Genomic DNA, 144179 nt, shown 5'->3' with positions numbered 1-144179 from the left:
TTACTTACATCAAGTGTAGAAAAGTGAAAAGGATTTGTGGCTACATTGAAAAGTTTTAAGTTCTTTTTAAGCCAAATACAAATTGTAAAAATTATTAATTAAATCATACTCTCATATATTTCTATGAATTTATTTCCGATTCACATACTAAATAACAGCAAATCTCTCGATCTCGTCAGTTTGTGAAACCAATCTAGACGAATCTAGTGGCAACGACTCGCGACACTTACGAAATAAGGTTTCTTTTTCAATAATGTCCAAAATGTCTATTCTTTGTGTGAGTCATTTTGTTTTGTTATTTTAGCGTTGAAATGCGGCCATGTTGCGCAATAATATGCGCGTACGCCGCGTATAGGGGTCCTGTGTGATTCAGACGAGAGTGAAAGTGGCACGTTTCGCGCAGACCTATCTTTTAGGCGGCGCATGAGACACCTTCTAAATAAAGACCTTTTGAAATTTGTGAATGAATGGAATGGTATAAAATGTATTAAAACTTTTGACTGTTTCTATTTGATTGAAATTGATTGAAATAATTTTGTAGTTTGATGGATTATTTTGTTTCAAAAATTATCATCTCCCATTTTACTTCTTAATCAAACTGTGACCTTAGCGGTTCCAATGAACTTGACACTTAAAACCATGAAACACAATGTTACGAATCAAACTTATAATTACGTGAACGTCTTATTAACTTCTCTACAGAACTGGAAGTAAAGAAAAATATTTAGCTTTCAAGTAGTTAATTTATATAACATCCTGTCAATAAAGTACACACAGTAAGTATTATGACTCCTTTGGGCAAGATAAGTTATTAATGTATACTTAAAATGAAATTCTATTTAAATCTTAGATATACCTACTTTTAGACTAGAATGTTCCAGTCATAATAAAACGAATTATTTTTAGTAAGTATTATGACCGTAATAGCATTTTAATTTTATTTAAGTTTGACAGTTCTAAAACTAAATTTATCTGTCTTGCATTCGTCGTAAGTGAAGGACAGCACTATTTTAAGAGCTGTGAGACAAAAATAAAGTTTTGTCTGCCAGAATCATCACCTATACTTATTTATGGCTATCACGGTCATAATACTTACTAAAAATAATTAATTTCATTATAATAGGCACATTCTGGTCTAAAATTACATGTTCAAGAATTAATTAGAATTTCACTTGAAGAATAAATGCATAACTTATCTCGCCCAAAGAGCAACGCACCCGCTAGAAACCTTACACTACCATACAATTATCGCCGTAAAACATCTATAATTTTATTCATAGAACAATCGGCTAGAAAAATACCTTTATTACTCTGTAAGTAAATATATGTTCCTATTTGCCTTTCTTTCCCGTTTGAGTCTGTTTTATGTTATTCTTTGTTTTATGATACCTGTCTTATGTACTTACTAATCTCCTTATCGTGTGGGTTGTGAGGTGGAATACAATCCTCATCAACCCTGGTGCGAGGGTTATGATTGAACCGCCAAAGGCCCATGTAACGATTACTCAATTACATCAGTAAATAGTAATCGGGACCAACGGCTTAACGTGCCTTCCGAAGCACGGATCATCTTACTTTCGGACAATCAGACGATCAGCCTGTAATGTCCTAAGTTAGGACTTCTAACCAAACTAGGAATCACAAAGTGATTTGTGTGATATGTCCCCACCGGAATTCGAACCCGGATCGTGAGTCCAACGCTGAACCACAGGACCACAGAGGCCGTTACTTACTAATAACTTAAATTCTTAGTAGATAGTTCCTGAGGTCTTAGTAGTGAAATAATCTGACAGCATTGACTAGTATAAAATACTTCTATTTCATAGTATTTGGATTTCCAAAAAATCGGTCGACTATCAAAGAGAATAGACATACAAAACCATAAAGCCTTATGTTAATTATTTTTTAATTAAGTATTCGGATTCATGCCAGGTTATTCAAGAACTCTATCTCTGGGCTAATTCTGACAAAAGTTTACACCTGCCAACAGTGAAATAAGATCTTATTATTATCAATCTGAATCGATGAAGGTAGTTCCACGTAGTTCTAAGCCTAGAGATGTTCTAAACAAACAGGAAATACCTACAATTTTAAACTCATGCTTCTTACAAACATATTTATCAGATCTTAAGAGTCTATTAATAATGATTTTGAGATCATTTTTCCATGCCCAGTGTACCGACAGCGGGCGCGCTACACTTTCACTAACTGAAATAGGCTCTATGGCGATTGTTTACCTGCTAATGTGCCTTCCATGTCTTCTAGATGTATATCCGTCCTACTCAGGTCATTCACTCTTTATTTATTTATTTTATTTTATATTATTTGGAGAACTTACAGACTAATTATACATTAAATGAACTAAATATGCATGAGACAATGCTAATGACAAGTTCCCGCCAATAAATAAAAAGGGTAGGACAAAAAATAAAATAAGAAAAGCGGCTAAAACGGTATATAAAGATAATAGCTAACAAGGAAAAAGAAAACAAAAACCTTATGTTAGTTCGAATGCAGGTGGGTTAGTAAGTACTTATCCATTTTAACTTTATAAGTATACATATAGAGTTTATTTATTGTTATTAGCAGATTGTAGGATAGACCGTGCTAGCCCAGTTGATAGAACGCTTGCCTCTCACTTTGAGGTCGCAGGTTCGAATGCAGCTCAGACCTAAACATTTGTTTTCCAAATAAATGATTATCACGTTCTCAGCTGTGAAGGAAAACATTGTGAGGAAACCCACATTCCCGAGAAATGCATTTTCGGAGGTATGTGACCTAATCTTTATTGGGCTTTTCCTTCGCGGATTGGAAGGTCAGACAGGCAGTCGCTTCTGTAAAACTGGACCTGTCAAATCTTCAGGTTAGGTAAGCAGCCCCTGTGAAAAACGAGATAATGCTATGGAAAAGATAATTAGCAGATAGTAGGGTTGATTCTGGATAGAGTTGTGTTGGAAGGACATAGTGGTTGTGCTAGTACTTAGTTAGTAGTAGTAGGTACTTAGTTCATCATGCGACGCTGTACCTCTGACTACCCGAATTGTGAAAAATATATATTTATTTTATAAATTTTATATAGAGTCAAAACGGGACGTTTTTTATGCTTCTCCGTCGAAGTTCATGAAGAGCAAGTTAAAAACTTAGACTTAGTTCATAAATGCTATCAGAATACCTACTACTTTATAAGCACATTTCACAACTTTGCAACTAAATGAGGATTTATTTTTAAACAATAAAAATGCATAAGAACTCATTTTTCGTATTTTATGTACCTAATCTACTAAGAAAAGCATTAGTTACTTTGATACTTCCAAATCTTCTTCTTCTATCATGTGGGTTGTGAGGTGGATTACCAACCCCATCAACCGTGCTGACAGGGTTACTATTGAGCCGCCAAAGGTCCCTAACGTGTCTCAAGTAACGACTACTCACTTACATCAGTAGGTAGTAACCGGGACCAACAGCTTAACGTGCCTTCCGAAGCACGGATCATCTTACTTTCAGTCTGTAATGTCCTAACCAAACTAGGGATCACAAAGTGATTTTTGTGATTTGTCCCCACCGGGATTCGAACCCGGAACCTCCGGATCGTGAGCACAACGCTCAACTCTGCTCAAGCCGTTAAAACTTCCAAATTATACCAGCTCTAAACGACGCTACACTTAGTTTTACGCAATCACCAGTTAACTTGGTATGCTGAAAGTCCACCTTACAATAACAGGATACATTATACGTAATATTTAATGTATTAAACTACAGGTTTGTGTCATAAAAGAGATGTTAATGTTTATAATCATAACAACATCCGAAATAGGCGGGTAATAAATAAGCAGCTAATTTCACTTTCGTATCAGTTGAAAACCTCACTGCGTATGTAAAGGTCCTCCCACAACGGGTGTGACCATTTTTAATATTTAAAAAACTATTAATTTTATGCTATGCCATTTCTAAACTATTTACAATTGGTTGAAGAAAAGATTAAAACACATAATGACGGGTCCTTACCGCGTTTAAAATATGGATATGAGACTCCCAATATTTCGACACTGTTGCAAGTGATCACGGGATGACTGATGAGATTGGAGTAGGAGGTAGACATATCTGTCTACCCTCTTTTTTTGCCGCTTGTTTATGTATTTGATATCGGAATCTTCGGAACCATCTGAACTCGCCCCAAACTCATTACGACAAACCGCACTCACTGTGTCCTCACGTTTTGTCACCACATTAGGCCGTTTTTAGCTTTTTACAACACCTACTACTGTATGCTCGATAATTTGAACCCGTCTTCCTTATTGATTTTTTTTTTCGGGAGTCTCATATCCCTATTTTAAACGAGGTAAGAGCCCGTTATTATATGTTTTAATTATGATAGTAACCGCTTAAACTTAAAACAATGAAGAAAAGATGTTTTAAAAATAATGAAATTATGAAGAACGTCCCTACCGTGGACTGATTTGTGATGCATATTTTAATTGCTCCATAAAATATTCACAAACATACCAGTACCTAATATTGTTAGTACTCGTGTGCACCCACCTTTAGTTTGTATATTAGAGCGGTAAAAGTTACGCCAAAATGTCAATCGCTTTCCAAAATCATTAATCTTATGTTAACACGTAAATTAAGTTATCTTTCACATGTTCATGTAGGCAGTTGGAGCATTTATTATGGAGGTATTACATAACACTATTAAAACTGTAATACTCTGATAGTTGGAGACTTATTTAATAATTCTCCTCGAGAATTACAAGAATAATTTGTCGTGTACAAATTGTATATCCTAGATTAACTTAGAGTTGACCAAAAAATATACACTTAAGTAAGCTAGATATAAATAGATAAGCCGTTACGCCGTTGGTCCCAGTTACTAGTTACTGGTGTAAGTAATTAGTCGTTACATGAGCCACGTCAGGGGCCTTAGGCGGCTCAATAATAACCCTGACACCAGATTTGATGAGGTTGGTAATCCACCTCACAACGATAGAAGAGAAGACTAGATGGATAAGTAATTTGAGTTTAAAAGAGAAAATAAATACAACTCAGTAGAACACAGCCGATAAAAAAACACATTTATTATTTTATTTACATACAACATATTATTTAACCCTGTTTAACAGCCTGACTGTAACTGTATGGTCTGATGGGACTGGCCTTTCCCTGGCTGTCGTAGAAGTTGATCAGCTGTTTGACGCTGCCCGGCCCTGGGGTCGTGATGGGGTTGGCTACAGGCGCGGGGTTGACTGGCTTCGGCTTGATCTGGGTTGGCGGAGTTGGTTGAGCTGGTTTGGCAGGGGCGGGGGCGGGGGCTGCGGGCTTAGGTGTGGGAGTAGGGGGTTTGGCTACTGTAGGTGATGCGGGGGGCGATGCGGGTTTTATAGGGGCGGGTGCGGGCGCGGCGCCAGGTTTAGAAGGCACAGGTACAGGTCCAGGTCCAGCAGGCTTCATAGGTTCAATTGCTGCTGGTCTGGTGTTGGTTGGTGGCCGCGCCCCACCACCGCCCTCCATATTGATGAACGCGAGGTTCGCATTCTTGTCAATCGGAACTATTTTACGACCTGAAAGTGAATTATGTTTTGTTTTTAGTATCTTGTTGAGTTGTGACTGTTGTTGATATAATATTTGTTAGTGAAAGAAATGCTCCATTTAATCATTTTTAAAAATGCTTAGAGTTAGAGATAAATCAGATAATTGACTATTTTACATGTCCACGGCCTGTATACTAAACATTCCAAGGTTAATTTATTCTACAATAAATTCCATTCAAGGTCAAGGAGACGGTTATTGTTCCTAAATACCTAATTTAAGCTAACTAGGTATCATGCCGAAAATAACTACAAAATATTTTGTTCAATACACACTATTTACTTCTCTTGTGTGGGTCGTAAGATGAATGGCCGACCTCATCAGTATGTTGTCAGGGTTAATTACTGCTGATTACACTTTATAGACCTATCATCTACCTAGAGCTATTAATTCAAATATTTTTATGTTTTAACACAAATCAGGAAATATTTGAGGTTACATTCTAGAAATATTGTGACTATCTTCACAAACAGCGTTTATAAAACGTTAAGCAGTCTAAATTCAAATAAGTAATACGGTAAATATCATAATTAATTTAAAAAAAATACTCACATTCCGCGTAACAAAAGACGAATAATAAAGCAACGGCCAGCTTCATTTCCAAGAAACAAATAGCAATGATTCTCTTTTTTAAATTTGCTTTTGCAACCAAGACAAGTTTACGGAACTGGTATTATTGGCGGAGTGAGTTTGGCAGGTTTGTCAGTGCTAATGCGACCCTCGACTGTTGGTTGGTCGAGACTTGCGTGACCTCATCATGACCTCACCTCCGATAACCACGGCCGCATTCAGATATATGCCTCTTGTTTACGAATAAACATTCATAAATGGAAGCGTACCTATCTTGGGAATTTTATTTTTTACTTTACAAAAATAATGTTCTTCCACGAAATAAAATAAATACTTGTTTCAGAAATATGCTATCGCATAATGCAGTGTTGGGATTACTCATACACTAAACAAGGAGATTCTTAAGGCATCATGTTGTAGGGATCATATAATAGGTCTAATATTTCATCTATTTGGGAAAAAGTGGGCAGTTCCGTTCCCAGTAAGTTTACGACTGCTTACCTATTACATGAATTCTGATAGCCAGTCTCAAAAAAGTATCTATTACCGCGATGTAGAATTGGTTTGCTTTCGATCAGTGTCATCTCTCAGTCCGATGTATTTTATTATATTATTTTGTACTTTATTATTGATTCTCTTCTCTTTGTAATATTGTTCGACGAGAATTATTTAAAAACCGAATTATAAGCTTCGCCGATCAGTTTTTTGTGACAGACAGAGTCGCACTATAAGGGTTTCTTTTTTCTATTATAGAATGGAACCCAGATTACATTTTTGAAAGAATTGACCCTAACGTAACGTAATGCCACAAAGTAACGCTACAAAGTCCGGCACTGCTTTGAAGGAATATCTTAGTTTACTTACTCTGTTCCCTGTTCTTTTCCTTATTGTTGCTCTGTTGCTGCTTATGGGAAATATTCCTCATTAACGATATGGATGATGTGTTGTTTTTTCCTTAAAATACATTACAGTCTAGGCTATGCTTAGAGTCTATACAGAAGACTAGGCACCTACCTGCAAAAAAAACAACTTAAATAATAAGTACCTATTGTTAAATAGAAAATAATCGATCGACCTATCGACTGATACATCACTAAGCTCATAAACGTCACAACACTAGCTTACGTAGTTTGACAGATCTATTTTTTACCGCGCCTATGACGATTGCAAAATATTATTTCGTCGTCGTTTTATTTAATACTATCGATTGGTAGTTATTATTTCGTCATAATCCACCAGTATGCAACTCGTAGCCTTAGTATTTAAATCATAAGAAGAATCTGATGAATCTTCGCTATCTTGTTAAACGCGTATTGTAAAATTTATAATACCTACTTATGTATGAATTTACCCACACACGCACACACCCACAGACGTCTGCATACATCCGGACATGCAAATTATTACAATTACTACAAGTGGAACATAAGAACACATTATCTGCGCTATTCTTTAGTTCCACTCCATTTTGTAGTTCAACAGAAACCGACATATTGTGCTAAATTATGCACTATTTGGTTACCATTATCAAAAATACGGTTACATAGAGAAAATAAAGACGAAGATAATATAAGATGAACGAGCAAAAGAGACAAGTACGTGAGACAGAGATGCAAGATACGTGTGTGAAAGAGAAAAGACATGAGTGTAGAGTGAAGGTTGAACAGAGAGGAAGAGCGAGTATGAGAATGAAAGAGACGGAAGTAGAATGGAGGTTGATGTGGTGCGCGTCGCTGAAGTCATACGTAACGTACATAACTAACGCCCGTAAAGGTGTGGGCAGAGGCATACATAAGTCGTCTTCAAATAACTTGTTGCTCTATGAATCCGATGAAGATTGGATACAATGAAAATTGAGCCTTTTACTGAACTTAAAGAGACATATTTTCTATATTTCCTCTGTCAATCACTAAGGTAAGTATAAGCGGTGAAGATAAGATGAAAATAGCTGGTATTAAGAAGGTAATTATAGTCTTCACCGACTTTCTCAGACACATACATAATTACCTCCACGCTCATTGCATTCTGTTAAGTAAAAGGCTAGCCGTACTAAAAGTGAAGTTGTGTAACTTGGACTGCTTTGAATAATAGAAAAGGCATCTTACGAATAGTCATATCATTTTTACTAATATTGAAAAAAATAAACTTCGGTGTTAGCCTTTCTTTGAATATTACGAAGTATTCTAAAAGTAATTATTCTTTACATCCTGTCCAAAAAGTGCTGATTCTTCCATTCAGATTGACGCAGTCATACCCAACTTATGAATATTATGACGATACATACAGTGATCAGCCGGTGGGTTAGTACCCACCATAGGTGTTAAGCACTAGCCTAAAGTAGATTGGTACATCATGTAAAAGAAAACAAAATACTAGAGGTAATAGACTTTTACGACACCCCGCGATTATACAGGGTGTTAGGAGGATGATTTAGCTCATTATTCCGAGTTAATATCAAGTGGAACTTTTCGAAAAAATATTGAATTGAAAATAATTTTGAAAAATCACTAAAAAGACATTAATTTTGCGACGAAAATTTCCACTAAATATTAACTCAGAATCACGAGATGAATCATCCCCCTCAGTATTTGTTACGATGTCACTAACACCCTGTATACAGATGCTACTGCCTCTATGCAGTGCTATATTACGGCTTTTCTTTACTTCTCCTCCAGATTAGAAGTATTCTAGTAAATAGTATCATCATTATAACTCACGATTGAAACAAACTAGAAGTCTCCTGATTCAATCAGAGCAATTAAGATTGCTCACGAATCGCATCCGTCATTCCGTTCACAAAGCATGTAGACAAGTCGACATAAAACTACTTGTTCAGTTAGCTTAATTGACTGTCACGGACACATGTCGTGTTCCTTTTTTCAAATTAATACATTCTCAAATTACCTTAATTCTTTTAACAAACATTCCTCTTCATACGTCGTCTTTATTTTCTAAGTCTTCTTCAGTATATTTCTAGCATCAACTATTCTGGTCCTGGATCATAGATAGAATATTTTTTTAAGTTATAGATACCTAGGTTGAATGTTTTACTTACCCATATCATAGTACACTACAGCTAATCTGACAGACTGGATACTGACAGAGGGCAGCAGTAACTGCCAGTACTATTCAGAAGCCTAGTCCTAGTGCGTACTCTGGGCGCCATCACACTCGCGTCATAATGTGCTTATCCATGACGGGGGATTAAAAACGCCACTTCATGAATTGATGTTCTGTTCGAAGTGGCGTTTTTAATCCCCCGTCATGGATAAGCACATTCCTAGACTCCATAGGTCTGTCCCCTATAACTACTTTCGACACAGCTTTCTCTGATAGGTGAGATACTAAGTATATTACTATGACATTAACACTAATTTAAGAGCCACGCTCTTGTTGGTGTAGCATACTCCATGCTACTTTTTAGGGAAAAATAGGGCAGTAGTTTCCCTCTTGCCTTTCGCCTCGCACTAGTATGACGCGAGTGTGATGGCGCCCAGAGTACGCACTAGGCTTCTGAATAGTACTGGCAGTTACTGCTGCCCTCTGTCAGTATCCAGTCTGTCAGATTAGCTGTAGTGTACTATGATATGGGTAAGTAAATTGTAGCGTGACATCTCAGTTTTTTGTCCGTTCTTAACATGATTATGTCACTTTTCTACCAGTACTTTTATGCGAAATTATTGAAAGTACATTTACAAATATCGGTACATTGAAAGATGAAAGAACAATTTACACCAGTAACATCATATTGAACGGTTACTCGAACGGTTCTGGCCACGCTTCAGTCAGTCGGCCGATGTCGATGCATAATACATAGAGTAAAATACGATTTTCCCGCGCTGCTCCCGCGCACCGCACGCGACGCATTGCGCGCGCGCGCTCGCCTGCGACCGCATATGTGATAATGTCTCTTTTCAGGACTTTCTTTTGCTTGTAACTCTCAGAGACAGTATTTGACTAGGTAGTGCGCTCATTCACATTTTTGTCGTGTTTTTTTTACGGAAAAAGGATCTTTTATTTTATCCTTTGTAACCTCTAGTGCGGCTCGTGGTAGCCCAGATGGAAGAACACTTGACTCGCATTGTGAGGTCACTATGGTCAGACAGGCAGTCGCTTCTGTAGTAAACCGGACCTGTCAAATCTTCATGTTAGGTAAGCGGACCCTGTTAGAAACGGGATAACGCTAGGGAAATGATGAACTTCTAGCGTGGTTCCATAAGAATTGATGATCATTCTTTCTTACTTTCTTTTTATTTGAAATTAACACTGAAGTGTAAATTGTTGGTAGGTAAGTATATTATTTACCTATTTAATAATTATCAATTTCAAAAGTAGTCCTAACATTTCAATTTAACCATCATTGACACCCAGGGGCTAATAACATCTATGATAATATAAACTGAAAGATTAATTCTGCCTAGTGATGTATGTTGTTATTAAATGTTTTATAAACAATTTATTATAAGTAAATATTGACACGTATTCTTACAATTTAACATTCTGATAGATATACGTAGGTATTATTGTACAATGATGAGTGTCGTGTGTCAGCGTTACTTGCAAAGTGATGTTTCAACGCATTTAATATAAGATCATTGTAAACTAATTCTTTAAGACACGACAGTCGGGTAAAAACTGTGAAGAACACAGCCTGCCATTGTCACGTTCGAAGAAAGTAATCAGCGGAAATAACAAATTATACGAGAAAATAATAATTAAGAAAAAAACATAAACACGTTCTATTCATAGAGCAAATAATATTTAAGTGCAGATTTAAATAATTTAAACCATTAATTGGCTTAAAAATTACAAAGGATTTAGTCTATACGACGTCTAAAACAAGTTTTTTATTTCAAACTTGTTTGAAAAGGTTAAATTAAAATATAAATAAAACTAAAATATCGATATGCTAGAATACTCGTATTAGTGATTCTTAACTGACGCGATAAACTACTCTTGGTGCATTAAACATGAAATCTTTAGTGATCCTATTATGTGTAACGATAGTTCAAAGTTACGAAGCAGAAATGGCAAGACATGTGAAAAATGCGTACTCGGAAGTAGAGAACGGAAGAAAACTGGATAATAATGAAGCACTTAAAGAAACTAGACGTATAGAGAGTGATGACGTTGAAATGGTAAAACACAGAAATTTGGAAAATGATAATGTAAAAATGGAAAGATTGAGAAACTTCGGAAATCATAATATAAAAATGGAAAAATCGAGAATTGTGGAAAGTCATATTGTGAAAGTAAAAAGACCAAGAAACTTTGAAAATGATGACATAGAAGTAGAAAAATCTGGAATTTTAGAAGATTATGATGTAAAAGAAGAAAGACCCAGAAACTTTAAAAATAATGATGCAAATGTGGAAAAGTCAAGTATTTTAGAAAATGATAATGCTGGAGTGGAAGGTCCTAAATATTTAGGGAATTTTAACGCAGAAGGTGTTATTCAGGAAATAGGAACATCTAAGAACCTTGCGAAAAGTAACTATAAATCTAAAGATGCAAATTCTTCAACAGATTACATAAAAGTGCCAATTAAAAAAGTTGATAATGGAGTATCACAAACGAAGTAAGTTACGGATAATCTTTAAAATACTTGTTTTTGCACCTGTATATTATATTCTAGATATTATTCCTTAGAAATTCGGCTTTCGCTTCATAATTTGGATACCTATATGATAATCTAAAATGAGGTAGACTGTTTATCGCGGGATTATTATGAAAGTTATTTATCTGATTATTCACATTAATATGAACGTGTAGCTGTGTGATGTAACTGAGCAACATGTCTAAGGTTTTTGTTTGTAGAACGTAAAAAGATAAATTAAAGAAAAAAAAGAGATGTGGTGTAAAAGACAACATAGTGACTAAGATTGAGAAGGGAATGTAAGATTGGTTTGGACACGTAGAGCGAATGAAGGATAATAGAATTGCAAAAGCGGTATATAAAACGAAAGTAGAGGAAGACCGAGAAGGACTTACATTGACTGAACTGGAGATGTCCTTAGAAAAGGTTTAATACGATCTACTCTGAACCGGCGTGCGTGTATGAAGCGATTGATGAATGTGTAGGAAGCAAGAAAAGTGTGTCAGGATCGAAGCAAATGGAATTTTATAATCTCTGCTATCCCTATCTGGGTAACGCGGTGGGAAATAGGCGTGAGTTTATATATGTTTGTAAAGAAAAACAAATGTGTATGTCTCTGGATATATTTATTAGTCGTAGAACTTCGTTTTTAATATTCTTATCAAAGTAAACAATGACACATTATTTCCAGGGAACTGAACATTAAAGAGAATGACGATAAATTGAAAACAGTAAACAAAACTGCAAAAAATAAAGATTTAATCAATATGGAACTGTACTACAAGTTGAGGAAGTCAGAGATAGCACATCTGAAGAATGCAACAAGAGACAATAATCCTTACCCTCATAAATTCAACGTCACTGTATCTTTAGAGGAAATTTTAGAACAATATAAATATCTGAGGAATGGAGAACTCTTGGAAGATGTTAATTTCTCGATAGCGGGTAGAGTGCTTTCCATAAGGAAATCTCGACTTCATTCATTGCTTTACGAGCTAAAAACTGAAGGGGGCGTGATTCGAGTAAGTAAGCATAAGAATTAGTTTCACGTCTTTCTCTAACTACAGCATTAAAATGCCGAAATATAATATTCATAGTATATACAACATATGTACAGTAAGTACTTACATGTTATTATTGTGACGGTTTATTTTGGTAGTTACCATAAATTAATATTAACATAATATTCATTACCTAATTAAGATTCTTATTTTAAGAAATCTGCCTCTACTAAACGTTCATTATTCAATTATTCATCCAAGCAACAGATGAGTTGTTTTCTATTATCAAATGGGTTTGTTAATTAGAAAGGAAAGAAAGAAAGAAAAATATGCGATGTTTTCACATATTAAATAATATGACAATTAAATAATAAATTAATTAGGTGATGGCCATTTCCAAAATGTATCAAACGGAGGAAGATTTCGTCGCTGATACGGAGAAGATAAGAAGAGGAGATATCATTGGATGTGTGGGTCATCCTGGAAAGACGAAGAAGGGTGAACTGTCTATTGTAGCAAAAACTGTCAAGTTACTCTCACCGTGCTTACATAAGCTGCCAAACACCACTCTTACAAATGGTACCAAGCTGAAAACAAGATACTTAGATCTTATTCTGAACGATAAGGTATGTGTACGTGCATTAATTACAATAATGTGTAATACTTACCTACTAACGTCTGAAAAAAAGTCCGAATTTTTTAGGACACAATGATTATATCAATATAGTATATTATAGCAATAAATTGGCCATTCATGTAATATCTGAAAATCAATTATACTTACATAATTTTATGATTCCAGTCTAAACAGATATTCTCCACGAGAGCGAAGATAATTTCATACATCAGAAACTTTCTGGACAACATGGGTTTCCTGGAAGTGGAAACTCCGATACTACACAAGGTGCCAGGTGGAGGGACAGCGAAACCTTTCAAAACCCACCACGATTTGATGGATATTGACTATTACCTAAGAATATCTCCAGAGTTATACCACAAGATGTTGGTAATCGGAGGTTTGGAGAGAATCTACGAGATCGGAAGACAGTTTCGAAATGAAAAGATCGACTCTACACATAATCCCGAGTTTACATCCTTAGAATTTTATATGGCGTACGCTGACTACTACGACCTAATAGATATCACTGAAATCTTACTGTCGGGATTAATTAAAAGTATTCATAATTCTTATAAGGTTAGTACTTACTTGGGATATATTTTAGGGCTTTTGCTTGGAAAAAGTAAACTGGTTCTTGTAAAACATTACAACGTCGATGATGGGCTTGTATCATTGGAAAACGTAGTTATACTAAGGTAAACGTCAAAACTAGAGAGTAGTAGAGTGTATAAACGTCAATGACAACAAGTTATAACTCTAAATATAAGTAGGTACATTAGGTCGCTTAAAAGTATTTTAAAACAATCAATACGTTTTTATAATCATTTAACCAATAACTCAATCAATTACTTGGTACTTTTACTGTGGAACATTAACAGTACATTCGTACGATAAGGTGCAAAAGTCCAATCAAAAAAAAAGTAATAAATTAACTGGTTGCACTTAAGACTTCCCGGTTACACGTCGTTTCTGACATCATCACCAGCCCAATAACGTCCCCACTCCTGGGGCACGGGCCTTCCCTATGGATGGATAGGGAGATCGGGCCTTAAACCACCACGCGGGCCCAGTACGGATTGGTGGTTATTAACGACTGCTAATGCAGCCGGTACCAACGGCTTAACGTGCCTTCCAAAGCACGGAGGAGCTCGAGATGAAAACTTTTTTTTGTGGTCACCCATCCTATGACCGGCCTTTGCGAAAGTTGCTTAACTTCAACAATCGCAGGCCGAGCGCGTTTACCGCTGCGCCACCGAGCTCCTCACGTCGTTTCTGTAATATACTAAAAACACCTACAAAAACATAAATTTTATAATTATGACAACTAATGGTTCATAATTTCACCACTGTTTACAAATAATTCGCTGGGCTCAGTGACTGCACTTTTGCTCTTTGATTGCACATAAAATCACGCTTATTTGCCGGTAAATTAGGCAAACACCACGGAATTCCACTTACTACGATCCCAACACATCACTTGCGCTTCTACCACTCTCATCAAAACATAGACATAGCATCAAAGTCATGAGTACGAAACATGCTAATACTTACATCACACTTTCAGGTAAAGTACCATCCAAAAGGTCGCAGTGGTGAGGAGGTAGAAGTGGACTTCACTCCTCCATACCCGCGCATCTACTTGCTCCCCGCTCTGGAGAAAGCCTTAAACGTAACATTCCCTCCTGCTAATGAACTCCATACACCTGAAGCCAATGTATTTCTCGTACAACTCTGTGATAAATACCAGGTACGTATTATAATTATCTACTGTTGATTACATTGAGCCGATTTGAGCTGATGTCCTAAGTTTGCAAAAGAAAGAAAGTAATGTTTTGATACTTTTGTTGATAGTTTCGTATCACTGAAAATGACTGTTGTCCTGTGTGTCATCAGCTTGCTCCTCAAACGAGGAGCGCCACCGGTTCGATCCCCGGTATCGAATTTGCACTAACATAGTTAGGCTAACATAGGTTTGACCGGTATAGACGGCGATACAACTTACCACGTATCACGTTAGTCTAACAGAAAATTCAGTGAACTGGTACTTCGTTCATCATGCGATGAATGTACTACTATACCCCAATTCGTGAGTCTATGCAAAAGTTGTTTTGTTTATCGTGTTTATGTTGTAGTATTTATTATACTGTAATTATAGTTTATGCACTATAATCCATTTGTACATTACAAATCTCTTTGACAAGGACAGACAGACAAGACCGCTTGCCTTCGCGCATGAAATATAAAAAAATGTATAATACTTACTAGTCTTATAATTTATAGGTGGATTGTTCCCCGCCATGGACTTCAGCAAGAATTATAGACAGTCTGGTCGGAGAGTTCATTCAGGAACATATTGTGCATCCCACTTTTATTATGGATTATCCGCAAATAATGAGTCCCTTAGCTAAACAGCACAGGGACCACTCCGGATTAACAGAAAGGTAAGTAGTGTATGGTACAAACTGGTAAATACCTAAATAGATGCGGTAAGTAGGTACTTAATTCATTAACTTTGTGCATTTCTTCGATAACTATTAAAATTTATTTCTACGGTGCTTATTACAAATAAAAAAATATTATAATTTTTGAAAATCGCTTTAAAATCTCTTTGTTCGAAATTATGCATGATTTTTGTGAAAACTCTGGCCTGACGACGTCAAAAAATATTTGTGAAAGAAAACCATAAAAAATAATGATAAAATTAAATTATTTTTAATTTACGAAATATGGCGATTTAATAATTCTGTCGTCAATTTTCAGCCAGTAAAATATATTATTCACTCAGTATTAATTTTTAATCCAAACTTTTTACTCGTCCTAAAAAATAATGGTGTAATTTCACTTTCATTATTGGCTGTATGGGTTGACAACCCTTCGCCTTGGCTGGCTTTCCCTCGCAAAATTTAATTGAATGCTTTTATTTTTTCACTTTTTTTAGATTCGAACTATACGTAATGAAGAAAGAACTTTGCAATGCTTACACAGAACTGAACGATCCAGTTTTACAAAGAAAACGGTTTATTGAACAGGAGAAAGATCGTTTAGCTGGCGATGAGGAGGTACCTCCAAGTGATGAAGAATACATCAGAGCTATGGAGTATGGTCTACCACCCACGGCTGGGTTGGGACTAGGCATCGACCGGCTTGTGATGTTCTTAACTGATTCTATCAATATTAAGGTTAAGTTTGTTCTATGGTGATCTTTATTCTAGCTCCTCACAAGAGAAGATGCAATATTATTAAGTACTTCTATTACTTCCTACGAATGAAACAGTACTAGTCATCCTAATTATGAGCTTATCTTTTTTCATAAGTTGACATTACAGGTATATTTTAATTATAATAATAAAAATAAAGCCTGCCTATCTACAATTGACATTATTAAAGTGATAATTTAATAAAGTACGTTTTCTTTTTTGCAGGACGTGTTACTATTCCCAGCTGAGCAGCCAAAAAATCCAAAAAAATAAAACATATTTATATCATAAATAGATAAATGAATAGGTACTTCTATAAAAAATATAACTTCGAACTCATACATAATAATTATCTAAAACTAATACGAGTGTTGTAAATAATGTTAAAACATGTCATTTTATTATAAATAAAAAGCTTGTTTATTAAACTAGTTTATATTTCTTTCTTTCTTTGTTAATACTTAATCCCACAATGGAGTTGAGTGACAGAGTTTGTATCGTTCCCATGTTCTCCATCGGTACTTAATAATATCAGATAGCGCAGTGTAGATACTTACTACTTACATTAGACTTTATAATATTATATTACTTTTAAAAAAGTCTGTCGATAACAAGCCACATATCCCTAACGGGGTGGGAGATTCGAGAGTTATACAAATACCTAGGTAATGGTTAATTATATTTAAATCGCATGATCCGTTACCCCATCGGCGAAATAGAATACAGGGTGTTAGTGACTTGTACCGAATACTGAGGGGGATGATTCAGACGATGAAAAGATCTACTTGACATTAACTCAGAATAATTAACTTAGTTAAGAGTCTTTTTGTAAATGTTTATTTTTATTTTGGTGCAACAAAGTGTAAATACACATTGACACAATAAGTATTGTATTGCAATAATAAGCTGAAATATCCCCCTCAGTATTCGTTACCATGTCACTTACATACAACCCGTACCAGTACTAACAGGTTGCCATACAAATACATATGGGTGTTAGTGACACCGTAACGAATACTGAGGGGGATGATTCAGACCAGATTCTGAATTGATTACAAGTGGAATTTCCTCTTGGAAAATTAATATTTTTTTGTTTTTTTTTTTTAATTATTTTCAGTTCCATACTTTTGTGACGGAAAATTCCGCTTAATACCGACTCAGAGTCATGGCCTGAATCATTCATCAAAGTTTTCGTTACGATGTCACTAACACCCTGTATAGCCAATCATTTTGAAAAGGTTATTTTCATCCACACATGGATTTTGAATACCTTTAAGTAGTTAATCAGTAGGTAATAACTAGTTACCTTTCACCTGCTAAGTTATAAGGTACTTCGTTTATTTTTACTTATCAAACTACTTCATAATGATTGAATGGCGTGCTGGATCCATTTATTCTACTTACTTTCAAATTACAATTTTACCATTTGTAAAGCAAACAAAACATTTGGCATTATTTAGTTTATACTTCTTAAAGTACGCAGGTCTGTACTGAATGATAACTTAATATGTTCATAAGTACCTAAAGCATAAGCTGCAACTTTTGTCTATACAGGGTGTTAGTGACATCGTAATCTATACTTATAATAAATCTGTAGAGAGGTCAATTCTGTACATTAAATATTTTTTCAAAATAACTATCAGGGGGTGATAAGTGATCGATACTGATGCCAAAAATGCAATCAGTAAAATTTTTGTCTGTCTGTCTGTTAGCGATGGGCGTTATTAACCATAACTGGTTATATATGCAGTTACGAGCTCGAACAGTGATCACTCGTTTTCCACTACAACAAAAACTAGTGATATTCATAACGCCATTTAAACGATCGAAATAGGCATCAGTCTTCAATAACTCTTTTAATCACAACGCCATAAAGTTAAATCGAATTCACTCTTATGTTTAAGGCATAGCGTCGATGTTTGGCTACTTTCACTACTCACGCAAAATCACTGGTTTTACAATATTCGTAATGACAAGATGAAAACGACTGAAGAAGAATTAAGTTATACTGCTACCTAACCAAACGATTTTACGTTACAATTATCACGTTTGCTTCAGAACGTTGTGAAAATAACTAGTTATAAAAATCACTAGTTAAGAAACTAGTTATTGGAAATCACATAACGCTTACGTTACGTTATCTCAAAAACCGATAACGACCCATCGCTACTGTCTGTCTGTATGTTCCTTATAGAAACAAAAACTACTGGACGGATTTTAATGAAACTTGGTACAATTATTCTTCACACTCCTGGACAGGTCATAGTAAGTATACTTTTCATCACGCTACAATCAATAGGAGCAGAGTAGTGAAGGGAAATCCTTTTGTATGAAAAATCTAAACCACTCAAGTTAGACGTTTGAAATTTGGCATGCAGGTACCTTAGATACCGTAGAGGTGCACTAAGAAAGGAATTCCCGAAATTCCTACGGGAACGGGAATTAGCGGGAAAATCCTTTTGTATGAAAAATCTAAACCACTCAAGTTAGACTTTTGAAATTTGGCATGCAGGTACCTTAGATAACGTAGAGGTGCACTAAGAAAGGAATTCCCGAAATTCCCACGGGAACGGGAATTAGCGGAAAAATATTTTTGTATGAAAAATCTAAACCATTCAAGTTAGACGTTTGAAATTTGTCATGCAGGTACCTTAGATACCGTAGAGGTGTACTAAGAAAGGAATTCCCGAAATTCCCACGGGAACGGGAATTAGCGGGAAAATCCTTTTGTATGAAAAATCTAAACCACTCAAGTTAGACGTTTGAAATTTGGCATGCAGGTACCATAGGTACCGTAGAGGTGCACTAAGAAAGGAATTCCCAAAATTCTCACGGGAACGGGAATTAGCGGGAAATACCTTTTGTATGAAAAATCTAAACCACTCAAGTTAGACATTTGAAATTTAGCATGCAGATACCTTAGGTACCGTGGAGGTGCACTAAGAAAGGAATTCACGAAATTCTCACGAGAACGGGAATTAGCGGGAAAATCCTTTTGTATGAAAAATCTAAACCACTCAAGTTAGACGTTTGAAATTTGTCATGCAGGTACCTTAGGTACCGCGGAGGTGCACTAAGAAAGGAATTCCCGAAATTCCCACGGGAACGGGAATTAACGGGAAAATCCTTTTGTATGAAAAATCTAAACCATTCAAGTAAGATGTTTAAAATTTGGCACGCAGGTACCTTAGACACCGTAGAGGTGTACTAAGAAAGGAATTCCCGAAATTCCCACGGGAACGGGAATTAGCGGGAAAATCCTTTTGTATGAAAAATCTAAACCACTCAAGTTAGACGTTTGAAATTTGGCATGCAGGTACTTTAGTAAACTTAAAGCTTAGTTGCAACAGGATATTACAAAATTCCCACGGGAACGGTAGTTAGCGGGAAAAAACATTTGTATGAAAAAATCAAATCTAAATAAAAGGAGAAACTGACTGACTCAGTGACTGACATATCAACGCATAGCCTGAACGGCTAAATGTAGGCATTTGAAATTTGGAAGGGACATAGCTTAGGTACCGTAGAGGTGCACTAAGAAAGGAATTCCCGGAATTCCCACGGGAACGGAAATTAGCGGGAAAATCCTTTTGTATGAAAAATCTAAATCGCTTAAGTTAGACGCTTGAAATTTGGCATGCAGGTACCTTAGTTAACTTAAACCTTAGTTGCAACAGGATATTGCAAAATTCCCACGGAAACGGGAGTTAGCGGGAAAAAAACATTTGTATGAAAAAATCGAAACCGCGTAAGATAGATGTTTTCAATTCAATTCAATTAAATTATTTATTGCATTCCATGTAGTACAATGGGGTGTTACATAGGCATAGGAACTAAAACATGGACCCTGTAGGGCACAGCAACGTTGAAGGGAAGAGAGGAAGTGTGTATTAAAATTAAAACTCAATGAACAATCAATTAAAAAAAAATCAATTCAATCAATTGATTCAGTCTAGCATGCATGCATACCTTAGTAAATATAAAGTTTATTTTTGGCTGTATTTTCAAAAATGGGAGTTATTGGGAAAAAAATTGTATGAAAAAATCTAATCTGCATAAGTTAGATGCTTGAAATTTGATATGCACGCCACACACACAAAGATCTCTCTCTTATATAACACGCCACGCGGACGAAGTCGCGGGCAAAAGCTAGTGAATACTAATTTGGATGATTCAGACCATGATTCTGAATTAATACCTATCAAGTGGAATTTTAAGTCGCAAAATTCACGATTTTATGTCTCTGTCATCCCTCAAAGTTTTTGTTACGATATGTCACTAACAATCTGTATATGAATGTGGTCCGTGGGTCCGTGGTCCAGTGGTTGAGCGTTGGGCTCACGATCCGGAGGTCCTGGGTTCGAATCCCGGTGGGGATATATCACAAAAATCACTTTGTGATCCCTAGTTCAGTTAGGACATTACAGACTGATCACCTGATTGTCGGAAAGTAAGACGATCCGTGCTTCGTAAAGCATGTTAAGCCGTTGGTCCCGGTTACTTCTTACTGATGTTTGTACGTAATCGTTACATGAATTATGCCAGAGGCCTTTGGCGGCTCAATAGTAACACCAAGGTTGATGAGGTTGGTAATCCATCTCACAACCCACACGATAGAAGAATAATGTTTGATGCACACAAAGTTTGTATGGAAAAAATATTGTATGAAACCGCAACCAAAATTCCGTACCCCTCTTTAGCCAGCTTGTTCAGCTATCCCGGTTACTTCAAGTTTATGACTGTGACACTTAGGACCATACAGTGCCTGGGTAAGACAGTGATGAAATCATGGCTCTTAAAATATTCTAATTGTGATACTGACATTTACTTGAGTCAGTAGGTGATTAACTAATTATTCTACAGGTTGTTGGTTGGTTGCAAGTAGAATAAAACATTTTGAACAAGAAAATATAATCTCTAAACCTACTCGTAGAAGTAATACCTACATCGAGTAAAAGAAAACCTTTGTTCCCACTAGTTCGATTCATTAGTTCGATCGTCGGACTAGTGAGAATTTTTTTTCTCATTAGTTCGACCGTCGAACTAGTGAGCATTTCTTTTCTCATTTGTTCGACCGTCGAACCAATTTAAATTTAAAAATAGTTCTACCACATTTCAATGTTTTACTAATTTCGTAATAAAATAAAAAACGCTTGGTTCGTTATAAAATATATATTCGTGTACATCTATAGGATATCTTAGATCTTCTTTCTTATCGTGTGGGTTGTAAGATTGATGACCAATCTTACAGACCCTGGTGTCAGAGTTATAGAGCCGCCAAAGGCCTCTGACGTGGCTCGTAACGACTACCTCCATAGATAGTAACCGGGACCATCGGCTTAACGTGCCTTCCGAAGCACGGAATCGTCTTATTTTTCGGACAATCTGGTGGCCCGCAATGTCCAAACCAAACCATTGAGTAATATTGATATCCCTCTAATTGCAGAAACCTTCCTCGACCACTTTTAATAATTTTCAATTCTTTAGACGTCATTCCGAAAAAATAAACAGTAAACTAAAGATATCCTATAGATGTACACGAATATATATTTTATAACGAACCAAGCGTTTTTTATTTTATTACGAAATTAGTAAAACATTGAAATGTGGTAGAACTATTTTTAAATTTAAATTGGTTCGACGGTCGAACAAATGAGAAAAGAAATGCTCACTAGTTCGACGGTCGAACTAATGAGAAAAAAAATTCTCACTAGTCCGACGATCGAACTAATGAATCGAACTAGTGGGAACAAAGGAAAGAAAATAACTAGACTAAGTTATAATACGGATTGATATTACGGACTATTTTCCACCGGGGTAAGCAGAGACTATGGAATTCCATTTGCTTGGATCCTAACATACTTTTCTTGCTTCCTGCACCTTCATCAATCATTTCATACACGCACGCCGGTTCAGAGTAGTACGGATTGATAGGATTTAAATATTATAAGTTCTTAAAATACACCGCATAAGAATTGAAGTTATAACTTTTTAAAAATACTTATTCCGTCACGATCTGTGACTTCAGTATACCTGGCCAAAAGGAATGCATTAAATGTTTATAATATAGCACGCCCTTCCTCAGGATGTAGCAACTAAACTAGACATGATTCGTAACTACGACTACGTGCAAGACTTATAAATACCTGACATGAAGGTCAATTTTGTTTACCAAGGTACCTGGCTCATATTACCTACTCAGGGCAATCACCGACGCAAAAACTGGACTCGCGGGTTGAATCTCAATAACACGCCGTATCTCACACAACATGACGTCACCGTGAGGTCGAGCATTATCGCCGCCTGCGCAGGCACAGATCACTAGTGCGTCGGAACCGTACTAGTTACAACGTATTCTGTCCAAAATGAAACTCGCTATAGTATTTCTAGTTTGTGTGGCTGCCAGCCGAGGAGACGATATAGCCTCGGCAGCAGGGCAAATCTTCAACCAGATCCTCCCCAACCTCATCGGGAATCAGTTGCAAAATCAGGCTCAAGGTAACCAAGGGAACTCTGCCACCAACACTCTCCAGCAAGTGGGCACTGTCATCGGAGGAGTAGTAGACTATGCTAAGAAGAAGAGCTATGAGGACTTGCTGAAGCAAGTCCAGGACTCCACTACAGACGAGGACCTGCTGCGTGTCAGCGAAGAGATGTTCAATGCGGATATCAACAACGCTTTCAACTACATCCAGGTCAACTTGCAAGGGAAAACCAGTCCCATGTCCAAGAACGACGAGGCGCAATCTAAGTAAGTCACTAATGATAGTGCATGCTTACATTTTCATTAACCTCTAATAACCGTATTTATAAAGTAGCAATCAGAATCTTTACTTTATCCATTCATTAATGCTTGCGAAGACCTGAATTTCCTGTCTCTTTGATATACCCACATAGCTACATATAAGTATTGTATGTAAGTACCTATCTATGATTTAAATGCAGTATTTTGCAGAATAATAAATAAGCTTCAAAGGATTTAACTGTAGTTCGGAATAAAATGAATTTAAAAACTCCTTGCTCTATTCTTTCGACAAACTGGTTTGTATTCGCGAAAAAATATATTATAAGAGCCATAAAAATAAGATGAAAATAACGGTATTATTTTTAAATTTATTCTTTAAATGGTTTTCATAAATATTTTTCTATGGATTTCGGCGTGAGTGAATGTTCTGTGTAAGGTTTTATAAACTTTTTGGTTGTAATTATTTTATTGTAATTTAGAATTATTTTTCTTTCAGCCTCTTGTCCGTCCCCGAGAACGTATGGAGCGGTCCTACAATAAGACCTTTCGTTGCCCTCTTCGATAACTACCACAAGAACGTGATCAGACCAGAATTCGTTACACCTAATGTAAGTTATTTACCCGTGGCTATTTGTTTTATTAATTTTATCATACCATTGGCCCCGATTCCTGCAGACACCGCCTAATTTTATTTTAAGTTATATCCGTCATTTTCATATCCGTCGAAAAGGAAAGGGAGGGATAATTCACAGCTCTTAATTTTAGGAAGAATGAGTAAATGAATGAATAACCCGGGCGAATCAAATAGGTATGTCGCTGGTATGCAATCCGTTTGACGTGCTGTCTACTTACCTGTGTCGGGTTATTGACTGATGTAAAATTTTTAGACGGTTGTTTTAGATTTGTCCTTAAAATTGACGTGTGTTCCATAAATTTTATGCTTGTCGATTACCCGTCCTTTTCCTTTTCGGCGGATAAGAAAATGACAAATATAACTTAAAATAAAATTAGATGGTATTTACAGGAATTAGCACCAGTATAACTCTAAATTTAGCAGTCCATTTTGATACGAAGTTCCAAGATGGATATTCTGTACTTATGTAACTATGTGAATTATGTTATGGTATAATTTTAATTATTTCATTGCAGGAAGAAACGGAACAAACGACTTTCATTAACACTATTTTGGCTACTGGTCCCATCCGGAGCCTCATGACTTTCTTGACCAGCAAAGGTAAGTATTATAATGCATTGTTAAATTCATAGATAGGTATCGTTAGGTTACCTACCAAAATTTTAATTCTCATTTTATCTAAGTATTACCCCCCCCTAATTATACGTGTTGAATGTAAATAATATGTTTGTTGACTCATTACCACGTTCTATTGCCGAATATGTACGAATAGCACGTATTACCTATTTTGCATCATATTGTCACGTTGATGAGTAGAGCAAACTCGCTACAATCATATTGAGTGAGCTCATTTGTTGTCTTTGTTAACTTCTATCATTGTAAATATGAATCACCTGAGATTCTCTCGAGGTGGGACGTGTGCTCAGAATTAGTTATTTAAAAGTATTCATTTATTAACAAACAATTTATCAAATATGATGAAATATATCAAAAGATATGATATATTAAACGGAAATAACAATATTTCTGTGCTAATTGAGGGAAAATGAATTTTTAACTTAATTTTTAAAATTCAAATACGTATTATTGACAAATTTGAATCAAAACAAATACAGTAGATATTGCACCAACTACATTCCAGAAAATCGTTAAATGTATCATAATTTACCATAAGCTATTTATCAGGCTGATCACCTGATTGTCCGAAAGTAAGATGATCCGTGCTTCGGAAGGCACGTTAAGGCGTTGGTCCTGGTTACTACTTACTGATGCCTTTGGCGGCTCAATAGTAACCCTGACACCAGGGTTGATGAGGTTGGTACTCCACCTCACAACCCACACGTTAGAAGAAGCTATTATTTATAACAAAACATAACGCCTGTATCCCCGAAGAGGTAGGCTGAGGTGTATAGTGTACGGTCACGAGCATTAATATGTATACACTTTGGTACCATGTCACATTAACTTTTATGACAAATTGAACTGTAAGTCTCACTAAATGTCAAATATGTAAGTGCGACAGAGTCCTAAAGTGGGTACATTATATTGCTCATGACTGTACAATCCTTGCCAACTATGTGCTTGTATGTGTGACTATTATTCATCTATAGAAACTCATTACTACCTAGACAACCTTTACGTTATCAAAAGATAAAGCCCCTACAGAAAAATTTAACTTAACTTGTTGTAGGTCTGACCCAGTTGAACGAGTACCCCGAACAAGTGGAACTCCTCAAGAAGATCTGGTTCACGAAGTACGCGCGCCACTGGACCGGCCTGTGCAAGTGCAGCTGCGCCTTCGAAAACGTCTTCATGGCTGAACTCAAGGGCAATGAAGTACTTGGTGAGTCCTTCTAAGTAATCTTCTATACAGTGTTAATGACATGGTAATTAATACCGAGGGGGATAATCCAGACCATGATTCTGAGTTAATATCAAGTGGAATTTTCCATCGCTAATATCAAGGCGAAAGGTCACTGGCTGACTTACTCATCACGAAATCTCGACTACAAATGACTCCTAGAGTCTTAAATATTGCTTAATTTTAAAGGACGTAGGTACTCACTAATTCGAGATTTGGCGAAATTCAACGCCCAACGGTTATAAAAAAGTTGTAAATGTAGACGTAATTGAAGTCATGAGCGAACAGTTAGTTTATATTATACCAAAAATAAGAGGAAGTCCTACTTTAGATTACAGTATTCTCTAACCGAATGTTTGACTGACTAAAATCGTGGTCAAAACCACAAGAATTTACCTAAGTAGGTACGTAAGGTACGTTTATTTTTCGGGAGAATATTTATATAAAAGCTAAATTATAGACAGCGTTTCCTGAATACCCGAATTAGTAATTAGGTTAGGTAGGTGGTTAGAGTCAGAATAAAAAAAAAACACAATTTGCAGCCAAAAGTTCCTTCGGTCTCAAAACGAATAGGTTTAGCTAAACTGCTAAGGTACAACTATTGTGTAGGTAATATTTTCTAACAATATTGCTACATCCAAGAATCCTATGTGTATATAGCTACTTACCTAGTTTTCACAACCTACGCGGTCTGCGGTCTACACTTCTAGAGTTAATGTTGCGATTTGATGGGAGTTAAAATTGCATATTAAATTGAATGCTACTCCCAAACCCATTCCGAGAGATATAGTGAAATAAGGGTTTTTTGAAACCTTTTTTACAAGAATCTTAAATCTTAAATTTAGATTCTCGTGTTGCATTTCTTTTGAATGATGGCGCAATGATTGCTGTGCCATATCGTAGTTAGTGTTTAATGAATTCTTAAGTCATTTACTTTACCTGTAATTCGGACAAGACAAGGTAGTAGATACCTATCTGAACATGTTTTCTCCAAATTAGTTTCACTAATGCGGGTGCAAACTGCACTACCTATTTATATCGGAAGCCAAACTTTATGAGATACCTACATACGTAGTTGTAGACAATATTGTATCTATTTTCTATTTTAAATATTTCTTATTACAGGACTCCACAGTTGGCTATTCTTCGCGAAGCGTGAGCAAGACCATAAAGCGAACTACTTGGGGTACATCAACAAACTCGACTTCCCTGGCGTAAGTATTCTTAAAGCTTACAGATTAGACTGGGATAGACTTTTCATCATGGCCATAGTATAAACTCATACCAAGCTATTGTTGGGTAGATCCCTTCTGTATCGATTAACTCCGGTCTCATACACCAAATAACTACCTACCTTTAATGTTATCGCAGAATCGTTCGAAATTTAAAAAAAATATTATATTTCCTGTGGGGTGAACATCCGCAACGTCAAAAAAAAATGTCACGGTAATTTTATCGATTCCAACGATATAATTATCTCGTTTGTCGATTGGTGTCTAATATGTGAACCCGAATAAGTAATGTCGTTATGGTGAGTGATGCATAATACGATAAAAACTCCTTTGGATCAGCAAGACAGGCATAAAGCAAATTAAACGATCTTTTCCCGTATTAGGTTCTATAGAGGACTATGCGCTTCCGCAAGGTTTTATAGTTCACACGGCGGCCTCACTGACCAGACGGTGATGTCATGATAATTTACATTGTACCTGGTAGCATAATTCGCTATATAAGTAGGTATGTACAATGCTAGGTACTTCAAAGGCTTGCTTCGCTATTTTTAAATTCTCGAATAGTAGGTAAATACGTACCAAATCTTCTAAAAAGACAAAAAAGGGTTTTCTTATATGCCTATCCCCCCCCCCCCCCTAGATGCCCTCTAGATTCCTTTTTCTAGGTATTCGGACTTCCTACTATTTATACCAATTACATACGTGAGCAATACTACCTAATTGTACGCCTATTTCTCATTACAGAAAGGCATGATCCTCAAGCAGCACTCGGTCCTGAGCGAGACTAAGGACGCCCCAGAGATCAACATGTTCGTAGGAACCTCCCCTGAGTTGGAGATGGCTTTGTACACCCTGTGTTGGATGTCCAGACCAGACCGTCCTTGCAGACTGCGCTTCAGCAACGTACCCTTCACTATTCAAACGAAGACTATCAGGGCTGAAAATCTCCCCCTAATCGACACCGCTTACCCAGTCTTCTAAGTCATACACAACATCCTGTTAAAAATAGCTTGGCAATGACATCTGTCAGAACAATACATTTTCCTAATGTTTCTTTCGTACTAGGCTGTATAATCATTTTCTGACCTGCTGTTATTCTTACCAAGCTATTTTTAACGGAGTATTGATATTTTTGTATAAGTTTTACTGTAGATATTTAACCTCTTATCTGTTAAAATATCGACACAATAGATAGAGTTATTCGTGTAGATATTACGTTACGACACGTTAAGGGTTAATAATTACCAGCTCTCTATCTCAGTACAAACAATAAATTATTGAGAAATCTCATGTTTGAATAACATTTATTTACGATTAACTTCTCGGAACAATTTTATCAGTAGTACTTTTGAGCTTGACTAAGTAATAATACCTGATAATATATATCAATATAGGTCTCGACCTCTGATAAAATTGGAACACATGTCGATAATAATCGTCCATTAATTAATAGGGTACTCCGAATCATTATTGCGAAGACAAACAACTTGATAGCAACAATTATTTTTATTTTCTGTTATAAAAACATGGGCATAATTAACATAGTTTGTACATGCTTCAGTAGAACATCAATATAAAGGTAATATTATATAAAATCGACCTTGGATGAACATATACAATCTGTCAAATGCTTCGGTAAAATAAAAAAAAATGCATTGGGACAATATGCTTAAAGAGTATAAAGTTGTATCAATCTAAAAATGTAAAAAATACGTATAAATAGAGGAATTCGACAGATGGTATATTTTGCTATCGGCCAACTTTATAAACTCTATTTAGGTCTGGAGATGACACGATGAATTATTGTCGAGTGTATAGCACTAGCAACTACATATGTTATCTTACGTCACACACATCATTATTATAAAATGAGTCTTTGATTGAAGAACGTAGTGCCACATACAACTACATTAAATGAACGAGTGAACTAAATGTAATGTTGTAAAAATGACACACAAAGTTAAAAATTAAAAACTTTTAAACTACTTTAAAATATTTTTTACATTGCAAATTTATCAAACGTAGAATATAAAAAGAAAATAAAATATAAACAGATTCTTATATAAAGCAAAGTTTAGAAAAAATAAAAATAGACCATCAACGTCAATGACTTATGAACATTAATTTTAAAAAGTTTTGATTGATTTAATGTTTTATATCACGCAGGTAGGTATACGAGAACATCCCCTACATTCATTTCATTTCACAAAGTTACTATAATGTGATTTCAATTGAACATGTTTACATTTATCGTTTTACTTATTTTTAATTGGTTGAGTTTCACTGCAGATTAATATCAATTGACGAGTTAGATATGTTAAAAGCTATTATAAATACGTATAAATATAAAGTAAAATTATCATACAAACAACTTATGGAAACAGTAAATACTTCTGACTAGATCACCGTTGGCAGAATACCTTTAACGAATTTTACAATAATCAATTAGGTACAATAAATAAGTAAATAAAAAGTATCAACGTCAACAGGCAATAACTGAAATATACATACAGATTTCTTTTCATATCATCATCATGCAAATTTAATCTGCAACACGATTTCCTCACTCAATTCAAAACTAACAATGCAAACTTACCTTTGAACAAAGTACAATATGCTCTAAAATTAAACTTGCTCTAATTAGATAAACATCTGTCCATTCATAGATCGCCAGGTACAACGTATGAATTATTTTAGAATATCTAGCAATACTGCGAATTAAGTTCTACGTTTTACGCTTAGGTACAATATTTTTACTTAGTTTACACTTAGCATATTTTCGTCCTTAAACAAAGTAGGATCCGTATTCGTGTGGCATGACACCACGGCGTGGATAGTAAGTATGTGTGAGTGAGTAGTTGAGTAAATTGGAAATGTTTGAGGTGTAGATGTCTGCAAATCTGAATAATCGTCGAGAGAAGTACGTGGGGTTGTGATATGTCCGGAAGACGCTTCCAAATTGCGGGTTAAACACCGATTTTATCTCGTTCCTGGAAGTGAATAAAGATCTCCTACATTGCGTCAGCGTGAAAAGCAAAGAAACAAGCATTAATTTACAGCTGCCAATCAGAAATATACATTAACAATTTTGAATTTTGAGTAGCATCAAACATACAGTCTTAATGCAAAATTGCAATCAAGCTTACATACAACAGTCGTTGAATAAGGCACGAATTATAGCAAGATCAGTCCCCGTAGTATGCTGCCCATATATACATGAACCAACGCTATGAGGGACTTTCCAGGCTACATTTCTCAAAATCAATATAGATGGCGCTGTACAGATTTTCCTTCGATTAACCTTCTAATTTCATGGATAACAGACACAATTATACATCTTTTATCTTTGCTTTGGGTATAAATGATGACCCTTGTTATTACACCCAGGCACAATTATATCTTAAACCCATTATTATTCTAATCAAAATAAAGAGAAGCAATATAGCAACATAATTCTATACATAATTGTTTTTATATATACTTCTGCCATTACATTATATTTTGGAATAATGATGTACCCGAGTAATGAGAAAATAAGTAATTGTCACGTTAAAGCTGTACAACGCCATCTATATTATTTTTGGTGAATGTAGCCTAGAAAGTCCCTCACTAGATACATAACAAGTCGACCAATTCAAACAATAATGTATGTAGACAGTATGCTACGGTAGCAGTATCAGCCAAAATTAGAACAATAAGTTTCTAACACTTACTAACCACACTTTAAAATCTTGCAATATTTTGTGCCTTTATTACAACAGTACAATAAATACCACACAAGTCAAGTAGCATATAACAACTAGCATAATATCACAGATGGAATCATTTCAGTCTTGATTTGTTTTAGCCCATCAACATTTATAATTTTGTACTGACCACAAACTTAGACCAACCTTTATTTCAAGCAAACCATCATATAGCTTACGTATTTTCGGACGTCAGTTTGCATGTATGTTTATTAATAGGCTGATGCCCAGTGGCATTGGTTGATTTTGGCTATAATTTTAAATTGCTGAGTATAGACAGAAATGCGCATGTGTTGACAATGTTCTCTACAAGTTAACACAGACGCCCCAGTACATACAGCTCTTTATCTGTACATAACCAAGGTAAAACTGTTATTCTGAAGAAATTTCGATTTTGGACTAGACGAAAGAAGTATTGATATAGTCTGACCGCTCTCCGACATCCGACCATATCTGTTCACGCGAGGCCGTGACAGATGCAGTCTGTCTCAGTCAAACGAGAGCATTATTTTCTTTCTCTTTCCCTCGCACGTCTGTCGCCGCCTAAGTTGCGGTAATGTGCGAGCGGTCAGGATATACCAAAAATAATATGAATAAAGTCATCATTATTTTTTGGATTCTATTTTATTACACTTCACTCAACAATTTCAAGTAACAATGCGCCAATGATTCTGAACAACATTGATCTATGAACTATACTATTATACTGTAATTCTGAACTTTTATGCAAAATGTACCATCACACCAGCAATTATGACCGACCAATATATATTTTACGGTTTTTTGACAATGCCATTCAAACCAGTTTCAAAACATTGGCACGTTGATTTTTAAAACTATTGGTGGTGTCAATATAACCCTATATAAAATATAAAGAGGTACAAACCTGAGGTAGTCTCTCTCCGACATCCACTCTGCGAGGACCTCCAGAGCCTCAGGCTCCTTATGGTCCTGGTGGTCCTCTATAAGCTGGGTGAGCATCTGCAGCCAGTTCGCGTTCTCCTTAAACGACTGCGTATTCAGCGTGTTGATCTCGTGCTAGAAATATGGCAAGATTTTAAATAAAAATTGAAGATTTTGTTGAAGATGTTTCTCGCACTTATCGTTAGAAAAGGATTGCGTTATTTTTAGAACTTTGCTAGAATCGGCACCACTATTTACGTGCCGAATTTGGTAAAGATAACGTTTTCATAAATCGAACAAAGAGAGTGAATACTGAGTTTGGTTCGTACAGAAAGAAGCATTACCCTTTCTCTTTAGCTTCCCAAGTAACTACACAAGTTACAAACCTACAAACAATCATAACATAGGTGATGTTACAGCAAAAAAAACGGGGCAAGAAAAATAATACCTGATCTCTTTTACAATTTTCAAAATAGATCAGGCATTACAATTTTCAAAATAGATCAGAGGGGTTAAAAAGGCCATATCAAATCAATTCATTTAAAAAAGCAATATTCCTTTTTGATATTGCGCACCTACTTTTATCTGCGCAAGTGTCAAATTGCAATATTGATACATTGTTTTATACATTGTCTTTATGTGTTTTAATTATTGCAATATTGATTTTTTAGATGAATTGCGTCGGTGTGGCCTTTTAACCCCCCAGTGTCTTAACTCAAGTTAACTGCTAAGATCTTTGCAGGCTTCATTTATGTCCTATTGTGACTACAGTATTATATGTGCTTGCGTACGTGCGTGCGACCACGCGTACGTGTGTGAATGTGTGTATTGATGACGGTATAGCATTGAGTCTAACCGTAAGTTCATTGATGATGGCGCCGGTCCGCCAGCCGTGCTCAAGGGTGACGTCAGCCAGATCGCTGTAAGGGTGGTCGCCGAAGTACAACACCTGATGGCCACTCCATCCTGTTAAGTCTTGCAGCTGCTTCACTGTTCCCTGCAAAATTTATGAGACAGGTGAAGTTTAGATGAGTGCGCCGTCTATCTGTGCGTTGCAATTCCATCGTCCAGTGACTCTGATGTTAGTATAAATCTGCCGAATCAACAAGATATCTCGCGTCAAAAATATACTAGCATAAGTGTTTAGCATATTACTAGCATAAAATAAATAAATAAATATTAGGGGTCTATTCGTTCGACCGTACGAGTTTACCAACAAGGTGTAGTATAAATGATTAGCAGGAAGTAACGAGTTATTTGAATGAAAAATACGAAACAAATACTTTTAGTTTTGTAACTACTACTAAACAAGAATTTCGTAGTATTTTTCTATTTACGTTGTGTTTTTCTACTATACTCTTTCTATATCTCTTTTGTTTTGTATTTTTGTATTTCCTGGTGTGCAATAGATTGTTTGTAATGTCATATCAAGTAATACACGATTTTTATCTACTAATTCTAACTAGATAGACTGACAGATTGTAAGTATAAAACTTTAAGCGGATTAAATTAATCCAAAAAAGATAATCTATTTATCCAGTTTACAAATGCACTAAGTACTAATTAATACATGATTGATATGATATAAATTCCAACCCAACAATTTTCAAATAGATTGAGTTTCATTCTACACACCTCGTAGTAAATTATTCCTTTCTGAAGTTCAGTGACCTTCTCCCAGATATGTGTATTAGCGTGCTTGTCGAACACTCGGATGGGCCGAGACACCTCCGTGAAGAACTTGGGCTTATTGGCGTTGACTATCACCACGTCGAAGAAGTCCCGCCAGTCGTTCCCCACCAGCATCTCCATCCCTGCGTTACTGCAAACAGTAGAATGTTACATGAGCAATGGTGCTAATTCCTGTAAATACCATCTAATTTTATTTTAAGTTATATCTGTCATTTTCTTATCCGCCGAAAAGGAAAGGGACGGGTAATCGACAAGCATAAAATTTATGGAACACACGTCAATTTTAAGCACAAGTCTAAACCAACCGTCTAAAAATTTTACATCCGTCAATAACCCGACACAGTTAAGTAGACAGCACGTCAAACGGATTGCATACCAGCGACGTACCTTTTGATTCGGCCGGGTTATTCATTCATTTACTCATTCTTCCTAAAATTAAGAGCTGTGAATCATCCGTCCCTTTCCTTTTCGACGGATATGAAAATGACGGATATAACTTAAAATAAAATTAGGCGGTGTCTGCAGGAATCGGGGCCAATATCAAATAACCACGTTAGAACCCTGTCACGTTACCATATTTGATATTAGGATAGTTTGCAACTAGTCAAATCAGTTACTTTTTACTAAACGTCAAAACACGAAATTACTATGGAATTTGTATGAAAAAAGCACACTGACGTTTTTTTTTTAATAAAATTCATAAATAAGTAAAATAGAAAAAAGAGAATGTTTTTCGTAAGTTTTAGATCTGTTTTTATTTAGTCATCAGATTTTTTTTGCACCTACACGACCCATTTAGCATAGAATAAAGAATAATACTACGTATAGAACGGCAACACTCAACCCCCCCTCGGGTTTTACTTTAGTCTTCAATCGTATCATCACACATACAGATGTGCGTCTACGATAAGGTTAATGTATAGCGTATGTGTAAAACGGGGCGTTTCGTATAAAATATCCTGGGGGTGTGCTTGCAGTTTGACAAATTTGACAAAAAAGTTTGTGTTACATGGTACTAAAGTGCATTATATGGGCGAAAATAGTAAGCAGTATTTTCAAATACGTCGATACGATACTATCTCGTCTCCTCCGAGTCAGTATTTTCTAAAACTGAACTCTTAATATAGATATTAAAAGAAAAATTACGTTCTAAAAATATTCTTAATATTTGCCAAGAATGGTTTGTTTTGGTTCGCTCTAATGTGGCCCTTGGCACACATAACCAAGCAACAACACATGTGTAATTAATATGTACGGTCACGAGTTCGGAACTTTGTCATACTAATATATTAAACAATTAGTGATTATTATATTTACATACATACATACATACATAAACTCACGCCTATTTCCCACCGGGGTAAGCAGAGGCTATGGGATTCCATTTGCTTCGACCCTGACATACTTCTCTTGCTTCTGCCTCATTCATTAATCGTTTCATACTCGCACACCGGTTCAGAATAAATCGTACTAAACCTTTTCTAAGGACATGTCCAATTTGGCCAATGTACGTCGTTCTTGTATCTCCCTATCCATCAATAGGGAAGGCCCGTACCCCAGCGGTGGGGACGTTAATGGGCTAGTTATGATGATGACGTCCTTCTAGATTTTCCTATGCTAGCCCTACTACCAAACTTCGCTTTATATACTTGATTATTATATTTCTAAATTCAAATTGTGATCACTTACACAAAATGATATGGGCTGTTGGTAACTAAGAAGAGTTTCTTGTCACTGTGTTGTAACATTTGGAAATACTTCCTCAGATCTGGGTTAGGCCTGATATACTCTTCTACGTTTTGCGCCACAATCTTATGCATTACCGGATGGCTACTTTGTACAGAATTCTGAAAAAAAAAACTTTTTTCAATGATGTAATTTGCGCGGGATGTTGGGCATATTTGAATAAAGTGCGTTTATGCATGCCATGGTAATATTTATCTTTTTTGGAAGGACATTGCCTATTTACACTTATATAATATATCTATTACAGACCAAATTACCTTAACATCTAGGAACAAAATCTCCGGGTGATAATCAATATGATTTCTAATGAAGTACTCGGCCACGTTACATAATAAACCCATTTCAGGTACAGAAAATAGATCAGCTAAATGCACCATCTTCGCTCTGTTTGCCTGAAAACAAGAGAAATGAATAAATTAAACAGTTGTAACATTGACCTACTTAAACCTTCATAAGTGCATAATAAATATCCTTGCAATATATAGAATAACTAGCGACCCACCCCGGCTTCGCTCGGGTGCAATGCTGAGGAAAAAATGATACTATTTACGACATCACATTAAAAACCTCAAAAATAATAGTATTTCTCCACTATTTAATGGATGTTATTATACATATAAAACTTCCTCTTGAATCACTCTATCTATTTAAAAAAACCGCATCGAAATCCGTTGCGTAGTTTTAAAGAGTTAAGCGTACATAGGGATATAACGACAGAATAAGCGACTTTGTTTTATACTATGTAGTGATGCCCGCCACAAACGTAAACGTCACGCATCGGTTCCGTAAAATTAGATGGAAATGCCTTCTCCAACTCGCTGTTCCGCTAACTAGGGGGTTGGCAGAGCATTGCGCGTACCACAGACTCATGACTAACTACGAGTACGCACTTTATGTCCTGAAGTAAATTAAAATGTAGCAATCGTAATTACTTGCAAATTTAATATGTATTACGTATCGTAAAATTACTATTGTTTACAAAGGCAGACTTTCTTCAGCGATTTACGTAAATAACGACTTCTAACTGATAGCAGTATATTAGTAGCTGCTGTGTATTAAGGGCCCAGTCTTCGGTTGCCGAATTGAGAATTCAACCCTTGATTTATCTATGTAAACCAGCTAAATTTACTTTAGAAAAATACGGGTCTATTACTTATAACATGTGACTCAATTTTGTGGAGACTGCAGCCGTAAGACGAATATGAAGTCTGCGGTGCCGAATCGTCTTTCACGGTTACGTGCGCGACTCTGCGTATACAGTAGCACTGCCTTAAACATGACAATATCGTCGTATCCGTATACTGCTAGCAATATCCCGTTTTTCACAGGGTCCGCTTATCTAATCTGAACATTTGACAGGTCCGGTTTTTTACAGAAGCGACTGCCTGTCTGTCCCTCCAACCCGCGAAGGGAAAACCAGTCCAACACAGGTTAGGTCACATACCTCCAAAACGTATTTCTCAGGTATGTGAGTTTCCTCAAGACGTTTTCCTTCACCGCTGAGCACGTGACAATCATTTATGATCCAAACATGAATTCGAAAAACGATTTCGAAAATCATAGGTTAATAACGTGCTGAATTCGAACCTGCAACCTTACACTCAGAGTCGAGCGTTCGTCCAACTGGGCTACCACGGCAAACACGACAACATCATTGCAAAATAATTCATTAAAAACTCGTGGATAGCGATCGTAGCAATATAACAGTCAATTGCTAACTGTAATACATCAAGATTTAGTCGTAGGTACATCTATATCGCACACGTTCTTGCATTCAGCAACACTAGGGGAGCACAAATGAATGATTGCTTACAAGTGCCAATGATTACTAGACTAACTGACTCTAATGTACACAGTTATGTTTATAGTACAGCGATTTATGTCGCCATAACGCCATGCTGATTCAAAACATATGTCTGTGACCAAGGGTTATGCTGAAAGCTGGAAGCAATCAATGTGATAGTGCTATGTTGGTAACATAATGTTTAACAACACATTCTAGGAGCTCATTCGGTTTCGCTGCACATAAAAACCCATATTCTTATATTCTCTATCTTATAGTCGTAATATTTTTAAACTACTATAACACCACCTACCTACTTTAAAAAACACAATGGCACTGAACAAATCTCGTTATCAGCGTGAAACATTCGAGGTCCCATTAAAGGATACGCTAAATATAATTTGATTCACAGTCTAGAAATAACATAGCACAGAACAATAACAATCAATCACCATATTGAAGTATTTTTCCACTTCCCTGCTGGACTAAGAGTGAAAAACAAAATGCGTTTAACTTCTAATCGTCAAACGGATTGTGATACGGACGGTGGGCCAATATCCTGCCACCATTTATAATATAATATTCATCTCAGGACTCCTTCTCATCTTTACTTCTTTGGTATCAACTTGCAGCTTTACCAGTCTGTTGTGTATTTTTCCATACTAGTTCAAGGAATAAATCTCTAAAATAACTCGTACCTTATGCGTGATGAATAGATAGTAATAAAAAAGATAAGCATTTTGATAATGAATATCTCGATTGCATAGACTTGTTGTTACTATTATGAAATGAGAGAAGACTGATTTTCCAAGCTATTATTAGACTGGTTTCACAACACACCTTTGTTTGTACTTCATGTAGGCTCTATTATTAAAGTTGATTGCGTTTTAAATTCGAATAACGATATTACTAGGTGTTAATAACTTCTAATAATGATTGAATACATTTAACACATAAATTAAAAAAAACGAATTTAATTACGCGTTTTATAAACGATGCATGTGGCCAGCTCTTGACCCTTGCAGAAGGCTGATAAAGAAACGGATTTATGTTATTTACGTTTAATTCATTGCAAAAGTAAGAAAAATTAAAAATAAATAAGGGGTTGGAGTAGCCAGAACCACAAATTATCAAGACTATTAACAGTTACTTTTCTTTCAAAATAAACCTTACCTTATGTGCTCTGTGGTCACCCTCGACATAAGCAATGGGTATTATTCTGTTTTTGTACAGCTTGAGTACTTCCTCTGTTGAAACAGGTGTTAGGCCACGGTATACTGCTCCAAACTGGATTTGTAGGAACGAGTCTAGCTTCAAGAGAAGACCTTTCTCAATGTCATAATGCAATCCTCGCACTGCGAAGTTGGGCTTGTATTCCAACTTGAGGATCTCTGGAGGGTACTGAAAATTGATTACAACTATTACAAGGGGAATTATTAATTTATTCACTTGTGATTACTTTAATTGCCCAGTCTGTTCTTAAATTAAGCACTTAAACAATAGAGTTTGGATTTTAAAAGGAAATTTGATCTTACAACTTTAAATAACTTTGTTCTGTGATAGACAAAGGAAGCTCTCTCCTGAGTTATAAGATTAATTTACCATATCAGATTTACGTATTTGGATATATATTTGGATTTCATTACTACTTTTGACTAACAAGGTTCTTTTCTTTGAAGCATTTACTCACCTTATATTTTTCCAATAAGACATCTCTACCCAAGTTGTAAAGCAGGTGTTCCAGTGTGGGCTTATAATGTGCCAGGGTGTAGTCATAATCAAAGCCATAGACCTTCACCTCGGACAAATCCAGCTCATTGCAAGCGAACACTCCACGAGGGTTCACATCTTGAGGGAGTTTCTTAGCTATTGAAAGAGGCAATGAAAATAAGTACACATTGATGCCATGCTGGTTGTATTAGGTTAGCTGTTTAACCTTGTAAGAACCAGATTTCCAGACACAATAGTTAAACTATAGGATTTGGATTTTAAAAGGCATCAGGTTTTTACAAGGTTAAATTCAAGATTTTTGAAATTCCAATAATGTAGTAAGTAATTTGTAAGCTAGTTTTGCTTAAAAATCACGTAACTGACAAAACATAAATTAAAAACTGTACATGTAATAATAGAAAACAAAAGGTGCGAAAATATCCTGTAACCTAAGTATGACAACTATTTTTGTAATTATTACATGCAGCAAGAATTCTGTAACCTATAATTAACAATGTTGCTATTAGTAGGTACCTACGCAATTAATGGATATAAGTTGACATTCTGCAAAAACTCGCAAGTAATGAAATGAAACAAACTACTTTTCATTCAGCATCGCACGTAAAGGTGTTAGGGGTTCATGGAATGGTTACTTACATCGACATTTTAATTTAGTGCGGCAATACGCTTCTTTCAGGAGTTCCCGCGTCGAATATTTCCTACTCAGGGTTACATCACACTTGTTTATCTTGTTGCACATAAAACTATAATTAAACCTTCTTACTGCGCCGATCAAAATATTGCACGCGCTCATTTTCATTGAACTTTATTAATTATAAATAAACCGCAATAGTATTTAACGCACTAAAATTCTCATTACAAAACTTGCAGACACGTATTTTTACTCAACTAAGCGGCAAAGAAAACATTATATTTCAAGACTTAAGTAACATTTTTACTAAAAATGAACATCTAACTCGTTGCATAATTTAATTCTAAAGCAAATACGCGCGTGCGTCCACGATCGTTTCGTTCGATTTTCAAAGACGAACTAAAATGTCAATGTCAAAATCACAGCTGACTGATCCGTTTTTCTAACAAGCAAAATACAATAATAAATAGTTTAAAGTTCATATAAATATTTTATAAAAAGAAAAGGAATCACATGATTTGTTCCTTTTGTGAAGTGAACCTATAAAAATAACAAATATTAATGACGATAGTAAACCAATAGTGGAATCTTATTCGTTTTTTAGAGCCAGTAGCATTTTTTTAAAATTATTAATGGCCTGAAAAAAAGTTCTTTTGGCAAAAAAAACGAATGAATGAATGACAATGAATGAATAAAACTAGTGCAACACCTACTTATATTCTATACCGTTTCTTGGTTTCTTGGTCTGTAAAAAACCGATAATTTAAAAATATTTGAAGTGTCCTAACACAAGTACCGAATTATAGATCCCAAAGAGGCCATAATTCATCAGGCAAAGTTTAGTTCAGTAAAAGCTTTCAAAATGATAAATACTAAAGGGCTTATTATACTATCCAAAGTAGACAAGTACCCAAACCATTGGGCCCGATGCATCGGTAGGTATAGGTATAAATTGTATGACAAAATCGTGGCCTCAACCACCGATGAGCTATTTATTACACTGCCCGATTCCGATGCATTGGACCCAATGGATTGGGTATTGTAATAAACCCATTAGTCAAATTACTATGAAAACTGCAGGTACCTACTTGCCCACAATAAAAAACATGAACCTTAGAAAATTTGTTTTTTATTGAATTTAAATGCTATTCATAAGATATAAAACTAATACATAATAATTTAATTATTGTACTGATAACTGATTAAAGTTCCGATTAAATAAGTATGTTATTTGTCCATAAGCTGCAAGAATTTTTCATATTTGCGGATATGCACTGCCAATATAATTTTTGCTACGGTACCGGAAAGTGTGGGTAACAATATCAACATCCTTGGAACCGAGTCTAAGTTTACAATCATTATCAGCACGGGTGACGAAACAAAGAGTGTAAAGAGCAATTTCTAACTCCGGTGATGTTCCAATAAACAATGTATCTACGGGCTTATCTAAGCCTTGTTGATTAAAGTGTAGTTTCATGACGACGCCTTTCTGCAAAAGAAAAATATACATCTATAATTAGGTACATCTCGTACATATTATTAATAATCTGTAATAAAAATTATTATAACATTTTAGGGCAAGTTTATTTGTTTTTAACCCCCGACGCAAAAACGACGGGGTGTTATAAGTTTGACGTGTCTGTGTAAATGTGTATGTGTCTGTCTGTGGCATCGTAGCTCCCAAACGGAGGATCCGATTTTAATGCGGTTTTATTTTTTGTTTGATAGGTATATTAGTCGAGAATGTTTGTAGCTATGGTTGGTGGAAATCGGTTCAGGTCTTCAAGGTCTTAGGTCGTTTGTTAAGTGTGATAGGAATGTTACACGCTCGGTTTGCTTACAAGCATATGTGGGATAAGTTATTTTTTTGCTTTTTATAGAGTTTAGCATTTTTAACCTTTTATCATAATAATTGAGTACTTCTTTTGAACCAGAGTACTCATGATGTGGCCTTTCCTTAAAGCATCTTAGATTTATTTTGATCCTAGTTTCTAGTTCCTGGATTAGATCCTAGTTTGATCATCACCGGTTTGCTTCACAAAAAAAAACTAAAAATTTGCAATTTGGTTTACTATTAGGGTAAGTTAGAGTCACAAAACTAATAAAAAGATTGTTTTCCAAATTGACTTGACCTGGATTCTAAACGGGATCTCAAATTTAGAACCGATGGCGAAGATAGTCGGAGTCTTACCACCACAGGTTGCGTAGAGTAAGCAGGTTGGTATTCAAATCATATACTAGCCACATAAATATACTTACATCACCCAACTGTTGGTACTTCATATATCCAAGATAATTAAGTCTGTTGGCGGCTTCCTCTCGTGAAAAATAAACCCAATTATGCAGTCCTGAAAAATAATTTCATCTGATTTGAATACCGTTCACGTAATATTTATGTAATAGAATCTAATTGCACTTCAACTGTAGTATGAGAAAAAAAAATAGTATTTATTATTTTAATCAACCACGGTGTATCTACCTTGAACATCTCCGTTTTTGAGTTCAGACACGAAAATATGTTCAAAACCCGAACTGCTTATTTTGCCCTTGCCTCTAGAATATAAGTTGAACCACAGTTGTTTCAAAAAATCTCTTTGCTGCCGGGGGTCCGGGGTAACATAGCCTAGAAACATCATAAAATTTTAAGTATCTAAAAGGATAGGTAGGTATATAATATGTTTATTTATGAAGACGAAAGTAATAAATATTTTTATTATTACCTTTATCTTTCAAGAAGTTCATTAAAGTACGAATTACTGTAGTACTCATGATTGCATCCATAAAAGCATTTTCTTCGTTACGTTCCTGTAATAAAAATAAACAAGTTTAATTACATTGTTCTTTCTAATATAAAATAACCAAGTTTATACAATACAAATATACTTTTATGAGCACAAAAGACACACACAAACAATACATGAAATATACAACAAAAACACAGGCGGCCTCACTGTTTAGGTAGCTATTTTCTCCAGGCTACCAGGTTTTTTTTTAAATATATGGTATACCTACTTATTCTTATTAGTTATACAAATTAGCAAATAATACGCACTTGTGGTGTAACGTACTCATTAATCATCGTGTCTCTCTCATAGTTATCTAATAACGGCACTAATTTTTGGACAGTCGGAATATTCCAGGCATCAGGCGCTATGGTGAGTAATCTGAAAAACAAGTTTTAGAAATGCAAACATAATCAATTACAACACATAATACATATACTATACGTGATTCCTTGCATCTATTATTATAAAATGTTGCTGTGTGTACGTCATTTTAGACTTACAATTAATTTGTCTAGTTTTTAATGTATTTTTTCCTATTTTTTTTAAGCTAACACTTACGGCAGTGGTGCTTTATCTTCTTTTGTTTGTCCATTCGTTTTTTCTTGATAATTAACAGTAATGTATTTCGCAGCATTGTTGTTATCTTTCCTTAGTAAATCTTCACTTAGAGATTGTATTTCTGCGTCAGTAGGGCTATTACCATTGCCTTGATTGTTGTTCCTGTTGTTATTCACCAAGGAGCTTGGTAATACAGGACCCCGTCCAGGGGTTGGAGATGGTTTTCCTTGCACATTAGGTTTTAACGGATTATTTTGAGTTGAGGGTTTCGATGTAGTCGGAGTACCGTGTTTATTTGGGCCAGCTACGACTGAACTAAAGCTTAACGGTTTTGTAGGTGTTGATGTAGTTCTTGTAACGGTTCCTGTCGATGGAGCTACCGATGATCCTTGTTTATTGCCTTGTATAACAGAGCTATAGCTGGACGTATTTTGAGGACCATTTTTATTCATGGATTTACTATCATAAAAGTTGACGAGATCTTTAACTCTCCCTGGTGTTTGTTGTGGCTTCGTTGTTGTAAATTGAGGAGCTACGTAATCTCGTTTCCCTGTAGTTTGAGGTTTTTGGACGGGGGTTGGTGGAGCAGCATTTCCTGGATCTAAACTTGTTTGAGGTTTCGTGGCTGGAAGTTGGGGAGCTACATAATCCCGTTTGCCTCCAGATTGGGTTTTTCGGGTTGTCTGTTGTTGTACAGTTGTTGAAGGCTTCACTGTGGTATATGTCGAAGTAGAGCGTGTTCCCAAAGATGGAAATTGTGAATTATAGTCTTGTGTTCCAAATACATTTTGTACAGTACCTGCATTATTAGGAGCTACATAATCTCTCTTAGGCCAAGCCGAACTTCCTGATCCTCCACTAGACTCATGTACAAGGAAGTCTGTGTTTGGGTTATATCGTTGCTGTTTGCTGTATTCAAGACCTATAATCGAAAAGTTTTTATTATAAGCACAGGGGTATTTATGACTAAAAAGATGTTTAAAAATACTACATATAACAGGCAGGTAAGTACTAAAAGTATAAATAGTTTACTAGTGTGTAATACATATACTTAGGTACCTATAATTAGCAGTTTAAATTAATTTGATAAAAATGATCATAAGTGTGAATTAAGAATAATAATAATGATAATAATATCCTTGACTTTTGTTATCAAGCCAGGTCATTTAACACAAAAACAATGTTAAGGAAAACGTATACTCACCAAGACCTAATTTAAAATCACAAACCAATATGGCAAATACTACAAACTGCGTAACTTTAAACATATTCAATATTACACGCTGTACATTTAAATCACTATTATATAAGGGACGATATCCTATACTTAGAGTTAATGTAAACAAATAATTTCAATGTTGACTAGTTGGTTTGACTACTGTCTTCCCCAGCGTGGGAGCGAATGATGCTGTTTGTGTTCAATTGACTCACTGAACGTGCCTTGAGCGAAACACCGCGCTCACGGCCACGTCTCACTATTCTGCAGAGGGAGAGAGTCTTCATTACGTCACGCATATCGAACAGCTGTGTAGTTCGATATTTATGCTTCTAAAAACAATACCCAAGTAGGTAATCGTTTTTATATTTAAAATACCTACATAGTTTAATTCATGCATTCATCTAGTTTTCTCAGGATATCGTTAGATTGTTTTAAATTACGTGATAATTATTGCAATTGTAGTTGTCATATTATTTAGGTACCTACTGAAAGCTATCATAAGAATAATAATTATTACGACTGCATATTTAAAATTAATCACTATTATTAATGTGTTTTTACAAGAGTAGCATGGAGAACGCTACACTGACAAGAGCGTGGCTGTTAAATTAGTGATGTGTGATAAAGGCAAATAATAATACTACGTAAAAAGGCCCGGGCCCACCGCGGTACATGAAGAGGCTTCGCATGTGTATTAATAAACTTCACTTTTTAAGAAAATGTATGTGGTTGTATCCACTGCAACACACGGAGAGGTTGCGCATGATACATGCCATTGATACATGCGTAGCTTGCTCGAATAGGCGGTTCCATTGCTCAATGCTGTCGACATGGGTCTACGTTTCCACTGGAGTACATGAATATGACCCACGATTACGTACAGCTCGCTTATCGCACCTCCTGCAATGAAGCCCGTTTCCGTGCATTGCAGTGGCACATACGCAGCCTCTCCGTGTGCCGCACTATGCTATACGTAGACGTACGTGGGTCTTCGTGTGCTCTAATGGAAATGTAGACCCACAATTTAATACAGCTAAAATTTAATGCAGCTAAAATTTAATGCAGCTAAAATTTAATGCAGCTAAAATTTAATGCAGCTAAAATTTAATGCAGCTAAAATGCGCCGCACTGGGCTCGCGCTTTAAAACGGCAACTCTCCGCTGGTCGGGACTAGCGGCTGATCTAAGTTTACCTCGACCCCATCGTTCTTACTTTAGTCACACTGCGGACACTTCATACAAAACACGTCGGTATCTATTTCGACGTATACCTTGGTTACCTAGAGGTAACCATGAATGAATGGCGAAGTCGTGGCCCCGTCTATTCGATGTACTATTACACCATCCGATCACGACGCATCGTGCCCGATAAATCGTGTGATAGTCAGGGCCTTAAATCTTATTTCAATACGTTTACGCACTGGAGTAGGATTTTTAAGTTTTTATTATGCATTTAAATATAGAGTCTGGGCTACGAAAGAAATCCCGCGACTAGAGGCGCAGACTTCGTAGTATCTATCTGAATATAGATTAATTTGACTGTATGTAGCCTGTATGACTTGTAGTTCTTGTTTCGTGGCGGTTAGTCTACCAGAAGCCGTCATCCTATTCGTCAACCTCGCGTGACATATTAGACTTACCAACATTCTAAAACTTACTTTTGTAAGTTTATTTTGAAGTGTTCCATTAATAACTGAAAAAAAAAATTCGTTGGCACAAAAACTTTTGCAAATTGAAACACTATGCTGTAATCCGATTATAGTCCTTCACTCGTTTTAATTAGAATTGACTGCCAATGAAATTATTTACTTTTTGTTCTGTGTTTACGATAACAGGTTTTTATTCCATTTACTTACTGTATTTTAACTGTGTGTCATTTTGCAGCTTGCTTCCATATATGCGTTCACTGTTTGTCAGCTTATTATTTGTCCGCCCGGTTCTATTTGAAACTTTAAAAAAAGTGTTGAAAATTCTTATTCATTTTTTAAAATAAATGCAGGAAAAATAACATAAAAACATGAAAAGCAATTTAAGTTCTTTTGAACTGTCTGTTTGTTCTTTTCTATGGACTTTTGCAAATGTATACACTTTGGTTAAATTATATCAGTCCCAAACAGGTACGTATTTATTATTTTCCTTTATTTGTGTATTCATGGACGACCTATTATGATATCTTGCATCATGGACGAATTGGGAGTTACCTTCCTATTGGAAGTTAAATTAAAGAAATCTTGAAAAAAGAATGAAGGTGCGGTTAAGGGTGGAGGAGCGGAAGACAAACCGGTTTTTTAGGCAGGTTGGAATATTACGATTAGCGAGGATTAGGAGCGACAACATTTGGCAGACTCTACAACGATGTAGTAATTTAAGCTAAGAGTGGTTGTCAGAAATGTAATCAAACTGAATAATAATTTTAAAGTATTCTTTGTTTCTTTGTAGAAATACTAGATAACAATCCTTATGCAGTGAGTCAATTGAGTGATTTGGAGCCAGGTTTGAGTTTTCTGTCCAGACTAAAGGACGTCTCAGATATTGAATGGATCAGTTGGAAATATTTTATTAAAATTTCCTGGTGTTATCTGATAGTCCAGTCCCTAATAACAGAAATTATACGCAAGAAGCAAGTATGCCAGTTAAAATACTGGTATATAATATCCAGCATGATATTTGTCGTCATACACTTGGGATACAAGCAATTGCTCCTAATTATGATTCTGCCATTGCTATATACGTTAGCCATATTTTTGGGAGGCAAAAAAAGTGATATTTGGATTATAAGCTCTTTGTTGCTCTTGAGCTACAACTTCATTAAATACAGAACATTCTTTTGGTATTTTCTGGAATATGAAAATTTACACGATGAAGAAGTATATCTGATTTTATTCTGCATTCCATGGGTGCAATTAAGATGTATAAGCTTTTGCCTTGATTATGTAGAGAAATCAAAGGACTTTTCTAAAAAAACTAGTAAAATAGAGACCTTAATTGAGCTCACAAGTTATGTATTATATGTTCCACTACTATACACTGGACCTGTGATATTATATGACGATTTCAGGAAGAGTTTTTCTTTACCCAATCAAGAATTATCAGTCAAATTAAAGTGTTTTATTTTGGACATGTTTATATTTCTATTTTACACATTTGTAATGGATGCTTCATTGCATTATATTTACTTTTATGCAATGCACAGTGATATGGAGGTGGGTACTGTACTTGTTTTATGTTTAATTAAGGTAGTCGTATATATTATTTAATACCATTTTCCTTGCATTACTTTTACAGCTAGTCAGAATGTTTCCAACTCTGGCCCTCTGTGGTGGTGTCTTGTGGATGGGTTTACAGTTCCATATGAAGTATGTGATAGCATATGGCACCACAGCTGCTTTTGCAAGACTTGACAAATTAGAAATGCCTCCAACACCCAGGTGTATAGTCAGAATACATGTTTATTCGCAAATGTGGAGATATTTTGATGTTGGCCTTTATAGATTTTTAGTCAAGTAAGTAACTACATATTAACCAGACAGTTATACATAATTTACCACTTTAATCATAATTGGGGTGAAAAGAGCTAAGTCGCCAGAAAACTAAATTAAACAATCAGTTTTGGGTTTCTCACAGATTAGTGAGTGCTCCATAAGTTTTAATTAAATGTTCAATATTTAAATTTTGCTTTCAACAGGTATATTTACAAACCAAGTTCTGAAGCACTATCTGAGAGGTTCAGATTACCTCACACTATCAACAAATTGATTGCATCTTTTGCTACATTTGTATTTATATTTATGTGGCACGGAACTATAATGCGTGTATTTGTGTGGTCTGTATTGAACTATTTAGGTATTACTGTAGAATATTTTATTAAAGTCATATCTACGACTGAACAGTATAAGTGGTTTAAAAAGAACATTTTAAGGACTGAGGCAATGGAAACCCGGTTCACAGCAATGCTCTGTGTGCCTCTCTTACACTTTTCTGCTATATCAATGTTAAACTTCTATTTATTTGCTGGCAAAAAAATAGGTAACTACTATTTTCAGTATTTCCTACCTTCAGTTCTGAACTTCAATTCTGTTGTAATATTTATATCACTATACTGTTGTTGCATAGTGTCCATGGCTTTGCAAGATGTTCCATCAAGGACAGATAAACAGATGCATGTCAAAGTTAATAGGTCTGAAATGAAATGTCATTCACATTGTGTTATTGATTGATTAAAGTTTTTTATGTTATAAAATAATTTTATTAATGAATGGCAATAACATAGGTTCTATTTTAGTTACACTGATACGGTACCTAATAAGTTTTGTAAGAGCGAACAGGAATGTATGTGCAAATCATCTATAAGATTATTCGCGATTCTCGCGATTTTTGACGACTTTGGATTAACTCATGTCGTGTGAGTAAACTGAACACATGTTTTCCCAATCAATGAGACCACCTAAGTAGTAAGAATATTTAGGAATCCCAGAATAGGTACACTAAATTAGTCATGAAGTAACAAACAAAAACGTGAATTTAGTAATATTGTTAATAATATTGGGAGAAATACCACTTTTCAAAGTTCCTCAAAGACACACCCCAGACACTTCATACGAAACACCTCGTTTAATACAGACACTTCACATTGACGTTATCGTACACGCGTATCTGTGTGTGTGATGTCTGACGCCCAAACGATTGAAGACTGAAGTAAGACCGAGGGGGTTAGATAAACCTACCTCAGCTGCTGGTGGGGAACGAAGATTACCCGTTCTATGTAGTATTGGTCCTTATTCTTTGACAAAGATCCATGAAGCGTTACAATTCCATGATGGATTGCTATGTGTAATACGCGCTATATTTATATGAGTTACATCTTTGCGAAAACGAAATTAATTTATATGGCATGACCGAAGAGTGAGCCGAGGCTCATTGTTTGTTCTATTTCACTGGTGAAATTTATTCGCTGTAAAAGCCGATCGGAACAAAAAACAAGTGCTTCAGTTTTTTAAGTACGGTTTTATATTGCATGAATGTGTAGGATGACCCGTTTAAAAGTCAGTTTTACATTTATTTTCATGATTTTCCTTATACGCCTTACTACGCGATTCATTGGGTTCGTTCGAAGCGGCAGTGTAATAGGTATATCGGGTGGGCTGGGCCACGATATCGGTATATATTTTATACCCATGCCTGACGCTTCGCGGTTGATTAATGGCGTAATATATAAGGTATTATGGTAAATCGTCAGAGAGCAGTGCCTAGTGACATTAACGCATCGGTACCGACGGATTGGGTAATGTAATAAGGCCTATAGACGTAGCGCGAAACCGGATAGTTCGGCCGAATATTAGATTTGGTAATAGTCAAACCGAATAATATTCGGTTAAATCAGTATTCTACGCATCTCCAGTAAAAAATATATAATATAATATTGGTTTGCTTTTTGTGTAGTCATTATTATAATATTAACAAAAGGAAAAAAAAAAATAGTATTTTCGAAGGCCGGTATAACCGGTTTTTACGCCATTTGCGGTATTTTACGATTTTTATTCAGCGTTTGAGACTTGTGACAGCTTTCAGACAATCATTCGTTCACTGTTTGTTTGTCAGCTGTTTGTCCGCCCGGTTCTATTTAAAACTTCCGAAAATGTGTTAAAAATTCTTGTTCATTTAAAATAAAATAGAAAATATAACATAAAAATATGAAAAGCAATTTAAGTTCCTTTGAACTGTCTGTTTGTGTTTTTCTGTGGACATTTGCAAATTTGTATACTTTGGTTAAATTATATCAGTCACAAACAGGTATCAGTTATTTTCTTTTCTGTCTTACTGTTATTATTTATATTTTTTTAATAATATATGAATGTTCCAATGGAAATAGTAATTTTTTAGCATTGTTTGTTTGTAGAAATATTAGAAAACAATCCTGATGCGGCGAGTCAATTGAGTGATTTGGAGCCAGGTTGGAGTTTTCTGTCAAGACTAAAGGATGTCTCAGACATTGAATGGACCAGTTGGAAATATTTTATTAAAATATCCTGGTTTTATCTAATAGTCCAGTCCATAATAACAGAAATTATACGCAGGAAGCAAGTATGCCAGTTAAAATACTGGTATATAATATCCAGCATGATATTTGTAGTCATATACTTGGGATACAAGCAATTGCTTCTAATAATGGTCCAGCCTGTGTTATATGCAACAGTCATATTTTTGGGTGGTAAAAACAGTGATATTTGGATTACAAGCTCTTTGTTGCTTTTGAGTTACAACTCAATTAAATACAGAACATTTTTTTGGTATTTTCTGGAATATGAAAATTTATATGATGAGGAAGTATATCTGATTTTATTCTGCATTCCATGGGTGGAATTAAGATGTATAAGCTTTTGTCTCGATTATGTAGAAAAATCAAAAGACTCTTCTAAAAAAAATAGTAAAATTGAGACCTTAATTGACCTCACAAGTTATGTTTTATATGTTCCACTACTATACACTGGACCTGTGATATTATATGAAGATTTCATGAAGAGTTTTTCTTTTCCCAATCAAGAAGCATCAGTCAAATTAAAGCATTTTATTTTGGACATGTTTTTATTTCTATTTTACACATTTGTAATGGATGCTTCATTGCATTATATTTACTTTTATGCAATGCACAGTGATATGGAGGTGGGTACTGTAATTGTTTTTTGTTTGATTATGATCCTCACATTTAAAACAATAACATTTTCCATGTATTGTTTTTACAGCTAGTCAGAATGTTTCCGACTCTGGCCCTATGCGGTGGTGGCTTGTGGATGGGTTTACAGTTCCATATGAAGTATGTGATAGCATATGGCACCACAGCTGCTTTTGCAAGACTTGACAACATGGAAATGCCCCCAACACCTAGATGTATAGCCAGAATACATGTTTACTCACAAATGTGGAGATATTTTGATGTTGGCCTTTATAGATTTTTAGTTAAGTAAGTACCTTTTAAAGAGACAGTCATACATAATTTATCACCTATAAGTCATCATAAAACTAAATTAAAATAATCAATAAAATTTTTGGGTTTCCAACATATTAATGGATGCACTATGTGGGCTGGTTATGTAGGCATGTGTACCTACTTGAATCTTTGATCACATAATATATATTTTTATATTATTAATTATTGAGTCAGTTACCTAATTGATTTTAATGGCTTAGAATTAGAAAAGTATGGAGTCTTCTACTCAGCAGTAGCATAATTTAAATTTGTAGGCTATAATAAAGTGTTCAATATTTAAATCACACATACTTATATTTCTTGCTGTATTTTAATTATGATTATCTTTGCTTCCAACAGGTACATTTACAAACCCAGTTTTGAAGCACTATCTGAATGGTTCACATTACCTCAGATTATCATCAAATTAATTGCATCTTTTGCCACATTTGTATTCATATTTATGTGGCATGGAACTATAATGCGTGTATTTGTGTGGTCTGTATTGAACTATTTGGGTATTACTTTAGAATATTTTAGTAAAGCCATATCTACGACTGAACAGTATAAGTGGTTTAAAAAGAACATTTTAAGGACAGAGGCAATGGAAACACGGTTCACAGCAATGCTCTGTGTACCTCTCTTACACCTTTCTGCTATATCAAACTTCTATTTATTTGCTGGCAGAAAAATAGGTAATTACTATTTTCAGTATTTCCTACCTTTTGTTCTGAACTTCAATTCTGTTGTAATATTTATATCACTATACTGTTGTTGCATAGTATCCATGGCTCTGCAAGATGTTCCATCAAGAACAGATAAAAAGTTGCATGTCAAAGTTAATAAGTCTGAAATGAAATGTGAATGAACTTATAACATTTGACTGATTAAAACATAAGACACAGTATTTAATAAAATAATTTTATTGATGAACAATTACATAGGAAGGTACTTAACTAAAGTTTTAAATTGCTATAAGTTGATAAGTGTTGGATCCTTTTAACAGCAAATATGAATGTATGTGCATAGCTTCTATAAGATCATTGGCGTCTCCCGCGACTCCCGCCGACTTGTGTATTTGAATTAACTCTTGCCGTGTGAACACATCTTTGCCTAATTGATGAGATCGTCTAGTAAGAACATCCAGAAATTTCTTCAACTGAAATTCAAATTCTTCATTATATAACGAAACAAACAGTGTATTTAACAATAAGAAAATAAAAAGTGAAAACAAAATTAATTATTAGATAGGTTACTTATTTTTTTATACTTATTTTACTTTTTAATACTTATTTTTTTCATATCATGATCAGTATTTTAATTGTATTTTTCTATAAGTTTACAAAATGAAAATATATCAATTCCATAGAAATACTTGCCTTATTTCTTGAGCTGACTCCTGAGCCATTGATAGACCTCGACAGTTGAATGTTGCCAAATTCATCACTGAAGGTATCCATCAAGCTGTGCTTCACCAAGCTTATGACGTCATTGGCGTCATTGACCGTCGCTTCTTCCCTGAGTTCTGCTCTTGCTCTAGCCTGTGAAGATATTTGTTATTATTTATATTCGAGTATCAGTCCATCGTTAAAATTGTTTCCTAAGACGTCGCGAAATTGGGCAGAGAGGAAAGAAAATACTGTTAGATTCTATCACAGTCGACTAACATCACACCTGTCTTCCCGAAGGGGTAAGTAGAGGAGTACAGTATATACATCAACTTCTCGCCAGTTCTCTTCTCTTAACTTAATGAACTAGATAGCAGCATACGGTTCATCTTAATTACCTTAGGACTGTAGTACCAAGTGTGGCTGTCAGTTGCCTACTAACAACTTGTAACTCTTTACTCCCCAGTATGAGCCATGGGATATGAGTTCTGTACGAGGTATGTGTTATCCATTTAGTTGTCTAGTAACAACTTATAACTCATAATATGAGTTATGTGTTATCTATTTGACAACTACAACAAGTCTGTTTGCAAGTTGTCTACTAACAACTTGTAACTCTTTACTCCCTAATATGAGTTATCTCTGAGTTATGTTTTTATAATACTGTGACTGCAAGTTGTCTACTAGACTTGTGACGCTGCCTAACTGTGAGTTCTCCGCATTATTGAGGGTAAACCGACCTGAGTCAGTCGGATGCAAGCTTCGAGCTGCCTAGTCGTAATTGGTGTACCATCACGCCCGTCTTGGTGATTGTCACGCAATTCCAAATAGAAATTCTGCAAAGCATTAGCCGCCTCTTTACTTAGTTTAGGGTGTACATATCTCCTCGCGTAAGCAATGTACTTGCGAAGCAGGACTAATGGCAACGCGTCGATAATTTCGCCAGGTTTCAATTGCAGTCTTTTGCTGAAAAATATAAAGTTTTTTTAGTCAAGAAAGTAAATTCGTCTCTACGCCGATAAGGACTTTATTGGGTTTGCGTGGATATCTATGACATTGTTTAAATTTTGAATTTGGAGATACGGTAGAATTGTTTTCTTTTTTCTAAGTTGGTACATAGTTGGTATGCCTGAGGGAATTTTCGACTATGTATTTGTTAATGATACAACTTTTTTTTTACACACGAGGGTGAGCTGAGCCACAAGTAATCAGAAGACTTGCCGTCTTTTTTTTCTTTTGTTTATGACCCTAGTTACATTTTTAAGAGGTAATATAACTCTTCAAGGCAATTAGGAACAAAATACTACCTGAGCGAAGCACTACTATCACTTTGGCTGGTGTTAAAGCTGATGTTGAGTTTACTTGTTTTAGCTGAGGTGTTTCCTTTCTGACCTGAGTGCATAGCTAATACATGCTCTGATAACATTGCGTCAATTTTCTGCAAAAAAAAAAATTCAAATCATTTCAAGCAGGTAACAATATGCATAATAGGTATTAAGTAATATCAACTGAACATCGTCATCTCGCTTTATCCCGTTTTTACAGGGCTTACCTAACATGTCCGGATTTTTACAAAAGGGACTGCCTATCTGACCTGCCAACCCGCGTAGGGAAATCCAGCCTAATATAAAGCTTAGCAATTTTTACCCCTGAAATGCATTTCTCGGGAATGTGGGTTTCCTCACGATGTTTTCCTTCACCGCTGAGCACGGCTCAAACCAATATTTTATTTTATTTATTTCATCAACTGATATTTAAATAAAATAAACTTACTTCATCAGGTTGATCTAATAGTATAAAGACCAAATCAAATCTTGACAAGAGTGCCGAATTAATTTTCAAGTTTTCGGCGACAGTTTTCGCTCTGAAAATGGAAAAACCGTTAGGTATAAACAGTGCGCTTGCACACATAAACTCACGCAGTTAAAAAAGACAATTTGCAACCAGTTCCTAACGCCCCTCCCATCTCTTCAATCAACCGGAGGGGTATGGAGCACATATACTCCACCACGGTGTTATTACGGCTAATAGCCGGGACCAACGGCTTAACGTGCCCTCCGAAGCACGGAATCATCTTTTTTTTTCAGACAATCAGGTGAAATCAAAATTTAATGAATCAAAATAGTTTGGAAATCAATGAAATTATTAGCGGAAATAGCCATTTCTACTTCTAAAAGGGCGTGAGTATGCAGGTATGAGTCTATAACCTCGTAACTCTATAACCTCGTAAAAATGAGGTTTGGATGTTAAAAGAACATTCAGTCCTACGACTATAAATTATTTATAGCACAAACCGGTTATAACTGCCGCCAGCCGGATTGGCCGCAGCCAGCACGGTGGCTCTCGCAGCCAAGCTGCACACCACGCCGCCTTTCGCTACACTCACTCGCCGTTGCTCCATAGCTTCTAATAGGCTACTGTGATGTGCGGTCATCTGAAAGGAGTAGGTATTTTACTGAAGCCTATTACAAAAGCCTAAAAGGTACAAACAGGAAGAATATGTAGCCTATGGCCTGTGGCCTATTTTTACATATTTCTTCGCCTTATGGTTGTTTGGAAGAAATCACTTTAAGCGATAAAGCCGCCATTTACATTGTACCTAGTTAAGAGTCTTTTGTAAATATTTCCCACACGATAAGAAGAAGTGCAATAGAGTTTTGTATTGCTATTTCATATTGCGCACTTATTTTTATATGCGCAAATCAATCAAATTGCAATATAGCTTTTTAGATGAATTGCGTCGATGTGGCCTTTTAGACCCCAGGTTTATTAAAAAACGTATATGGTAATATCAACCTTGTCAAGTTCATCAACACAGCAGACTCCTTTATCAGCAAGTACCAAAGCGCCTGCCTCAAGAGCGAAGTCCCCGCCCGCTTCTCTACCTAACGCCACTGTCAGCCCACCGGCTGAGGCCGAAGCACCGCACACGTACACACCTGACAACAAAGTACAGGGGGGTTAAAAAGGTCACATCAAATCAATTGCAATGCACACGTTGCTTTGAATTTGAATTGCTTTGATGTGGACTTTTTGACACCCCTGATGTCGGATTTTTTTTTCATTACAATCATGTGCACAGTAAATGTAACTAAGGTTGTACTGTACAAGGGTTTTCTAATTCGCAGTACTATGTATTAAAATGTGGGTTTCCTCACGATGTTTCCTTCACCGCTGAGCACGTGATAATCATTTATGATCCAAAAATGAATTTCAAAACAAATTCGACAATCATTGGTTTAGGTCTGTGCTGGATTCGAACCTGCGACCTCGAAAGTGAGAGGCAAGCGTTCTACCAACTAGGGTACAATGGCTTCACTCTACTTAAATTCAATAGAATATTCAAGTTTAGGGTTCTTTATATATTTAAAAATAATACCTCTAGGTGCAGCATGGGCTGCTGCTTGCAGTAGTTGAGATTTGCCCAACCCGGGATCTCCGACGACCAACACGTGCGGGTTAGATCGGGGACCATTGTCGTACTCTGTCCCGCCAAGCAACCCTAGAACGAGTCCCGCCTTCACTGCTTCCTGGCCGAATATTGAGGGGCACAACGAATGGACTAACAGTCTGAACACGTCCTCTGAAGCATGGATTTCCTGGAATTATTTTATGTTTCTGTGATTGCAATTGCAGTAAAAACGACAACTAGTTTATACAGACGGTTACAAAAGAGTTGTTTGTAAAGTATTGGGATCTATAAGAAATTCGAATACCAATAGTGTTGCCCGATAATCGACTGTATATCGGTTAATAATCGTTAAATTATTTTCTAAGCCAAATTAAAATTAGCTTACAAATTAACTAACTGACAATTTACTCCAAAGCAATTCCTAGATAAGTGTAAGTATCTAATTTTACAACCAATATTTACCTGTATCGCATAATAGTCCTTCAAAGTAAAGGCCAGAGTTGGATTGCTGAGATTCCTTTGGCTATGTACGGAAACTGCTTCTATGTAGAGCTGGAGAAGTCTGGCTGCTCTTTTGCCATCTTCGCCACCTTTGCTTTCCCCGCGGACCTACAACATAAACATTAAACAGCCTATATACGTCCCACTGCCACTACAGGTCTCCTCTCAATTAACCAGAGGGGGTACCTAGAAGATATTTTTAATTTTTCAGACAATGTTTTAATATTAGCCAATGTCTTGCTCAATACCTACACACTGTAAATATAGACTGAATGCATTACTATTGCAGTGTTCACATTTGTGCAATTGATTCCAATAAAAAGGTTTAGGTATACTTGGAAATCGCAAACTATCAACATTCTTTCTTAAGTTGCTAAGTGTCACACATACCTAAAAGCAACATAATTTGTATATCAATGCCTGAAAAATCAGTACATACCTGGACTACTCCAGTGACAGATAGCACATCTCCAGGACATGCCGTGCCAACAAGGTCGCCTTGTAGTTCTATCTCTACACTTCGCGGTATAGTTCCTGAAATACTCTATTGAGAAAAAAAATACAATTAGATAGATAATGAACTGAATAGTAAATTTCGGAACTTTGTTTTAGCTTAGAATACTTGAAAATCATGTTTTTAATCCTCTAACGCTTTAGTATCATTTTAGGTGTATGGTCACGAGCATTAATATGTATACACTTTGGTACCATGTCACATTGACTTTTTGACAAATTGAACTGTAAGTCTCACTAAATGTCAAATATGTTAGTGCGACAGAGTCCTAAAGTGGGTACATTATATTGCTCATGACTGTACAGAAGCTAGAAATCTGGTTCTTGTGAGGCAATAGAGCGGGCAGTTGCTGCAGAAGAATCCCCGCGTCGCCGATTCGTATCTAGTGCAACATAATTCGCTGGCAACCCAGTGTGGAGAAGCCACCAGCGTAAAGAACACTTTCCCACCGGGTGCGATTCGGAGCAGATTTTTTTTTATTAGACCTAGGTAGGTCTAGTTAAGGTCGAGTTGTAATCATTTAATATGTACTTTGATTATGTAATTGTACTTAATTAAGCAACTACCAAATTCTTATATTCTAGGCTGTGTTAGGTACATTCCTTTAATTGATTAAATATAGTAACAAACCTGAGATTGGATCTCCTGAATTTTAGCTACTTGCCAATCTGCGGTGATAGTGAATGGGGATGACTGTAATTGTTCAAACTTAGATCCACCTTTACAGCTTTGACAGAAGTTAGGTGCTAAAAATTGTGAAACAGTATATAAATAAATAAATATAAATAATTTATATAATTAATAAATTTGTAATAAACATTCGAATTTTATTTAGGTAGTACCTACTTAGTAACATAATGAGCTAACAACTATAACACATCACATCAATTGAAGTATTCAAAGGTACATTCATCGCAGGATGAAATAAGTAGTAAGTCCCCACACCTCACCAAGCTTTCTGCTAGACCAACTATAACAGGTATATCGCGGTCTATAATAGAGTAGTACTTAGTAGAAAAAATAATCAAAGAATCAAAGTAGGCAGTGCTTGTCGTAAATTGAAACTTATTTTATTTACTTAAAGGAGCAAACTGCCATAAATTAGCCAATAAAACAGTCAATAATTAATGTGTTTACCAGTAAATACGCCCTGTGGTTGCAAGATAGCTTGTACACTATGGCAACTTGAGCATTCAAAGGCCATTGATGTACAGATCAACCCAACGCTTCCAACTCTTATTACTGTCCCTTTTATTGTCACTAATTTACCTAGAAATAAACAAAAATTTTTTTTAACAAATTGAACAATTTTTTTTTTCATAAATTGTTTGTAGTAGTGATTTACTGAAAACATACCAAAATAATTAACTTTTAAATTGGCTAATGGTATTACAGGCTGGTGATTCAGTATTCTGACTTTTATTTTGAACTCACAATTGAGATTCTGAAACAGAAAAAAAAATTATTAGAAGTGCTTTGACATTATAACTTTTTTCATTTATTGTTATTTACAGATGAAAGGATCATTCTGGGACAGCTCTGGTAAATGATGGTATAGAAACCTACTTACTTGTTTTTTTTTATTTATTGATGCTAATAGGTATTTACCAGAAGATATTATATTATATCACAAAGTCAAAATCTGTAACAATATTTGAATGATTTTGTCAAACCTCATGCAAGCAGTATCCCAAGAGTCGCAATGTATAATCAGGTTTCTCAAATAATTCTGTGTTAAATGACGGCCAGCTATTTGTAAAATCAGAATCATTTAACAGGCTTTGCATATCTAAAGGTACACTACGAGTTAGATCTATCTTTTCTAAGTCAAATAAGCTTCTATTCTTCTCAATAAATGATGTGAAAGTTTTTATATGGTCAGCAGTTTCGGTGTTCGGCGGATATTCTGTAAACAAATGCATAATCTAAGAGGTAAATAAACAATAGTTGAGGTTAGAATTTGTTAGTTTCTAGTAGGTACTAACCTTCTGAAGGAAAATACAGTTTCCAGGCGTTCTTTTCATTGCTTACAGGAACTACAATAGGCAACTGATTCGCAGGAGCTCGTGAAGATCCCGCTATACTTGAGGTTCTAGCAGAAGCTGAAGAATTATTTAAACTTCGGGTATCTGGACTATCATTCGCCTTGTTTTTATTGCGATACCAGTTGTTTTTGTAACGACCCCTCCAACTACGACGCATTTTAGTAATTTGTAATCGTATTTAATTACTTTTATAATCTAAAAGTACGAACTTTTATTTACATTTCCGCGCTATTATCTTGTCTTAGGCTTGGGTAAAAAATATCGATATATCAAAATATCGATATATTTTCAATAAATAATCGATAATTATCGTCGATATTTTAAATCTTGATATATCGATAATCGATATTTTTTTCCGGATATCAAATTCGATTTTTTTTATAAGCTCCTGTTCGACTTCAGTTCTCGATTAGGGCCGCGTTTAAAAACCAAGTCAATTATTACCAGACAGTAGTTTGTTTCAGTCACACATTAATGTTTTGCATAAAGCTATCCTTCACTTTACCCTTTACCGAGGGAATTTAACTTGCTTTGCTTGCGAACGCGACCTAAAAAGAGAGCAATGAATGAATGAGTAAATCGGCTGTATAGTTTCTGCTCCCTTTGCTTGCCTATAAGTTTTATAACATAAATGACTAAAATTTATTGACTTTTGTTTGACAAGACAATTTGAACTTAAACTTTGGCCTAATATGCCAAGCATCTTCCGTGTCGTCAGAAAGGCTTGCGTCTGTTATTAACTTGGCAGTGCCAGACAATAGAAGCAGATTGACAGGGGAGCACATAAAACAAAGAGTGCTTCTCATGTCGATATCTGACAATTATTGGTTTGACTAAATGATTATATTGTAATGTTTTGAAATGAAACTACATGACTACCAATTCGTATTTAATTTTCGATACCTACTACACTACACTATACTTTGACAATGTGCAAATATTTCGATATATATCGATAAATATCGATATATCAAAATATCGATTTTTTTACACGATATATATCGATACTTTAAAATAATATCGATATATCAAATATCGATATATTTTTTTCATTTGCCCATCCCTATCTTGTCTCAACTGGCAGTTTTTTTTTTAATTCGTTTATGGCTCTGGCATAGTAATCTTATAAGCCTGCTATTTATCAGTTTTTTTATTATTATTCAGTGTTGTCAATATAAAGTGCATATATTTGGCTGATTTCTGAAAAAATTGTTGATCAAGTCGAGGAGGGACTTTAATGTATAGATTTGCTTTCGTTTAATGTACATCTTGTATCTTTGTTTTTGGGTATAAATGATGATCCTTGTCTTCCACCCATTATTATTCTGATAAAATAAAGAGAATCAATATAGGTAGCAATATAATTGTATACATATCTGATCCAAATATCAAGCAACGTTTACTTTTGTATAATGCCATTCCCATTAAATTATATTTTCGAATAATGTACCCCGAGCAATGAGAAAATAGATCAGTATCACGTTAAATCTAAACAGCGCCATCTATATATTTTTTTGGGAACGTACTCTGGAAAGTACCTCAGCAGATAGATTCATAGGTTGTATTCAAATAGGGGAGTTATTCTAATAAAATGTGTTGGATTTGTTATGCAACTACTATTATTTTGTCGTAATAATATTTTGTCTTTAAAATCGCTTCCTATACAATTTTGATAAGATCGTGATGAAATAAGTTACGTCAATATTGTTACAGACTAGTAATTAACTATCAGGTAGAGAAAATGCAGATTTGGCCCAAAAAATTGTAATTAGCAACACTGAAGCAAACTTTTTATGAAAATTTAGTGCTTTGGTTTTACGACTTTTAAGCCATTATTGTTGTACTCGTGCAATACTCGGGTGGTACTATTGTTTGGGACTCGAACTTAGGTTCGAGTAAGTCGCTGTCCAAGAGGAAAGGTGGCAATTAAAAAAATACTACGTTATGACAGGTTTCCAACGTACCCAACCTATTGTCTACTAAGTAAAGCTAGATTTTAGATAGGGCGTGCTTTTATTTTCCACCTTAAAAGGTGTACGTACGTATATTTTTATCAAGGCAGAGTTAGACTTAAAATAATTTATAGCCATTTTTGATAGGTACCCACTAACAGGGCATATATTATTATTATAGCCACATAGGTATCACATAGTAGTAGACAGGACTTTAAGCCAGCGAATCGCCTATAAGATGGATGATGTTGGTTTACATAGTCCTGTGGTGTTATAAATGAAACATTAGGTGGGTACCTATACCTGCCTAAAATACACCACTGCACTGCACTGCACACACTATGCACTTAGGATAAACTAGAGGGTAAAACAAAACTAACACATTGAAAGAGTTGCAATTTATTTATTTATATTTATTGATAAATTATTTACAAAACGTCAAATATTAACATATAATGTATTACGTTCGTACAAAACAGAATACTGCTGATAAGTATTATTTTGAATTTTAATATTACAACTGTTAGTGTTTCATAACGAAACATGTATTTCCGATGTTTGTTAGAACTAAAATTTGCACGGACAGACATTGAATGCCCAAATTTGCAAAAAGAGTACAATCGTACGTAACAGGACAATTGATTGATTCAACAATTTATTGGACGGAGCTTATTCGCTGAATTTTGTAATAATGTTGGACATTTATTTTCATTACCTACTCTACCATCACACCTATGGAAGCATTTCAAGTTGAACTTTGATTTCAATGGGGATGAACGGAGATTTACTGACCTACACGTATATCTAGATAGTTTCATCATGGACGTTATTTACACGTAAACTGAACGTGAATATGTTATCCACATTAATGTCTAAGACTTTGGCAGTGATAGGTACTTGAATCGATTGTTAGAAATATCAGTCTATTTGAGATATTTTGATATTGTTTGCTTTCAAAAGAAGGTAAGGTTTGAAAAGATAATCTAAGTTACAAAGTAAGTAATTTTACATGGGTACGCATTAGATATTACAGCAAAAACGAGATCTAGCATTCCTATGGAAATACATAATATATTTAACAATATTAGTCATCGTAAACATACTACAACAATTAAATTAGACATTATAGACATTACAGTACATACAGTCTTATAGTATCCACATGATACAATGCTAACAATAATTTAGCGTAAAAATGTGATAGACGTTACATGTCTATGTATAGATACCTAATATAGATGCATAATTATTCATTCATGCTTTTTAAATTACGTCACATAAAAGTAGATTAGATACAATAATTGAATGTCTAGCTAAATATCTACACAGCTAAAGTGAGACGTAGGTATAAGCTTCTAATAATTCGTTGCAACAATGAAGTGTGACTACTGCCCTTACAAGTGATTACAATAAGTACAAGTGTTATTACCAACTAAATAAGTTTCGCCTTTGGCAAAATGTGTAAGTATGATTATTATTATTGCACTCAGTGTGTTAGTCTCTTTGGGGTTCTGGAACACGTTCATTCCCTTTTACCGTCTCCGCGGAAATTGCCCAGAGGTTCTACAGATCTTGACCTAGGTGCTCTGGAAAGAATAACAAAGTTTGTTTATTATATACTTTCATTATTAAGCTCAATACACGTCGATCTCGTGAACAATTGAGTTACCTTCTTCTTGAAAGCGTCAGTTCTATTTTTCCTTCTTTAACTTGTTTGAAAAGTGATATGGCCCCAGCATGGCTCAATCCACGTGTTGGCACATTGTTAACTGACAAGATCTCGTCACCTGGAATAAACACAACCGGATTTTAGTCACTGTTGTAATTATAAACACAAGTTATATTACAATAATAAGTACATTGTTTACCTTCAAAGATTGTACCCTTGTCAGCCGCTTGACCGTTTGGAAAGACAGTCTTAACGAAAATTCCCATTTGTCCTTTAGGCGAATCCGTTCCTCCAACTATACTAAATCCCAAGCTCTTGTGGCCTGGTCCTTTCCAAAACTCCACTTTGTGTACTAAACTGTGCGAGTAGTGGCCCTGTTGACCCTCGTGGTACAATGAGGCACTATACTCCTGGTGTCTCGATACGTGAGAAGCATGGTTCGGCGAACATCTCTGCGACCCAACCCTGCTGAAGAATCTACTCCGACTGCTGTTTCTCAGTTGATCAGGTATGCTCTCATACGACCTGTTCTGGTACAATCTCGGCACGTGTTTTATGTAATGCGGTGCATTTTCTTTTATTTCATTGTTGGCATTGTCAGGACATCCGGAATATTGTGCAACAGGCTGGGGTCTAGAATTGTGGATCGATATTGGCCTATAATTGTTAGATTGTGCATTTCTCGGCGTAGGAGAAGAACGCATTGATATTTCTATGTTGGTTATATTTTGTAAGGAAGCTGACGGTTGTGTGTAGCAATGTCTTTCAAGTAATTTTTCGTCGTCGCTTTTTTGATTCGAGAGAACAGGACCGTTATTAACTTGTATTCCCACTTCACATTTTTGATTCTCCGTGTAATTTCCATGAGAAGATTCTTTTAATGTTTTACCACTGATGTTATTTGTGTTGTAGGTATTATACTGGTTATCACTAGGAAAATGAGTTTCAATGGTTATTTGATTAGACGACGACGGTTTGTGAACAGTTTGTGAAATTATATCTGGAGGAATATTTAAAGCAGACTGTGCTGTCGCATTTTGTTCACAGTGTTGGCTGTTTATTATCCGGCTTAATGTTATAGGAGTAATTTCGTCATGTGCCATCACGAGATCTACTTGATACCTTGGAAATAATGCACCTTCTTCCAGATTAGCTTCAGTCGAACATGAGTTAACGATATGTTGAACTTCTTTTAGTGAAGATAACCCACGAAGCACTTTACCGTTCACGTTTACTATTTCATCACCTATCCTTAGCCTGCCATCTCTATGCGCAATTCCATCGAAATCAAGTTTGACGACGATGTATCTTATTTCATAATTTGAACCACTACTATCAAAATCCACTCTATGTTGTGCTAAGTATACACCGAGACTTTCATCTAACCTGGTCTTTAGAAGTCTTATTTTTCTAAACCGTTTCGTGCACGGTCCTCTACCAAATATATCAGTATCAGATACTTGATGAGACTCTGGCTCCGACTTCAGTGAACAGTTATCAAGGTTTGGGGTGGATGAATGTTCAACAGGAAGTAGCTGTGAATTTAAAAATCTCAGCTTTCTCGTTTGTACACGTTCATCTAAACTAGCATTCTTGTAAACGTAAGGTGTCTTTTTGTTTAAAGTTTTCTTTGGTAACGGTGGTGGTTTAGCATCGCAGGGCTCTAATAACTTGTGAGGATTGTTATTATCGTGATTATATTTATTAGCATTGTCTCTGTTATCTTTTTCGTACTCGTAAGTATGTCCTTTGTCAATAGGGAATAGCGCACAAGGAGTTGAACTTCTTCGAGCTGGCACGTGAACTCTGCTTACATTCATCTTGTGATTAAAGCTTAACTGCCTTATGAAATTTCCATGGTTGTGGTCGGAATTCATATCGATAGGTTCAGCTCTCACTGAGCCTGAAGATAAATGACATGCATATCCGGGTGGCGAATGGTTACTGTGTTCATCTGTAGGCCGACCGTCGCTGTCATACCCAGACTCATTAGAACTAACATAGTTACTTAATCGATGAGCTTGAAGAACTTCTGCAGTTTCTGTTCCGTGGTGTATACTTTGATTAGAAGATGTGAGTTCAGTTTTCAGATCTCGTGATAAGCCGAGAACTGAACTGTACTCATATACCGGTAAACTGTTTCTATTTCTCGGTATAAGCATCGGATCATAAGCTAAAGGTGCCCTTTGAGATATCATTGAGGATCTACGAGGTACGTCTTCGATGCGTCGCATCGGGTACATGTTTCCGTCAATTTCGTTAATGCTTCTCAAAGAGCTTCTTGCGAAATCGTAGTCGTTTCTCAAGGCATTATTAAGCAACATATTGTCTTCATGGACAGATATACTGTCACTACTTTGATATCGCTCCTCTGATCTCGAATTCGTGAGGAATAACCTTTCCTTTCGAAATTTCGGTGATTTTCGGTCTATTCTTTCCGAAAAGCTCTGTCGTACACAGCTGGCTCGCTGTTGTGAAGCCATACTATTTTCTTCAGGTAACACTGAGAGTTTAGATCTCAAAAAGGCATAGGGGAAATTTGGTTTCTTACTTCCCATACCATTATTAGATTGTCCTTCTAAATTAGGTATGTTATCACAACTAATAGCTTTAGTCGACGAGTTGACTAATGTATCTTCCGATATAAAATGTTCATTTTTAGTAGGTGAATTTTTGTTAGAGTTAACTGCGTTCTGGAGATCTATGTCATCAGACGGGTCGTCTGCCTTAACATACGTTGATAAATGGGAAGTTGAACAGCTGCGGTAAAGCGATGGTCCATTTGCTACAGGATAAGCTTCCGCTGTCCTTTGAGTGCTAAGAGATTGAGTTTTTAGTGAAGAATTCAACATTCCTGTAGAGCCCATTCTTTGGAAGAAAGACTTGAATGGACTCGGAGATCTATCCCTAGAGCCACTTCGAATAGAATCGGTATCATTATCTTTCTTTAGTGATGTGGATTCGGAGCTGCTGCGGCCCATTTTCCAGTGATTTTTCTTCTTGTATTGTCCTGTAATCGGGGTTGTGGGTTCTTCAATAGCATTTTCATTCGATGGTAATTCCTCTAGTATTTCTTTCGTATCGGACTTCTTTAGCATGTCCAATTTTCTACCCATCCGGCGACCCCATGTGGCGAACACTGTAAAAATAAAGGTACACCGTTAGAGTACTTTTAAGTGTCAAACATTAGTAGAAAAGCTTGAAGTACCTACAATGAATTTTAACCATGTTATTTGTGTGACCAAAAATATTTGTGGGAACCAAAATGAGGCAAAGTGGGGTCGAAATATACTTGAAAATGAATGTTTTGTTCTCTGAAAATTGTTCTCCAACGCACCCTTCTTCATCTCCCGTACGTCGTCCTCCATGACCATAGCGGGGAGGGCGGTGACGAGCGTGAAGTCGTGCGCGGGAGGAGCGTGCGCATGCGTCCCGGCAGCGGCGCAGGCGTCTCTGCGCGGAGACGGCGGCGCGGCACGCGGAGCGGTCACTTCCCTGCGCTTCGGCCCGCGGAAGAGGCGCATGATGACCGATCACGCAACCATCGCGCCGCACCGTACGCGCCGCATGTTCTGAAATTGAATAACGACTCATTTTAGCACGTGTTTTTCATTTATGTGTTGAAGAAGAAAATAATTTATTATTGCAGGACTCCACAGCAACAATAAGTATAATCCAAAACTAAATTAGGATTTCAATTCTGCTAAGTAGTGCTAAGTAGTTAGTTGTAATTCTAATGAAATTATCTAAAGTAGGTAGCTTCACTAATAATGAAATAAGAAGATAGCGTAGGAGTAGGAACAATAAAACCACGTTGTTATAATATATCGTATCTATCGTCGTGTAGATGTCGTTTATGATCTAAACCTGATTCGTATAATTGTTTAAAGATAGTCAATGGTCTCTTTCTGTACTTAAGTGATTTCATAATCCTGAAGATCGGTATAGAATTTCATCTAATATGGCAGCTGCTAAGTAGGTGCTTGGTAAACGTTATGGTTTCCGTACATTGTGTTTTGTTATGCACACACGGCGCACGCGATGCTGTCAATTCAGTCATGGCAGACAGTAGCAGACACTTCCAGAACTGGAAGTGTGAGTTTAATACGCATTACGTAATAGTTCATATTAAGATTAAGAAATTAAGTCTTATGGTTGCTTTATAGTATAACGTTAGCGGCTATTAATTCTTTGAAATACGTTTAAAGAAACTTTAACGAGTTGGTAAGTAAACACTCAAAGGTTACATTACAGTCACTTATGCTGTAATGTACCTGATACTACTGCTATTTAGTAATTAAATGTCAATATCCCGTCATAAAGGACAGCTCTACAACCTTGATACTTAGCGTAGAAAGTACTGCCTACTGCTTTACTCGCGAGGCCATATTCAGCGTATAAAACGGTAATTACATTCAGATGTTGTTTGCTGAATGTTAAATGATTTTAGTACATAATTTGTTTGTAATAAAGCCATGTTTCCATTTGATTTTGAACGATAAATGTAAACAATTAACGTGCGTAATTTGTTTACAGCGGTGTACCTAATTGAGGCGGAGTGGAGCCGCAGGATGGGGAGGATGTGGACCGCTTGTACAATCATTACTTGCGCTTGATTGACACACGTACTGCCATTAACTAAGATGATAAGCTGGCTCTCTAAATACGTACTTAGCTCCTGTTTGAGTGACTCATACCCTGGTAGTGGTCGGACGGCCCGGCCGGAAATCCTCGCCAAGGCGCCAGTCAATAACTGGCCTCATCACAACCCGTTTTGCGCTGCATCAAAAGTCCCCATCAAGGGGCTATTTTTCACTTAACTGAGTATACGTAATAGCTGTACTTTCGCGAGATATTCAATCTAATTTTAATGGCCGTCCGTTACAGGAAATGGATTAAGCTCGTCTTGTCTGATGTCTTATTGCATGAGTAGCGGTGAGACGTGGATACGTTTAATACCTTAGACTGGCAGGGATTACTTTGATTCTCCAAGAAATATAATTTTGCGCAGCGTGTAACAAGTTTCACTAATTAATTCAGTTTGGTGGAAGTTAAAAATAGTTGGAGTTCGACGACACGGCGTGTGAGGAAGTGCCTTCCGGTCAAAAACGTCTACACTTGACGGTTATCTATCCCGTGCGTAACCGTTGAATGGATAATTTAGTGCTTTACAAATGTGATACAACAAATACGAGTATCTACCACGTGTCTGTCAATGTTTTTGACTTGATTTCTGTCAATGTATTGTAAAAAGGATAATTATGAACTTATTACCTGATTTCTAGAAGATATTAATTATATTTATCGGTAATGTTTAATATATGTATCGTATGATGCGAATACCAATATTAACTGCAAATTATCTGGTCAGGGAGGGATCCCGAGTTTGAGTTTATGTAGGTATCTTATTGTGTTCATAACTGTGGCTTACTATGTAGTACAATGTTATCGTTTACCAGGAATGCATAAAGGATCGTACATGACAAGAATGCTTCTACGAGTCTCACTGAAACAGAGTTCTCTACAAGTTCACCGCTCTCTCTTTTAATTGCCCACAAATCAAACAAACTTTAAAGTGAGATTATAAATAATTCAAGGGCCACAACCATTAAAGATAGGTGTGGTACCTATATAAAATATAAAAGTAATAAAATTAAATAGACTTTTCGAAGTTTTCGTCTGCCTGATAGCATTTATGATGTATTTAAAGTCGACAAAACCTTTTAATTATCGCTTCGAAAAATAAAAGTTTATTAGGAGATGCCATGGGAAATGCGGCCGACATAAATTAACGAAGATATAAACGAATACTTAGATTACCGGCTTAAAAACTTGAATATTCTTATTGCGTGTAAGTGCGTTCGTACGGCGTGTCGTAGTAATTATGTGCAACGTACCCATTACTCAACTATTGTAGTAGTTGCTTCGCGTTTAACTTACATGTGGCAAGACTGCATTCCACTTCTATTAGCACATAAAGATGCAGGAATGAATGTTTTCCGTCCGATTTGCACCTAAGTGAGGTTCTTACCAGTTAATTTCCAATTTGTACGTATAAATTGTTGGGCAACTTTGTTTGAGGCGTTCGGATAAACGATACGCAACGAGCATTTCCGCGATCTGTTTATCGATTCGTAATGCGTCATTAAGCACCAATTAGTGTCACAGTAATTGCATAATTCGAAGCTTGGCTGCGCGGGGAAGCACTGACGAACGCGACGAATCTCTGCTCAAGGATAATAGCTGGAAATATCCCTAGATTGCAACCCACTTAACATTCCTAGCGGGCAGAAATTCCAAGCCACCATTCTCGGACTTGATTTGTTTGCGTACTCAGCAATTACGTTTTTCTTAATGGCGCCAACGCCGCGAAGACCGCATTACCTACCTAACGCACTAATCGTTAACGTTACGTTGCTGCTGTATATGTAACATGTATTACCTATGTAAATGTAGATCTGACTGAATGTCATGCATTTCTGAAACTAGCATAACGCGCTTCTTGGTGATTTTTAGTAACAAGATAGCGTTTATCGTTCTCTACGTAGCCTTGGCGACAAGTGATCGTGTTATAATATATTATGTTGTGTTATGGCGTGTTGTAGTGACACAGCACGGCCCTAGGGCCGCGTTTGACGGGCATTGACATTCACTCGGCGGCAGGTGCGCGCCTAACTAATAGCGAGCTCACGAGTACGCGGCAATGTAGGACGACGCGACGCTTGTTCCACCACATGACTTCGCTTAGTTTTATTTTGGTAATTTCAAATTGCAGCAAGACGTGCATAGAAAAAATAGATTGCACAGTCGAGTGGAAAAATGAGACAACGTTGTCAGTAAGGTAATGTATACAACATGGTATACATGAATGCAAATCCCACCTTATCTTGTTTGAAAGCTATACTCAGATAATCTAATGGACGATCCGAGAGGCTCTTGGACTCGAACGTTTTAATGTAAACGAGGATTTTAACGCGTTTCCGAGGAGTTTATTTCAAGGGATAACCATCAGGAGTCTAAATGCGGGTGTAAACAGTGTAGGTGCATTATAAATACGTGCGATGACTCACCTCATACCAGCGCACATGAGCGCGGCAGCGGCGCGGGCGCAGGCGACGCTTGCCTGCAACAACACACACTCATTATAAAATCTTTATTACTTGCCAGCCTTAGAAAATTAAAGATAATCACTATAAGGTCCTATATAATGTAATTTTAGATATGGACAGCTAAGTCGCTGCAGTCCTCGATTTAGCTTGTAAATGTGACTCTACATTCGAATGTTATGAAGTTGGCAGTAAAATTTAAACAACTTTTTTATTGTTGTTTATCTCGATATGCGACAATTTCATTGAAAGTTCAATTCATATTTTATTTTGTAGTCTTGTGGTATTGGGTTGACTTAATTAGACATTTATAAGTTCAATAATCCTAAGAGCGTGCTTTTAAACTTTGATATCAGAGGCTAGTGGTGCGAAGGGATCGGAAACATAAAAATTCCATCACGTAGAGAATGTTTTATCGCCATCTATCGCAGGACAATGGGGCGGCTTGAAAGAGTGGCAGAGTGGCTAATAGCAGTGTATGACCCGCCATGACATGGAACTAGAGAACCTTTTTTAAAAGTAGCTTTTTTGTAAAATACATTATACGTATGACATGAGCGTTAGATATATTTTGAAATATTTAAAATATACAATGAGAGTTGTTATCTACAGCACTATGGTCCGAACCAGTTGCAAACGAAAACCTACCTATTATTAATCTGTTCACAGGACACGAACTTATTTATTTTTATAAGTATATAAAAAAATGGTATTTGGAAATTGTGAATTATTAATGTAAGTACCCTTCTTTTTATCAAGATTGACTTGTCATTATTTCGTGTGAAGAAACCTAGCTCTGGCTGAAAATTGTATTTGAAAAATTGCGTGACGAAGCAAAAAGTGCTCATTTTATTAAAATTCCGATGCGACCACTAATCGTGCGCAAATTAATATCCCTGTGCCTAAATTACAGAAATGGTAGGTGTGAGTTGAGGTCTCTCCGCCTGATACCTGGTTAATAAGAAACACTAGGCGATCTGCTTGCGCCCTATTAAATGGAACTTTAAACATAGCAAGTAAGGAGTGGGTGTATATTGTTATACTATACGCTTCTGTCTACCCCTTAGAGGATACAGGCGTGATGTTGTGTTATGATGAAGATGTGAGTTGAAGTCTCTCGCATCCGCAGGTTTCTCTCAGTACTCTACTCGTCATTCCAGTAAGTACGAAATTAGTTATATATTATTTCTACAAAAAAGATTCTTAAACATCAACCAAAGCTTATGAAGTCTTTTTATCGAATAATAAAAAGGTATTTTACTCAACATTATTTGCGCAAATTATAAATGGAATTTGGTACTTAACTGCCCCTTTGTGCTTGATAAATGAACCCAAAACGACTGTAAGGGCCTCAATGGTTATTTCAAAGGTTGTTTGGCAGAAGGTCGTTAAGATATTTCCGTATTTATACACTTTGCATAGTCACAACACAAAAGTGGTTAGCTTGTACCTTCGAACAAGTACCTATATAATACTAGATAAGTGGTTTATGTAGGTACGTTCGTTTGAATCTGGCATAAAGGCATAATAAACATATATCTGTTTATAAATTGTTCTGATGCCTTAGTTGTAAAGAAACAATAGTGCATTGAAAGAAGAAAATATTGTGTAGAAAAAGAAAGACCATTATACGTACGTATTTATGCATATATAATTTAAATAATGAATACGCCGCGGTACCTACAGTAACTTGTTACTCAATATGCAGTTTGTCGTAGGTATCTGGCTTGAGGCCTTACCAATAGATATATAGAGAGGCTGCCACTGGCCGATTTGTGGATCTACTCCAATAAGTAAAGGATAGCTAAAATTGAAATTTTATAAACAGAAGCAGATTTATATTTAATTATGTGAGTTTAAGAAGAAAAAATGTGGTTAATGTGGGCTTGGGGAAGAGGCGAGTCACTGGGACTGTAACTTGAAAACTGACAGAGGGCAGCAGTAACTGTCAGTACTATTCAGAGACGGAGGACAGGAGTCCTACTACGGCTTTGAAATAGACTACTCTGGGCGCCATCCCACTCACGTCAGACAAAGTGCAGCGGGGCAGAAGGCAAGAGGGAAACCACTGCTCTATTTTTCCCTAAAAAAGTAGCATGGAGGATGCTACGCCGACAAGAGCGTGGTTCTTAAATTAGTGATGTGAGCTTATCCCAAAAGGGGGTATCACGACTGCGTGTGACAGGTTGGCAATGAGTCGTGATTAACTCCGTTTACGGCAAAAACGGGGAAGGGGCCGCCTCTACGCCGCTCTAATGACGTGCAAAAGTTAAGTTTGTTTCTTTATTTTATATACAACAATGTTATATTTTCAGAGATGAGGGAGAGCGAGGCTTTCTAGCAATAATCTTTGAGTCTGAGTTACTAAATAGGAAATTACGAAGCCCCAAATATTGATGTAGAGAACTTAAGTATTTAATATATATATAGATTTTTCATGTTGAGTATTTTTTATACAGTACAGGGAGCCCCCCTGTAAAAGGGCCACCTCGTAGCAATTAATCTAACAAGCAACATTGCTATCACACCTCCCCCCAGGCCTCCAGGCTTCCTGACACCAGGGTTGATGAGGTTGGTATTCCACCACACAACACATACGATAAGAAGAAAATTGCTGTTAAACATTTGTGCATGTAAAAATAAGAGCGCAATTCCAACAAATGTCACATATCAATATTGTTTATTTAGATGAATTGTATCAATGTGGTCTTTTTAGCCCCCAGTACATATGTAGTTTAAATTGTTTTGAATTACTATTTCACCTCAGTTGAGAAGGTTGAGAATCTAAATAACTTTTAAAAAAAAATCCAAAATAATTATTCTTTATAGAGATAGCACATGAGATACTCACTAAAAACGTGAAAACGGCCGAGCCCTGCAATCAGCTGACACTGACACTAGACCCCCAATCACAGTTACTGAAAATATGCACTTTTGATATTGATATCATCCTACAATAAAATAAAATAAATATTTATTTTCTTGACACACATAACGTCAAGTGGATCAGGCCGGGTCTCATTAACACGAGAAACTTTGAGAGCCGTTACATAATTATTATTGACGGAAGTTGCCGAGACTTCTTGTTTCTATAATTTCACGAATCAGACTGATAAGCTAAGCTGCTAAGTATCTAGATTAAATCATACCTTGTTTGATATACTAAACATCTAAACATTTGGGCTCCGCTTGAGGCTTACATCATAAAATCGTTATGATGGCATAGATATGTTTACTTTGTACTGTTTTGCGAACCATCTCAACCATCCTAAATTACACAATCCAATTATAAAACGTATAATAGTTAGTCTGTGCTTAGGATCTTTTAATAGCAATATAGGTCACTAAATGTAGGTTTAATGTACGTAATAAATGTTTTTTGGAATTGTCAAATTAAAATGAAATCGGAATTGACTCTTTTTTTTAAGTCGTGAACAAGTTGCCAAAATATGTGAAAAGTAGAACTCACGCTGGTATCGCTACCGGGGAGGGCAGACCATAGACTAATGGCTAGTTTTGCTACCTACTAATAAACTGTTTGCCGGATAAGTAGCCTTGTAAAATGTAATATGATTAGAATGACAACAGGATCGAGATATAGTACATAAGCTAGTGTCCTCTCCTTCACCTCTCGTCAATGCAATTTACCAGGTTTTTCGGTAAATTCCCATTTATAGCCATTTATTTGCCTTCCCTGCCATTTAGTTGTTTTGGAGGTATGTGACTTAACTTGTAACGATAGGGCTGGTTTTCCCTTCGCGGGTTGGAAGGTTAGACAGGGAGTTACTTCTGTAAAAAACCGGATCTGTCAAATTTTCGGGTTAGGTAAGCGGAACTTGTGAAAATGGGATAACGCTAGGGAGATGCTGATGATGAGGTCACTAATCGATGCTGACGTCGCTAATAGACGTTTCTGAAATTTTTGGCGAATCTGATTTGCACCTTTTGCTATTGTCAGTAAGACAGAAATTATTTTAGCAAAAAATTTGAGATACGTCAGTTTGCAAAGTCAGCCATGCAATGTAGGTAGGTGAAATAATTATGTTACTATCTCATTGGCATAGGTCATTGATGTAATAGTTTGCGGATAACGGCTATTAGTTCAGATATACAGCTGTATATATGCTTAGTTAAGCATAATTCAATTATTTACGATACCGATGCACTTGATGAAATATCAAATAGAATATAGATCTAGAAAATGAACACAGATTATTTTTGAATTTGATGCGATTCTAATTCAATTTTATATAAGTACGTTATACATATAAAGTCCAAAAGGTAGTCTTATTGTAAAAGGGAAATTGTTGACAGTAAGATACCGCTGAATGCGCTACAATAGAGCTAGATCGATTCAACTTAGTTCCGGCGCGTGCGCATGTAGGGCGCCGCTGACCGCTCTATCATCAACGTCGTCGATACTGCAATGGACCAGAAGACACAAGCCGCTAGTTACAGTTTAGAAACGATTCTACGTTTCAGCTATGGTTTAATAAGGTGCTTTTGTGTTAGAAAAAAATTTAGAGATTGGAGACAATGGGCTCTATGAAGTAGAAACACGATAGCCGAAACTTTTTGTCGGAAAAAAGAAAAATAGGCCTTCTTTTTCTTTACCTTATCGCCGTCATGTTTGACTTATTTTTGAAGGTTTGCAATTTTTAATGGCAATTTGCGAAAATTCATTACAATATTAGAGAAAATTAAATGATGGTTTTTTCCTTTAAATTGACCTTTGGCAAGCTCGTAATCAATAATCAGGTCAAGTTCGATTTTTTGACAATATTACTTAGATATTATTTATGACGCCTTAAATTTTGCTAAAGAAATGCGCGATGAAGCATGTAACTGACTCTAAACAGAAGTTAGATCACATCACGCGCAACTAATGATCAATAACGCAATAGTGAATTTATAACACGTAAGAAGAGCATACACATAACTCACTATTCCATATTTATAAGCTAAACTTGCCTAACGTATTGCCTAAATTACCTAATCTAAAACATATTTTAACATAAAACGGCTAAGGGCGAGTCGACCGATTAATATACAGGGTGTTAGTGACATCGTAACGATTACTGAGGGGGATGATTCAGACCATGATTCTGAGTTATGAAGTGGATGTTTTCTGTCGCAAAATTCATGATTTTACTTGCATTTTTAAATTATTTAAAAAAAATACACTTGATATTAACTCAGAATTATGAGCTGAATCATCCCCCTCACTATTCGTTACAAAATCTCTTACACCCCGTACAAGTATGTACGGACGATTCTGAGTTGATATCCAGTGGAATTTCCTGTCGGAAGTTTTAGTGTTTTTTTAATCATTTTCAGTTCCATACTTGTGCTACGGAAAATTCGTCTTGATATCAACTCAGAATCAAGGTCTGAATCATCCCTCAAAGTTTTCGTTACGATGTCAATAACACCCTGTATACGGTTTTAACACTTTTTGTTGTTATGTGACAAACTGACAAGGGAGCAATCTTATAAGGGTATCGCTTAATGTTAATATAAAATCGTAAATTTTCATATTAAAGCATTAAAATATTTTTTCTTATTACGTTATGGGCGACTTTATGTGTTATGAAGTCAAAAATCTATTTTACTTCCGTTAGTTTAGTTTTTACTTCTAAGTAAGCTTCAATGTAAAATTCCTACTAAGTAAATAAAGATCAAATTATTCATAACCCGCACTGCAGAGGCTTGGTGGTTGGTAGCCGTATCCACCCCGGTTGGTTGAGGGGAATCTTGTCTGTGCTCAGCAGTGAGACGTGTACCTATTCTTCATTGTTATTTCCCTTCTATCGTGATTTGAAAAACGTAGCAAAACCAATAAGCGATGTACATATACATAATATTCTGTGTTACCTACTCTGTTATACAAATATTACACGTCCCATACACAGACAAGCTAACATCGTTAGTATTGGGTTACACCCGGCTGAAAGGATCTCTGTGTTACTAATACTCATTACGGGATGAGCGTAACATGTGTCGGGTTACGTCCATTTATTTTGTTAATAGCTAACTGAGAGATGCATAAATACATGCCCTTGGTTCCCAAATCGGATAGGAAGAGTGACGAGTAGGTACTCAGGATATAATTTACATTACTTTTGATGGATATTATGATTGAACCTGTCACCATAAGTGGAGTGACATGCTAGATGTAAGTAAGTACTTATAACTTCTCATAAAAAACACACACTTTAATTGATAAACAAAACACAATATTTACTTATTACTTTTTAAATTTGAATTAGGAACAATCACATTAAGAATTAAAAACCTTTTCTTATCCACTGAAAATAATATTTATTTTTTTATTGTTAATAGATACTTGTATTTAGATAGTCATTTTGTGTTTCGTTTTTTTAGATGAGAAGTGTATGTGGACCAAATCTTTCGAAAGGTTCAACTAGAGCTGGACATGTAGAGAACGAATAAATCTTCATCCTATCAATCACTTCGGTTTTAATTCCAATGTTATAAATTACACTTTATTGACGACGTAAGTTTCCCTTTGATAAAACCAACGGAATTATATTTATGAAGCACGACAACACTGGTCGTTAAACATACGAAAGTAAAATAAAACTGCATATAAAACGGACTTTGATGCAGTTTTAAACGCTGAGATCGTATATCAAGAAGGTTTATGAATGGGTAAATAAAGAACATAAACGTTCATCTATCTGTGTACCTAATTCGTACCGCGCAGGATCAGGCACGAAAATTATAATTGATAAATATCATTGCCCTACAAAGACAATTCATCAAAAAAAAAAACTAGATAGATGGTGCCGCCGCGCCAACTTAATAACGATATAGTATAGATTGAAAGTAATTCGTATGGATGGGAGGAGGAGCTGCGCTAAGTCCCGTCTTGAGAAGTCCCGTCCGAGTCAGATTTTTTTTTGGATTTAATTTTCTCTTTCTGAGTTTCCGTAAGCACGGGTGAGTGCTATAAAAACAACAAATCATTGCCTCATTCAATATTATGTCGTAGAAGTTAACTAAGGTCTTTAGTTCCAGTCTAACATAGAAGACGGGTACCATTAAGGGACCATGTGTGGTACATGGGTAATTTGTTGCAAGTACAGTTAAGAGGACAATTTACAGTCGCGTGGGCGGGCGGGACCGGCGCACGCGTCGTAGGCGGACACCATTGACAATATCCACGCTACTACCACCTACACCCAAACGTGGCTTTTACGATCCACAACAAAACGCACCACAATAAAACTGTACTATTACAATAACACTTTTTACAAGCCAAACAATAACAACAATGTACAACGATTTGTAAACGAATATGTCCTTTGTTCAGAATTGTTTCTGTTTACGACAGAGAACGGTTGAAAAGAGTGAAGAATAGTTTTCTATTATCTTTTTAATCTGTGAGAGATAAGAAGGTGAATGGCCTTAATAGTTTAATGGGTTTAAAGATAAGGTGGAGTTATAGCGGTGTCTGACGGAAGTCCCTGTGTCCTGGTCTATGGGAATAAAAAAGTAGGTACTTAATTAGATGCGTCGAGAGAGAAATTTGTAATGGTCCGTATAAACCGAATCCCTTCCTGTTGGCCTCAAAGATCAAACATTACACAGCAACAGACCTTGGCAAAGGATCGTAAATTAAATATCGCCGAGAAAAAGCGAATTGGGATTTTAATTAAATTTTATTACTTTTTAATTCCAATACCGAAAAGGAGATTATGTTTTAATAATTGCTTTCAAATGAGGTTGGTAGCGCTAAAGAGTATTTTTTGTGAGTAAGTACAAACTTTCGTAATTTTTGCACGTGATGTCTGCATTTTTTCGAATTGTTACCCGTTGATTTTGAGGCATTTCTCTCCAGTCAAATGCACATGGTTTTAATTCTGCGAAGCAAGTAGATCGGATCTCGACACCTAGTTTTGTAATCCGGATATGGTTATGATTTGTTCCACGTGCGATGTGTTCGCCAATTAGAGGCATTAACTCGACAGACAGTCATGCTTCGCGGTCACGGAACCAGACGCGCTTTTTGCTAAGTTTCAAAAAATGCTAAATACCTTAGCGAGATTTACGACTCATCTCCGCATTCTGTATTCTCTTTAGTTTTTTCATCTACATTTCATAACGGTTGTTCTTATTATGCTAAGCTTTTGCGCTCTGTCTGAATACATAGGTAAGTAAATATTAATTTATGGCCTAAATCTCTATTGGGGTGAAATAAATAAGTAAACGACGTTCAGCTACTTTTGATTATAGTGAAGCATTATAGAAACATACGACGTCTAGACACGAGCCGGCTCTTTTATCGATTTTTGCGACATGATCGCCGATCGATAATAATCGCCGTGCGACATTTTCGTTTGTATCGAATCGGATTGATTTAATTGTCAACGACTAAATTGGAACTTACGTTCACGGCCGTACAATCCAGCACAGGTCTAAATCAATGATTATCGAATTTGTTTTAGAATTCATGTTTGGATCCTAAATGATTATCACGTGTTTAGCGGTGAAGGAAAACATCGTGAAGAAACTCACATTCCCGAGAAACGTATTTTCGGAGGTATGTGACCTAACCTGTATTGGGCAGGTTTTCCCTTCGCGGGTTGGAAGGTCTGACAGGCAGTCGCTTCTGTAAAAAAATCGGACGTGTGAAATCTTTAGGTTAGGTAAGCGGACCCTGTGAAAAACGGAATAATGCTAGAGATGATGATGTTTACGGCTGTGCAATGGCTCTCGGCCGTATTATGCAGGCTGTAAACCCACCTACCTGTAGTATCAGTAACGATCGCTTAGCATCAACCGATCAGTCCATTACGTCGCTATATCGACGGTAATTAAAGCACAGATAAATTATGCGATCATCATTGTTAAGTGAAGCCTACTGTATTACATGGTAAGACATTATCGACAGGCTGTGTTTAGTTACCTAAAAAGCGTTGCGTGATGCTTCGATTGTAATAACAAGTTGTATTGAGTGAAAGCCGTTAGTATTACTCAATCGGCGTAATGGGCTCGGAAAAGTGTACGGGTTGTCCAGCCTCGGGGATCTTTCATTAGTAAAAATTAAAATTCCAATTAATACTTATCTCAGGCGAGAACCTGTTCGCTTCCGGAGTTACGCCGAAGCGAACCAGTCCGGCGCCTATAATTTGTTCTTTTTGAACATTTTTTTAAACGCTACAACGGTTAGACGGCCATTTCTTATTGTGTAACGGTCCGCAGGAAAATTAAGAGAACACTGGTGAGAAATAAAAGGCAGTGCTTCGTCGTCTATTTCAAAAGGAACTGAAAATCGCCTACTGAAATGAGCTAACCTACGTTGTTCCAAACTGACCAAAAGAATTGTATCTTTTAACACAATAAGAATTTTGACATTCTGACAATTCAACCCAATTATACTTACTGAAAGAAATAATTTGAGAAATGTCTTATTTTTTATACCAATTATTTAAGCAGAGACCGACTATTAAAGTATTCATCCAATTAATAACAAGTGCCAATAACGTAACAGATGGAGACTGCTTAAAAACAGGCAAATCCACAATTTTGTTTTCGGTTACAAAGTAAGTAGGAGACCGGTTATATTAATGGTAATTGTCCAATAAAAACATCCATACAACGTATGGAATTGTAAATTATTCCACATCACATACGCTTCTTTACATCTCCAGTAGTTAAAAGGGACACTAAGCGAGATGAGGTGGATAATGTAAAGACTATTAAAGTTGTAGCTCATACTGTGTTAATGAACTAAAGTTTTTATATACTGTTCTCAGTACAAAATACTTCTATAAATCGCGGTTGAGCGACACTAGCTGCTACCTGTATTTAACGAAGTTTTTTTTACAATATATGTACGTATATGTATGTATACGTGTGTGTGCATTGATAAGCAGCGGCCGCGATTTTGCGAAGCTGTGTTAATTCGATCGTGAAAACAATGAGTTATTAAATTGTATATGTCGTGGCCAGATCTTAGAATTTATCATTTCATGATGTGCTCGATCATTTCATGAAATGGTCGAACACATCATTCTAAGATCTGGCCACGACATATATGAATAGAAAATGATTTAATAACATCTGTTGAATATGATTAGGTACTAATTAACTACTTACAAGTAAACACAAGGGGATAAAATCGATTATAAAATAAAAGTAACTCAGTGGTTTAATAGTTATTAAAGCCATAATCGATAATTTGGCGCATAAATAAAGGTTACAACGAGGCCACAAGGACATTGAAGCCCAAATCTGTTGAACCGCGCATGTTATTACTTATTACCATAACAATGCGAATCTAAATATGGTGATAAATAAATATGTAATGTATTAAATTACATTAATCTTTATTTACTAAAAAAAAAATAATAAATTTATTAATTATTTAATTTTCATTTATAAAAAATTTCACACTTCTAAACACGAAATGACTTATCAATAATTAACAGAAATAATGCTATTTACTGCACTCCTCAAAAAGCCCGCCCCTGACTAAGCCGTGCGCGAAGGTGCACATTACACTAGCCGCATTTCCTCGCTGTACAGCAATGGACAACCTTTGCTTACTTACATCAATTTTGAATTCTATTCGGCAAAATTGTGAGGAACGTCACAAAATGACGTGCATAAACAAATGAATGTCCGTTGGGAATGTGCCGCTGAGAATTTATTAGCGCGACACTCCTGAAGTGAATTTTAATAAAATCCATATCTTTATCGAAAAGCGATTACGGAATGAGTTCTGAACGATTGAACGTTTTACTCTTTGTAACGGGTCTTTAAAAGTTTCATTTTAGCTGTCACTTATTACTTTGCACCTACATTTATTATGAAGGTTTCATAAAAGCTTTTAATTTACAAACATACCTAAACCCGAGGTTCATTTATTTTTCTTTGAACATGCAAAACCGCTTGTCGTCAAATTGACAGCGAGTTTTGATTCTCATATCATATAAAGTACTACCTAATTAGAAAAAATAGGTTTAAGTAGGTTTAGAACACTTTATATTTCATACGCCTAGATATAATGTTAAGGAATACCTATTGATGCATCACTAAACAGATTTTTTATTTGCAATTTTACGACCACTATTGCGGTTTCATGCTGCTCTATGGGAATAAAAGTCTTAATGATGTCTTCATTTTACGACTGATAAATACATAAATTATAAAACTGTGTTTTGGTATAGAAAGCCTTCTAACAGCGCCTGCGACATTTGGTATTGGATCCTAAGGTGGAGGAATAGGGTAGTTTCCAACTAGTCAAATCAGCTACTTTTTACTAAACGTCAAAACGTCTGACGCTATAGAAAAACGTGACAAAATATCCCACTTATTATTACATTTTTTTTATTAAAATTCATAAATAAGTTAAATAGAAAAATAAAGCGTTTTTTGTCACTTTAGTAAAGTCTTTATTTAGTAAATCAGAATTTCATAATTTATCTTTGACATAGGAAACTACTCACTTCTAAGTTTTTTCATTATGTTTTCAATTATGTACTTACATTACGTGACATGAGTCGTTGTTGTGGTGGGCTGTGTTAAAAAGGTAGTTTAGTAGTTTCAAGTGATTCTTATCGAGTTTAACCTATCGTAGAGGACTTGACATCACGTCTTGTGCGATATGATGCATGTAATGTTGACAATAGCTAATATATTTTATCTTATAATATCATCTATTACATATTTTATGTCATATCATAATAATTCTCGGACTACGACGAAATAAAAATGCCCAAATGTTTCTCTACTTACATCAATATGAATTACAGATGTATGTGTGCTTATAACATAATAGGTATAGGTATACATAAAAGAATAATTGTCTGGCTAACATATAATACTGGAACTAGAAAGTTATGCACAATATTTCCTTTTATAATTTATGTAACAAGCACTAAGAAAATGTCTATATCTTAAGGGGCTGAAGGACGTTAAACGTGGACGAAGTAACGGAAAACGAATTCTATTATATAACAGATAACTATCTCGCCTCCACCAACCAACCCGCAATTGAGAAACGTGCTGGTGAATGGAATATACCTGCTTTGATTGTTTGAGAAGTGTCCAGCAAAGGGATGTACGACGCCCTAAACTGTTATACGTTCATGTTCCCTTTTTATTGTAAACTGTTAGCATTTGTTTTCTGAAATGTGACTCTATAGTAAGGAATCATCATCATCATGTCGTCCAAATCGTATCAGGTGACGGCGACACCTAAATAACTATCCCAGGTCTTTGTTGTGGTGGGCTCTGATGTAGCTGGCGAAACCGAACTTCGACTTGAAAATCCGGTCACACGGCACACAATAAAGCTGGCCTGACGAATAGGAATACGACGGTATACAATACATTTTTTCATGTACCTTGATTTGCATATAAATAATAAATACATCACAAACGTATATACGTTGCGACTCGTATCTAATCAACACTTGTTTTTGTCGAGACAGCCGCTCATTGAGATCGTCCGCAATATGCCGTGCGTGAGCGCACGCGGCCTCGATGCCTGCAAATAATCTGGACAATTCATCAGCAAGCACATAATTAAACATCACAATTGCGTTACTGATATATCTGCGTTTAATTTAGAAGCATTTCCGTCCTTGATATGCAAAGATTTTTTTTTATGCTCGAAGAACTGTTATTAAGATGCTGATTATGAGGCTATGGTTGTCTTTTCTATATTAAGTAGTTTATTTCAAGTTCTTTAAGAGCAATTTTTAGGCAAATTGATTTTTCATTTCTTACGTTTATCCTACTTTAATGAAACTTTTATATTTTGGGGTTCTTGTTTATTATCTGTCTGAAGTTTGGAGACTTAAAAAACTAAAACGCGTTATTCTAAAGTAGGCATATTTTCCTTCATTGAATTAAGATAGGCACTTACCTACGCATTGTTTTGAAATTACTCGTAGTAGAGAGACAATAGCCAAGACGGTAGCGTCATCTCATTTTAACATCAATAACATCTAACAATAACCACAAATACTCATTGTAAAAAATCAATTGACTATGTTCGAAAATACTACAGTATCTATTCGATTATGCAGTTTTTCTTTAACGATTATCATCTAACGAACATCGATTTACTTACTAATATCTTAAATGTCATAGCTCAAATAGATAGTTTCTATGAGCTTTACAATTAGTCTTGTCAAATCATTCCTTTTTACTAAGGCGTGTAAAGAAACTAAATTACATAACAACAATAGTAGAAGGAACGCATATACCATTAAAGGTTTTTACCTTCATCTGCGATTGAATAAAAAGCTTTATATTGATGCGGTTGTGGTAAACACAACAGACCCGCATCTAGTATTTGACTGTGGGACGTTATGAAAGGTTTACATGTATGAAGGTTACCTCGCTGTACGATTGTTTAGTGTAAGTACCCCCTTAGGGCCTAAAGAAATGTCAGAGAAAGCCCTGAATGCGTGTCTGCACGTCGCAATCGTGGCCATCCCGACGTTTATTACAAACCCGCACAGGAGTCGTTAAGGCTTCTAACATTAAAGTGCCAGTCACTGATGACCCTGATGGCAGATCTGTCGGCAGACATTATTTCGTCAAAATTACATATCCCTGTGCAACCAATGTGACTTCTTAAAACTGCAAATTGCAATTAATATTAACATAGCAATTGTTGCACGTTCACTCAGACTTTCTGTACTTACAGTTTTGGTTATGAAATAAAATTTAATAAAACGCTTAATATAAACTGCTTTTATTGTGAACGATAAAAGTCGGTTTATTTCATTATGAGCAGCTGTTGATACCATTTCTTTCTGTAACTCTTTTATGTCCGAGTTTGGTGTATTTTTACACATGTGTTTGGACTTGGTTCAAGCGGAGGAGATATATTTTGTGCTTCAAAGACGGAGATGGTTCTCACTTTAGATATAGCGTGATTTAGAAGCGGTTAGTTCGAGATCTATTTGTGTGTTCACGCATTAGTGCTGATCTTTGAGTTTGATGTGAACGAATTATCGATTCTGTTGATGACAGCGTCTGTTACGGTTCGTGACATTCAATAGATGATAAATTGTTTCGATGTTCGTTCGTTTATAAGTTACCGAGAATCAAGTTTATTTACTTATCTGGGTACTTACTTGTTTTAATTTAATGTTAACAACAAAACAGGTATTACAAGGTGTCACAAGCTCTGTTCGCGTACTCTAGGTGAATGTTGTTACTTTTTTCATTGTTTTTTGTCTTGTGTTAGTCTCAAGGATAATAATTGAAGGTTACCTAATTTGATTTTTTAAAGCAAATGTTACAAATAATAAAGAATATTCTTCAGAAGGTATTAAACGTTGAAACCCTTTTTCGAATAGATTAATTTGAAAGTTAACTCTACAATACTAAATGTGTGCAAACGCAGCTTCCATTGTAATATGCAATATATTTTTTAGAAATGAGATGATATTTATTTTTAAGTAATGAATTTAAACTGTCTACTTAAATTATTATGAAAGTCACAATTAAATTTTAATTTGTTGAAAGCGTTATGTAATTTATTCAGAATAATTTATATAAGTTGTCTATAATTAATACTAAGTAGGTGTACCTACTATTGTGATAATATTTTTGATCTTTATTTATGTAGGTATTGCTTAAACTAAATAAATATACACATACATAAAATCACGACTATTTCACACCGGGGTGAATAGAGACTATAGAATTCCATTTGCTTCGATCTTAGCGTACTTCTCTTGCTCACTCCACATTAATCAATTGTTTCATTCATTTTTCTTTATTGTTAATTTATTTTGTACTTCTTTATGTTTATTTTATTACCAATACCAATGTATCACATAGAAGAGCGGGGCTACTAACACAAGTAAATATTTGCTTAAAAGTTGTCCCAAACACGAGGATTGTATTGATTTTTGGTAAATAAATCATTTTTGATTTGATACACGCGCGGATTAGAGTAAATCGCAAAATAAACCCCCTGTTAGTCAATATAGGTACGTCCATCTATGTCTCCCTCTGCCATCCCTACCAACAACCAGTAGGTAAATAAAGTTTATCATAAAACTAATTGATTTCTTTAGTAGAGTCACTTATAAAGTAAAGTTTTTATAATAATGAAATCACTGAGAACTTAAATCAACTTTTTTTTAAATAAGTGACAATTTACCTACCTACTGTTGAGACAACGACGTGATCGCTTCAGCGAATAGAATACTGTCTCCTGTGATCTCGATCGGCGAGTGTAACTGAAAATCACATGGCATAGATCACAACACTGAATGGATTCGCACTCGAGTCACAAAGTCACTTGAGGGTCGTTCGTTATCACTGGAGGATGCGACGTAGAGACGTGCGGATCGATCCCGGTGCGGGAATGTTTTGATAAGGGCGGAGTGCGGCGAGCGAGAGAGGAGCAGCGAGAGGACGAGAGCGGAGCCCCCGGTGTGCGCGGCGCGACTGCCGGCGCCGCCGCGGCCGCGCCGCCCGCGCCGCCGACACCCGCTGATAACAATAAGATCAGCCCGGCCATGCGGCCACTGCATCCATTCATCGCTTTGTCATTTACCCAAAACGTACTTACGTACGCTTCCAACAACACACCATTCATCACGCTTTATTTAAGTCTCGAAAACAACATTCAACCGCAAATTTATCGTATCCCAGAATGTAACGACAACTTCTTCAAAACATAATTCATGACTGGATTAGCATTTTATTGTTGCGTGTTTGTAATACGAACGTAGGTATAGCTTTAGGAAGCGCGCAAGATTATAGTAGGAAGTGTTCAATAAATTACATACAACATATTAACATTTGAAATTATAATTTCGACACGTCCTCTCGAATCAAATGGATGTAGATTCCAACTCTAACGTTATAAAAATACTGCTATAAAACTGCTATTATGCAATTTAGGTTTAGTGGTGTAGCAAAATTGTGCTTTATAATTAAATGTGCTTCAATATCGTCAAGTAACTTGATTACTTTAGTTTCTCCAGGCGCCTCAATGTAGAAACTTTACTGTTTTACTGGAGTTTGCTTAAAGTAGCGTTTATGATATAGCTCGTTTAACAACCGTACCTCCACTTCGAGATTACTTGCTCTCCTCCATTTTAGCGAAATTATAAAAAAACGCATATTTTTTATAGTCCTTTAAAGTTTAATACAGAAGAAGACCGAGTGACATATTTTAATTATGGTTCGTGGTAATAAAATTTTAAAATTGCGTGACGGAGTTAAGTGCTTTAAATGCGTTTGGAGCAAATCCAGCCTGAGGCTGATATCACGCTGTCCATGGTCAATTGAATGATCGGACTACATAGTGCGCTCGTCTGCGGCGCCATGGGTCGGCAATGGCTGCGGTCACGGCGACGTCTCTTGTCAATTTTCCGCCATTCCTAAGATCCGCACGTTCCGCGCGCACTCACGTGCTCCCACACACGATATGTTATCGCCAATACCCAGCATTATTAGAAATTTGAATGAACTTGCTTTACACTTATTTCCACATTCTTTCAAAATTAAATCCGAATGGTTATCTAACCGTACAGCCTCATACATTATTCAGTGATGTATGATTTTATTATCTTATGCAGTTGCGAAATTGTGGAATTTAGCGAAATATGTAATTGGAGTGTAAGTACATGGCGAGCATAACGGCGAACGAGCAAATTAACTAACTTTAATTTGACGTGCTGTAAAAAAGAAACGAACGGTTTCACGATTAAATTATCTGTGTTATAGATTAAAAACAACTGGGACGATGTCCTAATGACGTTATATTTGCAAATTTTATTATACTTACTGCATTTTTGCGTGTTGCACTGTGTTTAATTTCCACATTGTTGTCATTTAAAGTTAGATTTATAACGGCTATTAGCGGACACAGTATTCGAATCCGACAAAGCGGCAGCTGTTTAAAAGAATTCACTAAAGATGTATATTTGTCATAAATGTATCTGTCATAATATTTACTGGGTCCATTTATCTGTGTGTTTACGTAACGTCCTGTCGTCCAGAGGATGACATCCTAAACTTATAGCTATAGGCGCGGGCATCCGTTATCAGAAAGCTGAATGAACGTTTTGCAAACATTTCCTGCATGAAAGGAACATCGGGGTATAGATGCACGTTTCGTTAATTGCTTACAAAAGCAGAAGTTAACCAATTTGGCTGGCGTTTCAACCTTGCTCCGGTATGCGGGGAAGTTACTAGTACCGCGATGCGCGTATTGGTAATGCACACATTTAACTGGCGTGTGGACATGTGGAACTGTGTCTTCGACTGTGCTAGTTAGTATGTTTGTACAGTTGGTAGAATATATTTAGAGAACAATGCACATAGTTTGGTTTATAGGGGTATAGAGTTGCAACGCTGTTCAATTTGTCACTAGTATGTTGCAGAGATATATTTTACGCAAACTGTGCCTATTGAAAAGCAATGAGAAACTATTTCTTTTGACAAAAGATTACATTCCAATATTGAATACCTGTTATATTGTGTCAAACTGATACGTTTAACAGTAAACGTAGCAGCTATTGCATTAGACTTTCGTTACATCATCGTTTGTCCTAAAAATCAGCCAGTTCCAGTTTCAACTATTTGCCTTTTCTATTGTTGAGAAATTCCGTTCTTTCTTTTGAACTTTCGTCGCGAGTGTTCACTGAGCATACTGTGCAACATTTTCGGTGAACCATTAAGCGCCGCGCCGTTTCCTTTTTGGGTCTATTTAAATAATTCTGCGGAAAACATAGTATGTAGTTTAAACATTACGAAAATAGCCGAAGAATGCAGTTAGCAGGTAATTAGGGTTATATCAGCGAGTAAATCACCTTTATCAGTGTTGGCAAACGCACAGCAAACAGTTTCCGATGAGAGTGGGGCAATGGCGGAGGTAGGCGTTTTGCTTGCAACACTGTTGATATCCTGTGCCCTACAATAGGAAGTTCACGTCGACATAACGGCATATCCTATAGTACATAGGTATGTCAGTGAACGACCTTAATAGTGTTAAGTACTGAAAACAAATAAAGCTGTTGTCTTCTTATAAAGAAAGAGAAAGAAAAAATATTTAATAATTTGTTGTACGCTATATTACATACGTAAACGAAAACACAAAGAAACAAAGTAATAACACAACAATACAAAAAAGAAAAACAAGAACACTTAACATATATGTACATGTATGTATGTATGTCTTATCTATCAACTTGACTGCCAAAATCAGTCTCAGTATCAGTCAATTATTTTCCGGCTTCAGGAAATTTAAAAAAAAATGTTTTCTGGATTTTTTTGGAGTTGCATCGATTTTTGGTCACAGATGTCTCGCCGCCGAGCAAGTGCTCGATTTTTTTACCTAATGCAACGTTTGTAAATACCTTAAAATTATCTTTGAACATCTTTTTAAACTATAAATTAAGTCATGTGAATAATACGTTTTAAGTCGGTGATCACAGTAGAACTAAATTAGTCAGAAGTGATCCACTAATCTCTCAGTTCATAAGGGGAAAGTGTTGGAGTGGTTGTATAGTAAGCAATCAGTAACGCATCGTCCTATTTCATACATCATCAGTTTAGCATTCCCGTCACACCAAGCTCTTCCGATATCTTGATGGAGTCCCCGACTCGGCGGAAATTGTCTTACGAACTAGGTTGCCAACTCATTGGGACTTTGTTAGCCAAGACTTCTGTTATAACCATTTTTTGAAGTAAGTACTGATAATCAGAAAGTACTACTTTTGTATTACTTTGAGCAAAGGAAATTAAATTCTAGAGTAACTTTGATTTGTACAGACTTTTCTATCGGGGAAGATCGTCATATTTCTATCTAGGCGCGAACTTCACAAAGTCGCAATATTTAAGGGTAGACTTCACTAAACGAATCGTCACTTAATGATGCTTATCTATGGTTATATGTTTCAAAGAAACATATCCAAATGTAAAAATAATAAGTATACATTGTAACCTTGAAGTTTCACTCTGAGTGACGTAGAAAGAAGATGTAGTAAGCAATAACCAGCTTGTCAGTGCACTAAACAAATGAACCGTGTAAGCCTATTTACGTCATGGTGCGTGCATACATTAGCCGTAATTTAATTTACCCACTTGCCCTGTAAGAAGGCATCGAATACATGAACTAATTCTTTAAGTTTGACCTTAGATTTCAAATTAAGATAGAACTTATAAGTAAATTCTTTTATAAAAATCGTTAATCTTAAGGTACCAGACTATGTAAACTAGATAAAATTAAATATAATTTTATGCTAACCAATATTGACAGTAGCTCATTTGGAAGAAGAGGTCAACTTACAAAAATGTTGATAAAATTTATTTATTTTAAAATTATTTTATATAGTTGCCAAAACATCTGGATAACAAAACCTGTGTCATGATTAAGATGACTGAATCTGTAAAATGTAGGTATATATTTATGTTTTTAATAAAGTTTGCTGTTATAATAATAATGTTGTTAGTATACAATGAACACAAATCCTTACCTAACCTAGTAACATAAGAAAGTTCTAGGCCAATCGTCTAGGTATCAACTGCGTCTACTATTACAGAATATGGAGACTCTATAAATTATAAGCGAGGTGCCAATCTCCAATTTGCCTTTTATTGTAAGATATAATTAAAAGGTAGGTGAAGTAATGCTCATTATCTGTAATAACAGAATATACTGTTCAAAATCATCAAAGATGGTTTACTTAGATAATGGACGTGGAACTGTGCGTACTTATTTTATGATCTTATCAAAGTATTCGTTACTTTAACATCTGTGTAACATATTTCTGCAGAAAGATTGGACGGTTTGGTGGTTCGAAAGATTACTCTATGGAGCAATCCATAGCTCTTCTTATATAATGCCAGTCTAATTGTTGACTTTTTCAAATATTCGATTGCCAATGTGTGGGGTCCTAAGGAATTTGCTTCGACACCAGTCTCGACGATTTATTCTTACGCCATGGGAGTTTACAGCAGGTGCTCATCAGCACTGAAGCAGGATTCCAATAGTAGTTCGTCAAAAAACTAGGGTTTACGAGGACATGCCACCGACAGTCCACAATTAACCGGCTGAAAAATGTCACCCGACATCCTCACGCACAAAACGAACTAGACACCTGTGCGTACCACTTTTAATGATTGCTGTACTAACGAGTATTCAGCTTCATCCGTTTAAAATTCCAGTCCTTTACATCTTTGGCGCGTTTAATACAGTACGAATCTTTTGTCGCTCGAATATATTTTCCTTTACAAACATCACGTGCCCGTACGTTCGTTTCTTCACTATTTTCTCATATTTTCTCTGTGGTTGACAGCCGCGGCGATGTCATATGACGTTGACAAATCGAGAGGCGAACGCTTCGGGACGTTCGCTCCTTCGACGTGCTTTCATTACATTGGAGGGAGGTGCTGCATAAAATAGAAGATAAGAACAAAGGCAGGAAAAACGTGGTAGTACCACGAGCGTGAGTTCTTCCTTTGCATTCCAACATGTCATGAAGCTAGATTAGAATGCGAGATATTTTCGTTAATCCATGCATTCCATTATTATAGTAATGAATAGCTTAGCTGCGTGACGGGTAGTAATCAATGATGATGCGATTAACTTATCGAATTATGAAATTCATGAAATGATTACCAGTATCCACGATCAAAATATTCGCCGCATGTTTGTTGCCTATCAGAAACGATATTTACATTTCGCTGATCGATATCAACATAATTTTGTTGACATGAGCTTTATTGAATCAGTTGCATTCAGAGGAATTGTTGTTTACGTTGTTGGTCGGAAACACTCGGTAGTCAATATCGGTATCCATTAACGATTGATTGCTGTGGAAGTATCATACATTTGCATATTTATTGAATGAGTGGGTATAAGAATATTGAACGTGCCAATTTTCTAATTGACTTTGAGATTCTTATGTAAATTAAATATAGTCGGATCGTATCGTCATTAGTTGTCACCGCGTGCAAATTATAGTGATATTTGAGGAAGACACGTTTCACTAAAACAATATGGGCTCAAGTCAAAAGCTTTGGAATGTAATTAGGTAGAAGTACAAATACGTTCGAGCAAATAATTTTGATAACGAATTTTAAACACTACTTTGTAAAAAATATATATTTGAACGTATTTTTTGGACAATTTGTAAAAAAATACGAACAAATTGGGGTCTGATAGGGCTCATCTCATTAGGGATCAGATTTGCTGGCTGATATTAACCTCGGGAGATATCGTTAATGGTGTCAATTAGTTCGGCTGATATACGATTGTTGCGTACTTTAAAAGCGTTTTTATGTGTGACGTGTGTTTACTTGGTGATAATGTTTATGAGGTTTTTGCCCAGCAGAGGCAGTATTGGCGAATAATGAAGAGTTCGAGAGTGCGAAAGATGAAAACATTGTAAAATTGTACTCAAAAGGTTGAGATAGAAAATGTTCGTGTCATTTTACGTGTCTGCGTTATACCAAAGGTGTGCTATATCTTGGTGAAGGCATTGATAGTAAATATGTATAAAGGTAACCAGGCAGCAAGGACAAGTAGACATTGGAGTGCTGCTCGCGTCCCACGGCTCACGTAACGTCTCAGTATGGTGTGCGAGCAGGAAGGGCGCTGAGTAAGCGACCGCCGCCGCCCGCGCAGCCCACCGCCTTTCCAGACCATCAATACCTTCCTCTACCTTTACAAGCAGTATGACGCAACAAAATATTTGCATCTAACGCACCTTATTGGGCTATACCAACACAGGTGTAGCTTTGTTACGTATTCAATAGAACATAGACGATGAACCATTGCGCTGTAATAAAGCAAAACGCGTTTTTTTAATTCAATCATTATGAAATTGGACATAATTTGCTGAATAACACATGGATTGACTTAGCAGGAAGTGATGAACTTTGATGAAGCGTGGAAGTTTAGGCTGGTAGTAAACCCGGAGTCATGTCGACGCATTGGTTTTGGTGTTAAGGGCCCTGTAAACTGGCTATCAGTAAATTAGGTTAGACTGTATGAACGTGACGTAGAATGTTTGTGTGCCAATTAATGTTCACGTGAATGACCGTGTGTAGTTTGTTGCACTCGCGGCCGCGTTGCGCGGTGACACCGGCGCCCGCGCACGACACTGCACTCGTCGCCACATATAATAAATATTGACGTGCCCGCGGACTTTCTACAGCGATGATTCTCTCCAATTAACGGAATGATTGGCGGGCGGAGAGCATCTTTGTGAGCGCACGCGACACACTTACTCTTGTTACGATTCATGCGATTTTTTATAATGGATGTAGGAAATGTTATGTGGTTCCGCTAGCGAAGTCCATTAACAAGTCGACACAGTAATGTTCGGATTTGTTGGAATGAGAGACGGCACACACCATGAAGAACTATAATAAGAACGAGTACTGCTCTGTACTGGATAGAGTTCGGGTGAAAGTATAAGGCTTAAACATTTCATTATTATTTAATTACTACTTGAAGGCGATTTAAATGCAAATTGTTAATAGGTTCACCTTTACAAAATTGAAAGAGGAAAGGTAATCGTAACTGACGATGTGAATGACTCGTCAGACCTGCCGTGTCACGCACAAGTCTGCTATCTTAAAATAGTCGAGTTACGAATAACCAGTGCAAAAGGGGTTTATATCCTATGCTTTACATAGTTCAGTAAAAACATTTTAAAATTTATTGATACTTTTTGAGATACAGAGGTTGACAAAGTCTGCTAACTTGATTTTTTTGCATGTGGGTCACGCCTAACTCATCTAACTAAAAGTTACAATAGATAGGCGTGACTACGATGAAGGCAATCCTAGCGATTCGCGACATTCTTTGTACTTGCAAACCCGGCGCCCAGGGAGGAAACACTTCCTGAATCTGAGAGAGAAGTCGAGGACCCAAAATGCTTTGAACCAGGCATAAAGGGGAAATATTTTTTGGTTTGAATAAGAATGGGAAACTTCTTTAGAACAGTGATACTACCTGGAACCGTTGGTCAAAGGATCGAGTTTTGCAAGAACCATCGATGGGAGGATACAATACCAGGCTGGAAAACTTTTTGTTGTGAGAAAGCATACTCAAATGTGATGAGGATGATAAGGTCTTGTGACTTTTCTTGTTGAATAAAGAATTGCAATAGATGTAACCCTGGGCTTTCATAACTGAGCAAGCGATAACATCATTGCTATTAATATTATTTTTAGTTTTGATCATCAATTGCAGCATCAAAATCGTAAATAGTTCATGAGCACAGGGTTATTTTGTTTATTGATTTTGTTCCTAGATGATTCTCGTTCGCCGAATGCGATTTTTTGTAAAACATTTGTTGAACCTTTGCTGGGTTCGGCTTCTTCAAGGGTCCTATGTATATTATACCCCCTTGGATGCGGTTTTTGTGGTTTGTCGCGAAACGGATTCAGGTTTTGTGGACTGATGGTCTGTGTTGTCGATTTTGAGATAATCTGTCAGATCGTCAATCTTTTTTACTCTCGAGAATACGAGAGTTCACTGTGCAACCGAGAATTGTATCAGCTGCCATGGGGGTGTACCCTGGGTGTACACAAGTGAGGACGTGTTGATTGATCTCATCATAGCCAAGAAGAGAATTATTCAAAGCCAAGTTCTTGTGGTTGCAAGGGTTGTTCAATACAGAGACAGAATGCTGATGCTGTATTATGGACTTTTCAGCCTGCAGTGGAACTGCCTTTCTCGAAAAATAATCTATTACGGTTGGTTTCCACATCCATAGTATGTACATATGATCCTAAGCTAAAAGCTTTTTTGGCGGTATTTTCAATTTTAACACCATCTTCTGAATATCTACAGATTTCATATGTGGAATAAGTCCCATAGATGTTTAGAAGGCGATATAAATAATGAAGGTACCTACTGTTGACGAGGTTTTTGTTGTGGATGTGCAGGAGGCTATTTGCATGCCCAGGCTAGCTGTGGGGATTGCTGTTTTCAAGAACGTTGGTTCTGTTCATTGTGACGTTTGTCTCAAGGGTGAAATATGATAATGAGGCGAAGCAGGCGGAGGAGGCCAGTTTTTATAGTTTTATTTTCTACTTTCTTCGAGGGTTGTCCCTCGCAATAGAAATCGATTCCTGAAGGTTATGCCTAAAACATTTTTAGCTATCGATTCCTGAAGGTTATGCCTAAAACATTTTTAGCTATGGCATTGTGATTGATGATTGCAAACATGCTGTTTGAATCCCTTTTTTTTCATTGTATTGAGAAGAAGTTTGAACATAATTATATATTTCACAAATATTTTTTCTAAACATTCATTATATTTTAGATTAAGTATTTTATTTAAAATTATAAAATTACATAATTCTGAGCTCCTGATTGCTGATGGATGAATGTGTACAAAGCAAAAAATATATGTCAGGGTAGAAAAAAAGCAATTCCCAACTTGTACATTAATATTTCCAATTTTGTAGATATCAAAATTAAACTAAGTATTTAATATAAATAGTTTCCTTGTATCCATTTCACTTAGTCTACTCAACCCGGGCTACCCCAAAAGCAGTCCTTATAGAAAGCTTGTAACGATCATCTCTTACAACTAATAATTATCATAGATAGATTAAAGTTATAATAACAAACCGTCTGGATGTGCCACACTCTGCTAACTTAATATAGCACAGACCGCGTGACCACATCTCTATGGAAGAGTGGTCATGCACAACTCTTAAACTCGATTTAAATAAAAACTATTATAATAAAGAAAATAATCAAAAGTGCCTGTTATTCAGAGTACTTTTTAGAATATTTTCTGATATTTTGATGACAGATATTTCACTTAATACGATCTATACAGACGATTAACTGAAAAAAACTTTAAAGGCGATTTACTCAAAACAGCATTTTTTGAGATAGCAGAGATTCGTATGACACGGCAGAGACGGGAATAATGACTTGAATGGTACCGTGAGCTAAGCAGTGACGATGACACGGTATTCTCGTTAATCGAACAATATATAATTTTAGAAAATGTATTCTAGCTGCGTATCATTGTGGCATTTGGTTATATTGAAGCACCGCGCTTTCACTTATTTGTATGCGCGCATCGTAGCAAAATAAACGCCAAATAACACTCTACCTGCATTAACAAATAACTATGAAATTATGCTAAGGCAATAATAGTACAATATACACTTTAGAATGGAACTATAAAGATTAAGAAAATTATACACCATGTTATCAAATGTTACGTAACTTTGTCTAAAAGCTGCAACTAAAAACATCCGGAAAGACATTATGTAAATTTTAACATATTAGAATATTAATCACCACCATTTAACGATCAGATATGATACGAAATTTATTTCTATGCTAAATCGAATTATAAACACATCTGTATAGCTTATATGGCTATCTGCATTATCTATCTGAGAATGTGTAAAGGATTCCATAGCCCAGAAAAATACCCAAATTGTGCCAACACTATTTGGCAAACTGTCCGGTCTACATGGTTTATGTTATTACATTACTGTAGCTGCCTCTTGACCAGAGGGGAATTTAGCCTTCGTTATTTCAGGGGGTCAAGAAAGGTGGTCGAGTTATTGACGTGTCCTGTACCCGAGACTGAAACATAGGTCAAAGTATTCATATTCTTTCCACTCTACTTATAGTAAAATCCCTCAGACGCATGATTTATGGATGGAACGAATAAGGGAGGTCATATCAATCCTCTAAATTCATATCTGTCTTATTCCACCCTCGTATCTATTACGATGCTTATGAGGAATCCTATTTCGTTCGTACGTTTTGTTTTCTTTTATATTCGGACCCTTTTTATTTGCGAGGTCATATGTATTACCGACTCTGGAACATACAAATGGTGGATAATGTTATGTTATAGTTCTTAGATTTAGAGTTAGAGATTATAAAACATATTTTGTGCCAACGTTTCACCTTGAACATTTTTGGGGTTTGTTATTAACTCGGTATTATGTAAAATATTATCGTGTGGGTTGATGAGGTCGGTAATCCACCTCACAACCCACACGATAGAACACATACACATACATAAACTCACGCCTATTTCCCACCCGATAGAAGCAGATGTAAAACATTTCATACCGAGTTGGAACAAAAATGTTTTAAAATAACAACAATGAAAAGCCCGAAATGACACGCTGTTATGAATAACTTAAATGTAGGAATAGCTGAGGACAGTGCATAACGCGGATCTTCTTTGATACTCAGAAAATATCTCACGAAAATTGGTGAATATGTTCACTACGACAGAAAACCAAAGTTTCCGAGGATATCATATCGTTTTCTGTAATGTAAGCACGCAGTCGATATTCATGCATCAGCATGAATGTCCATGCTGACATAGATAAGTACATCAACTCACGCATGAAGCCCTCTTATGATAAAGAAAGCACACAAGGCAAAAAGACAATTGTGTAACAATTTTCGATAGGTATTTTTTTTGTCATATGATAAACGATAGAGTAGTAGGAATCATTTATTAAAATAAAATAAAAATAAAAATTGTTTATTTCAGAATTCCATAATAGTCATTACATAATTCCGTAGCTTTATCATTCATCATTTCACATAAAAAATAAACATTTAATATATAATTTATAAATAATATATAATATTTAATATTATCATACAATAAGTTATAATCTCCACACCATTCCAGTTAATCTAAAACAAACAGTAAAATACATTATCTTACTTACATATTTATAAATAAATAGCAAAATATGTATCATAATAGGGGTTCTAATAATATATTTCTCCATAAAAGAAAATGATATAAAAAGTGGAAGAGGAAAGATATCAATAGAGTGGTTCCGAGAACGATCTTCGCCGACATCAGTGTCAGTTTAATTGGGATGAAGCCTGTCCTGAGTCAGTGGTCAGTGTACTGTCGGAATGCCTCAGTTTCCTGACACGATTGCTGATTGCCTCTATTTGGCTATAATTTTATAATATACATATATATAACATCACATTAGTACGTACATATATACATATATTTGTATCTAAGTATGTACTAATGGGAGTTATGACTGTGATTACCTATTTGTTGACTCTACTTTCTGACTTAGCACCTTACAAAAAAAAAACCAGGGATGAACGTTGGTATTTGACACCCAAGCAAAGTTCAGTCGAATTGTATGATAATTGGATTCAATTTTGATTGGCTGTTAAATACTTAAACCCACGTTCATCCCTGGTTTATTTTTTATTTGTACGGTGGTTAATTTAAAAAAAGGTAGTTTGTAAGTAATGAATGAAGCATGTAATATCCGAACCTTGTCATCCGATTTTAACAAATATTTCATCCATGGCGTACATGGGCCGTAGATATGTGCCTATGGTTAAGTTACCCGTTAAACACCGCGTGCAGCAAAGCTACTAATTATGATTAATTATGTTAGTTTAATTCATTAAAAACATCATAGAAGGAAAGCTAGAAGGAAAGAGAGGAAGGGGAAGACCAAGAAGAGCTTACATGGAACAGATTAAAGAAAAGGTTAACGTCGTGTCTTATAGGGAAGTCAAGGAATTGGCCTTTGATAGACTGGAATGGAAAATGCTACACCGACAAGAGCGTGGCTCTTAAATTGATGATGATGATGTTAGTTTAAAATATTAACAAATTGACATGAATTCCGGGTATACCGCGAAAAGTGGAAAGAGAAATGAGATGCCTTTGTCATGAAAACTGCGCCCACAGATTAGAAAAGATTATGTAACGCTATTATTCTTCACGCCCGTAATCTAGAATCACAAGTAATGTAAATTAAAATTTGCCGCCACCCTTGACATAATGTCCTGAGATGGATATGAAGAACATCATCTAATGGCCCATCATGATACAATAGACACAATCACTTGGTCGTAGGGTTTTTCGACATGCACAGGAATAGGTACACAAGCAGCTGAACGCCTCCTTATGCTTTCCGTTTGCTTCCAGCCCTACATAGGAGCACTAACACTAGATGGACAAAAACATTAATAATAATAAGTAAATAGAGGTTGTTTTGTTTAAGAGATGAAGCCAGGCTTGAGTCAGTGTACTGTTGGAATGCCACCGTTTCCTGACGCGGTCGATCGCGTCTATTTGGCAATATCGTATACCATTGTACAGCCAAAGACTGGTTAGAAACAGAAGGGATTGAAAGTTCAAAGAACTTGTGTAGGTATATAAAGGTTGGAGATTTCGACGAATGATGTTTTGTTTGTTTTTGTTTGAGAAATTTCAGAGGAAGATATGTCCGTGAATCTTATGAAATGAATATTAAGTATTTAAAGATATTCATATTTTATGTAGTTCTAATCGTGTTGGATAATAAAGCATTCATTCAAATGCTAAGTTATTTACATTTTACCTTTAAATATGCTGATGCTGACTCTATCTGCAAAACATTATTTCTCCTTTCCTGTTGTTCATATAAAGCAATTTAAAAGGCAGCTAACATTTTCCCCTTCAAGTAGGTAATAAACTAAATATTTGTTATTCCATAGCTGTTCTACGTAGCGCATTAGTCTTTAATTAGCGGCACAGCGGTCAAGCTATGCGGATATCGCGCAACCGCCACAATGCGCGAGCGCCGCGCCGCCGCCGTCCTTCGAGGTCGTTCCAGTTCCACTACAAATGGCTTACAAGCGTAGGGTTACAAGATAATTTTGTTTTAAGAATACTGTTCCTTATTTACATAATATATTTAAAATTAACTTTTTTAAGAATTTGCTTTTGTTTCGCAGATTTTCTTATCATAACAAGAAGTTTCGATGTGGAAGTTTCCGCATAAATATGAGGCAAATCTACAATAAGTCAAGTTAAAAAAACAACAAGTGGAGGTACCTACCTACTTATGCAGATTTTTAACGAAAGCATTGCGCAAGGACATAAAGAGTTTACCACCATTTGTCAATTTATTTCTCATTACCTACTGGAATTTATTTTAGGTAATCAACACTTTTCTTCATTTATACATTTAGGACTAGGTCTACGTTCGACGTTCGAGTAGGCTAATAATGTGGGTTAATAAAGCCACATCGAAGCAATTCATCTAAAAAAGCAATATTGCAATTTGATATTTGCGCATATAAAATTAAGTGCGCAATGCAAACAAATGTCTAATATTCCTTTTTTAGATGAATTGCTTCGATGTGGCGTTTTTAACACCCCCAGATAGCAATAATAGGTACGTAAGCCTCGAATTCTTAAAACTCCACCAAACTATGCAATATTTGTATTCTATAGTGTTGTATAGTTGTCTATACATAAGCCTATCTACCAAATACAACACAACAGCCTAGTTTAGCTTAATGTGGGTCCTAGAAGGTTGTCAATGCTGATCGACTATAAATCGTAAGTAGCTAGAGTCATTATGCTATAGGTACCTACGTTGTTTGTATGACAACTGCCTATTTATCTCAACTGCGCTTTTACTAATCAATTTGTCGTGTTTTACCTCTGGAATTTATTTTATTCTAAAATTGACAACTTTTGTGTGCACATGTATTTACATAAGCAGTAAAACTAAATCGTAAATCTTAAAAAAATAAACTGGTTTATTTTCCACGGGTAATGTTGTATTGTAATTAGGTGTTTCAAAGATCTAGGTAGGTACTTGTTTTGGTTATATTATAAACAGTATCTCTGAGAAATAATGTACTCCACTTCGTCTCAAATGTCGCTTTTGCGAAAGGCTAAGTTTCAATTTAATACTGAGAAGGCAATTCAATATGTCTACAGACAGATAAGATTAAGAAACATACGAAAAGTAATTCATTTGTATAATAGCATAAGTACCACGCATAGGTTTGACGCCTGTATACAGTACTGGAGTAGGAAAACCTATAGAAGGAACTTCCATTTCTTGAGAGTCTTGCATCAAAACAAAACTTTATGAATGCGATAGAGATTTATTCATTTAAATCGAGACTTACCTTTTCCTCGTCGCAAGTCAGGACCGTTGCGGTCCAACCGCTATGTTTACCACCGTTTTTGTCACCTGCAACATAACTGTTTATGACACCCTGGTACAAACGACGGCCATTACGCAAACACCGCTTAATAAGGCTCTAATGGAGAAATTGCCTTTTTTACTTTCACACGCGGCGAACCTTGATTGGTAACACGTCCAACGCGACAATCTCCGGGCTACAACTTAGGACTATTACGTCGATTATGCCTGATGAGACGTCGTAGGAAGAATTGTTTTATAAGAAAAGCTGCTATACAGGGTGTTAGTGACATCGTAACGAAGACTTTGAGAGATGATTTAGACCATGATTCTGAGTTGATATCGAGAGGAATTTTCCGTCGCAAAAATATGGAACAGAAATTAATTAAAAAACAATAACATTTTCATGAATTTTCCCGACAGGAAATTCCACTTGATATCAACACCGAATTTCAGTTCATTATTCTGAGTTAATATCAAGTGAAATTTTAGATCACAAAAGTATATATTTAATTGAAAATAATTAGAAAAAACTAAAAAAAAACATGAATTTTGCGAACGAAAATTCTACTTGCTATTAACTCAGAATCATGATCCGAATCATTCCTTCAGTCTTCGTTACGATGTCACTAACACCCTGTATAAAAGAAATTATCGTCAATATAGCCGGTGAAAATAATAGTCATTATCTACCATTATGAGTACTATTTACATTACAGTTCACATCTGCGCGATTGTTGTTTACGTTTCATAGACAAAGGGTCAATAGGTTTTTAATTTAAAATCGATTCAATTCCCAATATACATAATGGTGTTCGTCATTAGGATTGTACCTGCTTATTCGTGCACTTATCAAGTCTTCGTATTTGTTTCCACAGCAAGCAATTACTTTCAGTGAGCCAGTGATAATGGGTAAATGAAATTTGTCGTTTCTCCGAGGAATTACATTGTTCCCACAGCGAATTGACAATAAAATGGATATACATCTTGGGTATGTTACATACGCACTTAAATGACTTAGATGTCTACTGATATATTGTAGTAAAAGTATGTTAGTGTAGATACTGCTACAATTATAACTACTTCTTAATAGGACATTGAAGGGCCTCCGTGGTCCAGTGGTTGAGCGTTGTGCTCACGATCCGGAGGTTAGGATATTGCAGGCTGATCACCTGATTGTCCAGCAGTAAGCTGATACGTGCTTCGGAAGGCACATTAAGCCGTTGGTCCCGATTACTACTTACTGATGTAAGTACATAGTCGTTACTTGAGTCACGTCCAGGCACGGGCCTTTGGCAGTTTAATAATAATCCGGACACCAGGGTTGATGAGGTTGGTCAAGAAGAAGATAACTTATTAAAATGTAAAAGGCTGCACACTGCAAATACACAATTCGTCTATGGAAAGAAGTTCGTGTGTACAAACATTATGTTTGGTGTATACCCGGCCTAATTCTCGCTAAAGTTACTCGACTAAATCAACCCAGTCACTAAACTCTACGCAGGAAACAAGCAAGATGTAGTGAAATGGATAAAATGTGTATTAAACATAACAGCAACTGAAGTCTGTAATTTATGTTAGTGATTTTAACTGTATTTTCTGAAAAAATAGTATAGACATTGACGAAATTCGATGGAACCGCGACGTAAATGGTTCATGAAGTTTAAATCCGTGATGCCTATTTTCGTGCTATGAAGCTATGAAGGTAATGCCGGAGATTACGTTTGGACTCGACACATCCGTCCAGTCCTGAGATACTAGTAATTGGTCATTCGCTTCACGGTCCCACGATGTATGGGAAACCATCACGAGTCACATTAATGCTTCCGATTGGTCTTTCTATCTCGCTCGAACACATCATCTTCGCGATTAACTTGATTACGTCTCTGATTGATAATGCGACTATACGTACATTATAAGTTAATTTTGTTTTGCTCTTTTACTTTTAGCTTTGGTCTAGATACAAAATGATACCTACTCAACATGCGTTAAATATATATTTGGCCATTCAGCCATTCTTGGTTCTCCACCCACAATTTATTTAGAGTAGACAACGATTATATTGCAATAAACACTGAAGAGTACGTTTTGTGTGACTGTGGGTTTTGATCTACCTGTGTGCAAGTTTTTATTTAAATCAGTTCCGCTGTTTAGGCATCCATACGTAGCAAATCAACAGAATTACTTTCATAAGTATGGCGTTAATATTAATGCCAGAACATGAACATAATATACGATGTCGATTAATTCGTTCAAATATTCTTTCTCTCAGACGACGCCCTGAGCCGAAGTTCGCGCCCAACTGGGCACCCTCAGGCCTGTTGTCTTAAATTTTGTACCGCCCTCAGCGCTCCCCATTTGTCCAGGCAAGTAGTTAATGTCATCTGCGGCAAACCTACAATAAGTCACGTCAATCAAAAAATCACGCCAGAACAAGTAAAAACCTATCTAAATAGTAAATAAAATAAGTGATAAAATAGTGATGGAGTGTTATAAATCGGATGTTTATTTAGCTAAGCCGATGAAGTTGTGATCATGAAACGATGACAATGGTGGTTTGTTTTTTATGATCGCCTGTCGGTTCTTACTACGTGCGTGAAATTGTACGCTTTTTGTAGACGTCTACAAATAGACTTGTAACTAGTTGAAACCGCTTTTAACATCAATAAGTTTATGCTTGGGTATTGTTTTTAAAATTATGAATGGATCATAAATGGATGCATTTTTCGATAGCTATAATTCTGCATTTAGTCACTAACTAGTCACTGCAAGATAACTTGGTAACTTTTGGAATAGATAAAATGTCTCAAAATAAATATACATATATTAACAGTTCCGAAGTTTTACCATCAGCCCACAGTGAGATTAAGCTCGGTGGCGCAGCGGTAAACGCGCTCGGTCTGCGATTGTTGAAGTTAAGCAACTTTCGCAAAGGCCGGCCATATGATGGGTGACCACAAAAAAAAAAGTTTTCATCTCGAGCTCCTCCGTGCTTCGGAAGGCACGTTAAGCTGTTGGTCCCGGCTGCATTAGCAGTCGTTAATAACTACCAATCCGCACTCGGCCCGCGTGGTGGTTTAAGGCCCGATCTCCCTATCCATCCATAGGGAAGGCCCGGGTCCAGCAGTGGGAACGTTAATGGGCTGGTGATAATGATGATAGTAAGTATGCTGCATACCCCCTCCGGTTGATTGAGAGGAGGTACGTGCCTAGGTGTGAGATACATAAATGTGATATAGGCTATTTATGAAACTTACGTTTGTTTAGGACAATATATCACAAGGACACCATAGTTGCGCCACCAACTGATTTTTTTTAGCGATTCGCAACCAGGTAAGGTGCGCTTTATACACGGTTTTACACGGTAGCGCAACTTTGGTGGCGTCACTGTGGTGTCCTAGTGAGATACAGCCCTTATAATAATAATATTTTGTATTTATATCATATTAAGATTGAATTGTAAATTAAATTGAACGGTGAACAAGTTATTATAATGCTATTCATAAAGTCAAGGTGGACAATGTTTGAATAAGTTGTTTCATGATATCGATCAACGAAAGCACTGACTATCAGATTTTATAGTCGATGACTCGCTTTTAATGTTAAAACATTTATAAGTTCATTGATACATTTCGATATTTGAAATGCATAGAATAATATCAATAAGTTTGATACTTAAATAGATTGAACTTTAAAATCAAACAGTCGCTATTTACAAATGGAAGCCAGGCCAGGTCACCCGCCGGCAACGTTGCCAAACAACTTATAGATAAAAATAACTAATATTAATTTGTAATTATCTGAAAATAAACATATATTTTTTTTATAATAAAAGTCTTCATTGCTAAAGTGTCGCCAAGTTGCCAAAGCGTCGCCAAGTAAGTTAACTGCCATACATTTCAAATATGGATTGTTTAGCGACTGTCGCCGGCGATGTGGCCATGGCGTCTTGGTTAGTTTAGTGCGCTTAGTTGTTTAATCCTTTCCTTAGAAAGTTAGTTAGAAATTCTGGATTTTTCATGACAGATTATCAGTCAATTACCTCGAAATTAAAGATAGAAGCGCGGCTAGAACTTCGTATCAGAAAGCAAAACATTTTGAAATTGCAACGACAGTTGATCAAATCACGGCCGCTTGGGCGATTAAGCGTTTCTTCACATAAAGATGAGGTTGTTCCACGAAATGCTGCGTCCGTTTTGCTCAGGCCGAGCAACAATGCGTTAGTTAGGTCCAGGAACGCGTAATTAAACCTAGGAACCGGCTTGTCCCGATCCGACGGCTATTCATCGTAAATGAGGTCCTTGCGACGTGCGCTATTTTACTACCTAATCGAATGGACGGGGATACCAGGTGGTAACGACGCTTTACCAACGAGATGGCTTTGCGGATATTATATAATTATATATTATGATGGAGAACCCTGACATGTAACGTTAATTTGTATGACGGAACTGAGGATCGTAAATTCATAATTCTTATTAGGATAGACATATCAAATGTTAGTAGGCGACAAATTTGCAATCGTTTTGGTAAGTATTTGTGTCTTTTAAGACAAATATTTTAAGCCGAAAGGTATATACTTTGTAAGATTTTTTTTTATTTATTTATTTTCTTATAAAAACAATGTTACAAGTACTGGCATGCAGACACCGGTACACCTGAAAAAGTTTGTCTCAATGCCTGACAAGTTATCAAACAGTGCTTCTTCATAAAAAGTAGGCAAGTACCTACTTCGATTTTAGCTACTTACCTATCTATGAATTGACAAACAGATCAGCCAGTGGTGGTGGATATCCAATATACGTAGATGTGATAAATTCATCCAAGAGTAGATGACAATTATTCTTCTTGGAAACCTGCTGAGATTTCTTATTTATCGCAATATTGTTCAGAATAAATATTGCTTCTCAAACATATTTTCTGCATATTTTGCTTGTTATTCCGCCTCATAAACACAAACTTCGAGTGTTTAGCAGTCGTTTCGCAAAAGTTTCACAACTCGTTGAGCGCGTTCGTGCTAACTTACCGAGTCTATAGCGGGCCTATATGTAGTAGGATATTCTCTAGTGTCCCGTTAGTTATTAATTAGCATAGAACAACACGTAGTTTCCACGAAAATCGGTTTTTCAATTTGTAAGCAAGCGTCGTCGTCATGGATCAAGTGCCTTCGCAGAACACTCTATAAGCAGTGTTCGCGGGAAGCCGTAACACGATTACATGCTGCTTAAACGCACTCTAAATACTACCGAGGACGTCGTAAGGCACATAATGTGTACTTGTGGAGCGAGTTATTATAACTTAATAACTACTTGTTACCCACGTAACTGTTATGGCTAAACTTGATTGCAGAGTCCATGTTTTTGTGAGATTCAATTACTTAAATATTGAAGTCATGTTACCCCTGAACCAGTTGGTTATGATCTTGCATCTTTCGATAGAAAGGCTGCACGTGACTGAGCCCTTCTATTTAGCTGAATGGGGTATTTTTCACCTCTCACACGGGGAGCGTGGGACGTTCGTATATTGCGGGATTATGGCGAGCTTTATTGGCATTCGTAGACGCGAAGCTGCGGAGAGTAAAGGAAGGTGTTATTAACACCTTCCCGCTTTCGAGATATTTCGTAAAATGCGATGTTAACGAAGCAGAAACTCCCTGAGCCGGGGATAAGCGCGTTTATCTAGCAACATTGCGGGGAGCTGGATCGAGGGTGCATTCCCGATTCGTTCCCTGTTGTTTTTGCAGCTAGGCACTCGCTAATAGGTACAGGTTTAGCTTTCGAGACGCCCGAGGTGCTCCCGAGTTGTCCTCTGTTGTCCTGCACTCGTTGATGCAGACCTGCGTTTGAATCGCCCTATGCAGCTAGAAAAAAATCATCTGCAACGCAGATTTGTTATACTCATTACTAGATTAAATGCAAACTTCGTATTCCACTATCAATGGTAGGCTAAAGATGAAACGTAATTGTCCGAAAAAGTATGATGGTTCCGTGTTTCGGATGACACGTTAAGCCCCGGTAAAGGTCCCGGCTACTAGCCACTTCTTCCAACCCGCAGTGAAGCAGCGTGGTGGAGTATGCTCCATACCCCCTCAGGTTGATTGAGGAGACGCCTGTGCCCAGCAGTGGGACGTAGCTATTTACATACACATGTTTTTTCCCGACAAGTAGTAATGAACCTCTATATGAACTCTTACTATAGATATGTTGTAAGATAAATACGATCTGCTCTTAGTAACAGGTTACAGCCTCATCGCAATTATTTGTGTTTATTTTTATTACTTAAACGGTAGCGTTTATAAAGCCGCTCGTGTATAACAGGAGCAATTTAAGTAGTCCCCTGCAGGTGGCTGGCTGTGCGTTACCGCCGTTGGATAATTGTTGGTTTTTACAAAAAAGACTCACCAACTCCCTGCCTTTTAGCTACCGACTTCACTTGACTGGTTTACAGTTATTACCAGCTTAACTATTCAGAGCCTTTTAGTTATTAACCATTTTATTAAGACGCACTCATTGTGCCCTTTTACTTAAATCGGATCAAGAAGGCGGACCTTAATTAAATTGACGTAAATTTTAAAAATGGAAATGGTTTTGGTGTTTGGAATCTTGCCGCTGCTTTTATTAGTGGAGCATGAAATGTCGAGAGCCTTCCTTCGGCTTTGATCCTACCAATTATTGAAATTAAAATTGAATTGGCATTGTGATTGATATGTTTTGATTTATTTACATTTACAACGCTTATATACGTCTGAATTGTCATCATAATCATCTTTCTAGCATTATCCCGTTTTTTACAGGGTCCGCTTACCTAACCTGAAGGTACAGAAACGACTGCCTGTCTGTCCGTCCAACCCACGAAGGGAACACCAGCCTAATACAGGTTAGGTCACATACCTCCGAAAATGCATACGTCTATAATATGTAATATACGTCTGAATTGTATTAAAAAATGTTGTTATAAAAAAGGAAGTGATTTTTCTAGGACAATAGTTTACACATCTCCCGATATCGTATTAATGTTGGCAAATACTCTCCATCGAACTGTTGTATGCTAACATATAACGAGGCATATACAAATGACATATTGGATTCGAACCTGCGACCTCACATTGGCTACAACGGATCATACACACCAACATTCTATCAAATAAATAATTGTTTCATAAAAATATTATTATATTAAGTTATAAACAAGCGCATTATAATTTTCATATAACTTAATTCGTTACGTAAGCACCCGTCTTTGTTACTGTCAATCAACTTTTAATAAAGTTATGATGACAACGACCAATTTTGACTAACGTCTTCTCTGAGTTTGCGGAATATAGTGAAAGTTAAAAGAGGATGATAAGATTTTTGATTGATTGGTAAAAGCCACGGCATAAGAATTTCCGTTTCGCTAAAAATAATAATGTTACGTACGGTTTACTTTCCTTACATAGTATAGAACCTAATTACGTATCACCTTGGGTGTATTATTCATCTATCTATTCCATTGCTGGATGGTGGAGTAGACAAACTTGTTTACCTTTAGAAAATACAAGGCCCCTGACATGACTCATATAACGACTACGTACTTACATCAGTAAGAAGTTACCGGGACCAACGGCTTAACGTGCATTCCGAAGCACGGATCGTCTTACTTTCGGATAATTAGGTGATCAGCCTGTAGTGTCCTAACCAAACTAGGGACCACAAGGTAATTTTTGTGATATGGCTCCACCGGGAATCGAACCCAGGTCCTTCGAAACGTGAAATGGCTCAGCTTGTGCTGCGATGGAGCCATGCTATGGCGCCATCCAGCGCTGGTTTTCAGTCATTGGTAAAAGTCCGGCACCGGTGGGTTGGTGCCTGGTGTACCACAGGATCATAATGACAGTGTTTTAGAAGATTTTACAAGATGAGAGCACTCAGTAAATGCCATTTGTCTTCTTCTTCCATCGTGTGGGTTGTGGGGTGGAGTACCAACCTTATCAACCCTGGTGTCAGGGTTATTATTGAGCCTCCAAAGGCCCCTGACATGACTCATGTAACGACTACGTACTTACATCAGTGAGTAGTAACCGGGACCTACGGCTTAACGTGCCTCCGAAGCACGGATCATCTTACAATCAGGTGATCAGCCTGTAATGTCCTGACCAAACTAGATCACAAAGTAATTTTTGTGATATTTCCCCACCGGGATTCGAACCCGGGACCTCCGGATCGTGAGTCCAACGCTCAACCACAGGACCACGGAGGCCGTATTAAATCGACATTATGTTTTGTAAAAAAACTAAACTATGCGGCTATATAGGAAACGGTTGTATACCTTATCTAAAATAATCAGCCTACATGCCTTATTAAAAAAAAGGAAATTACGCGAGTAAGTATGTTATAAAAGTGTCCACAGAAGCAAAGCCGCAAGCACCATCTACTCACCGTCACAAATGACCATGACAATTCGGCTAATGAAGTTGTTTCTACACATTAAGAAAAATGTGTTTATACACGAATACTTTCGTCGGAATTGTTCGACTTTCGTTTTCAAGTAAAATGTGTCGAACATAATGGCACTGGTTTTGTTTATTCGTTCGTCTTGATGTGAGTGTCGAGACTCAAGAGTGTCTGCTGCGATTTCAAGGGTACTTAGGTATGAAAACAATTTGCGCGTTCTGTATTTCCGAATCAAGTACTTTTAATGTTTTATTAATTTGTGCACCTAGGTATAATTCAAGCACATGTTTACAGGTAACACAAATCTTCTAGTTGTCTGCTGTTTTGATGCTGATGTTTACTAAGAATACTAAATACAACGTCAAAGCAGTATGATTTCGTTGAAAAATGAAAAGAAGACACAAAAACCATAGGTACAGTTTATAGCACTGAATAAACTAATGCGTGTCAAAATTCTCGAACTTAAGATCGTTTTGTCGTTTTCGTTTTCGTGTTTGCATCTCAAACATGTATAAATATATCCACTTGCATTTTTTTTAGTAATTTCCAAGTCTTGATATTACAATTTATTCCAGCAAAAACAAAGTAAACCGCTTAAGTTTGACCGTACCACGATCTAAGAGGTTATTAAGGCTGGTGCAACGAACTGGTACCGTGACTTCCTATTTAACAGCCAGTGGGAAAGTGAAGGAATTAACAGGAGCGTGGCCCTTTGTTCTGCTGGTGGAACGAATGACACCTCTTGAGGCCTCGTTTACATTTTGTCTCTGTTTTGTCTCGATGGTTTGTCTCTAATCGTTTCTTTGGAAGTGTCGTCTGCATGGTAATTAGTGACAGGCAACGCAGGAAAAGGGATTGATGTTTGTTTTACTAGTTTTAGTAATTCCGTAAATAGGTCTCTAGGAACTAAATAACATAACCTCACTCCGATACGACTAACTGAATAAGCCTTTGTCCTTTTATTGCTACACTTGAAAAATGTGAATTTTCTATAAAAAAAAACACCACACCATGTGCATACTGTACACATCCACCTTCTCTATCGGCCGGCAGGTTTTCGCGAATCGGCTTTATTTTCCATATTACAATACAATACAAAAACACTTTATTGCACTTAAAATAAATATTAAAAATAAACAATTATAATCAGTTAGATAGTACAACATGCCTTATTGTTAAATTAGCAATCTCTTTCAGGCAACATTGAGGTATAGGAAATGAATTTACTAAGACTTAGCGAGATAGACAGTGCAAAGTAAATTTTAATTAGGCAACACATGACATAAGCTGAAGACTATATCCCAATTGGGTGGTAAGAGACATCTAACGCAAGATAAACTACACACCTACACCTCACCGAGCTTTCTGTAAGTAAGTCTCTCTCTCTCTCTCTCTTTCTCTCTCTCCTTGGCATTTATCATTCCCATCTGATGGTGGGGTCTGCCTTCTTCGTACTTCTCTTTCACTTCGCTCTATCAGACTTGTCGTTTTCGGAGACACTGCACATGTACAGATCCTTTTCTGTAAGTAAGTACCTAATAAAATGTTTTTCAAAAATAAACAGCTGAAACTTATAAGTATTAACTTACTACCTAGACTGTCGATCGTACCTAAACTTACAATGGATAGTACGGTAGAGGGAAGACTATGCTCTCCACATACTAAGCTGAGACTTATTTCACGTCTAAACGACGAAAGTCCCTGACGTTCTCATGATCGATTGCTTCCAAGAATCTACAAATTACTTGTATAATTTGCCAACTATACCATAATAAACGTATATGTAGATGTATGTAAAATGTGTCAGGTTTCTAATAATTTTCACATGAAGGTAATTTAATCGGTGACTTGTCGAGTAGAAGCAATCACATTACCGACATCATTATGCATTTTCCGAGGGGTCGTATACAGAATGTAGGTAATGAAAGCTGGGTTTTACGTGTTAAATACGTAATTCGATTGTAATTCGATGCTCCGTGGCCCAGTGGTTGAGTGTTGTGCTCACGATCCAGAGATCCCGGGTTCGAGTGGGGACGAATGACAAAAATCACTTTGTGATCCCTAGTTTGGTTAGGAGATTGATGGCTGATCACCTGATTGCCCAAAAAGTGGGATGATCCATGCTTCGGAAGGCACGTTAAGCCGTTGGTCCCAGTTATTACTTACCGATGTAAATGCGTAGTTGTTACATGAGTCATGTCATGGGCCTATGGCGGCTCAGTAATAACCCTGCTACCAGGGTTGATGGGGTTGGTAATCCACCTCACAATCCACACGATAGAAGAAGATTCGATGCTTTAACAGGAAAAGATTTATTTAGAAAGGTATGTTGGTGAAATGTGGCTTTTGGAACGTTAGGTTGTATTTAAGGAAAATTTCAACCGGTTGCTGTTATTTTATGATAATGAAGATTGGCTTACTTTTCTACTTATAGTTAAAACACTGAACTTGATCATATTGTAATTATTATAAATCTTACGATGAAATTCTTGGAATTTGTCGCATATTTTGTTTGCAACTTTCCTTTACCAGCCTATATGTTCAAGAAGGTAGATACGCAAGTCATCTGTGCTAATAAGGGTCCTGTTACATGTCGTGTCACTTCGCTGGCAAACGCGGTCGAACGTAATTTATCTTTATGAAGCATACATATACGGTCTACATATTAACTTGTTTATTTTGTTGCGCAGCTATTCGGTGGAAAATTGAGGAAATTTGAACAAGGACAACAAATTTTACTGAGTACAACGCACAAATTGTAATTAATGTTCTTGCGTTGTTTTGCTTCTTGTCTTCGTGATAAATATAAGTGAAGTGCGCTATTTATATAGAGTTCGTTTTATTTTAGGGCCTCATTCAAACCTTCCTAATAAGCTGTATGATGGCTGATAAGTGTCTGGTAGTAGCATTACTATCTGCCAGATAGCTACAGGAGAAGTTATCAGAAAGTTATCGGCAAGTGGTAAAACGAGTGTTGTTATTTAGTAACCGGCTTCCATAGGCGAAATAAATATCCCGTTTTGGTGCGTGGCTTTAAAACTGAACGCTGGTGTTGTTATTGTATGAGGTGAAAATTTGAATATAAACAATTATACATAAAATTGTCTACATACGAGCATGAAAATCATTAGGAGCCTATTATGAAATACAGATTACCCTAATTTCAGTTATGGCTTCCCATGGGATATTTAAATTAATCAAGTCATTTGTATTTCGTCCACACCGTATTTCGTCCTGAGGGTTTGAACTAATATACATAATGACGGAAAGTTAGAAATAACGCGAGTCAACCTCGATAGAGTCAACATGCAGCCACTGAAATCTAATGTAGAGAAGCTTTTATTTGGGTCTCTATCCATTCCATGTCATTTCTTTGAATACCTAATATTATCCTCTGGAACTTGAATGGAAGCCAATAGAGGTCACTTCTACTGTATGATGCTAAAGGTTCAGCTTTTAGGGGTCTTCAATCAATAATACTTTATTGCTCAACGACATATACAAAGGACATAAACATACGAATAAAAACATAAGTACAATAGGCGGCCTTATTGCTAAATAGCAATTTCTGCCAGGCAACCTTAGGGTGAAAGAAGTTAATGCATTGGAGCACGGGCCGGTGCAATAAACATATAATGACACGAACAAAAATAAAAAGAAAAAAATAAATAAGAAAATAATAATAATAAAATAATATATATATACATACATACATACACACACATACATATACATACATACAAATAGCCTATACAATATAATAATACATATAAGGAGAATAAGAAAAACACTTCGAAGTTATGCCTGCAGGAAAAGCGCTCACTCTTGCCCTGAAAGAGTCCAGAGAAGGAGCCCTCCTGACAGTCTCAGATAGAGAGTTCCACAACCGGACAGCCCGCAACGTGAAAGAGAATAAAAGTCATTGGAATGGACAGGGATATTAAGGGATAAGGTGTGGGACGATCGCAAAGTACGATCAAGGACAGAGGATTTAAAAGAGAAACGATCTTTAAGGTAAAAAGGAGTCTTCTTCTTCTTTTAATCCTAATGTCCCCTGGTGGGTTGTAGGACTCCAACAACAGATGTCCACTCTTCGCGATCTTGTGCAGCGTCTATAGCTTGCTCCCATCACATGTCGATAGATTTTAGTTCTTGATCAACGAAATGTCGCCAGGTCTCTTCGGGCCGATCCCTTTTGCATTTTCCTGAGGTTTTCCATTATCGTGTGGACCTGACCTGACCTGGAGCTCGAGTAAAAATAAAACAAAAACAAAAAAGGAAAACGTGTCTTGCCGTCTTTATCCTGGACACGCCATATGGGAGTTGAGTGAAAGTTCTAATTATTAAATGTAATTTTTAACAGATTTTTATTGGTAACACGAATACGATAAATTGGAGCTGAAGGAAGATTGAATGTGTGTGAATAAGTGTGTTTATTACATGGGATGAAAAGTTAGAAATAATGAGCCGATTTCAATAAAGTCAGACAGCTACCGAAATTCTGAAATCTATTTTATTATGCGAATGGTTCATGGGAGTTTTAATATTGGCATCTGTACACAATCAAAAAACACCGTATTCATATAGTTATATTACTTATTTAAACATGTATCGAATTGATTAAATTTTTCTCTACTTTGTTTTCACATTAAACCTTATATTGAAATACGAAATACAATATATTATTTCGTACTTTAAGTCCTAAAGTCTAGTGTTTACGTATACAATTCAAACATATTCTGTTCTTATTTTACTACTGCTTAAGTATTTTACATTACTGGGTCAAAGTCGTATGTTAATCATCTATCAAGTTTGCTAAAGATCCTTTGACCCTTATGTAATGTGTAAACTTTAATGGCTTTGGATTTCAAACTGCTCTACAGCTGATGTCATAATATACTTTAGCAGCAGTCGGGGACTATCTGAGGAATTAATTACGTACGAGTTAGTAGGGGTTCCCAAACTGTATGCTGTTTGCCGCATGGCGACTTGTTGGCTGGTGCACCACCGTAACACGCTCATGTTTCCTCTTCTCCGAAAAGTAAACTTATGTATTCGCGGGTATTTATATTAAGATATTATATGTATTGTCACATGTGTATTGTGTATGTTTTAATTGTTTGCCTACGTATTTAGTATAATTTGTGTCCTATTTCGACAGCTAAGGCGCTAAGACTAAACTTGTACGTACGGTATGAACCGAAAAAGTTTAGAAACCTCTGAGTTAGCGAGTTCTTGAGAGGAGGCGATAAGTCGGGGCCACTCATTCGAGCTAATCGGCGAAGGGTCGGGTTACATTACGCTGATGAAAGCATTACGGTATTATGTTTAATCTGCAACCACGAAACAACAGATGCGTGTTGTGGTCAGCTTCATACTTGAAATTCTTCTGGAGCAAGCTTTACTTGAATACGTTCGTCAAATGTTTAAAGCTATATGAAGTAAAGAGTTCTTCTAATTTTCCTAATTTTAAAGCAACTGCTTGTTCTATAGATATAATTTAACCGAATGCGCGACAGCCGGATCAGTGTATGTTTTTGAGTAATGAATTACTCAGTAACTATTGGGTGTTAAGTGGGAGTATACTAACTACTTTTACTTTATAGTTTCCATCCCTGATTAACTAGTGATTTATATTATTAGCAACACATCCTGCATTAATTAAAGTCAACGGAAATTGCAATTAGAGAATCTAAAGTGGATTTGTTGGCAAAGCGTTGCGGTGCATCGCTAGCTTAGGACGGAAAAGGAGAGTGCAAATTGTTCAAATAATAGAAGAGTGGCAAGCTGGCTCATCGCCAAGGTACAATGACCCCTTCCTTCGTACTTCCTAAATGAAATGAAAAATGAGCACACATAAAGGGTAGAAAAAAAAAGCTAAATAACCCTGCCTAATGTCATTTTATCCCTCTATTTTAAAATACAAGCTCGTGTGCATTAAAAATATGAACATCTTTCATTTATTACTAGATAATTGGAATACTTATCATAAACAAATATGAAACAATTTAAGTAAAAATATTAAATTGCTTCAATAAAAAAAAATAAGAGAAGTATTTAAAGCTATATTTAGACGGAGAAGTGTATATATAGAGGCGATATATAAAAAGTAACGTCATTACTCCATAATAATTCCATAAAAAAACGTTTTAAAGAAAAGTATGTCGTATTATTTGTTTTACTTAGGTTTTACTATATTATTTCTCGACAGATTTTTTTCAAACTTCATTTTTTTCTTATGACTGAGTTTTCATTTGTTGATATTCCTATAAATAGTTGGTCTAAATACTTGCACATCACCACGAGACCACTTCTATGATGCCATCTTCACGTCAAACTATGCATATTTGCCGTCGCCGCTCCTCAGTCATTCTGCCGTCCAAGAAATATCGCATTCTGTAATTGATTTATTGTTTATTATTTAAGTACTAAATGAATTAATTGTGTCATTTGGATACACTTTTAAAAATTCGAAAAAATAGACTTTCGTTTCGTCCGAAAGTGTCAAGTGCAAATCGTGTGGCTAAGGTTTTTTTTCGTTCGTGCCCAACAAGTTAATTGTTTAAGCAAGATTTTTACAGGCCCAGTTCAAAAGGTTGGTTTTTTTTATCTGTTTCGACACTTGAGATCGGTCGGCGCCAGATGTCTCCGAGGTTTATCAGTGCACCAGATAAAGCTCCGGTTTAATGCACACGAGCTTGTATATTAAACTGAGGAGATAAGATGACATTAGGCAGGGTCCTTTAGTTGTTTTTTCTAACTTTTATGTGTGTTCTAGTTTTTTACTGCGGTTCCACTTGCGGTTCAGTAAATTTATTAATATTTAAAAGTAGGTGTAATATTGACTGTATATTACTCTCTCGTATCATGTTTCTGTAACCTGTAAGTTTAATGAACCCGTACATAGGTAAATCGTACAATTTTTATTAATTTATTTTTTTCATTTGAAGATACTTTGACAATTTTACAAAATGGTCATTTTTATAAATATCAAATATCTAATGATTATTATTTCTTTATTAACTCGACTGTCGCAACGCAGAACTCGATAAAATCTATAGCATTTCGACAAATAGTTTAAGTTATAGACAATAGCTTTAGTTTCCCGAGAAAGAGTTTAAATTGTTACACCTATCCATTTTAGGCAGACTAAAGAATCTTGCGGCAGTTAACTATACAAAAATCTTCATAAAGCTCATAGCTTCTCCGTGTGTCCAAACAGACGAGCGGACGATATTTTATGTGGTTAGGTGGGCAAAGATGTTAGCAGATGGCTTAGCGTTGCCCCACCTCAGAGATTTACGAGGTACGGATAATTAAAAGCAACGGGTAAACATGCGTACACGCATCTCGTACGACACAAATGCATACAACTCATGCCCAAGTTCTTTAGGATTTTTTCCATAAGATATTTAAATTCTTTTATCTATTTTTATATATTATATATATAATTATCATATCATATTATCATATTATTATATATATATTATATGTATGTCGTAACAGTGGGTGGGGTCGGGTGTCGGTCGTAACATTATCATCAGAATGGAGGGTGGGCGTTAGAAGAGTGGGCGTTAGAAGACAATAATGGCCGTCATCAGTATCACAATCATTTTATTTACTTCCACATAGTTTTTGTATCACGATTAAATAAAGTCACAGCATAAGGTACACACTCACGGCAACGTCACGGTATTCGTAACGGTTACACAGTCTCTCGTTATCTAGCGCGCATAAGGACGTTAGCGCGAAGGGGCTACTCGCCCTCTACTTGCCCTCCACCACCCATGGTTCCTATATTCGGACCGAATCATCGGGACATGTGAACGTACTTGCTAGGTACTCTTTTCCGATCACACTTTCTTGACGTCCCTACAAGTTATAGGTGAGCGACTATATCACTCCACGTTCCGATCGTAATTATTCGACACGTCCGTTCACGACGATGGTTCGCGGTAGACTGCCCGACTATAACGGCAGTGCACGTCCGCTCGACACGACGACTCTGTAGTGACTCTCTGACTTCACGCAGCTCTGGCCGTAGGCCACCTGACGTCGGAGCGATGCAACTTCATGACGGTAGTGATGTAACTTCATTTTATTTTCCGATTTGATCCATTTCTCTTCTTAATTCATAACCAACTCCGACACGGCCATCCTGCGTGACACACGTCCTCGTGTGTTAATCTGAAACAATATACCACAGCACAGTATCCAAGTTCGCTCGGTCATTCCTGACCTAACATGAGACTCTATAAAGGACTCCACATGAGCTCTACTTGTGACTACACGAGCTCTACTTGTGACTCTACACGAGCTCTACTTGTGACTCTACACGAGCTCTACTTGTGACTCTACACGAGCTCTACTTGTGACTCTACACGAGCTCTACTTGTGACTCTACACGAGCTCTACTTGTGACTCTACACGAGCTCTACTTGTGACTCTACACGAGCTCTACTTGTGACTCTACACGAGCTCTACTCGTGACTCTACATGAGCTCACATTACATCATGATAAATCATCAACTTACAATACACAGACCATTGACCAGTATTCACACACTATAAACAACCAAACTTGAAAATCCAATTACTCTTTACACGTCTGTCGTTACTATCACCTAAACGAGCGATAGTAACTCATGCCACTCTACTGAGCGACGATATCTCAAAACCAGGCGTCACTACCACCTAAATCGAGCGGTAGCAACTCATGCCACTCTACTGAGTGACGATATCTCACAACCAGGCGTCACTACCACCTAAATCGAGCGGTAGCAACTCATGCCACTTACACCAAGTGACGATATCTCACAACCAGGCGTCACTACCACCTAAATCGAGCGGTAGCAACTCATGCCACTTACACCAAGTGACGATATCTCAACACAGTCGTTGCTGCCACCTAAACCGAGCGACAGCAACTCATGCCACTTACACCAAGTGACGATATCTCAACACAGTCGTTGCTGCCACCTAAATCGAGCGACAGCAACTCATGCCACTTACACCAAGTGACGATATCCCAACACAGTCGTTACTGCCACCTAAATCGAGCGACAGCAACTCATGCCACTTACACCAAGTGACGATATCCCAACACAGTCGTTACTGCCACCTAAATCGAGCGACAGCAACTCATGCCACTTACACCAAGTGACGATATCTCAACATAGCTAGCACACAAACTTTACATTTTAGTTGGTAGAATAGTGGTCAATGCGTTACACAATTTCTTCTATATCACTAATTTCTAATTTGTGCAGTTCGACTAATTCTACCGGAGGTCAACTTGACTTAGATTCAGGTACAATGTCATGACCAAATACAAAGTCAACATGACATCCAGGCCCCGACCGCATACCTGTAGTTTCTAAGACGAGCAGCACAAAAGTGGCTGCAGCCCCGAACACTACAAGTGCGCAGCTTCCTATCAGAGTTGCTCCGAAACAGGTCAATCATAGCTTTCATTGCTCAATTAAATCGACCAACATTACTACACATCTACTGCAAAGCACAACAGACTGTAATATTCCTCCCCAAACTGTGGTTACGCTACAAAACAGTCATAAGTCACAACATCCCCTCCCGGGATGGCCACCATGGTCCACGACCACAAAACGACAGAGCACCCTGCTCTCACACACACAAGTCATAAAGTCACAGTGTAGCGACCAACACCTCGAGGAAATATTACCGCACTTACACAATTACTGATTCGGTATGATCATCATTTAGAATGTTTTGCTCCAATTTTCTCACTAATGATTTACTGTTTCGGGCATTTTCTAAGCCTATTTCATTTAAGTAATCATAATCCAAATCATTTTACTTCGCAATGTTTACTTCACTTCATTACGATTTCCAATTTAACTAAAGTTAACAAAAGACAACTTTCTGCACTATATTCGTTTGTATCCTATTAAAACTTTCCATCTTTCAAATCAGGTGAAACAGATACGACTCACCGGGACGTATAAGAATTTCCAATAAAAGATCAACCACTGGTCTTGTGACATGGTTTAGGTCTTCACCAGCGCAGCAAGTCCGGCTGGTATACAACGCGCTGTCAAGATGTCGTCACTTAACACGGCTACGGCTCAGCCCGCGCCATTTTCTTCCCCGCTTGCAATCCACCAATTGCCGAACCAAGTTATGACATGAAACAAAAGAATTCACTGTATTATCGTATTCACATGACTTTCTTTCAATCAGTTTAAAAAGATTATTAAAGAATGTTGAATATTGAAACATTTGATGAATGACGGTAGATTACAAAACACGTTATTTAACGAGACTCAATTATCATGTCATGATTAATTTCTTTTTGCTTGGAGTGAGAAAATACAACTTTAACCACGCAGGTCAAGCGTGTCTACACCAATTCGAAATATTTTTAGACCAAAATACAAAGATTTTACGATGATGAAAACAGATTGGAAAACGCGGTGTGATTGACACGGATTGACACAATGTGTCTCGTCAATTTTGTTTTTTTTAAAAAACAATTTCCTCATTATTAGAAACGGAAATTCACATAGCAATAAAGTCAACAACAATAAGGTTCCAGTATGAAAACGACTCACCGTAATAACAGTTTTCAATTTCAGGTTCCATAATTTTCAAACACGACTGCACACAGTATGGACATATTGTGATGTTCACGCCATCATATCTTACGGCATGTAGTGATGTCGATCATTAACAAGGTCCAGGTCACTTCAAATTCAGGTCCATCTCCAAATTCAGGCATGACACTACATCTTCATCACGTGGTCACACGAATGTGATAATCATCATAATCTTCTTCTGATTGTGATAATCGAAACTTGCATTGTCTTGTTGTGAACGTCACATCACGTTGTCTTCATCCAAGTCCACTAATCCCGCTTCTGATGTCGTAACAGTGGGTGGGGTCGGGTGTCGGTCGTAACATTATCATCAGAATGGAGGGTGGGCGTTAGAAGAGTGGGCGTTAGAAGACAATAATGGCCGTCATCAGTATCACAATCATTTTATTTACTTCCACATAGTTTTTGTATCACGATTAAATAAAGTCACAGCATAAGGTACACACTCACGGCAACGTCACGGTATTCGTAACGGTTACACAGTCTCTCGTTATCTAGCGCGCATAAGGACGTTAGCGCGAAGGGGCTACTCGCCCTCTACTTGCCCTCCACCACCCATGGTTCCTATATTCGGACCGAATCATCGGGACATGTGAACGTACTTGCTAGGTACTCTTTTCCGATCACACTTTCTTGACGTCCCTACAAGTTATAGGTGAGCGACTATATCACTCCACGTTCCGATCGTAATTATTCGACACGTCCGTTCACGACGATGGTTCGCGGTAGACTGCCCGACTATAACGGCAGTGCACGTCCGCTCGACACGACGACTCTGTAGTGACTCTCTGACTTCACGCAGCTCTGGCCGTAGGCCACCTGACGTCGGAGCGATGCAACTTCATGACGGTAGTGATGTAACTTCATTTTATTTTCCGATTTGATCCATTTCTCTTCTTAATTCATAACCAACTCCGACATGTATATGACATGTAGGTATCTGAATTTCATTATTTAAAAAAAAGTAATAATAACAATAATAACCTTAATTATTACTGTCATAAAAACATTTGTAATGTGTAATGGGTTTTGAATAACCCATTGCGTGTGTAGCATTTTAATACAAAAACGGCTCGTGCATTAGGTACTTGACAAAAGGCGTTGATTACATCAATTAAAGCTTCACAAAGACCGTAATTTTATTTATTGTGATAATGATCATTATCTATTGGCTGATGTATTACGTTCCATAAGCGATCTGAAACGGAAATATATATTTTGAAATGATTTATAATACGATTTGTAGACATAGACTAAAATATATTTATGTGTGTATTTATTTATGTTATGTGTATAATATACGACTTGATGCATAAACATAACATAACAAATACTTTATTGAACACACAGGAAATACAAAAATACAAAACAAAAGATAAATAGAAGAGTACTATACACGGGCCTATTGCTAAGTAGCAATCTCATTAGTCGTAAATTAGCAAACTGGCACCGAACCTATAAGATAACTTCAAGACCATAGATATTATTATTTTTATATTTGGGGGGAACTTAAAAAAATGCACATTAGTGTTCTGACTCTATCTACTCTGCTAAATGTAAATGGCTAATTTTATTTTGAGTTATTTCTGTCATGTTTTTATCTGCACAAAAAAAGGAACGGATGATTTATTTACAGATGTTAATTTTAAAATGAACGAGTGAATGTATTTATTACCCGGATGAATCAAATAAGCATCTGTCTAATATGCAACCCGTTTGACGTGTGCTATCTACTTAATCCCCTCGGCTTATTGGTCAATGTAAATTTTTAGAGGGTTGTTTTACATGTCTGCGTAAACTTGACGTGTGTTCAATAAAATTTATGGCTGTCGATTAGCCGTTCCTTTCCTTTTCAGTGGATATAGAGATGACTGATTAGATGGTACTGGAATCAGCACAGCCCACGTGCACAAAGTAGGCTGGGTGACATTAAAGTTGGGTAAAGTTTGGACAACTTTAGTGTGTACAAGTCTAATATTGACACAGACGTAGAGTGCCCGAGACAATGTTATTTAAACTACTTTTATAATCGCCAAGCGTCGTCTTTGAATAAACAAAGAATGAAGAATGTTTGCATGGATGCATTAAGTACAATTATAACTGTTGCTATGCACTAACTAACTGTGAGTTTACAGTTTACTTAATTCATTTTACATTTTTAATTTAGATATAATAATTGTATTCGACCGGATGCTCAAAATTAGCTGTATTACTGCGAAGTTGTTCAGTAGTTTAGGATACTTTTCCGCACATGTGGATTTTCTCGCGATTCCTGATATTTTTATAAGTACCTAAAAAGTCTTTGTATCGTTACTTTAATTTTAACTACCTACTACATGTTCTTATTATTTATTACGTGAGACTTGACTGACTTCATGTGAATCACAGAAAACATAGATACTATAATTATTTCTTAAATGTACCTACGGTTACTCGCATTGTTTATATTGAGTGATACGCGTACTAAATATGGAGGTGCGTACTACGCTGCATAAATTAGTTATTAAGTTAAATTATAAGTTTTCTTCTTATGTAAGTGACTGTATGTCTTATTTGAGAATAAAGAATCTTTAAAAAATAGAGGGGGTGACCTTAGGTGTGGATCTCACAAAATTATTGAAAAACGCATGTACTTTTAACCGTAAAAGTACCTATACATGAAAACGTATTTTTACTATGCTCTTTACTGGTGTTTTCACAGATTATTTAAATAGTACAATGACACAAGCTGTTTATAGCAACAGAATCAAACCCCATAAACATCGCCCTGTTTCTCTAATACAATTGAGCAAATTAGAGTCACGACATTAAATCGGGTCCTGATTCAAACCGGGTACCGCTAAGCAGTATTCATTCCGAGTCGCTAGCAAAATCAAAGTTGCCGGGCGTGAGTTATAGCTAAGGAATCCAAAGACGAATCGCGTTAGGAAGTCGGAAATCAGGACCGAATAAAGGAGAGCTGACGACATAAATTTTTCGTGGACCATTTATTTGACCGAGAGAACGAGGGTTCCCGAAAATGGGCCAATAGGGGGGGATTTTCGTGAGAAATTCCGTCGTTTTCCCTTTCAATAGCCGAAAAATCCGTGTTTTTGTTTAGTGAAAATCATTTTTCATTTTCGTCTTTCTAGATTTTGAGGAGCGTTCGAGAATTTTCATTGGGTTAGTCTTTTGTTTTTGCGTTGTGTAAACATTTCAATTCAACGCGGGTCTTCGGTTACAATATGTATTTGGCTACAATAATAGCTTTTGAATAAAAACAAAGTGGTTATTTTTACGTGATTTGGCTTTTTACACCGCCAAGGTCGAGGGCGACGCCTTCTTGCGGTTAGTTTTGGACCTTGACTCTAAAAACGACCGTTTTTGCGATAAAACATTCAATTACTTTGTTCAATTTTAGAAATCTTTAACATAATAAAATAATAATTACTTAAATAGCGCATTAAGTTGAATTGTTTTACTATTTCACTGCCTAATGCTTGTGCAGAATGGGCAAGTATAATTTAGTATTTTAGTTAGTTAAATTACTGTTTAGTGCTATTATTTTATTGTCAGATTACAGGCATCCAGCTTCTTCGCGTTTCCGATTCAGATATTGAACGATAAAAAATAATATTAACATTAAAAGTAAATGTTTTTAAACTAAAAAATATCAGCAAAGTTCGCATCACCGTAATTTACATCAGAGTCAATTCAATGACCCAAAACCTCAGTCAGCTCTGGGGAAATATCGGGGACAAAATAGACAATCCTTTAATTAACATAACAGTGGTTACCAACCTTTTGTAATCTCCACGCGTCTCTATTACAATGGCTGCTAAAGACGTAATTAATTACAAGCTTACAAAGCTGCGACTAAAATATGGGCACTTGGCTGATTACTTATACAGTGTTCATATGACATGTCTCAAGTCAGTGGTTCTCAATCCTAATTACATAAGAACCACAGAGGTCATAAACATAATTTATCGTTATTATGTGGTCTGTGCTGTATTCAAATGACAATGGGCAAAATATGACAATAGTTAAAATTGATATACTTAGTTAAATAGTTTTTCGAAAACAAATCCTGAGGTGATTTTGCAGTCCACTACTGTACACTCAGGACAAACATGGCCGTAAAAAAACCCTAGGACAGAGTTTGATAGAACTTTGCCAGAATCATAGGACAAGTATAAGCTATCATTACATGCAAGTCTCACCAGTGGAGGTTCTTGGACCAAGTTCCAAGTTGCTGATAAGCTTATATGCAATACCGTAATGACTTGCTAATGATGACGATTTCTTGCAATAGGCAATAGCTTAGGCGGTCTCTATCGGAGAGGTGTCTATTTATTTTTCTGGTTATTATCACTCAGATCAAATTCCGGAAGCAATATAAAAAAAATCGGTAAGATACTTTTGGAAGGGGTAAAAGGCATGAAACTTGAACTTAGCTACCGAGAAACAATGGTGCTGCAGATGTAAATTGAGTATAATTCGCTTACATAAAGATTTTTTTTGTTTTTTTTTTTTATGTTTCGGATTCTGGAAAAGATCCTCTTTAAAATGATATACAATATGATACATAATTATTTATGTAGACTTAGTTATCTAGCAACAAATATTGAGCCGATTTTAACTCCCACTGTATTTTATCACATTTTTAGCCAGGACAAACATGGCCGTAAAAAAAGAACCCCGGGACAGAATCTGATAGAACTTTGCCAGGTTCATAGGGAAAGCATAAGCTTTCATTACATATAAGTCTCATCAGTGGAGGTTCTTGGACCAGATTCGCCCATTCTCCTTTCGAATTCAGATTCTTTATTTCTGATTCTATCATTATTGGAACGTTTATTTATTTAATAATTTATTGTACACAGGATAACACAGAAACACAATTATAACAACATGAGAGACAGAAGGCACAACTTATTTCTGACAGAAATTTCTTGCAGTAGGCTTGTGAGAGTGTAAGATTAACGTTTGTCGTTTTGGAACGTTTTTTAAGTTTTAAATTAAATGATTGCCAGTAATAAATGCCTTTTGGTAGTAGTTGAGTATATATTTTATTTCTCTTACTTCTTGGAAAAAGTCTTGCCAAGAAGGCTACAAAATAGAGTAGACACAAAACAAAACTTCTGAATCCATTAATCCTCGAACCATAAAAAAGAAAAACGTACTTAAGTAAAAGTAGTTAACGAATGTGCAATGCTGCCAAGTTTTCCAGTAAGTAAATCGTTTTTATTTTCTTGCACCCCAGTGTGCAATTGAAAACGAAGTAACAAAGGAATGTATTTCTTTTTATGAATGGAACATTTTCTCCTAATACGAACTGAACATTTGAAAAACTCGGATGCGTCTAGGCTAAACTCGGTCGCTGGTTTTGTATGTCAGCGCGCATTACGTCGGAGCGAGTGGGTCTATGATCTAAAAGGTTGGGAAGTTCTGGTCTAAGTATGTGATCGACATTGTAAAACATACTCGTGAACGTACTCCCTGCGTGACTGCACTATTAAAAGTACAGTCAATCATGTTTTTAACTTCTCCAATTGTTTAAAGGGAATATACCGTTGCTGTTACTTTGAAGTGGAGTGAGCAAAGTTCGTAAGTCAAGGAAATTTTAAGTGTTTTGTAAATTTCTAAAGATTTCTTCCTTATTATGTTTCAGAGAATAGGGCGTGGTTCACCTAGACGTCGGAAATAATTCTTGTGACGTAGAAGTCAGTTATTAGAGGCAAATATAAAACGGTTTAATAGTTCTACTAACAGTGGATAAGGACTAACGACTCTGCTCCTCACCTTCGAAACGCCTTTTCATGATCTCACGTCATCTCATCTCTTTCTAACGTGATATAACCATTTCACAATTATTATTTATTATAATAAATGTAATAAACAGCTTGGATAAATTATTCGGTCGGTTTAAACTACAAGTAAAGGTAAAAGACGGTTACCGGAAGTCCAAGTCCGTTTTTACTATCCAACTGCTTAATATTCCACTGAATTGATTTATATTGACATGTAGCCCATAAATTCCCTGCATCATAAAAAAGTTACAAAATAGATAGCTATTAAATCACGTTTGTGTTGTAAATACTTAATCAACTTTCATACTTGATAGTAGATTCGTGTAATTGGCATTCTAAGTAGATAGTTGAGAAATTAATAAATTAGTTTTATCAGCTTAGTTCGTGAATGAAAATGTCAAAACATGAGTAGAAGTCTCTTCAATCAATCGGAGGGACTAAGGAACACTATCACTCTGCTCCAGAACGGGTTGGTGTAGACGTGAAAAAATACTTTACGAAAGATTATTTCACATAATGCTAAAAAGTTCACTTTTCCATAACGATGTTCGACACTCCACTGAAAAGAATAATGCGTCACTATTACTTTGTTTCCAAACAACTTTATCTTTTCACAGCAATATTTGCAACCCGCATACTTTTCTTTCGTTGCCACTTAGAAAACATCTTCAATAAATTGTTGTTAAAATTCCTTAGAGAAAAGGTAAAAGACTTTGTGCAAAAGAGTCTTGTGCGAAAGTGTGTTCATGATAATGGTTGCGTACGCGTTCCCAGGAGTGTCTCTCGTTCCTGGCGGTATCCTGTTACAAAAACACTCGATAAGATACAAGTTCGTTACTCGCAGCGGATGTGATTCGACGTTCAACACAACTTGTTTAACAAGACCCCTGACTTATCGTCGGTATCAAATTATTCAACTGTTCGCTAATATATGGTCAAGGTTCATCTAAAATTTGTCAAGTTATAATGCACTGACTGTAGTAGGATACTAGAAATCTCATGTCGATAAAGATGATGTTATTGCATTCATAATGCTGAATAAGATTAGTGACTCTCGTGTGTCTTGTTAGTAGAATAACTGTTCTTAGTTTTTCAATGTATTGGTGCTTATTCCTGTAGACACCATCTAACGTTATTTTAAGTTATACCTGTCATTTTCTTATCCGTCGAAAAGGAAAGGGACGGATTGACGGCTGTTAATTTTAAAATGAGGGAGTGAATGAATGAATTTTGCTGTTACCTTAATTGTGTCGGGTTATTGACCGATGTAAATTTTTTAGAGGGTTGTTTTAGATTTCTGCCTGAAATTGACGTGTGTTCATAAATTCCGTTCCTTTCTTTTTCAGCAGAGAAAAAAATGTGTAAAAATAAAAGATGGTGTGAACAGGAATTACATTATTTTACTAAAGTATAATTGTCTACTAGCTTTGGTCGAGTGGATATTTGGAGTATACGTACCTACTACATTACACATATTATTAAACGTACACAGTCATTATCGTCGTTATAAATTGTATTTGATTTTAGGTGTTATGTATTTTTATTGACCCAAGATTTGAATTACTTTATAATGGTAAACAGTTTGCGGTGGGTTTCCGTTTAACAACGTTCTCAGCATTTACCCTAAAAGGGTCATGATTGGCAGATACACGAATGAACGAACTTTACACGAATGATTTTGGAGAAGTCATTTCGCGTGTGTTCAATAATTTTATTGACGAATCGAAATATCAGTTCGTTGTCATGATTGGGCTAAAATACGTATGGTTTTGACACTATCTCGGGATCGCTAATGAGGAGATTGACCCAAAACTTATGACGCATTTGATCTGTTTTTAAGATAAAGTAATGATAAGTGGTTATAGTAAGAGAAATGTTGTTTTGGTTCGACGGTTCATTTCATAAGTGATTTTTTCTACCTGGTTTTAACAAAAATATACGAAGATAATCCGCCTCTCAGCAGTCAAAAATACTGGTAGAGAGTCTTAAGGCTCAAAGCGCTTGTAAAATCTAAGCCTCATTTTACTAAGTATTGTGTCTGGAATTCTGGGCCGCTGGAAACTAAAGAAAGCATTAATATCGCCTTATTAAGTTAAATTATCTACTAGAAGTCATATCATATTTCATTTATTTCCCTTATTTTTTTAATTATTTTTTTATTTCTGACGACGAATAAACGGGTTTCTGTTCATTGTATTCTATTTTCGTTACTCTTTGATCCACATCTCTATTATTTTAAATCGAATATTTATAATAAACTGGGGGGTTAAAAAGGCCATATCAAAGCAATTCATCTAAAAAGCATTATTGCTATTTGACATTTGCGCAATTATTTTTATATGCGAAAATGTGAAATTGCAATATTGCTTTTTAGATGAATTGCTTTGATATGGCCTTGAAGGTAAAAAATACATAACAATATAAGCTCGCGACTATATCCCAATAGAGGTAGTCAGAGGTACATCCTGAACCTGAAAGATTCATCATGAACAAAGTACCTACACCACACCGACATTTCTTTTAGACCTACGCTCGACCTTTCTGTTAGCTAAAAATATCTTCATAATTTAATGAAAGATCTTGACAAAAGTACTACATCTTTAGGTCTTCAATAACCCATAAGATTTCAGTCAACAATAAACCGACGAGGGCCCGTCCTCTCGTAGTGGAGTGCTACCAACACGATAAGAATTTGCCGTGATGAATGACTCGCATTCGATTCCATCTGTCGGCGCCAGGCCGTCTGCTACTGCACGGAACGTTTTAACTTTTCTCTTGAGAAAAACTGATGAAAACTATTGAAAAAATAAGTAAGTAGTGAGGTTGTTCAAGGATTTTGTTGATATCGGCAGCAGATAAAGATAGAATAAACGATGTATAAAGCCATGTTTGATATTGATTGGTATTGTAAATAATGAATTTGGATGATGTTATCTTTTTTTTTACGTGAATGCGCGAAGCAAAATGAGTATTAAGTGTGTGTGACTGCTATGTATGTGTGTAGGTACGTCTGTTCCCAACTTACTTCTACACCATTTATCTGAATTTAACAATGACGTGTCACTACCAGAATCGTCTTGATTGTCCAGTGTTTATAGATTAAGTAAGTACGTGAAAAGTTGGTTAATTGTATATGGGTCTAGGAGGTGGATTATCTTTCATGTTGGAGTTGGAGTATATATTAAAACGTCTATATACATAATATGTATAAATGAAATGCTTAGTCTCGCTAAAGCTCGAGAACAATGTATAAAATTTGTCTAATTTTATACATTGTTTGAGAGTTACGCGATTATTATTATAATTAAAATACATAATACCGTTAATCAGGCATATGAGACTCAGACCAGGCCTGGTAAGAAGAATACAGAAAACTGATTCCGTGAGTGTTTCCCTTCTTTCTTTAAGGTGGGCTATTTTCAGGTACCTATACAGGGACAGCGCACGTGGTAAGGATTCTTCCTTTCCTTCATCTTTTTCTTTTTCATATTAGTTTTTTTATTTTACATTTTACAATTAATGTGTATCATACACATAAGATAGGGAGTCTCATATTCCTGGTTGACGCGGTAAGAACCCGGTATTATGTGTTTTAATTGTCTAATTTTAGTCTTGAAATATATGTGGAATTCCAGAGAAAGTGATGGTGATCAAATATGGAACGAAGTTCAGCGGGTCATCTAGTTACTAATAAAAATGAGCAAATTCAACCCTATACCGGTCACGAGCATTAATATGTATAACACTTTGGTACCATGTGACATTAACTTTTTTGACAAATTGAAATGTAAGTCTCCACTAAATGTCAAATATGTTAGTGCGACAAAGTCCTACAGTGGGTACATTATATTGCTCATGACTGTACATGTTCTGTCCTGGTCCACAAGGCTTAAAATACATTAATGCGATGTGAAGTGGTGTAGACTACCTCTAATGCAGGTCTACCTATTTGCAATGCCTAAGCTAGCGATGCGCAATTTGTAAGTTACGACGACGATGCGTCGGCCAACTTCACATTGTAACATTATTGATGAAATTTAGCTCAGTATAGTGTAGAACAAAGGAAAAAATAATATTCGATGTTTTTTTATTTTGTTTCAGTAAAAATATCTACGTAGGTACACAAGCCCGAGTGCACCCGGGTCACAATTGCGCGGAAGCGAACATTTTATTGGAAAAAACGCTGGGAAAAATAAATTACTTACACATGTCCGGTCCGCCCATACAAATAATGTAACGCGCCGTATTTTTTAATTGAAAAATATGGATAGTACATGCATTTTAAAACGATAATTATCAGGTTTTAATATGTTTGCTAGTGTAAAATGAAACTACTAAAAATGATAATGGTTGAGTAATTTATCCTTCTGACGTCCATTATAGCTCGCGAAGAGTGGGCGAGATTTATAGTTATACATCTCTGCCTACCCCATCGGGTACACAGGCGTGATGCTATGTTATGTTAATATGTGCTGTTTACTACAGATCAGAGATAGTTCACAACTGAAATCTTTTAAGAAACCCGTGAATATAACAGTTACCTATAGAATGTACAATGAATGATACAGTTATAGGTATAAAAGAAGAAAGATCATGGTAATAGCTAAATTCGTTTTTAAAAGCGGTTAAAATAGTTAAAATAGGTAATTTAACTACCTATAACTGCGGCAGAAATATCGTATTAATTTTAAGCTTACACCTTGGCTCCCTCGGCGGAGGGGGAGGCGCTTAACGCGCTCCCATGGGCGCTGGGCCCGTAAGGGCATCCGCCGGCGGGGACGCGGTTGTGTGCAATTGTGTTCTCGTATCTTCGCCACACGGTGGCAAGGAAGAACACCGATGGGTTTTAGTGGGTATGCCGGGTGGCGACACCTGGGGAGTCCCACATAACCAAACCCCCCCTCCCCGGCGGCATAGTATGCGTAACGCATTACTCAACGTAAAAAAAAAGAATCTGCAGAACCTCTCCTACTATCTAGGAGTATCTTTTATGCGTCTGTTTCATACGCAAAGTTTAGTCGCATTGCGCAGTAATTACCCGGGAGGCTGTTCCAAGAAACTCCCGGTTGAATAAATAAAAAACAGCTAAATACTGACGTTGACGAGTTATTTGCGTCTTGAAAATTCCACTTACTTGCATAAAGAACAAGTTCTTTATGTGCTGGTTAATCTTGAACGTTTGTAAGATTAGCTATATGTTCCCTTTAGTCTAGTTTAAAAGTGTAAACTCTTTGCACTACGTTTTTAAAATGTATTACTTGTATACGAATTTAGATTCTACCTTTTAATATTTATATTATACATTGGGGTTTGTAGACTGAAGCGCTGAAGCCAACGTGGGTACAAATCAAATTAACTTTCGTCTACCTTTGAGAATAATATAGCCAATTCGGTACACAAACGAAAATATAGCTGTGCAAATAACAGTGAAACCTAATAACTTTTCATAGACATTTCGACTGACGTTCGCGAAATTACGTTACGGTATCGCATGAGACAGAACTTCTCCACTTAATTGGATAATATTTCGGATAAACTACTATAATGTAGGCAGAAAATGCACCCTTTGGCGAAGAGTAGTTTTATTTATTTATAAATAGGCTAGTTTTCAACTAATCGGTTAATTTTTACTAAACATCAAAACACGAAATTACTATGGATGTTTTATTAAAAAGCACACTGTGATGTTACAGAAAAACATGATAAAATGTCAGACATAAATAAGTTAAATAGGAAAAAGATAACGTGTTTCGTTACTTTTAGATCTATCTTTATTTAATAATCAGAATTTCATAATTCTGTGCCTTCGTTCGCTTAATATTTTGAATAGAACGTGCCTATAAAATGTTAAGGTTACAACTAGTACTTTCCTATCTCCGGTCAAGTATTGAATGCTATTTGACAAATACAAGAAGTGACATCCAAAACAAGATTTGCTTTTGTTTTGTGATAGCATCACCCACCAATACTTTCTGTTCTTCACGGTTTCTGAAAATAAGAACTCCTTTCTTACTCGTAAATACGAAAACAGTTTTTAAAGAGCAACCTACTTTGTCGCGTAGACGCTTTTATGTCGATAGAGTTGTATCACAATACTATTGAATTTAGCGAAGCTCCGCAAGTTCCGATTGATTCGTCGGCAAGGCGTCAGGAAATCACGTTCGTTGCTTCCTGTACTTTACCTTTTTGCGAACTCTACCTCCTGTCTCTGCATGTGACCGATAAACTTTGTTATACCAACCACTGTGTGACTTCCGATTATGTATCAACGAATATTCTATAGTTGCTTATTAAGCAGTAGGTAGATATTGTGTTACTTACCCCTACCCTAACCTTTAACTAAAATAATTGGATAGTATCTATATATTTCTCTTTGTATCTACATACATAACATAAAACATTAACAGGTATATAAGTCCTACTGCTGGGCACAGGCCACCCCTCAATCAACCGGAGATAGTATGGAGCATACTCCACCGCGCTGCTCCACTGCGGTGTTGTATCTACTAAAATAGTATTAAAGTAAGGACGAATAATACATAGCTTAGTCAATTAAAACATAGTTCTAGTATACTCATACATCACTAAAGTGCTCCAATTGGGCAAAAGACAATCATTTGCAAATGTACATACAATAAGTCAGGTCAAACAAAAAAACGTGTTCGCTTTTCAATTTTGTAAAGGTGGGCACCTAAAATATTCAGCACCTAAAAATTCTTCCGCATCGTACGTGCTGTCAGAATTTTCAGTTTTAAATGGAATTGAGGTATAATCACTATCAAAGAACAGAGAAGTTCGAAATTGGGATGCCGTCCAGTGACATACTTCGTCTTTATAATGACGTCATCATTTTTTTTCAAAGTAACAGAACAAACATCGACGTCATCATTCTGTATATATTTTCCATATAAAACTGAATATACTGCCAGCGCGTACGATGCGGAACAATTTTGGTATGTATTTAGCTTAAGCGGAAATTAAACCTTCTAGAATTTCCCACTTGTTCTAGGGGGAAATACGAACGTAACAAGTAATGTCGTTGTAATATCCTGTGAAAGCCAGCGCCAACAAATAAAATAAATAATTTCTGATTGTGTCTTTATGCAACACTGTTTTTGTAAGTGAAAAAAATTGTGACACCAACGTCCTATGTAAATATGCGTCCCACTATTGGGCATAGCTCTCCCTTCATCTATCACAGCTCGGTGAGGTGTGGGTACTTAGTTCATCTAGCGATGGATGTACCTCTGGCTAACCCAATTGGATCATAGTCGTGAGCTTATGCTCTCTTCATCGATCGTCGAGGAGAAAGTGTGCGGTAGACTCCTTCACGTTACTCCAATATAGTTATGTTGAGAAATATCCAAAACGGACTCTATTTTTATTACAAGCTTTCTGCAATAACAGTGTGACTCCCTTTTCTTAATGCACTCTTCATTCACTCTGACTACTTCAATTGGGAATATAGAGGTACTTAAGATTATATTTATACTTATTACTTTTACCCTAACCTCCCTCTTTTTGTTTTTTTTTTACTGCCCTATTTTTCCCTAAAAAGTAGCATGGAAAATGCTGCACCGACAAGAGCGTGGCTCTTAAATTGATGATGATGATTACTTTAAAAGCAAATAATATTTTGTATTTATTTCATTACATGAATAATAATTAGACAATGCAAGTACATTAAAAACAAAATTGTGGCAGAAAATGCAATTCACGTGAGTTTATTTCAAGTGTGCTATTGCTTACAAAGGAATGGGACTAAAAATGAGCTGTTTACCTCTGAAATGGTTGTCGCAGTAAACGAGAACTGCTCCGACCTCCGTTACAGTGTAAACAACGGAGGTATCCGGGGACGATAAGGGGAATATATTCAGCTTAACGTCTGCGCCGGCAGTTAGGTCGGAGAGCAAGTAACGTAGGGCACGACAAGCGGCAACTGTGTTCGGTTATGGTGAAGGTACAACGAGACAAAGTAAGCTATCTTCATAGAGTTGTACCGAACGCGGCTTGTATGTGGGCGTCCTTCACACCGACGCAAATACAATGGCATGCATATACTAAAGCGATCCTTTTATCCCGTTTAATCTGCTTACCTTACCCAAAAAAAGCGAGCGTCTGCCTACTGACTTTCATGTGATAATGAGGTCAAATTGAAATGTTTTTCTTTTAAATAAACCCATTATTTGGGATAAAACTCACCACAAAACACGTGATATTAATTTTCGATACATACCTACTTATAACTGTTTAAAGAAATAAATTTAAAGATATAAAGATCTAAATAGGTAAATCAAGGCATTCCACTACTCGATAGGACATTACGACTGACACAACAGCAAATGAAAAACAAATTATACATGTTGCAGCCTTCATTGACTGAGATTTTGCCGTCTACAAAACAGGACAATTTCTTCTATCGTTCTATGCAGACAGCTTCACCTTCTCATGTTATAGGGTGGGGTAACTACGGGCTAGAAGGTAAACAAAATGAAGATCAATGACCTGCATTATTGAAGCAAGCACTTGGTGTCACCTGATCCCGCATTAGGCGAACTTGCAACATGAATGTAGACTTGCTTATACGGTGGAATCAATGGGCCTTTTCTTACTCTTATTTACCTTATTGGAGGATAACGCTTAGGGAAGAATGTGTTTTTCTGTATAAAAGTTACACGGAAGCTTACTCCGGTATTTTTGCCGGTATCTTTAGTGATTCACTGGGTTGTCTGTACTTGAATGGTCGTGTCGAAGAAAAAACAATGAATTGCCTCTATGGTATACTAATTTGAGGGAGTATTATTGTTTTTCGTGTACTAAAAATTAAGTATATTTTTGTGAAGATAATTAAAGTATAGTGGGTAATGAAAGTTTTTAAAGTACCTACTTATAAAAGTAAGCCTTTCGTTTTGGTTTCAGTCTTTGGTTTTGGTTTCATAAAGACAAGTCATCTTTAAATTCATGTCCGGCGCGTCCTTGCCACAGAGGTGTGCGCCTCTTACTTCAGTAGGCCGGAGTGAGATGGTGGCTGAGTACGCATAGGGACCCAGACCTACGGGGTATAATGTAGAACCCCTTGCCCAGGGATACGGGTGAAGACCTTAACGGTTGCAGAGGCGGAGATGGGAACCATCGGTACGGCTCTGCAGGACGGAAAGGACAGGGACTGTAACCTGGAACCTGACAGAGGGCAGCAGTAACTGTCAGTACTATTCAGAGGCGGAGGACAGGAGTCCTAGTCATTATCACCAGCCCATTAACGTCCCCACTGCTGGGGCACGGGCCTTCCCTATGAATGAATGGAGTCCTAGTACGGCTTTGAAATAGACTACTTTGGGCGCCATCCCACTCGCGTCAGACAGAGTACTGGAGGGTGGAAGCAAGAGGGAAAACCACTGCCCTATTGTGCCCTAAAAAAGGAGCATGGATAATGCTACACCCACAAGAGCGTGGCTCTTAAATTGGTGATGATGATAAAAGTAGATACCACGTAATCTTGCTATCACTCCTAGAAGAGGAAAATACCTATTCGAGCTTGTCCATGCATAAATATTTTACAACATAGTCAATTTTATGCTTTGTAACTCAGGATGGAGCCTACTCCATCTCTAGAAGATAATATCTGCTTTAGGACCTATATACCGAAAAAAGAAAACAAATAACCAATGTGTGAGTACGTATCGTCATGGTATCTTATCGAAAGTGCACGTACGCCAGATTATCTTTACAACTATCATGTACTAAACTAAATTGAGTTTACATTGTTCCCTACTCAACTATGATTAATAACTATCTCGTAACTAGTTAATAGCATTGTGAAGTTGTAAACTGTATGATATATCGTACGCTACAAGAAGTATTAAAGAAATTATCTAATCGTTGTTCAAGAGTAGATACAATCGGCAAAGAAGGATGGTAGACACATGTTTGCCCTTAGAAAATTATGGATCTACCTACTCCACTCTAATTTCATCAGTCATGCCGTGATCATGGCACTTGCAACAGTGTTGAAATATCGGGAGTCTAATATCCCTTACTTTAATGCGGTAAGAATCCGGTATTATGTGTTTTAATTATCCAAAAGCGTTCTTTGTCTAAAATCACTAATCCAATATGAAGCTTTTTATGTATCTACTTATAACAATATTATATTTTATACATATAGATTACAATATAGTTTATTACAAAATAAATCGGAATAAAAGGAAATAAAAGGGGAAATGCCTATGCATTTGGGCCTGAGTGAAGTCATTCAGATTGCCAGACGAACAAAAAATAAACCGCAGAAAATACCCAGCGTCAGTTCATATAGAATTCCGGGGGATAATATTTAACTTCGTCTCCCAATCGTCAAATGAATTGGCTGATATAGTGCTGCCCAACAATAAAATGTATGGAACTGTTTCTAACCTATGATGTTAAGTACATACTTGTTATTTAATAAGTTTCTACAAAATCGACTATTGCTGATGATAATATTTACTCCAATTACGTAAATTTTCTAGACAATTAGTTAAGTAATTATAATAGACCTGACACCAGGGTTGATAATCCACCTCAAAACCCACACGATAGAAGAAGAAGAAGTAATTATAATTTTATTAATTATTAAAATGAATTGTATGACGTACGTTACAGAACAGACGTAACGAAATTAAGTTAAGTAAAACGGTTGACAAGTTCTAAGTAATTTATTTATATGGGTAAGATAGATACAGTTTAATGTATCAAATAATTTGAATTTAATTTCAACAGGCTGTTACGTAACTGTTTTTAGTATGATCGCGTTCACTCTTGAAATGAGTGCCTCGTATTCGCCAGATTTGTACTCGTACAAATCCAAACATCACTTATTCGTACAAAGTCCAATATTGAAATTTCTAGAGAATAAAACTTCCGAATATTCTATTACCAGAGTTAGTGCGGCCTCTGGAATATTCTCTCATATCCCAGTCGTAAACAGCAGACAATATTACATGTGCAGCGTTCAATAATATAACATCCGAAGTCCTCAATCATTCCTTACCTACTACCCTCAACAGGATTGATTTTTACTGGGATTATTTCATTGTTAAGAGTAAGTATGACGCCTCTAGAGTATTCTCTCATATCCCAGTCGTAAAGAGCAGACAATATTACATGGGCAGCGGTCAATACAATAGCATGCAAACAAAGTACTCAATCATTCCTTATCTGTTACCCTCTACTCTACAGGGTTGATTTTCATAAGGAATATTTCTTTATTAAGAGTAAGTGTGACGCCTCTAGAGTATTCTCTCATATCCCAGTCGTAAAGAGCAGACGATATTGCGGGTGCACCATCGATCCGTGTTGCGGCCGTCGACCGTCGCGTCTGCCGCCCGGGCGCAGACCTCGCTCAATTTTAGGGTAGCTATTATATCTATCTACTCAGCCTGTATCCACCCACTGCTGGGTATAGACCTTCTCTCTTTCTTCGGCCATTCTTTCCGGTCCTGTGCAAATTCAAATTCAAAAATATCTTTATTCAGTTGGTAACATAGTTACACTTTGAATCGTCAATTTTTGCATAACGAACGTCTCATCCGCCTAAAACTACTGCAGCTTCTCACAACCTGTATAGCCGGGGAAAAGAAGCTGCAAGAAAAACTTGGGCCAAGGTCCCTAGACGTTCTTTAAAAAAATAAAAATAAACATAAAATATTGGTATACAACTGAGTAATTTAGCTGCCTAATATCAGTTCTCAGACAGTTAATCCCATGATGCAAATCTGACGGACAGTCTAATAACTTTAGTATTTCGTGTACAGAAGAACATCACGCTTTTGTTCCTGATGAGGTAGGTAGAGACACACAGATGTATACAAGGTGTTAGTGACATCGTAACGAAAACTTTGAGAGATGATTCAGACCATGACTCTGAGTTGATGTCAAAGGGACTTTTCCGTCGCAAAAGTATGGAACTGAAAATAATTAAAAAAAATCACATTTGCTTGAATTTTCCGACAGGAAATTCCATTTGATATTCCCCCATAGTTTTTGTTATACGATGTCACTAACACCCATACACTTCTGTATGGTGTAAGTGATATCATAACGTATACTGAGAGGGAAGATTCGGCTCATGATTTTGAGTTAATATCAAGTGGAATACACCACAAAAGTATAAATAAGTATTTAAATTCTTTCCTCATACTTCTATTAGTACAAGCCTCCCCCTACATTCATTGACCGGGCATTGGCCGCAACTTCAGTCGTTAAAAAGAAAATTTGGCAACCGTTTTTGAATAAACTACCGCTATTATGCAGTTCTCACTGTTCTCAGCTGATAAAGTATGCAGTGGTAATTTCACGAAACGGCTGTGGTAATTAAAGGTTGACGTACACAGAGGCGTTACCGTGGCGGAAATATTTTATAATGTCATTTGCTCGGACGGCCAATAATCTCGCGACAACAATCACTTAAGGACCCCGATACCGACCCCGCCGGCGTGGTCGACGAGGCCTACTTTCTTTCTTTCTTTCTTTCTTTCTTTGTCGACTAATTAATTCTTTTAAATATAAGTAATCTTCTCAGACGATGCCCTGAGCCGAGGTTCGCTTCCAACTGGGCACCTTCAGGCCTGTTATCTTGTGCCGGTAGAGAGCTCTCAGCGATCCCCATTTGTCCGGCCAAGTAGTTAATGCCATATGCGACAAATCTACGATAAGCCACGTCAAAACAAGATCCGTCGCGGTCGATATTACGTATATATGTGCGTGGAGAGCTTAAAAACTGGAACATTATACTTACCTAGCCTCGAATGATCGTGTTCATATGATCATGAACGAGAATTACTTCGACTCATCAAGCCTATCCTGTCGTCACTTAGCAACTACCTTATTTATTTGTTTGGTCGTGGCTGTAATTTCATATCAGGACTGGTACGAACTCAGGAGCAACATGTAAGTAAACATTTTTTTTTGTGTGCTTCTCACTTGATAAAAAATAAAAATATGGAAAATATAAAAAAATAAATAAAAAAAACAAAAAATAAAAAAAGAACAAAAAAAAATATGGTAAATATTTAAACAAATTTAGTGTGCTTTGATAACAGAAAGTTGAAATAATGTTTCTTATTTGTGTTTCTCTTCTAGGTGTAAATACATGATAAGACTTTGGATAGAGCGATGTAGAGGAAAGCTATAGAAGAGAGAGAGAGAGAAAGAGAGAGAGAGTCAGCTAAACATACTCAAACACAGTACATTGACTGTGTTTTACCTAAAGAGTTCCGGCCAAGTAGTTAATGCCATCTGCGGCAAATCTACAATAAATCACGTAAAAAAAAAAACTAAATTGATTTTCACTCGCAAATACTTGTATTAGCTGTTAAGCTTATTTCTCCACTTCCACTTTTATTTTCAGGTCCCATCAGAATTCATCTTTAGGAAAAAATTAGACCTTATTCATCACTATTCATAAAAAAACATTCTAGCCTGTTACTAGATCCGTCTCTGATCGAACTACTGGCTTATCCCGTAGAACAGGTCTCGTTAATATTAATCTGATTAACTATATGGCAATACACGTTATAAGGATATTAAATACAATTTTAATTTGTACCTACATCTACATCTTGTTCGTAACGTGCGAAAACTTCATTACTATTTTATTTACCCTTATTTTGTACTTAACTTACTACCTAGTAGTCATTTGTAATCTATTTATATGGATCAAGAATATTTTATAGTCTTGTTTGAGAAAATAAAAGATGTTCACTGATAAAAAAGTTCGCTTATAAAATTCCAAGCATAAAATGAGTTTATGAAATAAGACATTGATGTTAAAATATTATACCTAATGATAACATTATTTTTTGATCATATTGAAGCAATGTTTGTTGGAATGAAGTATTTTGTTACTAAGTATAGATATTGTGTTAATATTTACGGTCAAAACCTATCATTTGAGCTTTTCGGTCAAATACAATTCTACAATGTTTTTTCAAGCTCCAAAATATACAATTAACCTAAAGGAAAGTTCAAAAAGCGTAATAAGAAAAATATATATCTGTTATTCTTATTAGAAACAAAAGCTTTTCGGGCTTTGCATAAATTTAGGAGAGGACGACTGTTACATTAATTTGCATAATGAAGTAGAAGTCAAGGATTCTCCGGATTTGGACAGCGAGTAAGAAAAAATCATTTTAGAAATTGTATTAGGCGAATTATTTAAGATTAAAGCTTGATTTTATTCTAAACTGACCACTTTAAATTATCAAAATACAAACCAAATCAAACGATAAGTAACAAAGCTTCCTAATTGTTGAATAAATTGAATTTTCCATATTATCATAAGCACCTACTCGCCGTTGTGTTTTTTACTTTATTGGCATTTGTTTTTTGTACCGATTATAATATAATATTTGGTAGCTACATACCTACTATGATTTAATAAGCTACTTATGGAGTTATCTGATTAAGTTCCGCATTTCTTTAAGTGAAGACATAAACCGTAAGTTTACGATAAGTGGATGTAATGTGTGATTGCGTTTTATGGGAAAAATACGATTACGTCTTATAGAATTAATAAATAAATAAGTATGAAGAAATTGGTGGCAGTGGATAAGATGAAAGTCGTATGTAGTCGGTTTCAAGTAGAATTCTGTGATTTCTACGACCTTCTACTCCTAAAGAGGCGAATCATTCATAAAAATTAATGCGCTTTACTCTGTAGCTAATTTTTTTGTTAATTAGCATTCTGTTCAGAACGATACAAAAAGCTTATTTAGATTTAAAGTCAACATGATTTTATTTTGTACATATATTCATATGTGGGTTGGTCTGAGTCAAGTCATCTGAAAACTTAAGACCATATACTGACCACTTATTTTCACTGTCTTTTAATATAATATAATAATTATAGCACTATATAAATATTCATTTATAAAAACACACTTTCCTGCTAATGCTAATCATTCGTGGACAGGAAATGAGTATCTGCGAAACATACTAAAAAGATTGGGTTTGGAATATCAATATTTTTAACAGAAATATATTTCTGGCTGATAGTAACAAATGACAACTCATTAAAAAGAAGTTTAAATTCGTTTTTCGAATACTTTCATGGCAGATGCCATAAATTACGTCAATTGTATTTTGTCTTATTTACAGAAATATGAAACAAAACTGCTTTGTTGGACGTTGGGTTGGGCTAGTAATCATTCGCTACCGTATAGTTCTTCATATCTTAGCATTCGTGTCAAAAGTGACTACAAGTTGTCTTTAACTATTTCTGGCTCTGTCCATCCCAATAGTGTATGAGAGGTTGTGTAAGTGTGTTTAATAGTCTGTTAAAAAATGACCTGTTATTCGGTTACGTGTCTCCTATCATAACAATGATTATATGTCATTAGTATGCTTGACAAAACATACAACCACATTTTACGTTTTAGTTATCTCAATTATGTTTTTATTTCATGTTTTTTTAAGAATGTAGTCTCATACTACCTTTTTCTGATATTTGGAGTTGGAAAACCTACTTTGGGTTGTTTTAAAGTATAGGTACCAAGTTTGATTTCCTATAGTAAGTTATAAATATAGTATGCATAAATTATGTGTTTGTGTGTGTGTGTGTGTGTGTGTGTGTGTGTGTGTGTGTGTGTGTGTGTGTGTGTGCGCGTGCGTGCGTGTGTGCGTGTGTGAAAGACAGCGATCACCCCAGCCCTCCGATTAGTTGAAAAAAATCTACTAAAAGGGATTCTAATACAAAGTTTTATAATGTTTGTATGGAGCTACCTAGGTACTTACCTACTACATCTGACTAAGAATTACCTACTCGTAAAAGTAGTTATTAGAAGTAGAGCGATAGTAAAGACCACCTAGGTTTTTATAAGCCTATTTGCTGTTAATTAAATTGAAATTTAAATGAAAATACAGTTAAAATCACTAACATAAATTACAGACTTCAGTTGCTGTTATGTTTAATTCACATTTTATCCATTTCACTACATCTTGCTTGTTTCCTGCGTAGAGTTTAGTTTAGTGACTGGTTTGATTTAGTCGAGTACCTTTAGCGAGACTTAGGCCGGGTATACACCAAACATTATGTGTGAACACACGAATTTTGCTAGACGAATTGTGTATTGCTGCCTTTTACATTTTAATAAGTTATCTTCTTCTTCTTATCGTGTGGGTTATGAGGTGGAATACCAACCTATTCAACCCTGGTGTCAGGGTTATTACTGAGCCGCCAAAGGCCCCTGAGATGGCTCATGTAACGACTACATACTTACATCAGTAAGTAGTAACCGAGACCAACGGCTTAACGTGCTTTTCGAAGCACGGATCATCTTACTTTCGGACAATCAGGAGATCAGCCTGTCCAAACCAAACCAAGGATCACAAAGTGATAATGTCCCCACCGGGATTCGAACTGAGGGCCTCCGGATCGTGAGCCCAACGCTCAACCACTGGATCACGGAGGCCGAATAAGTTATAAAACTAAAAACTTGCAACTAGACTAGTGGTACATTTTCAACTTTGAAAAACAACAACTTCAACTTTTTTTCAACTTTTTCTTTGTGTGTTTGATACATTACAGTGGTACATTATTATACCTAGAATGATTAAAGCTATCGATGGGCAAAATACGCAAAAAATCAATTACTTATGCAATTTTCTTCAGTCTGTGTTTGTTCTACATATAGTCTAGTCGATACCACTTCAGGCACTTGAAGTTTCTTTTTACTCTGTATTGTAGTACTGTGTTTAACGACTAACGCGACGACACTGAAATAGACAGTAGTACCGAGCAAGTAAGTTCATCATCCGCATTGCTATTCCCACGGATATAAAGTGAATTGATAACGCATGTTTGTCAAATTGTCAAGAAAACCCTATAAAAGATTTAATCCAAATATGCAAACCTAAAAGTAATCCCTAATGGGGTGGGTAGAGTAACAAAGCAGTAGGAAGTCAAGTTCCAGCCACTTTTGGCTAGTAATTAAAATTACAATGTATCTTACTCGCAATCGCCCTTAATTCATTGCTATTTTATAAAAAAAAAACATTATTATTAAACATTAGAACATTATTATAATGAATTCAACATGAATTACCTAACTACGTGTTGCTTTACGGGTATCGGTGACGTCGTGTCGGCGTGAGTTTCCGCGTTGCGGCGACGACGTGGCGTTGAGTTGTGGACATGCGCTTAGTTAAATCATACCTCTATATTTTATATGAAGCGTTAACATGCCAAGACACACCCAAGATGGTTTTATGGTGTGAATTTAATACTTTATACATTTATTTTTCTTCATCATCATCATCTCCCTAGCGTTATCCTGTTTTCCTCAGGGTCCGCTTACCTAACCTGAAGATTTGACAGGTCCGGTTTTTTACAGAAGTGACTGCCTGTCTGACCTAAAATGCATAAACATAACATAAACAGCCTATATACGTCCCACTGCTGGGCAAAGGCCTCCCCTCAATTAACCGGAGGGGGTATGGAGCATACTCCACCACGCTGCTCCACTGCGGGACCTAAAACATAATGTTTTTTTTTTAATTTAAAGCAACAAAATATTTATTTGAGGTCTGAACGGGTCGAGGTGCATATTGGCCGGCCTACTAACATTATGTTAGTAGTCACAGATAGCATTCACTAGTTTTTCAGAAAGGTCATATTGCCATCTAGTATACACTCTATATCTGTGGTTATTCCGAAAATTCACTCAAACACCTTCAGTGCCGGCTGCGAATATATTGCGTGAGTTTCTCTAATGTACTGTATACGTAATACCTACATAACCAAAAGTATATTGAGAACTCTTACGACTATCTGTAAAAGATTAATTCGTTGGAAAGTCTCGATTAGGGAATATTGTGTCTCAAGTGCGGTGGATAAGACGTTTTGAAGTAGAAAGGGCGAGGGGTAAATTCCGAATGTTATGTTAACTATTGCGTCTGGACGTCTCGTTCTCACGAAGATGAAAAAAAAGAAGAAAAAGTAGGAGAAGGAGGTTAGGTTAAGGAGTTGTCTTCTTCTTTTGGGTTGTGAGGTGGATTACCAACCGCATCAACCTGTGGTTTTTATTCAGGTTGTCAGGGTTATTATTGAGCCGCCAAGGGCCCCTGACATGGCTTATGTAACGAATACTTACTTACATGGGTAAATAGTAGCCGGGACCAACGGTTTAACGTGGCTTGCGAAGCACGGATCATCTTACTTGCGGACAATCAGGTGATCAGCATGTAACGTCCTAACCAAACTAGGGATCACAAAGTGATTTTTGTGATATGTATCCATCGGGATTTGAACCCGGGACCTCCGGATAGTGAGCCTAACGCTCAAACCACTGGACCACGGAGGCCGTTACGGCACGGGGTTGTGAAGGTTGAGAGATGTAAGTCGACTAAAATGAAAACGTATCTATCACTAAACAAGTCAACAAATAGGAGCGTTCTATACGAATAAGCGCGTTATCGAGCGGGGGGAATTGAGTGAAATGACAATCAGGGGAGTAATAGAGCATACTCCACCACGCTGCATCATTGCGGGTAAATGATAAGTAAACGTACGAGAAATCTCTTATTTTGCGTACGATTACTTACGAAGGGAAAAGAAATGGATATTAGTAGCCTCTCTGTATTCATACTTACTGAAATATACAGCGGTGGTAGTTTATATTACTAGAAATTTATATTAGTGACGCTTCTGCCACCAGGGTAAGCAGAGACCATGGAATTCCATTTGCTTCGATCTTGACACACTTCTCTTGCTTTCTCTACATTCATCAATCGTTTCATACACGCACGGTTCAGAGTAGGTCGTACTAAACCTTTTCTAAGGACATCTCCAATTTGGGCCATGTACGTCTTTCTAAGGTGTTCCTCAGCCAGCTCTACCAACCAACCTTCGCTTTATATACCGCTTTCGTAAACCTATTATCCTTCATCCGCTCTACGATCAATATATAATAATCATCATCATCATTGGCCTTATACGTCTGTTTCAGACGATTTATGACGTCATTGCCTCGAAGAAATACACTTTCTTTCATGGCTGTGCAAGCCAATCCTAGAGCGGCAAACTCTACCGCACACTCTGCAGGAGAAGTCTCCAACTAGTGGATTGTTGTCGGTTTGATGGCGTTTCATTCTCCTGCTCGCCAGTGTGTCAAACCAGGTGTGATCATGAGTATAATATTATAAAGTATAATAAGTATAAAGGTATGTTGCAAATAATCTAGGGAACCTCTGTTTTCACTAACACAGTCCATATCGTCGTTGACTACGCTAACTGACGTAAGTATCTGAAATTTTTAGCGAATCTGATTTGCACCTATTGCTTTTGTTAATTTATTTGTGTCATATTTGACACAAATAAATTTTGGCAATAAATAATCAGATACGTCGGTTAGCAAAGTCAGCCACGATATAAGATAAAGTTGTGATAAATTATATACTTAAGTAATAACACAGATATAATAAAAACAGAGCGGCCTTATTGCTCATGCATCGATTTCCTCCAGGCAACCTTTGGTTACAGGAAAGTCCATTACCAACGCTCACACCATCACCATGGCTTGACCGTTATAGACGGCATACGGCTCACCAACTCTAATAGAACGCTTGGTGAAATGGTGGGTACTTACCGGTCTACTCAATTAACGCTACGTAGCAATAAGGCCACCTATTGTACTCTTTATATTTCTCTTTTGTATTTAAGTATTTCTTATGTTTGCAGTAAAGTATTTATCATGTAGGTATGTTACTTAATTCAATTTGCGATGGGTGGTTTTTATGGTTTACCTTAGCTAAAGCGGATTGAGTCGTTAGTACCTAGTTAGATTGTGAAAAGACGTGAAATTGGATTTCATAATAAGTCAACCTTTTGCCCTACGTTGACAACTTACATTTTAACCTTCTTGAAAATGCTTATCCCTATGGGCAAGCTTAAAGATAAGTCCTTGTAAGTATTCTTCGTAGTTATTTACAAGGTGAATGAACTGGCGACGTCGACGA

The 144179-nt window shown here is 36.4% G+C and overlaps 8 protein-coding genes across 15 annotated transcripts; 3 read left to right on the top strand and 5 right to left on the bottom strand.

Moving 5' to 3' along the window:
- Positions 1–5046: 5046 nt before the first annotated feature.
- LOC126375033 (uncharacterized) lies at positions 5047–6331 on the bottom strand. Its single transcript, XM_050021877.1, has 2 exons — positions 6139–6331; positions 5047–5558 (listed from the first exon to the last, which is right to left on the bottom strand). The coding sequence occupies exons 1-2, from the start codon at positions 6182–6184 to the stop codon at positions 5104–5106; spliced, it is 501 nt and encodes a 166-aa protein (XP_049877834.1). The 5' UTR covers positions 6185–6331; the 3' UTR covers positions 5047–5103.
- Positions 6332–9904: 3573 nt separating this feature from the next.
- Positions 9905–16951, top strand: LOC126374950 (lysine--tRNA ligase-like). 2 transcript variants are annotated; one of them, XM_050021759.1, is made up of 9 exons: positions 9905–10117; positions 11140–11734; positions 12444–12774; positions 13137–13379; positions 13556–13948; positions 14937–15119; positions 15653–15813; positions 16311–16551; positions 16795–16951. In XM_050021759.1, the coding sequence occupies exons 2-9, from the start codon at positions 11184–11186 to the stop codon at positions 16840–16842; spliced, it is 2151 nt and encodes a 716-aa protein (XP_049877716.1). In that variant the 5' UTR covers positions 9905–10117; positions 11140–11183; the 3' UTR covers positions 16843–16951. The 2 variants fall into 2 exon arrangements, with proteins under 2 accessions (XP_049877716.1, XP_049877708.1); XM_050021751.1 differs by lacking the exon at positions 9905–10117 and having other exon boundaries at positions 10733–11734.
- A 5924-nt stretch (positions 16952–22875) lies between these two features.
- On the top strand, positions 22876–29018 carry LOC126375024 (endoribonuclease CG2145-like). The gene is made up of 6 exons (XM_050021867.1): positions 22876–23320; positions 23811–23922; positions 24464–24548; positions 25639–25791; positions 26935–27023; positions 27786–29018. Exons 1-6 carry the CDS (start codon positions 22935–22937, stop codon positions 28020–28022), a joined length of 1062 nt encoding a protein of 353 aa, XP_049877824.1. The 5' UTR covers positions 22876–22934; the 3' UTR covers positions 28023–29018.
- LOC126375015 (5'-nucleotidase domain-containing protein 3) lies at positions 28533–39680 on the bottom strand. The gene is made up of 9 exons (XM_050021855.1): positions 39279–39680; positions 38602–38777; positions 38085–38312; positions 35386–35520; positions 35072–35229; positions 33326–33512; positions 32547–32687; positions 31674–31825; positions 28533–30031 (listed from the first exon to the last, which is right to left on the bottom strand). Exons 1-9 carry the CDS (start codon positions 39439–39441, stop codon positions 29827–29829), a joined length of 1545 nt encoding a protein of 514 aa, XP_049877812.1. The 5' UTR covers positions 39442–39680; the 3' UTR covers positions 28533–29826.
- A 705-nt stretch (positions 39681–40385) lies between these two features.
- LOC126374974 (endoribonuclease CG2145-like) lies at positions 40386–44036 on the bottom strand. Its single transcript, XM_050021783.1, has 7 exons — positions 43822–44036; positions 42618–43539; positions 42326–42437; positions 41994–42078; positions 41753–41896; positions 41533–41621; positions 40386–40762 (listed from the first exon to the last, which is right to left on the bottom strand). The coding sequence occupies exons 1-7, from the start codon at positions 43883–43885 to the stop codon at positions 40529–40531; spliced, it is 1650 nt and encodes a 549-aa protein (XP_049877740.1). The 5' UTR covers positions 43886–44036; the 3' UTR covers positions 40386–40528.
- A 71-nt stretch (positions 44037–44107) lies between these two features.
- On the top strand, positions 44108–51718 carry LOC126374984 (protein-cysteine N-palmitoyltransferase Rasp). Of its 7 annotated transcripts, none has more exons than XM_050021795.1 (4): positions 48832–49625; positions 49732–50495; positions 50576–50793; positions 51160–51718. In XM_050021795.1, the coding sequence occupies exons 1-4, from the start codon at positions 49526–49528 to the stop codon at positions 51665–51667; spliced, it is 1590 nt and encodes a 529-aa protein (XP_049877752.1). In that variant the 5' UTR covers positions 48832–49525; the 3' UTR covers positions 51668–51718. The 7 variants fall into 7 exon arrangements, with proteins under 7 accessions (XP_049877792.1, XP_049877768.1, XP_049877777.1 ...); XM_050021826.1 differs by having other exon boundaries at positions 49547–49625; positions 49732–49785; XM_050021835.1 differs by lacking the exons at positions 48832–49625; positions 49732–50495 and adding an exon at positions 44108–44182.
- On the bottom strand, positions 51702–58895 carry LOC126374941 (DNA helicase MCM8-like). The gene is made up of 15 exons (XM_050021740.1): positions 58600–58895; positions 58288–58520; positions 57971–58058; positions 57752–57883; positions 57245–57360; positions 56540–56644; positions 56062–56208; positions 55567–55786; positions 54984–55126; positions 54482–54621; positions 53961–54051; positions 53495–53625; positions 52928–53153; positions 52179–52340; positions 51702–51958 (listed from the first exon to the last, which is right to left on the bottom strand). The coding sequence occupies exons 1-15, from the start codon at positions 58814–58816 to the stop codon at positions 51764–51766; spliced, it is 2346 nt and encodes a 781-aa protein (XP_049877697.1). The 5' UTR covers positions 58817–58895; the 3' UTR covers positions 51702–51763.
- Positions 58896–60994: 2099 nt separating this feature from the next.
- On the bottom strand, positions 60995–84826 carry LOC126374923 (uncharacterized). Its single transcript, XM_050021708.1, has 6 exons — positions 84551–84826; positions 69351–69403; positions 65618–65852; positions 62480–65419; positions 62281–62398; positions 60995–62197 (listed from the first exon to the last, which is right to left on the bottom strand). The coding sequence occupies exons 3-6, from the start codon at positions 65802–65804 to the stop codon at positions 62134–62136; spliced, it is 3309 nt and encodes a 1102-aa protein (XP_049877665.1). The 5' UTR covers positions 65805–65852; positions 69351–69403; positions 84551–84826; the 3' UTR covers positions 60995–62133.
- Positions 84827–144179: the final 59353 nt, after the last annotated feature.

The sequence above is a fragment of the Pectinophora gossypiella genome, chromosome 2 (genome assembly GCF_024362695.1).
Source record: "Pectinophora gossypiella chromosome 2, ilPecGoss1.1, whole genome shotgun sequence".
Taxonomy (NCBI): Eukaryota; Metazoa; Arthropoda; class Insecta; order Lepidoptera; family Gelechiidae; genus Pectinophora; species Pectinophora gossypiella.
The sequence above is the reverse complement of the archived record's forward strand: the minus strand, read 5'-3'. Positions and strand labels throughout refer to the sequence as shown.

Excerpts from the sequence above, each read along its gene's own strand:
- LOC126374923 (XM_050021708.1), bottom strand. The coding sequence starts at position 65,804 with ATGCGCCTCTTCCGCGGGCCGAAGCGCAGGGAAGTGACCGCTCCGCGT. Across the intron at positions 65,420-65,617 it reads CGTACGGGAGATGAAGAAGG|TGTTCGCCACATGGGGTCGC; the intron begins GTGCGTTGGAGA and ends TTATTTTTACAG. Across the intron at positions 62,399-62,479 it reads CAAGGGTACAATCTTTGAAG|GTGACGAGATCTTGTCAGTT; the intron begins GTAAACAATGTA and ends TGTTTATTCCAG.
- LOC126375033 (XM_050021877.1), bottom strand. The coding sequence starts at position 6,184 with ATGAAGCTGGCCGTTGCTTTATTATTCGTCTTTTGTTACGCGGAAT. Across the intron at positions 5,559-6,138 it reads CGTCTTTTGTTACGCGGAAT|GTCGTAAAATAGTTCCGATT; the intron begins GTGAGTATTTTT and ends ATTCACTTTCAG.
- LOC126374984 (XM_050021795.1), top strand. The coding sequence starts at position 49,526 with ATGAAAAGCAATTTAAGTTCCTTTGAACTGTCTGTTTGTGTTTTTCTG. Across the intron at positions 49,626-49,731 it reads ATTATATCAGTCACAAACAG|AAATATTAGAAAACAATCCT; the intron begins GTATCAGTTATT and ends GTTTGTTTGTAG. Across the intron at positions 50,496-50,575 it reads CAATGCACAGTGATATGGAG|CTAGTCAGAATGTTTCCGAC; the intron begins GTGGGTACTGTA and ends TTGTTTTTACAG.
- LOC126375024 (XM_050021867.1), top strand. The coding sequence starts at position 22,935 with ATGAAACTCGCTATAGTATTTCTAGTTTGTGTGGCTGCCAGCCGAGGA. Across the intron at positions 23,321-23,810 it reads AACGACGAGGCGCAATCTAA|CCTCTTGTCCGTCCCCGAGA; the intron begins GTAAGTCACTAA and ends TTTTTCTTTCAG. Across the intron at positions 23,923-24,463 it reads CAGAATTCGTTACACCTAAT|GAAGAAACGGAACAAACGAC; the intron begins GTAAGTTATTTA and ends ATTTCATTGCAG.
- LOC126374974 (XM_050021783.1), bottom strand. The coding sequence starts at position 43,885 with ATGTTTAAAGTTACGCAGTTTGTAGTATTTGCCATATTGGTTTGTGAT. Across the intron at positions 43,540-43,821 it reads TGATTTTAAATTAGGTCTTG|GTCTTGAATACAGCAAACAG; the intron begins GTGAGTATACGT and ends TTTCGATTATAG. Across the intron at positions 42,079-42,325 it reads ATGAGTACGTTACACCACAA|GAACGTAACGAAGAAAATGC; the intron begins GTGCGTATTATT and ends TTTTTATTACAG.
- LOC126375015 (XM_050021855.1), bottom strand. The coding sequence starts at position 39,441 with ATGAAAATGAGCGCGTGCAATATTTTGATCGGCGCAGTAAGAAGGTTT. Across the intron at positions 32,688-33,325 it reads AAGGAATAATTTACTACGAG|GGAACAGTGAAGCAGCTGCA; the intron begins GTGTGTAGAATG and ends TAAATTTTGCAG. Across the intron at positions 31,826-32,546 it reads CCATCATCAATGAACTTACG|CACGAGATCAACACGCTGAA; the intron begins GTTAGACTCAAT and ends CCATATTTCTAG.
- LOC126374941 (XM_050021740.1), bottom strand. The coding sequence starts at position 58,816 with ATGCGTCGTAGTTGGAGGGGTCGTTACAAAAACAACTGGTATCGCAAT. Across the intron at positions 55,787-56,061 it reads AGGACTATTATGCGATACAG|GAAATCCATGCTTCAGAGGA; the intron begins GTAAATATTGGT and ends AAATAATTCCAG. Across the intron at positions 55,127-55,566 it reads AGCCCATGCTGCACCTAGAG|GTGTGTACGTGTGCGGTGCT; the intron begins GTATTATTTTTA and ends CTTTGTTGTCAG.
- LOC126374950 (XM_050021751.1), top strand. The coding sequence starts at position 11,127 with ATGAAATCTTTAGTGATCCTATTATGTGTAACGATAGTTCAAAGTTAC. Across the intron at positions 11,735-12,443 it reads AATGGAGTATCACAAACGAA|GGAACTGAACATTAAAGAGA; the intron begins GTAAGTTACGGA and ends CATTATTTCCAG. Across the intron at positions 15,120-15,652 it reads AACTCTGTGATAAATACCAG|GTGGATTGTTCCCCGCCATG; the intron begins GTACGTATTATA and ends TATAATTTATAG.